This window comes from Adiantum capillus-veneris, chromosome 29 (genome assembly GCF_014529385.1).
Source record: "Adiantum capillus-veneris isolate H3 chromosome 29, ASM1452938v2, whole genome shotgun sequence".
In the NCBI taxonomy this organism is placed as follows: domain Eukaryota; kingdom Viridiplantae; phylum Streptophyta; class Polypodiopsida; order Polypodiales; family Pteridaceae; genus Adiantum; species Adiantum capillus-veneris.
Window position 1 is genome coordinate 59425135 of NC_140959.1, and position 144179 is coordinate 59569313.

Below are 144179 nucleotides of genomic sequence, written 5' to 3' on the forward strand. Positions count from 1 at the left end.
GGTTGAAGCAATCTCCTCATGCTTGGTATGAGAAAGCTGACACTCATTTGGTCAAACAAGGCTGATCACTGGACCAAATGAGAGACATATTGCTGAATTTAAGGCTGATTTGAATGCTACTTTCAAGATGAAAGATTTGGGGCTGTTGCATCATTACTTGGGTATACAGTTTAAGCAGTGTGATGGTGGTATTGCCTTGTGTCAGAAAAGTTACATAGAGACATTGCTATGTAAGTTTGGACTTGAGGATTGCAAACCTATTGCCACTCCCATGGAAACAGGTTTGAAGTTGAGTCTACATGATGCTGGCGATCCTGTTGATGTCACTCTTTAACAAACTGCTGTTGGTTGCCTCATTTATGTATGCAACACAAGGCCGGATATTCAGTTTGCAGTCTCACAGGTCGACAGATTTATGCATAGCCCAGGGTCTAAGCATTGGCAGGCTGTCAAGAGGATTTTCCGCTACCTTAGTGGCACTTTACATCTTGGCTTGTTTTATCCCAAGGGGGATCATTGCCGCCAGACTTACATGCTTTTTCGGACTCATATTGGGCTGGTTGTTTTGACACGCGAGTGTCCACAACTGGTTTTTGTTTCATGCTTGGAAGTTCATGTATATCATGGTTGATCAAGAAGCAACCTACTGTGGCCACTTCGAGTTGTTAGGCTGAGTACATGGCAGTCTTCACAGCTACGGTTGAGTGTGTATGGCTCAAACGCCTTATGGCTGATTTGGGTGTTGGACAGGACACTGCCAACACTATCTACACTGACAGTCAGAGCCCATTGGCAGTTGAGAGGAACCCAGTTTTTCATGCTCGCACAAAGCACATTGAGGTGCATTACCACTATGTCAGGGAGAGGCTCTTAGCAGGAGAGATCAGCTTGGCTTATGTGCCAACACAGGACAACCTTGCAGATCTTTTCACAAAGGCATTGTCTCGTGAGAAGCTTGAAGCTTTCCGCAAAGCTTTGGGCTTACTCCCCTTTGTGGACTGATCCTGTCCTCAGGGCTTGGCACTTCCCTTTACTCATGTGCCAGCTCTCGTTCACCGCATCACTCCAGGGGGGATTTGTTACCATATACATGTGGTAGTGATGTGTGTGAACACACTAGGACCACCATGGCATTTTTCCCCTCTTTAGGAGGTTTTTTCCCCCGTGCATTGTATATACGCCCATCACTCTAGGGCTATCTATCTTTCCATTGCACACTAAGTAATACACTCTCTATTGTGTGCCTTGAGCTTCCTTCGTCTTCTCGAAGCTGTGTGTGTTTCTCTGCAACCCTAATTCCAACACAGCTCTTGGAAGGAGCTCAATGTGATGGTCATCATCCCCTCGTTTTGGAGGTAAGTCCATAGGGATATCATCGATGAACACATCTTGGAATCCTTTTAGAAAATTAGACAAGTCTAACTCTTCTTGATTCCTACCATTTACATTTGACAAAATATTAGGATCTTTTAGGGACTCGTTGACAAAAATTATGTACACAGAAACTGAGCTCTTCATTTATTCATCATAAGTAGGAGGTATATAGTGGTATAGTACGACCACACTCACTAGCATCTATATACATGTTCTTTCCCTTGTAGGTGTAGATTCTCCTTTCAGGGAACTTCAGGTTGGCAGCCATGCGATTAAACCATGGAGCCCCTAGGATAGCATCCTCATGCTGGAGAGGAGAGATAAAAAAGTCTTCTTTGTCGACATAGCTTTGGACATGGAGCCTCAAATTCCTAATCAAGGGAGTAACGGAGGCTCGTTGTCCCTTGAAAGCAGTGTCGGCCGTTACAACATCTCCTATCTCGAAAGCTTGAATGCCCAACTTGGTGGCCAACTCTGTTGATATGAAGTTGTGAGTAGAGCCAGGGTCAAACAAGATGAAGGCATCATGCTCTCTTACCTTTCCCCAAGCATAAAAGAGAGGTGCACCTTTGCAATGAGCATCCTCTTTTGGAGCTTCAATGGTGGAAGCTCTAGGAGTCTCATTGCGAACATTCTTCTTGGGGCAAGAACGATAACCATGTCCTTGCTCCCCACACTTAAAACACTTATGGTCCATGCAAAAATGTTCAAGCTCTTCAGGAGAGAGTTTGTTTTTGCCTTTGTAAACTCCCTTCTCCTTGGACCGATTGTTGTTGTTGTTGTTGAAAGTGCTTTGGGAAGAATTTTGGGCATTGATTTTCCCCTTGACATCACCTTTGTCTTTATTTTCCATGGGCTTGACATTCCGTCTAGCCCCTTGTTGGAAGTTGATGCCCGAAGAAACCATGGTGTGGTGGATTACTTCAGTGAAAGGACCAGGAGAGAGTTGACATACTCGGTCATCTCTTCAAATAATCCGGCACAAAACTGGTGATTTTGCTTGACAAAGTCTATCTTTTGGAAGATAGTAGCCTTGAGATGTAAATCCCAAAACTTATCTACATACTTGTGGATAGACTCATGAGAGAGAAGCTTCAAGCTACGCCATTCGGTAAGCACTTTGTCCTTTGCATCGCCTGCAACGAATTGCTTCATGATGGAAACTCGTAGAGTTTTCCATGTCTTTGGGGCTTCACTGTTGCCACGAAGGCTAGCCCACCATTGACGAGCCAATTTTTGGAAGTGCATAGCTACATGGCGTAGCTTGGAGGACTCTGTGAAGCCCTTGTCTCCAAAGGACGCATCAAATTTCTAGATGAAGCCCAAAACTTTGTCGGTAGCACTAAAGGTGCCATCATAGGTGAGAAAAGAAATACTCTTTCCTCCCTCTTTAGACTTCTTTAGCTTTCGTGACCTTCGTCATGCAGGGTATGATTTGCGATGTCCTCCCCTCCTGTATTCTCTAGGAGAATAGCCATAGCTTTCGTCGGAAGAGGAGGAGGGTGAAGAAGACGCAGAAGAGGGTGACCTCTTTCTTGCCCTTTTCTTCCTTTGTTTCCTCTCTTCCCATTTTTTCGGAATGACGAGGAGAAGGATTGTGTGTTGATCTTTTCCTCTCGGGAGGAGTTGGCGATCGTTTAGACTGCCGTCTTCGTGGAGCCAGATCTTCAGATGAACTTAAAGTTTCATTGCTTTCTTGCTCTTTGGATTGATCCTCTCGTATGGGAGAGAGTCTTCTTTTGGGGGTCTCTTCAAGAGGCCTCCTAAGCTCTCTCTCCTCTTGGAGAGGAAGGGAAATCCCATAAGCACGAAGATGTTGAGTAACTTTGGCTTTCAAAGCAGGGTTGCCCATAGCTTGCTGCAACCTAGTAACGAGATAATTGACAAACATGGGGGCATCATCATTAGCACCTTCATGTGCAAAATCAAAGCTATTAATGTTCATTCTACTCTCTTGGTTATTGTCAGCCATGTTAACAAAATTTGTGTACATACTTAGTGAATGCTTTGGCAATTCAAAACCTTAGTTGCCACTCCTCTTAGCCTTTGAAAATCGGCTCCTAAGTATCTACACCCACGACTCGAAGTGGTTAATTATTATAGAGAGTAGTGGAGTGGGTCTAATATTGCAGAATTGCCGAGGGCTAGCTCCTTTCAAGAGAAGATGGCAAGCTTAAGCATTGAAGCATGGCTCTTGGTTGGATTTGCATTCCATAGCCAAGAGTGTTGGTGTAGGCTCTCAACCTCTCTACTTGCTTGGATAAGGAGAGGGAGCCCTTGCACTTTGCACTTCACACAATGAGAGTGTGTGTGAGTTTGTGTGGGAGAGTATACCCCTCAAGCAGCCCCCCTACTTTCTTTGGTCGACCCCCCCCCTTGTAGCTCATGCTTGAAGCTCATTGGACCCCTCTAGGCCTAGCCAATCACAAGCAAGAGTCATACCAAGCAACAAGGGTAGCCTTGGGACAAGTGTCCCCCTTTCCCCTTTGAGAGAGAGGGCTTGATAAATGCTAAAATAATTAATTAAATCCACTAAATTATCATTGGACCCCTTGGAAGGCCAACCAATAGGCTTTAGGCACACCATGAGGGTAACCTAGCTAGGGGCTTGACATGTGTCCTACTTGCCTCTTGGGCGAGGGGTGCCCTTTGGGAGAGAGAGTGGTCAAGCAACCATCCCCCCTTCTTGCATGGCTCGCCCCCTCCTTGTAGGGATTTACTTTGACTTTTGTGCCACCTCAAGCCCCTCAACCTTGGGCCTAGTTCTCACCACAAGCTTGGCCCTTAAGCCCCTCAAGCTTGGGTTGGGTTCTCACCTCAAGTACAGCCCTAACATCTCAAGCATGACAAGCACCTCAAGAATCTCAATCATCAAGCACTTCAAGCATCTCAGTCCTCCGGCATGTCAAGCACCTCAAGCTTGGGCCGGGTTCCCACGTCAAGCACAACCCTAGTTCACCTAAGGTCAAAGGACTTTTAATACTAACTATTGGAGGTCTTCAATGAAGCTAACCCTAAGGTATTTATGCTCCATTGGTTAGCCTTGCTCTTTGATGGAGCATCTCTCATTTGGGCCCCTATACCATTGGCCCTATGTTGAGATAGATCTATAAGCACATGTCTATATCCTAACCCTTGTTCCCGTTTATTCTCCCACATTAAATGATCTCCCAAAAGACACCTTTGAACTTTTGTAAACCCCCTTCCTCTAAAAAACCTTTTGCTTTTAATAAATTCACTCCCTCACAACCTTCGTCTTCCCTTGCTAAACATAAAGCCCCCTTTGGGAAATACCCCCGCCAACCATTCAAAAAACCTAATAACACTTCCTCCTCTCTCTCCCCCTCCCCCTCCTTGCTTTAAAACCCCCCCTCCTCTTTAGGCCTTCTACCCTCACCCATTCCACATTTGCTCAAAACTCCCAATTATCCCCTTAATACCCCTACGAGTTCCAACCACCCTTCTACGAGTTCTAGCCACCCTTCTCCCACCCCTTTGCCTCTTCTCCCTAATTCTCCCCATCCTTCATCCAACCTTCCTAAAAAACCTAGGTTTTCAAAAAACCTACAATGGAGGAGGAAGTAGTTGTTGAGACCCTACTTCATGGGTCCATTTGCTCTTCTCAAAACCTCCCCTCTTTCCTTTTCTTTGGACCCCTCCTCCCCTTTCACCAACCTACTTTCCCACTACACCCCGCTCATCTCCTTCTCCTTCCCCTTATGGTGTTGCTAAAAGAAGATACAAATATTGGCTCCCTCTTACTAACCCTTCTCTTTTTAAGGTGATTATTCTCGGAAATCAAAAGATTTATGAGTTAGAAAACAAAGTCACTAACTTAGCTTTCCACAACCTCTCTAGTCGTATTCTCTCTCATCACGAAAAGAAGCTCCTTGGTTTCGGCCCCAAATATATTCCTCCTCCCTCCCCTCCTTCTCTCTCCTCTCTTTTGCACTCTTTCTCTAACTTGGAAAGAAACTATCAACTCAAGCTGTTTTTTAAAGACGTTTCCTCACCCTCAACTCCATTCTCCCTCCCCAATACCTCTTGGTACCCACCCGCTCCCTCTCTTAATCTCAAAAATATTTTCATCTCTGTCTCTCTTCACAAATTTACACCTTATGGAAAACCTCTTTCTCTTCTCACTTCTCACTCCTCTCCTTTCTAAAGAAAGCCCTCCTTTCCTTAAAAAATGATCCTTCCATTATCATCAAACCAGCCGACAAAAATTTAGGACTTGTCATCTTATCCAAAACTTGGTATATAGAGGAAGCCTTTACGCATCTCTTAGACTCCTCTACCTACACCCCCGTGGCTTCAGCTCCCCTCTCCTTTGTCTCCTTTCTTCTCTCTTCCATTCTTATCAATTGCGCTCTTCTTTCCTCTAAAGAGAGAGATTTCATCCTTAGACCTCCTTCTTCTGAACCCAAGCCTTGCCCTTTTTTTCTGCTTCCTAAAATCCACAAACCTTCCCTAGTAGGGCGTCCCATTTGCTCATATAGGGGATATGTCTTGGAGCATGCCTCTATATGGCTCCACACCCAGCTTCTCCCTATTCTTCTCACAAAGAAGGAACACCTTAAGGACTCTTTTTTACTTGTCAAGGATATCTCATCTCTTGTCCTTCCTTCCCATGTCCTTCTATTCACGTTTGATGTGGAATCATTATACCCTAGCATTCCCATTCAACAAGGTTTGCTTGCCCTCTCTGTCTCTATCCAACACCATTTCTCCTCACCCAAAACGAATCTCATCCTATCTTTGGCTTCTATTGTCCTAAACCACCACTACATCTCCTTCCAAGGGAATTGTTGGCACCAAATCAAAGGGACTGCCATGGGTTCCAATTTTGCTGCCGTATATGCTTGCCTCTTTCTTTGTCACTTAGAGGACATTATCAACCTTCCCTCCCATCCCTCTCTCCTCTATTACAAAAGATTCATTGATGATGCCTTTGGCATTTGGCAGGGCTCCCTTCTCAACCTTGAAAAAATCCTCAAACTGTATGGTTCGCCACTCCAAAACCATATCAAAATTTCTCCGGTCATTTCTGCGATAGAAGCTTTCATCCTTGACATTCGTTTCTTCAAAGGACCCTCCTTTTCTCATTCAGGGATTCTTGATTCTCACTGCTTTCAAAAAAGTCTCAACTCCTACAATTACATTCCCTGGAAATCTTGGCACCCCACACACCAAAAGGTCGCGTTCATCTTTGCAGAGCTGAAAAGATACATCATTAGAGAGAGTTCTTTGGAGGGCTTCCTTACCATTCGTGCCCAATTCTTCCAAAGACTTAGAGAAAGGGGCTACCCCTGAGCTCTCCTTCAAACATGTTTCTCCCTTATCTCTTACAATAACAGAGACTCTCTCCTAATCAAGAAACCCAAAGCAAAAGACTCCCTCTTAGTGGTCAAAATTCCTTTTTCACTCTTTGCACGCAATCTTAATATCTCTCCTAACTTGATTAAACCTCTCACGCTTCAACTGAACACCACACCTGAACTATCCCACCTCCCGAAACCTCTTATTTGTTAGCTTAATGCGCCTAATGTCGAAAAAATGCTAACCCCCAATTCTCGCACCCCTCCTTGATCGCTTTGTTATAACAAACACCCCCCCCCCCCCCCCCCCCCCCCCCCCCCCCCCCCCTCTTATGTTGGAACCCTCTCTAGGTTTGAACCATTAATATAATTTTGGTATATCCAGCCCCCTCCCCCCATAAATGTTTGGGCCTCTCTTAAATGTTTCTCCCCCCAAGTTTTTCACTTTATGCCTTTATCCTTCTTTCTAGCCTCTCTTTCCTTGTTGTTAACTTCCAAAGGGTGCACATCATACCAAACTATGTCAGTTTTTACTTTTGTGTACCAAAAGATGCCGGTATTTATTGGTAGGTACCTCAAAAGTCTCTATCCTCCTCTTAATCCTCACCTTTCGTACCCACCTTGGGTTTGTAACCCAGAACCCTTATTTATACCCCCCACTCCTTGTAAAGAAATTAGCACTACTGATGAGCTTTATATAAGCGAAACGCGTTTAGTGTTAATTGTGTTTTCTTCCCTCCCCCCTCCCAATTCTCCTTTTTCATCATTACCATTTCTTGGTAAGTATCGCTCGCTTAAAGTGCATAAAATTACATACTTCATTGTTATGGCATTTTGCAAGATAAGCATGCACCAATAAAGAGTCCACAAGATTATCCCAAAGTGTTGTATGACATATGCAATCACTACCTTCATGTAATACCTATTGAGCTATCTTCCCTTTTTGGCTGACACCACTAGATACGGCCACAAGGTGTCAACCTCCTCAGAAAAATCTTGAGTAGGCTTCAATGACCCTGTCTTTGCCTCCATTGCAAAGATGGCATGATTGGTCGCGATATCCTCCAATAAATTTTGCATACCCCCTGTAGTTCCTAATGGAATACTTGTCTTTCACAAATGGACCCATCCTCAAAAAACACAAGATCTCTTTTCAAAGCATCACTAAAGCTATCACAATCCCTTCTGCCATGGTCTGTGCTATCACACCATATGCATCTGTGCACAAATCCTTCTTTGCTTTGGGATTTCTATCGAGGAGGTTGCTCTTTCTCTTCAACCCTCATCAGCTTTAGCTTCGTTTCTTTCATGCCCTTAACAACCTCATCAAGCATATAATTGTCACCTTTTTGACTCACAATACCAGGATTTGTCAAAATCTCTAAAATGCTAGATGTAGAAGTAGCACCATTTACCATCATCATGTCTCTACGGCGTTGCTTCTTAGCAAGCAGAGACCGCATCCTCAACCTCTTTCCACTTGGCCTTTAGACCGTATTGTGTATTCTTGTCTTCAAGAAGTAGCTCTAACTTTTCTTCGTGATCGAAAAGTCACGAACCCTCTTTCCTATTGTGATTGGAGTCTGTTTGTTTTTGTAAACGAGTTTGTGATGAAAGGATCACAAATTCACAACCAAATTTACTTGAAAAACAAACAACATTTTCAACCATGAAACCTCAACTCTCACACAAGCACAAAACCCAAACTTCTTTCATGGACTTGTAGCCCCAACCCCAATTATATAGTCGTAACTTCAAATTGTTGAAAGGATTTCACGAGCTTGCATCTTCAATTCAACCATCTCTAGATTTTGCAGAGATTTAAGAGCGTCCATATTGAAGCCCACACACCATTTTGATGAAGGAAAACCCTACTTTACTTTCTCACAAGCTCAAATACAAGATAGTAGAGAGGCGTGACTCCACTACACATTCATAGAACAACCATGAAATGAATTATGGAGAAAGGGAAAATTTCTAGCCATAAGAAGCAGCCCTCTTCCCATGGCCAAAAGTGATGATGTGTTAACTTTTGGGCCTTTTATCCATGTTTGACCAAAACTAGGTCAGTTTTAGCTCATTTTTGATCCAAAAAAGGTCATAATTGATGTGAAAAATAAAAACATAGTAAAAACAGTCCCAAATTTATGGGATCACTCACATAAGCATAAAAAGCATAGATATGCATCTATTCTCATTACTTTTTTACTTTGGGTTTCTTTCCATGGAATTTTATGAACACCATTGTCGAAGGCAATTGTAGGGAAGCATGCGTTGCATTCTCTCTCTCTCTCTCTCTCTCTCTCACACACACACACACACACACACACACACACACACACACACACACACACACACACACACACACACACACAAGCAGAGGGCAAAAGCAAGAACTCGCAGAGCGGGATTGATCGCCTACTCCTGCTGAGTTTACATTGCGTAAAACCCATTAATTACCTTCAGAGATTCGTTTGCAGTCTTTAATTCTAAGAGAAAAGCGCAACACTCCCTAAGGCCTGCGACGTGTCACTGTCATGCAGGTCCCTGTCCCCCGGTCGTTGTCCCCTGTGCCTGCGGTCTCTCCATCTCTACGTCTATGCCCCCTTCCCTTCCTTCGCCATCGCAGTAGGGTCATCTCGCTCTCATTCATCGCACATCCCTCGTCTCTCGGCGCCTCGTCTTTCTCTCTCTCTTCCCTTCATCATCACAAGCCCTCCCTTTAGGAGCTGCTTGCAAGCGAGCACATGCAGCTGCAAGCCGATGAAAACAAAAAGAAAATCTCGCCATGTGTCTCCCCCTCTCTCTCTCTCTCTCTCTCTCTCTCTCTCTCTCTCTCTCTGTTTGTTTGTTGTTCGACCCTTCAGCATCGAGAGGAGGTCGATTGTAGCCCACTCATACTTACCTCATCATTGTACCCGCCTCCTACTGCACTACCCCCCTTGGTATTGCTTCATCTAGGGTCTTTGAACTCTAATGCCATCGCTCCTCTCCTCTCTACCCTTCACTCCTCTTCAATCTCTTCCTGTGCGTTGTCTACCTAAGCCACCTCTACAACCCGGAGATGTAAGCTTGTATGCCCCCAACTGACCCCTATGGAGCTCCAAAGTCGAAAGATAGATAGATAGATAGATAGAGAGAGAGAGAGAGAGAGAGAGAGAGAGAGAGAGAGAGAGAGAGAGAGAGAGAGAGGCAGCATCTGCACATGCTCTGCCACCATTCACTGACCACACTACCCTCATTCAACTTTTCTCTTTTGACAAAACTCAAACCTCTACCTTTTCCCTTTCATAAGCCCTGAGGGATCCCTTGAGATACTCTCTAATCAACCCCAAAAACAAAATTGGCAGGGCCTACTTGGAGGTATCCAGCGAGATACCCTCTTGGAAACCAAAGGAAGAGGAACGTAAATTAATTATTAATAAATGTAGTTCTAGAACAGAAAGTGAGTCACTGCATAATGCCTTATCCATGTATGTAGCTGTCTAATTCCGTAGCAATGGCCAACCTCATGCTGCATTCCGGCTGCTGCTTTCCTTCATCGACACCTAATTCTTCCTGGCATCTGCGCAGCATCAATGGAAGCAGCTTCTTCTTCATTAATCGATTCGCTTTCTCTTCTTGTCGTCGAAGCTCGCCATCGCCTACATTACTCATCCAGGCCGTAGTTCCTGATGGCGAAGAAACAGCAGAGGTGGCTATGCATGCGTTCATGTTGTGTGCATGTGTGTGTGTGCGCGTGCGCGTGCGAGTGTTGCACACACACACACACACACACACACACACACAGAGAGAGAGAGAGAGAGAGAGAGAGAGAGAGAGAGAGAGAGAGTATTTTTTCGCCGGTTATCTGCAGAAAGGATGGCTCTCTCATGGAGGAACAGCTGCGATGGTAGCATTAACAGTGTTTCAAATGACCATATCTGGACCACTAGGTGTAGCCGAAGCAGTGCTTTATTCTCCGGATACGAAGGTTCCTCGAAGCGCAGAAGTGGCCCTTCGACGAGCAATTCCAGCAGTAAACTCGACAACCAAGAAAATACAGGTGTTTCTCATTTGGTTCTGTCCCATTGGTTCTTCCCAATTTTTGAATGCTGTTGGCTTTTGATAGGAGTCTTTAGAAGACATCTTCTACTTGCTGCGAATCCCGCAGCGGAAGCCCTTTGGGACAATGGAAGCCGATGTCAAAAAGGCTATAAAGGTGAGTTGGTGTTTTCTGCATTGTGGTGTAGCATCATTGTTGACTGATGTTTTAGTCGGCTGAAAGACAAAATAGAAAACAATTCTATTGGAACGTCTGGATTGTGTTTACAAGCTGCAAGGTCAAGACATTGTACAAGTAGACTAAGAACAATGACAGCTGAAAGGTGACCTAATGCAAGCTTGACCTTTGCATTGGCAAAGAACAAATGTAAGATTGCGGTTTTAAGATAAAAAAATCTATTTTTTTTGCAACTACCACAATGCTTGCTTGGTGGTAAAGGCCTATTTATGTGCATCATCAAAGTTGAAGTACCAAGTTTGGAGGATGGGAAAGCAGTCATGATGAAGATTGGTGATGACAAATATAATAATAGTGGGATCCATAGGCGTAGTGGATGGGTTCTTACCTTAAGAGTGTTAAGGGGTCTCTCCAGCTTGAAGCGAGAACCACATACATAATTGTCAAATCCATAGGATGTAGCCAACCTTAGTGCACGAAGCCTACGAGAGGTTGTCAATCCCTTAGAAAACCCAATCGCAGCTTAATCCAATCAAATGTCAATCTCTACTAAGTGTCAATCACCAAAAGCTAATCTCACAGCCACAAGCCCTATATGCATGTTTCATTGAGCCAAACTTACTGGAAAGGTGGGACGCTCATTCTTCGCTGTTGTCGTGATTAGAACGTGTTTTGCCCAAGTGCTGTTCCGAAATGCAGATCTGTAGATCTGTAGGTGCTGTTCAATTTTGATTCCAAATAGCAAATACACTTTGCCCCATTCGATGTCGAAGGCCCATTTCGAGATGTGAAAGTGGCCAACAAAGAGTTATTCAAGGCTTGTGTAGGTAGTGTTGGCCCCTTTTTGGGCATTTTTGGGAGCCTCGTGTCCATTAAAGCTTAGTTCCTGAAGTCCCCATCTTTTCAATGTCCTCCAGACTATCCACCTCTTCCTTTCCCCATTCCGGGTCCCCCATTCTCGTTCCCCCCTTTGGTTGTTCACGTACCTCGTTAGCATTCTTTTTACGTTCTCATTCTGCATTCCCTGTTTCTATGGCATGGGTAGCTTCTTCAACAACCTAGAACTCAAAGACCTACATGTCGAATATGTATGGACATTGGCAACCTTGATTGATGTGTCAATAGTGAGGCAATGGAAAGAGCCCAATGTGAGTTTGATGCTCAAAAAATGCTCAAAGGATCTCCATCGCGCAATCAAGAGGTAATTTAGGATCTCCAAGGAAGACTCTACACCATCCAATTTTACCCTATTCTGAGTCTTCTTATGGCCTAAGCATAGTTGAAAGATCCTAAAAAAATGCTCAATGTGATACTTTGATGCTAAAAAAGTTCTCTAAGGATCTCTAGCGCACAATCAAGCAACAATTTAGGATCTCTGAAAAAGACTATACACCATAAATTTTGACCTATTCCGAGTCTTCTTATGGCCTATTCATCGATAAAAGATGCCATTAATGCCAATGTCAAGCTGTCTGTTACGCACTTTTGGGTGTCGCATATCCCTAAAGAGTGCGTGTGTTTGTGGTAGTGGTGTCTAAGTAAGATGCACCTCTCATTCCAATGGGGTCATTAATGAAGAAGCTCTCAAGGAGTAGAAGGCACTCAAGAGTGAAAGTGGATAGTGGTTCAAAATTAGGTAAGAGTAAGAAGCCATTTCCTTTCTCAAGAGGAACAAGGAAATTAGGTAGCAGCAAAGTAGGTCCATGCATACGATACACAATATGGCACAATCCCCCATAAAAAGGTACGTAAAGTACAACCAGATCTTTCTACGTTAAGTAAATATATAAGAGAAAGGACATGTGCGTCACAAGGTGTGAGTGCGGGGAAATGAGTATGGGGGTGTTTTCTCTTTCATTTTATCTTGTTCTTGTGTCTTTTTACCTCTCTTTCAACGCTAAGGTCATTGTGGGCTCTTATATTTGTGGTCCAATATCCCTTACAAGTCATGACAATGGATATCTTACTTAAGTTGGATATGAGGAAAAGATCAAAAGCTAGGTACGGTACGTACAAGTACGTACTAATTCAAAGTACGGCTCAAACCCAAAAGTACGAGTACCCAGCCCTAGGTAGGAGAGCCTCTCAAAGGATCTGCATGTCTAGGCACTTTAGGTAGGATGCATACCCTTTGATTACACAGGAACATGTGCCGGTGTCAGCTAGGTGTAGACACTAGGGAATGTTCGCATTTAGGGACTTTAGTCATTAGAAATGTGACTAGGTAGTTAGAAGCATATGAAGCACCTCTTATTAATAATAATAACTATTATTGATAAATGACCATTTTATTAGAAGTCGTGGGGGGCAGATCAACACTAGTATTTTCAGCCATCAGCAAGCATCAGCGTTTTTCCCTCTACATGCCCAGATCTATGAGTGTTTTAAGTTTTCAGCCATCAGCAGCATTAGCGTTTTCAAATTTATAGCCTCCTTGGAACAGCACCTCATCTAGAGTTTGCAAATATGTACCAGTTCCACTAGCATTTTCAGTTTTCATTCCATTAGCATCTCAATACCATCAGTTCCAGGCATCCAGTGCATGATCCCATCAACATCTCAGCATCTAGAACCATTGTATTAGTATTTGTGCAATCTAAAAAAGCAAATACCACTCTAGCAATTGTCAGAGTGTGCAGTGGAAGGTGAGAGAGAGAAAGAGACAATGGCACGAGAGAGAGAAGAGACATGACATGAGACAGATGGTGGAAAGGGTGGTAGCCCAATAACTTTAGATGGCTACATGGTGTGAGACAATACAAGACAATGAGAAAGAGGGTGCCCCCCCCTCCTATATATAGGAGAATATGGGCTGGTCGGGCAATAATCCTCAATATAGCCCAATGACCTAAAAATATGACCCTCCAATATAAATGGGGGATTATGTGACCAAAACAGGTCTAAAGTGGGAAATGTGCTGAACAACCCTAAGTGTTCCTGAGATCCCTTGTTACGATTGTGACTATGTTGCAGTATTACATACACTCCTCGTTGCAGATACGCGAAGTGCCATGCCAAGGAGAACCCCTACGCTTGGATGGTCACGACCCTTGGCTCAAGAGACGGGCCTCTTCGCCAAAAGCCACACTCCTTCGACGATTGGTCACACCCCTTCGCTCTACGGGTGCGACTCTTCGCCCAATGGTTGCAGCTCTTCACCAAAAGGATGTGTCTTTATGTCTAAAGTCATGTCTCTTCACTAGGAGACGTGTCTTTTCATTTGTCTCTTCGTCTCCTATATAAGGAGCCTATTGTACTCAGTTTCAAGCAATCATCAATCAATCAAAGACAGAGTCTTGTTTCCGAGTTCAATTCAAGTTTCTTAAATCTTAATCCAGAGTTTAAATACTTAATTAAGGATTAGTACCTAAAATCCTTACAATGGTATCAAAGCAAATTTTTTTCCCGGGACCTGAAGGTTGTGAGCCTCTCACCCTCGCCACTACCCTCCCCCCCCCTTCCCGGAGTTACATGGAAGCAGAAGAAAGGTGGTGCACAGTCGCATATGCGTATGAGGTAACCTAAACCTTCTTTCTCACTTCTGTAAACAAAAAACAGAACATATGAGTGTGCGCGCGCACACGTACCCGTGAATGGTGATGCTGGTGGCCAAACTGTTGCCCTTGCGAGGGATGTACCCTTTGGCTGCTCCTTCCTGTTCACACCCTTTCCCGCCGGCGTGCCTCTACGTGCTCACACCCCTTGGCGTATGATCTACTGGCTGCCGTGCCCCTTAACGTATAACCTGCTGGCTGCGCACCTCTTCGACATACCTCCTCCTTAAGCGCTGGCTGCTGCCTCTGGCGAATCATCACAAAACGCTGGCTGAAAACTCTTCACTTGCCCGAAATTCTGAAACGCTAGACTGAAAATTCCCAAGGGTTACATCTTCAAGCAGCAACACATTTCTCCACGCGTTGCTTCACCAAGCGGCTTACGCTGCACTTCTTTTACGCTGCCTTTATTTTCTACGATGGGCAGTTTTTACGATGGCAGCAAGTCAGTTTTACCTCATTACAATGACCTCAATTTTACTCATTGAGTGGCCGGCCAACCCCCTAAATTTTAAAAGCCCCTGTGAACACACTTGATCACTTAAAAGGCCCCAAAATTATTACGTGCGCCTCATGAGACGATCAGCCTGCAGCGTGTCCCTTCTATGCACCATAGTTACCAGGAACGGGAAACCGGAACGGGAACACCGAACAAAATGCCATTCCCTGTTAAAGGTACTCACGTTTGAAACACGGAATGGGGATTCGGAACGGGAGCTTGGAATGGGAACGGGGAACGAAGACCTGAAAACGGCCATTCCCTGTTACTATGCTATGCACGCAATCTTGCAAACTCCTCTCATCGACGCTGGCCTTCAGTGGACATTTTGCACGTGGGACTCTTCATGAGTATGGCCGACGAATCTTTTCCGTATAATTCGTACATAAACGAAGTTCTCGCGGAAGACGTACCGGCATATCCTTCCCCTGCCCGGAGATCATTGTCATTCCAGACACTCCAGAGTCAGAGCCCGAACTCGAGCCGGAGGTTATCATAATTCTTGATTCCCCGACTCCAAAACCCGAACCAATTCCAAGGTGGAATATATTCTAATTTCCGATTCTCCAAAATCAGTACCTGCTCCAGAACTGGTACCCGTTCCTGCGTCTCAGGTCGTGCTGGCCCCACAGGATTACGTGATTTACGTCACCCATCGTCACGGAACTCGGTTACAAAAGTGGATGGTGTGGAACATCTACAGACGTGCAAGTCTCGTCGTCTCCCACACTTCAAGTACATCCTTGGGCGGTACCCTACTCCGTGACAAAGTGCAGATTGGACGCAGTCAACAACATTATTTTCCTCCAGTCCCTGGTGCGTGTTCACAGCGAGCTCTTAGTCCCGGATTACACACCTTTGTCGCCCGCTCCAGAGGAGACACCTCCCATCGACGAGGTCGAGATCTCCATGTCGACGTCCCAGGAAGAAGATGGTCAGCATGCATAGATGCTTGCCCTTCTCAAAGCTCAAATGGAAGCCATGCAACAGACTTTCTCAGCAAGTCTTGCTTCCATCAACACTTGCTTGGACCAGTTACAGATGAAAATCTCTGAACCGACCAAATCGGAGGTTTCGTAGCCAAAATTTTCTCACCCAAAGCATGGTTTCTCAGAGACAACCAGATAGAAAGCATCTTCATGCGAGCAACAAAAGTCTCAGCATGAATATTCTTGGAAGTGCTATAGTTCTAAGCAACCAACTTCTTATCGGAATCATTAGCAACAAAAGCAGCAATATGAAGCTTCCAAAGGATCATCAACGATATCAAGATGGGCTTATTTAGTGGCACATATATCCGACCCTAGTTGAGTACTCGGTCGTGATTGCCGCGACGCTGGACAAGTTCCCCCTCGCGAGCCATGCCCTACATTTAAGTCTTTCTTATCTGATGGTGGTAAAGTTGAAGATTTATGGATCCTTCCCTTGTGCAAGAGGATCCTTCAGAGGTCTAAGAAGCAACAACTCCCTCGACCTCCCCCTTCTCAATTGGAAGCCTTAATACCCGCTGAGAAAGCTGAAGATTCAGAAGATTCCAGTTCTTATGCGACACCCAACAAGCATATAACCCCTTCTTTGGCTGTGATCGAGAAATGAAAATTCGCCTCGTCACCGCCCTTGCAGAATATAGTCTTTGTCTCTAAACAAATACCAGATGCTATGGTGAATAATAATTCTTCAAACTTGAAGACTCCATTCCTTGCCTTTAACGATGCAAAGGATAAATCAGATGTAGACTCTTGCAGCACGACTTTAGTCGCTGCAATTGAATCTTTGGACACAACTTGTTCCACAGATAAACCTTTACAAATGGATATACCTCCAAACACTACTCTGTCCCAGTCTACGACATCCCTTCAGGAGGATTTTACTCTTCTAGATAAACCAATGGAATACCATACAGATTTCCCACTAGTGGTCATCACTCAACAGAAAACTCAAGTCACTTTACCAATAATTTCACTTGAAGTAGATACAGATTCAATCTTTTATTGGACAAAGCTCGAAGTTACAAAAGACTTTGACGAAGGCACTTATCAAGTCGCAGATATGATCAGTTTTAAGTTTGGAAAAATAACTATGGTCAATAACCGTGCCATGACATAGGACTTAACAGAAAGAGCTTTGGATGCAGAAGCACAACAACAATACATTTCCTTCTCTCGGAGTGTAAGGTGCAGTGGAATGAATGTTGTATTTTTCTCAAGATCAGTGATCTATATTTCTCAAGGTTCCTCTTAGTTCTTAGGGAAGGAGAGAGCCTTCCGTCTTTATGGAGAGTGCTATGATCACGAACAAAGTGAGTGGATATTGTGCGTGCAAGTGTATGAGACTGAGAGAAGGAGAGAGAAGAGATACGACACCCGAGAGGTTGTAAAACCCTCCTCCGAAGGCCCCACTCTCGTCGGCGAGAGTCGTCTACTTATGATTGCACAAAGTGGTACAATGCGTATGCAATGGACTGATGCAAATTGGACTATGCCGATGATGACGACGACGACTTAGGGTTGAAATCTGTGATCTTCTATTTGCTGAATTTCGTGGACTGTTTCGGGGCTGAAATTGACTGTTTTACTGCTGTCCTTGTTGCTGAATATGGTGGCTTTGTCGGGGTTCCTGCTGAAGATGAAAAACGCTGAAGATGTGCACTTTCTGGTTGCATTTTTAGGTCATTATCGTAGGCTGAAAACGCTGGTCTTGCAGGTCTATTCAATGCTGAAAAACGCTGCAGTTGCAGGTTTATCCCAATGCTGAAAAACGTTGGATTGCCAGCAGTCCTAGCGTTAGTAATTTGCTGATGTTGCTGAGTCACAAACGTTGCATGGCTGATGGTGGTAAGGGGGAAAAACGCCAGGCAAGAGTGCTTGATGGCGATGCTTTGCTGTGGGAGGAAACGCCAAGGATGGGGTGAGGGTGGCGATGGTATCTGCTAGGGGTGGCTCACCAAGGGGGTGACTTGGGGAGGTCTTGTTGAGAGAGGGAGGGAGCACCTGCTGCTTGGGTAAGCTTGTTGTGCTCTTTGCTCATGTCCCAAATTATGCTAACTTGGGTTTGCTTATATATTAACTTACCCAATTTGCCCTACTGAGTACCCAACAAAAGTCACTTAATAAATAAGTGAAAAATGTCAAAAATAGGGAAAAATGGGATAAGTCACTTGAAAAATCCCCAAACTGACTCTGATGGAATCTGATGGAAATGCTTATGCTTATGCGGTGTGCAATCGGAGGATATGCATCTATGCTAAGTGACTAGGCATGCACGGTCTACGAATAGACTCACAAAAGTGCCAGATCATTGCTAATCTAGACTCACTGAACTGACTGCTAATCTAGACTGGCTGAACTGATGGGAACCCTGCTATGGTGTAGCTTGTCCACGGACACATAGGGTTGAGATGTGTCACGTGACATCCCCTCCTTTTCAAAGTGAGGTACTGGTACCGAACTGTATGGCTTCGAGGGAGATCGCCAATAGCATCCGGAATCTTGGAAGGGACTCTTCGCCGGCCCACTCTGATGTGTGGGTTGAGTGGTACTTGAACTTCATAAAGGTTTGCAATGCTTGCTTCTTTGGGCCGCGCCGAAAGCGACACAAAGTCTTCTGAATCTCCTTCCTTGCTTCAACTTCGTGTAGAGTCGTGCTTCTTCCATCTTCATGAATCTCCATGGCTGAAAATTCCTGAAACCATCTCCAACACAAAACCATGAACATACCCATTCCATGTAAAATGAAGGAAAAAAATCTTGTCTAAAGACTGTGTATGCAATGTAGATGAACATAGAGACGGAGTGACAACCCGTTCATCAAACACATGCAAACAATGCGATCGAATCTTTTCTGTTTGATCGAAATCAATCAACTGTGGAAAATCCCAGTGGAAATGCCCATGCTTGGTGCTCATACTATCATGTGCTCGTTCGGAAACTGTGTCATGCCAAGGAAGAGACATGGAATGTGACTTCATTATATACAAACTTTTCAGCTTTTCATGAACAATCCGCATACATTCGTGCTCATCCATGAGAGAAACGTGCTCAACATACAATATGTCATGCCTAGGAAAAGGGATCACATAACGATGCTGATTAAAATACAAGAAACGATCACAAATGAAACAATCGAACAATGCGTGCGTATCAATCATGTGAACACATAATACTTCCTGTGAGGGTTCTTTGGACCAAGGCTCGAGAGCCAAGATCGCTTCTTCGGGATCTATCGAATCTTCTTGTGGGGGATCTGTGGACCTCGACTAGAAAGCCAAGATCGATTCTTGGTGATTGATCGAATCTACAACGAGGTTAGCTTCGCTAGAAAAAGCATCAACTAACACATCATCCTTGTGAACAATCACATCTTCTTCATGCTTGGGAGAAATCACATCTTGATCATGCAAATCATCATGCTTGTCATTGTCATGCAAATCATCATGCAAATCTTACCCTTCGAATCATCATGCTTCTCATAATCATGCAAATCCTGTGTATCATGCTTTGGAGAAGAGGAGACTGAGAGAGTCTTCTTCTTCTGAATCCTTGCAATCTTGTCCTGCATATTAGCAATGAGAGATGGAGAAGGAGCAATGTCCTCTCCATGAAAGACAGTAGGAGAATCACTTTTGGCATTGAGAGTTAAAGTGTTAGCCTCAAAATCAATGAGAGCGTTAGTCTCACGAAACCATCGAATGCCCAAAATCATATCACATCCTGAGAGAGGAGAAACAACAAATCTTCTAGTGAAGGCAGTCTGTTGAATTGCAAACAACACATCAAGGCACTCCTCTGTGATGAGAGCGTCCATACCGGGACGAAAGCCAGAGACCTCGATAGGAGATCTCGGACTAACTTCGAGGCGGGCTCTCTCAACAAGAGAGAAACTGATCACATCATGCATACTACGTGGGTCGAACAATATGACAAAACGGTGCCCCGACGTACGACCATAACATTTAATGAGAGATTCATAAATGGGAGGGTCCTGAGAAACTTGGGGCACACTCGTGTTATCATTCATTGCACTGACAGATGTAGTGGGTGCTGTGGGTTCTTTAGATTCATTCGATTCAAGCTTAGGACATGTTCTTTTTATGTGACCCTTAATGTGACAATGAAAACAACGACCTTCCTTAGAATAAGTGCTTTGTTCTTCCGACGTGATGTATCCTCCTACAATTCCTTGTGCTACCTTTTCATTTGGAGTAAGCTTAGGTTTAGCACTACCCTTAGATTCATTGGAGGAATTCTTTGATGAGAGATTGTTGGAAGATTGGTTAGAAGAGTTATCATTCTTACCATTTTACCCTTCTTACCGTTGTGCGGGTTCTGAGAAGTCTGTGACGTACTTGTGGAAGTCTTGTTCTCCTTAGGCTTTCCCTTGTTGTGCTTCATCTCCTGTGCGAGAGCAATCGCTACCGCCTTGTTGAGATCGATTGGATCGAGTACCTCGACATCGTACTTGATATACTCATCCGATCCAAAGAGAAAAGCCTCTTTGCGCTCATCATCCGATTTTCGTAATTGAGTGCCTAGCTGCAAAACACGATTAGAGAAAGACATAACCGGCATACCATTTTGCTTGAGAGCGTGCCAATCGTCCCCTTCAATCATGCAAGGTACTGAGGTGGCATAAACCGCGCCTTGAGCTTGTCTTGGAAATCAGCCCAACTAAAAGAGGGGCGTGAAATCGTCGACTGCCTCTAGGTGCGCGGCTAGCTGTGCCTCTTGCCATGCGTGGTACCAATTGATGGCATCACCGGCAAGGTACATAGCTGCCGTCAAAATTTTGCTATTTTTTGTCTTCTTAGTTGTCGCAAAATAAGCATTAAATTGATGCAACCAGGAATGAATAAGTGTAGCATCCATCTTACCGTCATACTTATTGAAAATCAACTTTTCTGTGACTAGGTTGTTGGAATCTGTATCGTGGCTTGCACCACTTGAGGAACTCCCACGATCTTTGGGTGGTTCGGTTTTCGAGGCTAGTGCTTGTCGAAGCAATTCTTGAGTGCGTAGCTCTCGTTGAGCTTCACGCTCGGTCTCCAAAGCCAATCTATGAGCGGCACGATCGGCCTCCAAGGCCGCGTTTCTTGCTGCCTCGTCCGCCTTTCTTTGTTGCTTCCGTTCTTTGCGTTCGTTGCGCTCGCTTCTAAAGCGAGGCGATTGTCTTCTTGTGTTGCGGCAAGTTTTGCGTTTCTTTCATCGCGCTCACGTTCTTGAGCAAGGCGATTGTCTTCTTGTTTTGCGGCAAGTCTTGCGTTTCTTTCATCGCGCTCACGTTCCTGAGCAAGGCGATTTGCTTCTTGTCTATCCATCATGGCCATCATCTGCTTGACCATTGCCTCCATAGGGTTTGGTTCACTTGGTGGCGTAGATGGCGAAGGGGGAGGGTTGAAGAAATCATCTCCGGGTGGGGACGAGTCTTCGTCGCCTCTCTCATGCTCATCACCTGTATGCGAAGTATCCATTCCGCTTCGGGTGATGACCATGCACTATGATCTTGGGTTCTTAAGCTCGCGAGGAACTTGGGTTCTTGAGGGTCTTGAGGTTCTTGGGTTCTTGAGGTTCTTGAGGTGTTCTTTCGCTTGCAAATCGCGTTGGAGAAGGATCTTCTCTTCACCCGAGTTCTACTCTTTTCTGCAGGCGCACCCCTTGGCGGCCTTGCGCTCACACCAAGGTTGCTTTTTCCCACCTCACGTCGATTGGCCGGCCGCTAAGTGCACGGTCCTCTCTCAATGAGTGAAAAGAGACACAAGGGGAGGATGGACAAGCCCTTCTTTCTTGGGATTCCTGTCACTCTTAGACAAAACATGATTAGGAATCGACACGTCCAAGCGAACTTGAGTTCGTGCGACCGCAACAAGCAAAAAAATTCTTGTGGTTCTTGTGGCTCTTCCCTTAAGTAGTACAGAACACTTCCAAAGCTCTGATACCAATGTAACGTGCAGCGGAATGAATGTTGTATTTTTCTCAAGATTAGTGATCTATATTTTTGAAGGTTCCTTTTAGTCCTTAGGGAAGGAGAGAGCCTTCTGTCTTTACGGAGAGTGCTATGATCACGAACAAAGTGAGTGGATATTGTGCGTGCAAGTGTATGAGACTGAGAGAAGGAGAGAGAAGAGATACGACACCCGAGAGGTTGTAAAACCCTCCTCCGAAGGCCCCACTCTCGTCGGTGAGAGTGGTCTACTTATGATTGCACAAAGTGGTACAATGCGTATGCAATGGACTGATGCAACTTGGACTATGCCGATGACGACGACGGTGATGACGACGACGACTTAGGGCTGAAATCTGTGATCTTCTATTTGCTGAATTTCGTGGACTGTTTCGGGGCTGAAATTGACTGTTTTACTGCTGTCCTTGTTGCTGAATATGGTGGCTTTGTCGGGGTTCCTGCTGAAGATGATAAACGTTGAAGATCTGCACTTTCTGGCTGCGTTTTTAGGTCATTATCGTAGGCTGAAAACGCTGGTCTTGCAGGTCTATTCAATGCTGAAAAACGCTGCAGTTGCAGGTTTATCCCAATGCTGAAAAACGCTGGAATGGCAGCAGTCCTAGCGTTAGTAATTTGCTGATGTTGCTGAGTCACAAACGCTGCATGGCTATGGTGGTAAGGGGGAAAAACGCCAGGCAAGAGTGCTTGATAGAGATGCTTTGCTGTGGGAGGAAACGCCAAGGATGGGGTGAGGGTGGCGATGGTATCTGCTGGGGGTGGCTCACCAAGGGGGTGACTTGGGGAGGTCTTGTTGAGAGAGGAAGGGAGCACTTGCTGCTTGGGTAAGCCTGTTGTGCTCTTTGCTCATCTCCCAAATTATGCTAACTTGGGTTTGCTTATATATTAACTTACCCAATTTGCCCTACTGAGTACAAAAGTCACTTATTAAATAAGTGAAAAATGTCAAAAATTGGGAAAAATGGGATAAGTCACTTGAAAAATCCCCAAACTGACTCTGATGGAAATGCTTATGCTTATGCGGTGTGCAACTGAAGGATATGCATCTATGCTAAGTGATTGGGCATGCACGGTCTACGAATAGACTCACAAAAGTGCTAGATCACTGCTAATCTAGACTGAATGAACTGACGGGAATCCTGCTATGGTGTAGCTTGTCCACGGACACATAGGGTTGGGATGTGTCACATGACACGGAGTTTCTACAACTACCTTGGGTTTTATTTAAAGAGGGAGGGAATGTCACGATTGTGACTATGTTGCAGTATTACATACACTCCTGGTTGCAGATACGTGGAGTGTCATGCCAAGGAGAACCCCTACGCTTGGATGGTCACGACCCTTCGCTCAAAAGACGTGCCTCTTCCTTAAAAGCCACACTCCTTCGACGACCGGTCACACCCCTTCGCTCTACGGGTGCGACTCTTCGCCCAATGGTTGCAGCTCTTTGCTGAAAGGATGTGTCTTTATGTCTAAAGTCATGTCTCTTCACTAGGAGACGTGTCTTTTCATTTGTGTCTCTTCGTCTCCTATATAAGGAGCCTATTGTACTCAGTTTCAAGCAATCATCAATCAATCAAACACAGAGTCTTCTGAGTCTTGTTTCTGAGTTCAGTTCAAGTTTCTTAAGTCTTAATCATGAGTTTAAATACTTAATTAAGGATTAGTACCTAGAATCCTTACATCCCTATCCAGGAGGTGTACGGGTGGGCAACCCACAACCAAGGGCGAGTGCACGTGATGTATGTGAAGCCTGTAGACAGTGTGCGAAGTATCTGGAGATGAAGAATCTAACACCCCCCCTCAACAATAGATGGGGAGAAGCTGTCGAGGAGAATGCAACACGCCTGGTAACTATGGAGAAGATGTAAATCCCGGGAGAAAAGGATGAGAAGCGCCAGCCAAACAACACGACAATCCGTACAGCACCAATGTGATGATGACCAAGGGTGAGGAAACTCCAATCAAGTCGCACAAAGAAGCTGATGGAGTGGCAAGCTACAGAATAAGTCGCTGAAGAGGATTTATATGAGGAAGTAATCTAAGATGAGCGTTTAATAGCCCATCGGTGATGATCACCACTGGCATGGAGGAACCCAGTGTAGCAGCATGAGACAAGACATGGGGACCCCCCCTAAAGAGGAACACTCTGACCACGAGGAGAGGAAATTGCAGAGGTGGAAAACCGGTATCATATCCAAGTCAAAGAAGCTCTAGCAGAAGAGGGAGGAAGAGCATAAAGAAGAGGCTCAATAGGGAAGGCATCGCCCACCATAGTAGACAAGATGACAGGATAAGCAATCCATCCATGTGTAGAGACCGCAATATCTGCAATCTTCCAGGAGAAGAGTCGTCTTGAGGGTATAAGCTGTAATATGATCTGTCGTTCCATGGCAGACACACAATATCGGACAAAAGAGTCGGAAGAGATCCTGGGAAAAGTCAACGTGTGGGAGCACATCCACCACCGGGGTCTAGACAAAAAATCCAAGAGAGTCTACAAGTGCAAGTCGTGAAGACACGTGACATAGGAGAACTGCCCCCCGGGAAAGTAATGGAATGTGGTGAGGTTAAGGACGGTTGAGAGGATGCATCGGGAAGAATGACTGGTGTTGTAGAAGTCATAGCCTCAGAGTAGACCAGCAAAGCAAGGAACATCCATGAGGTCTTCACCGTGTAAGTAGTGCATAGGTACATCCAAATTGCAAGTGAAGAAGCCATAGGACCAAGCAGAAGCAAGGAAGAAGATCTATTAAGTAGAGGCAAGGCAAAAGAGCCACCATGGAGCAGTGTGCCGAAAGAGACCCTGCAGACATCCAAATGCCAAAGGATACTCACATCTAGGAGAACATGTCCAAAAGAAGTGTCTGACCTGCCAAGAGGCACGGGTCTATCGTACAGAGAACCAATGAAGGAGGTGGATAGGGCAATCCCAAATAGAGAGACAACAGTTGAGGGAGAGGGAGGGAGGGTTACTGAGGGAGAAGTAGCAGTGGAAAACACAAGTCACATCCACGTAAGTACCTGTATCAATCCAATCCCCTGCATTTTCCCGAGGGAAAGAGAGCCTCGAGGAGGGCGAGGAGGGAAGATCATGTCGAGGGAGATCCGTCCGTTGTGCCAGAACCTATATCTGAGTCCACGTCTCAATGTCGAACGGTGGAAAGGGATGTATAAGGATGTAGCTGAGTTTGTGGAGTCTTGTGTGACATGCCAAATGTATGGCATCGTGATGGAATGCATCTTGCTTATCCATTGGCTATGTATTACAAATGGGTCGTGGACTTGGTCACAATGTCTTTGGGACTTTGGCAAATGAGGTATTTGGTGCTTGCAAGAGAAGATTTGTCTAGTCAAGTTGAAGGTTGTGCATTGAGAACAAAGAATACGGAATTTGTATGTAAATTCCTTCTTGAAGAAGTGATTTGTTGCTATGAATGCGTGGGAAAGATAACTGCTAATAGGAGAATTGGATGTTGAAGAAGCAAGGGAATTCTTTTCTAGGATGGGTATCAAACTAGCCTTAACTTGTACTTATAACCGAGAGAGCAATGGCAAGATTGAAAGAGGGCATCCTTCAATCATTAAAGCTTTGGATAAGGCTTGTGAAGTTAAACTTGAAGGTTATTTTGCCTTTTGCGTTATATGGGCTGATCGTACCACACATAGTTGAGTCACTGGCTATATTCGTGTTGAATTGATGTATGGTCAAAAACTTGTGATGCCAATTGAAGATGTAGTTCTTACATGGAATGTATTGCCATGGGAAGATGGGAATAGTAGAGAAGACTCGAAGACATTGAGCTTGCAAAAGCTCCATTGAAGAACACAAGGCGGAAAAACAGACAGACTTGATAAGAGACATCGCGTCAGAACAAAAGCTATTGAGGAATGTGATTGGGTGTTGGTATATGATTGTAGCTTTGAAAACCAATACTCTACAACAAGGAAGTTTTCAAAAAGATGGTTTGGTCCTTATGTTGTCAAGCATGTGCATGGAAACGCAACTTACACTTTGCATGAGTTGGATAGGACAGAAATGAGGATTTCCATTGTAGGTAAAAGGATCAAATGGTTTAAAAGAAGAGGGAATGTTTAACCATTTAATGCACAAGTGAAAAAGATAATGGATTTGAATGTATGCAAAGTGAGGATGAAAGTGAAGATATGGTGTCTAACCGTGAGGTTTGATGCTTAACAAAGACTATGTGGCACATACTGGAGGATGTGCAGGTTTAGAGAAGGTGGATGTGAAATAAAAACATTCACCTCACTTTTGACACTTCTTGATGCATGTGAATAAAATCAACGATTTACATATTGTGATATATTGCAACAGCGGCTATCGCGATTGCTCTCATGTACATACCTATCAGGGGAGTTGTGGCCCTAGATGGAGGGCCATTGTGTGTGTACATATGTCAAGTATTTCATGGGGATGCGCCTAGCTTAAGAGCCTTCCAATGTATGTACAATTGTGTGGGTTCGTGCGCGATTGTCAAGGCAAGAGCCTCTTGCACAGGTGCTAGATTAGCTAATTGCTAATTTCCCGCAGGTACAAGTCAACTCGAAGAGATTTCACGCAAGAAATCTTGTCCGATTAAAGGGCAAGTAACCCTACAGGTGCAGATGTTACAGACTTGGGCATCCCAAGTCGCTAATCTGGCACGACACACGAGCAGAAAATCACTTAAAATACTTTACTACTTTATCTCACTTTTTAATTAGAGTCAACACGGCCCAGCGTAGTTCTGTGTCCAGAGGTATTGGTCCCAAAATCTGGGGCCCCTTTCAGTATTTATTTTTATATTAATGCTTGAGCAAAGTTCACTACCTGCGGGACCTCTGCTCTTAGACTCTGCGTCCAAATGCTCTGCAGAGTGAGGCCTCAAGGGTCTTATTTTGTCCCGTGCACATACGTGGACAAGCTACTTCATGACAAGGGTTCAATTAGCCTAGCTTAGGAAACGTTCTGGCACTTTCATGAGTCTGTTCGCAGATTGTGCATGTTCAGGCACTTAGAGTAGATGCATATCCTCTGGTTGCACACAGCATACCAGTAGAACCCATCAGGAGCATTTTTACAGTGCACAGACCTGTTTTCATCATTTTAGCCATTTTTCACTTATTATTAATAAGTGACTTTGTTGGGAAATTGGGTAGGGCAATTTGACCAAGCATGTATATAAGAAAAGCTAGCGCTAGTGTTTTCTGGGAGAAGAGGCAGCAAGGACCATGTGTCCAACAATGCACCTTCTCAGCAAGACCCCCGGCGGAACAACCTAGCGTTTTCAACCATCAAGAAAAGCCCAGCGTTTTCAGCATTTGCAGATCAGCCCTAGCGTTTTGCAGTTGCAGATGAACCCGGTGATAGCAGATCACAGCAGATTCCAGCGTTTTTGCAGCAAGACAGCAGATCAGCCTAGCGTTTTTGGATCAGCAAGTTAGCCTAGCGTTTTGTAGATTCCCCACGACAGATTCAACATCTGCGTTTTTAGCGCATCGTCGTCGCATTGTCGTCATCGCCGTCGTCACCGACATAGAGTCAGAATTCAGCGGATACAAGGTTTGCAGATTCAGCCCGCTATTCGCAGATTTCAACATATAGCCCTATGTGTAGTGGACAAGCTACTTCATGACAAGGGTTCAATTAGCCTAGCTTAGGAAGTGTTCTGACACTTTTGTGAGTCTGTTCGCAGACCGTGCATGTCCAGGCACTTAGAGTAGATGCATATCCTCTGGTGCACACAGCATGATCATCAGATTACCATTAGAACCCATCAAGAGCATTTTTACAGTGCACAGACCTATTTTTCCTATTTTAGCCATTTTTCACTTATTATTAATAAGTGACTTTGTTGGGAAATTGGATAGGGCAATTTGACCAAGCATGTATATAATAAGAAAAGCTAGCGCTAGTGTTTTCTGGCAGAAGAGGCAGCAGGGACCAAGTGTCTAACAATGCACCTTCTCAGCAAGACCCCCGGCGGAACAACTTAGCGTTTTCAGCCATCAAGAAAAGCCCAACGTTTTCAGCATTTGCAGATCAGCCCTAGCGTATTGTAGTTGCAGATCAACCCGGGGATAGCAGATCACAACAGATTCCCTAGCGTTTTTGCAGCAAGATAGAAGATCAGCCTAGCGTTTTTGGATCAGCAAGTCAGCCTAGCGTTTTGCAGATTCCCCGCGACAGATTCTGCGTCTGTGTTTTCAGCGCATCTTCGTCATCGCCGTTGTCACCGACATATAGTCAGATTTCAACAGATACAAGGTTTGCAGATTCAGCCCGCAATCGTCGTCATCATCGCTGTCGTCACTGACATAGAGACAAAATTCAACAAATACAAGATTTGCAGATTTCAGCCCTTAGCTTTTCAGATTTCAGCCCGTCTCGTCGCCGTTCTCGTCGCCGGCAAGTCCATTGCATTGTAGAGATTTGTGCAATCAATAGTAGACCGCTCTCGCCATAGAGAGTGGGGCTTTCGGTGTCGTATTCTTCTCTCTCTCTCTCTCTCTCTCTCTCTCAGTCTCAGCACCTTCATTCACAGTGTTTACCACTTTGTTTGTGATCATTTGCACTCTCTCACTAAAGGAACGGAAGGCTCTCCCTTCCATAAGTAAAAGGAACCCTTGAGCACGGTTCGGAGCACTCATCTTGAGCAAAGTTCAACATTCACATCCGCTGTACCTTACATTTTTATTCTGCCCCAAAAGCAGAGTCCCAAAAGCATTTAAATTCAAAGGTAATAAACTCAAAAGCATATAATCTTCAAAAACTGCCCAAAAAGCAGCCAATGCAATTGGCGAAAATCAGTACAGTCTACCACGTGGCATCAACGCAAAACAAGGAGGTCTGTACAAGTGCCACGTCAGCATGCCAATGCCATTCACAAAATTCCGTACAGTTTTTGCTACGTCATGTGTCCGAGCAGTCTTGTCACGTCATCAATTTGTGACATACCCCCCTCTTGAAAGAATTGTAATTGCCCTCGAGTACGTCTGCAAAATCAGACATAAGCCATAAACTAGTTCAGTAGACATTGACTCTAAGTACCGACGCACTAGACGACATTCACATCACATTCACATCACATTCAGATCAAATCACATAGAATCCTTTTTAATCTAGGAGCATGATTCCCGACAACGTATTTAGCAATCGCATCTAGATCCACACTGGACCTTACTGATGCCGGATTAACTAATCCTTATTGCGATCATGTCCATAGATTTCTCAAGCAATCATTTCGTCAATCATTCCATCTTTCAATCCTGCACTCAAAACACAATCACATGTGTGAGTAATCATTTCCGAGAATTCCAATCCATCAATCAGACACTGAGTTCATACAGAAAGAGAGTGTTTCAATCATTTAGTTCTGGTCATCTTATCGTTGTGTTCAATCATCAGTCATCATCACCATTTAAAATTCTTGATCATGATCATGATCGGGTCCATTTTGGAGCGGTCATTACTGTGAATTTGTCATCATCTCATTCTCGATTTCACCTGTTATGTGTTCACAAATAGCAAGTTCTTTCAAAAACATTGATTTCATACATAAATTAGAATCATCTTCGGAAATTTTTGTTTCAAAGTTTTTTATCCACACTTAGTTCATACTGAACACAATGTTTCAATCATTCATTCTAGTCATCACATCCGTCAAGAAGTCTTGATGCACCTAGATCCCCGTGTAGCCATCTCATCCCGTAGTAACTCGTGATTCGCTCACCACAGTATCTAGTCATCTCATTCATATTGGAATCTTGAAATACTAGGATTTTATTTCATCATTCATCATTCCTTATGCATCATCATTCAAATTTCAAACAAAATTCATCATTTTTATCTTGAATCGACGGATTCATTCTTGAGCTGCTGTTGTTCCCGATTGCTTTCAGATGCAAATTCCTTGCCATGCCATCCTTGATTTCACCTGCAAAACAAGCAAAATTTCAAGCAAATGGTTCACCTGGTTGCAAAAGAGTCGATGTTCGGCTCCATGATTCCAAATGCTGTCATATGTATGTTCCTCGCTCCTGAGGGTTAACTGCACACAGATAACAAGAGCTTCCCAAAACACTAATTACACATATATTGAAATTTTATGCAAAAACCCTAATTTTCCAAATCTCTTAAATATAAGATTTATTTGTGTCAATGTGTAGAGCTTGTTGAGAGGATCAACTTTGTCTTCTGTCGCATATCTAAATTCTCAATCGTTGAAGAGATTTTTAAATGTCTTCTGGCAAACTTCCCTCCTGAAAATTTGTCCTATTATTCATGCTGTCCTTCATTTGCACCGGAATTCAACTTTTCTTTGCGTGCCCACCGAGAGATGTTATCTCTGTGAGATTCTCCACAAGAACCAATGTGTAATCCGGGATTCTTTATGGCTTATGCCCTGTAAGATAGAGCGATGAAGACGCGAGCGCGCCCTATGCGCGATGAATACGGGGTGAGAGTGGCTAATAAATCCGGGGTCGAGACACAAAGATTCTTTCATAAACTTCTATATGCACTTTAGAAGCTCCAACTTGCTCTGCCTCCTCTTTGGTAGGACTGATATGCTCTGAGAAAAGCACATGTGTGAAGCTTTGATACCACTATTACAGACTTGGGCACCCCAAGTCGCTAATCTGGCACGACATTTGAGCAAAGAATCACTTAAAATACTTCATAACTTTATGACACTTTTTAATTAGAGTCGACACGCCCGGCATAGTTCCGTGCCCTGAGGTATTGGCCCCAAAATCTGGCTCCCTTTTCGGTACTTATTTTTATATTAATGCTTGAGCAAAGTATAACACCCGCGGTATCTCTGCTCTCAGACTCTGCATCCAGATGCTCTGCAGAGTGAGGCCCCAAGGGTCTTATTTATTCTTACAAGGGATGCCCCAAAAGCAAAGCCCCAAAAGTAGAGCCCAAAAAGCATTCAGTTCAAAAGCAATAAACTCAAAAGCATTAGTCTCCAAAAACTGCCCAAGAAGCAGCCAACGCAATTGGTTGAAATCCCTACGGCCTGCCACGTGGTATCAACGCAAAATGTGGAGGTCCGTACAGCTTCCACGTCAGCATGCCAGCGCCATTCACAGAATTCCATACAGTTTCTGCCTCGTCATTTGTCTGGGTAGTTCTACCATGTCATCAATTTTTGACAGCGGGAGCTCAAGGGCTTGCTATGGATGCGACCGATAACGCGAAACGGAGCCTAAAACAGTAAATTACAGCCTGCTCTGTTATCTTTCAGGTTTAGGGTTTGACCCTTTTTGATCCCTAATACTCCTAGGAGCTTTGGGGAAGCTAGGGGATCACTGTATAGGTGTTCTGGTGCATTCTGGGGCAGAAAGCAGAGCATTCAGCGCACTGCAATTTCTCGCCAGGTTTGGGAAAGTGCTCAAATGCACCGGGAAAGTCACCTCTTGCCTGGGGATTTTGTCTGTGAAGCTTCCTACTACTGTTATGCTACCAAAATCGGGCTCGAGGAGGTCATTTTCAACCCGATAAAAGTGGGACAGCTTGTAGGAATTTACAGGTTTTCTCCAAAGCTTTAATTGAATAAAGAAATACCGAAAGGGGCGCCAACCTATGGGGCCAACGTGGTGTCGCTGTCTGCTTGGAAGCACCATACCTGCTAGGCCGTATTTTGTTTGAAGTGTAATTTCGAGTCACATGCTTATTCGTGAATTTCCTGTGTCATAAAGTTTAACAATGTAAAGATCTTTTGAAAGTTAAAGTGTACCACCCTCTAGTGAGTCTACAGGCTGGTTTCAGTTGGTGTAGTATGTAGGCTTTTAAGTATCACATGTAGGGTAATTTTTGACGGGTGGAAATTTCGGGGGATTTGATCCATACTTATTCCGTACTTCCGTACCCGTGTGCGTCGGACATGTGGAAAAACATGTTAGCTAATATAGCATCCTCGTATGAGAGAGAGAGAGAGAGAGAGAGAGAGAGAGAGAGAGAGAGAGAGAGAGAGAGAGAGAGAGAGAGAGAGAGAGAGAGAGAGAGAGAGATGATGATGATGATGATGATGTATTTACGTCCTTGGGGGGCCAAAATGACCCATGGGACCCAAAATCTCATATATGAGACTCCCCCCTTCCCATGTGAAGGAGGGGACGTGTCATGATTCTGTGGTAATTTTGTTTGTGAGTGTGGTGTGATGTTCTAGCACTCTGGCAAGCTAGATGCGTAGTGCTATTGGAGAGGGACGTGTTCTTGAGAGAAGCTCCTCAAATGTAGTACATCCATAAATAAGTTGGGGAAAGTCGACCTGAATGTGTGCATATGCTGGACATTCAAGGGTTACATTTGCCTCATTTTCCAATGAATTCAAGTTGCATTGAGTGCATCTCCTCATGTTTGCATCAATATTCAGCCATCCTCCCGTTTCACTTTTGAGCATGTAAGATCTTGTCCGCATCAAGGTGATGGCCCGTCTCGCACGGTAGGACATGGGTGTCCTGATATGTATTTGGGTTTCCCCGGTTTTGTACTCTTCCCAGTATCTCGTGTTTATGTGCTTGCAATAGTATTCAAACTTGGACCTGTGCATTGCATTCTTCCATTTGCTGTGGAGGGCCTCAAGTAATTGTAGTTCAAAATTCAGCTCGTGCTCATGCTCGGTACCTTCCTCTACATGCATGTCCACATGTGCTCCCACATTCCATTTAGAGAACCATTTCCTGATGTCCTCAACAAGGCTAGAGGTGAGAAACTTGCTTTTGTGGTTCTTTTGCGGCTTACATCCTACCTCCCATGCTATGTGAGGCAAACGGTTATTAGGCATCAACTTCACCTTCAAGAGATATCTATGCATTCTTTGCAAAGCAAGCATTTCCAATGGTCTTTGTCTAGTCTCCAATAGCATCACGGAGTATGGTGTTGTGGTTTTTATCCCCATTTGTCTACATAAGAACTTTTTCTGAATTTTCTCAATGTCATTCCATGTGCTGGCCGGAATACTTGGTCCCCATACCTCTACCCCATACAATAGCGTTTGGACCACACTCATTGAAAGCCATGGACTTTATTTCCCACCTTCTAGTGACGCTTTGTTTGCACATGTTTTCAAACTCGTAATACCTTGCTTGTCCTGCTTCAATTCTTGTTTTTGCACATTGCCCCCATCTATGATTCGAGGATATAATGATGCCCAAGTATTTAAAGCTGTCCACTGCTTGAATCTCTTGCCCATCATACATAAGGGCGGGCTGATCCTTTGATTTTGTGTGTACAAGTCGCCATACATTTTGTTTTTCACTGAGAGTCCTGTGGCTTCGCAGAAAGTATGTACCGCATCCAAAAGTTTTTGCAAGAGAGACATGCTAAGCGCTAAAAGAACCACATCATCAGCATAAATGAGGAGTAGCAAAGTAATGAGACCTATGTTTGGTGCATCTCCATTATCTTGCGTTGTTTGGCAGATAAAGTCCTCAAGCTCATCTATGCATAGCCCAAATAATGTTGGGGACAAAGGACACCCTTGTTTGACTCCTATTGTGCTAAAGAACTCTTTGGAGAAGCCTGTTTGCATTTTCAGTTTACATCGAACCGCATGGTATAGGCGTGCCACCGCAACCCTCAAATGTATGGGAACCCCAATGGTCTCCATGCGGGACCATAACCCATGACGAGGTACCGTATCAAACGCTTTCTTAAAGTCCACAAAACAGCAGTACATAGTTTCTCCTTTGAGTCGCGCCTCTTCCATCATAATCCGGATTGTAATCAAGTGATCTATGGTACTATGTTTTGCTCTAAAACGTGCTTGACCGATAGCCCTCTTTCCACTATTTTCAGCCCATGTGCTAATATCTTTTTCTATCAGACTCCCAAAAAGTTTTGCCATGCAAGAGCCCACCATGATGGTGCGGTAATTTGTGAGTAGGTTACGGTCTCCTTCTTTAAACAAAGCTTTGACCCAATTCTCTTGCCAATCTTCAGGCATGCCTTGGTGGATAGCTTGATTCATCATGCTTTGTATCCATTTCTTATCTTCATTGCCCGACCATTTCAACATTTCGGAGTTGAAGTGCAAAATGTCAGAGGCTTTCCCAGTGGCTAGTTTTTTCAAACCTCTCAAAGCCGCTGCAAAAGTTATAGGTTCCTTAGTGTCAACCTGAATTTCAGCCTTCATCATTATTTGAGCATCGGTGGGAGCATAGAGTGTTTGTGCATATACATACATTTCGTCCATGCTGAAATTTCCCATTATATCCTCCTTTTTTCCTTTCATGTTGCGCCATGCTTTCTTGGGCTCTTTCTTAAATCGGATCACCTCTTGCTCCTCCTTCAAAAGTTCATGCATCCTTCTCTTTTTCCTTTTCAGCATCCTGTATTCCTTGGCTGCATTTTACCACTCCTGCGTGGACTTATTGAAGCACTTTAACTTGCGTTTGGCTACTTTACATTCTTCATCAAACCATTGGTTATGAGGGAGACCTTTCACTTGTTGGTGATTTCTTTTAGATCGCCCCATAGTGACCTCTGCTGCCTCTTCTATTGCTTGACGAAAGGTAGCCCAATTTTCTGAAATGTTTTGGTACATGCATTGTCTACTCAATAGGCTGTCCAGAAAAGTGGCATAATCGAATTTCTTTGTGGCTTGCATTCGATATGCCCAACTTGTCGCCTTTTGGATGCGTTGTGTAGGCATGTGTGGGAGGTCTAGACATACATGAATTGGAGTATGGTCCGAGTTCGGTGACCGAGCCCCAATTTTAAAGTGTCCAATTAAATCCAATGCATTGTGGCTAACTAACGCATAGTCATTAGTGTTTCTTCCATGGTTTGATGTATAGCATGTGTATGTTCCGGAGCTTGGAAATTTCTTGGTGCCATTCATGACTACAAGTTGCATAGAATTCATCATGGACATCAAAGCTGAACCTTGTTCATTCATGAGGTGATCGCATGAGCATCTATCCCACATTGCATCTAGTACGAGATCGCCATCTTTGTCTGCGGGATGGATTGAGTAGTCAACCAATTGAACCTGTATGTTGGCTATGCGAGCATTAAGATCCCCGAGTATCATCACTGCCCCGTGTGGTGTGTAGGTTGCAATATCTGTATATAGGTCGGCAAAAGGGTCATTCTTGGAGAGATTATGCAAATTATAGAACGGGGATTCCCGATGTGGGATGTAGCATCCCTCAATGAACATCGATCTCCCAGATGTACATATCTCAGCCCATATGTATCGTTTGTGTTCATCTATCTTGCATATCTTAACCTGATTTTACATTTCCTCCTTGTACATTATAGCAACACTCCCTTGCCCGCGCATCTTAGTACCAGGCCACCAAACCGAGTGTGTAATATATCCTGGAATACTTGGCAGTCTACATGTGTCCTGTTCCCACTTTTCAAGTAGAAAAAGTATGTCTGCTTGTGGTAGAACCTCTGTCAATCCTTCCCCTTTGTGCCAAGGGAAACCTCGGCAATTCCAACTTGTGACATGTATGTTCGTGGTCCCATGGGTTTCCCCCTGTAATGCTTCTGGTGGTGTTACCCCTGTGGAGGTGGTGTTCTTTTTCATTCGTTCTTCATATGCCTGTCTTCTTTCTTTTTGTTTCGCGGGTGTCCTGTCTTCACTAATGTAAATTGGGCTGTCCCTTAGATAAATGCAAGCATTTTCGAGTATGATGGCTCTTTTACGTGCATCCAACATTGTGCATACAATTGCGCGATTGTTCTCAGGCCTCTGGTTACCCACACGGTGTGCCCCATACACCACTACATCATGCATGCCAAATGTGTTTGCAAGGAGGTCCGTGACCTCCGCATTCAACATGAGTACTTTCTCATTGTCAGATTCGGGTATGCCTTGGATCACAATATTCATACTGCGTTTCTCTCGCTCATTATACTCTGTGTCATCTACATTTGCGTACGTCTCATGTGTCTGCGGAATGGCATTTGGAGTACTTCTTACTACATGTGCCCGGGAGGTCATATTTCCTGTTGCATTAGCACTGATGTGTGCAAGCTTCTCGTCGTGTGTAGCTAGAGTGTCTTGCACATTGGAGACCTGTTTGTTTAATGCATCTTGCAGGGCCTGAATTTTCTCATCTTGATGTTGCATTTTCAGATTCTGTATTTGGATTGTGTGCTCCAATTCCTGGTTCTTTAGTGCAAGATTTTTGATGTCTTCACCCTGCTTCATTACCATTTCCTGTAAGGATGAGATAAAGCCCCAAATATCTTGCATCGAGCATAGCACCGATTTCTCGGTTCCTGCACCTGTGTCTTTACCTGTCCCTGTATTTGTACCTGTACCTGTATCCATCTTGGATGGGGGTGTTTGTTTATCCTTTGCATTTGGCATGTTTCTTGTTGGTGGCGATCGCACGGAGAAACCACTTCTTGAAACCCGCAGGTTGACTGGTTCACTCATTCATATGGGGCCCCACCCTTGCGTAAAAATACCAAGCAAGTTCGAAATCAATGTCAATGACAAAGCCAAAGAGAGAGAGAGAGAGAGAGAGAGAGAGAGAGAGAGAGAGAGAGAGAGAGATGAAATGAAATGTTCTAATAAACGTCTTCAAAAGGTCAAAATGACCTATGAGACCAAACTGATACAATCCTTGTGGATCTAATCCAATGTCTGGGTACAAAAATAAAATGAAGTACAGTAAAAGACTAAAAGCTAAAAGACTAAAATCGTCATCCTGAAAATCATCATCATCATCATTCATGCCTGAGGATGCCCGTCGGGCGTTGTCCGAGAAAGTATTGCATCGGTCTCTAAAGAGCTTCGTCAATGTCCGCCTCTGTAAATAGTCATCTGGGCATCTCCCATGTCGTGCTAGAATAGTCCCGATTCTCTGGTGGAGCCTCCGTCGATGTCGTGGTCGCCCCCGTAGATGTGGACATCTAGCTCTCCTGACCCTGCTCTAAAGAAGTCAGTGATCTCCCTCTGTGAATGTCTCCCACTACTTGGTCTGCTCAAGAGACTTTCCTTGTGTCTGCGCAGCTCTAGCAAAAACAACCCTAGGCATCTCTGATCGTGATATCTCATGACTCTAGCCAACGGTCCAAACCCCTCTCTGAATAGACAGTGAAAGCGCCCTCGTATCCCTTAGTGTACCGGACAATGACAAATGTGATGTAACTCTGTCTCTGGCTCTTTATGACATAACTGGCATATCCTGGCTTCTGCTGGTAGTCTCAATCTCTAGCTGATGCGATGATGTGCGCATCTGACCAATAGACATCGTATCCCATAGGATAAATGAATGTCCATATAGGCCGGTCTGAGCACATATCCATCCTCTGTTAGTTGGAGGAGATGCTCTCTTTAGAAAGCCATCTTCGTGCCCAACTCTTGTATTGGCTGTATCCATGTGATTTTGGTATCCAGCTGAATCAAATCCTGACTTGTAAGTCTAGTGGTTTCTGTCCGTGTGAGAGAGCAGGAGGGTGCATCGAAGGAGTATTGGAATGGAGGCAGTCTAACCATGCTGAAGCCATGTGACTGAAACCATGATGTCATCTGCCCATACCAACATGTTGTGTCCCCTTGTAGCGCTAGCTGTCAGGATGACTAAGTGCTAGCCGAGCATATCTGTCTCTTGGAAGGTCCCATAAATTATGCATGAAGGAAACTGATTCAGCAAGGGCCTCAACTACGAGAGGAGGGGCAGCTAGCTCAACTCGAATAATCTCATGTGGCTAGATCTGCCCTGGTGGTCCACTGAGGGCCCCCAAATCTGAACCCCATAGAGCATAGCTGAAGCCACTAGAGTGTCAAAAAGCCACAGCTTTGTTCGAGGTCAGCAAGGGCCTCAACTACGAGAGGAGGGGCAGCTAGCTCAACTCGAATAATCTCATGTGGCTAGATCTGCCCTGGTGGTCCACTGAGGGCCCCCAAATCTGAACCCCATAGAGCATAGCTGAAGCCACTAGAGTGTCAAAAAGCCACAGCTTTGTTCGAGGTCAGCAAGGGCCTCAACTACGAGAGGAGGGGCAGCTAGCTCAACTCGAATAATCTCATGTGGCTAGATCTGCCCTGGTGGTCCACTGAGGGCCCCCAAATCTGAACCCCATAGAGCATAGCTGAAGCCACTAGAGTGTCAAAAAGCCACAGCTTTGTTCGAGGTCAGCAAGGGCCTCAACTACGAGAGGAGGGGCAGCTAGCTCAACTCGAATAATCTCATGTGGCTAGATCTGCCCTGGTGGTCCACTGAGGGCCCCCAAATCTGAACCCCATAGAGCATAGCTGAAGCCACTAGAGTGTCAAAAAGCCACAGCTTTGTTCGAGGTCAGCAAGGGCCTCAACTACGAGAGGAGGGGCAGCTAGCTCAACTCGAATAATCTCATGTGGCTAGATCTGCCCTGGTGGTCCACTGAGGGCCCCCAAATCTGAACCCCATAGAGCATAGCTGAAGCCACTAGAGTGTCAAAAAGCCACAGCTTTGTTCGAGGTTCCTGAAACTGAACTTGCGAACACACCTTCTCCAAACCTCCCAAGGTTGCATAAGCTCTCGTCAATCTAGTCTCTGCTGCTCTTCTCAATGAAAATGCCGGTCCACTGAAGACTACCCCAAGATAGGTGTATGCATCTGTATACTCCACCGTCTCCTGACCATATGTAAAAGTAGGTGTTGACCTCCTGACCCAATGTGGTGTGGTGCTAAACATCATAACCTTGGTTTTCTCCAGGTTAACAGACAATCCACTATTGTTGGCAAATGTGTACAAAATATCTAAATGACGTTGCATCCCCTCCAGGGAATTGGAAATGAGCACAATATCATCAGCATATTACAATAGTGGGATCCATGTCCGTGCGAACTGTGCTCCTCTATCACCATCCCTCTCAATGTAGTCAGCAACCTCATCTACATACATGCCAAATAGTGTGGGAGATAGTAGGCAGCCTTGTTTCACCCCAATAGTGGAGTAGACCAAATCAGAAATTCCCTTTGGAATGCGTACATGCCCCACTACTGACTTGTAAAGAGCCATGATCCCCCAAATCAACTCTTTTGGAACCCCCATCTCCTGCAGTCTGCACATCAATTTGGCTATGGGCACTGTATTGACAGAAGTCCACAAAGCAACAATAGAGCCGTCTCCCACGTGATCTCCTCTCCTCAAAAATGGCTTTGATTGTCAGAATGTGATCAAGAGTAGAGAAACCTCTTTTGAAACTCGCTTGTCCTGCTGCCCATACACCCTCTCTCTCTACCCATCTACTCAACTGCTCCTCAAGGATGGATGCGTACAACTATGCCAATGTGTGTCCAATCATGATAGTGCGGTAGTTCCTAAGCTCTTTAGGGTCCCTTGACTTGAAGATAGGTACAATCGTGCACAAACTCCAAGTATCAGGTAGGCCCTCGCACATGGCACGATTGAACATCACTGCTAGAAGCTCTGCAAGAAAATCTTTGGCATGTATAAAATGCTCTGCTACCAGGCCATCGTGATCATATACTCTCCTAGTCTTCATCCTATCAATGGCTTTCTTTACCATCTCGGCGGTAAAGAAAGCACATGTGTGTGGGCATGGCTTTGGCGGATCTGGAAGAGGTGGCTGCCCCGAGAGATGATGCATACTGACCCCATACCTCCGTAGAAGTGATGACCGGTGGGGGGGAGTGCTCATGGAAGAGTCGCCATGCCTCACCGGATTCTGGCTCAAAAACAATTGATATAAATCTTGCTCTAGCCGAGCTAGAAACGCCCTCTTCTTTCATCGTACCAAACGCCGAGAAGCAATCCCTGACTGCCCGTGAGTAATGGTACCTCCCTTTGAAGTCGGGCTCTCATCTCTCTGCACTCCTTATCATACCAGCTATTTTGGGGTGCGCTCCTAGAACGTCGGCATTGCCCAGGCTCAGTATGGGGGTATGCCTCTGCTGCTGCATCCTGTAGTGTCTTTGTCAATACATAAGTGAGCTCCCCTAAAGGTCTCCCCGGATTCTCTGTGCATAAGCATCTGTAGATACCATCTATGTAGACAGAATTAGTCTTTGAAGTAAAAGTGTATCGGGTATGCGTTGGTGTCTGTGCCAGTCGAGTTGTGCTGAACTATAATGAGACGGTAAACGTGAGGAGAGCATGATCTACTGCTACCCCAATAGGCGTGGGTATGACTGTACAGTCGTGAATAGAGGGTATGAAACTGGGTTGAGCCAAAACATAATCCACTGTGCTGGCCCCATGTCTATGAGGAAAGCAAGTGAACCCACTCGACGCTAGAAATCTATGGGGGCCATTCAAGATGGCCAGTCCATGTGCAGTACCCAAATCTGGCAGATATCCTCCATATCCAATGTGCTCTTCATCTTGCGAACACCTCGCCAATCCCATATCACTGACATCCAAATTCTCTCAACATTTCCTCTGAGGTATCGTAGTACGCTGTCTGAGACTGGCCTGTCCTGGCATTGAAGTCTCCCAAAAGAATGACATCTCCATCCCTAGAGAATTCCCATACGTCCTCATCCAATATCATGTAGGGTGACTCCCCCTTGGGTGATGCATAATGAGATGTGCTGGGGGCAAAATAGCATATTGCAATGTAGAGTGGCCTCCCTGTCTCTGCTCTCACTCTTACCCATATATATCTGGCCTGCTCATCCCTCCGTACGAATGAGGGGTTTCAGCTCCTCCTTGAATAGGACTGCCACACCTCCTCACCCCCGTCCTCTATGCATTGATATCGCTTCTTGCCTACAAGTAGTCTCCCAATGGTATCCCGTCATTCTACGTAATGTGCCGCCAAGAGTTTGATGCGTTTCGGAGTAAAAAATAATATCTCTTCCCTTAAAGCTATCCTCAAATGCGCCTACATCTAGCTTCATTGATCCGTTACAATTCCATGCTACCGGTTAGTCCCATAGGTCTCTCACCATCATGCGGTGCGTTTTTCCAAGACCACTACTCTCCCTCCCGAGTAGAAAGCAATTTTTCCTTTCTCCCTCGCCGCCTTGATCTCTAGCATCAGCTCTTGCATGTGTGCTACCTGTGTTAGAGTGAGGTCAGCGCCCAAAAATATCCCAGTTTGCTTGAGTGTTGGTCTCTTCTTCAGGAATTCCTTCCTAGCTTCCAGTGTAGGGAAACGTATAATGAGTGCTCTTTCCTTGGGCCTTCCTTTCTCATCACTTCCCTTCTTGCCAACTCTCCAAGCACCTGTGTGTGGGTTTAGAAATACCCATGCGCTTCAAGAGCTCTTGCACTTCTTCTTCTACTTTTCCAGTGTCTTTGAGACCTATAACATGCACATGAAGGGCTCTAGTCTTTCTCTTTTGCTCCTCCTCAATTGTCATATTGATTATAATCGATGTTGGTGTGGCTTCAAGCATCTTATCGTTTCCTTTCTTTGCGTCCTGAATTTACTTTTCAGCTTTATCAACCTTCTCTGTGTTTTGAATAGGTGCTCCATCCTCTAAGAGGTTGTTCGTGCCTTTTGCTTTTCCTCTTGTCGTATAGTTTTCACCTGCTCCTTAATGCTTTTGAGCTCCTTGATCATTGAGGGTGGATTTTCTGCCTCCTTTGTAGGGGTATTTTTGCAAGCTGCAAGGTCTCCCTTAAGTGCTTCGATCAATGCATCCTTTTCATTCATACGTTCTTCCATTTTTGGTTTCCGGGATTCAAACATAGCAAGTGGATATTTTCTGCGTCATACATTCCATTACATTCACTGCTACCCTCGCAATCGTCTGCATTTCGGCCTTCAAGGATGCGTACATCTCATCACGCTTTTTAAGCATCTCTTTGTCCAATTCTTTCCTCATATCTGCATACATAGCTTTTTGGTAACTTTCCGCATATGTATACATCTCTTTTTTCAATGTCAACCCTCAAGAGGCTCAGTTCCGCCTTAATCATTATCATCACCTGTACCTTCTCATACATTAAGTCATCTGCGACTCTAGAAAGTTTCTTTGCTCTCACAAAACCTGGCGATAGTGTGCTCTCTCAAAACCTCCACCTAAATGTCGCTTTCGATTTAGGCGGGGTTTCATAAATGATGTCATCCCCGACATTGATTGGTTGGTCCATCCTCAAGCACCCTTAGTGTGCCGAGTTTCTCTGTGCGTACTACAGTTGTCTCGACGACTGCTACCTTTGCTTCGCCCTAAACTACCCTCAATGGAAAGCTTGCCTACAACAACGCCCCCTGCCCATGCAGAGAACGCGATAGAACTTAGAAGGCCTTATTGCGATATGAAAGACTTTGCGGTAGAGACCTTTATTGAGAGAGAGAGAGAGAGAGAGAGAGAGAGAGAGAGAGAGAGAGAGAGAGAGAGAGAGAGAGAGAAAAATGAAATGTTATATTAACGTCTTCAAAAGGCCAGAATGACCTATGAGACCAAACTGATACAAAAGTGGTGAATTTGTTACAATGTCTGGGTACCTTAGTACTAAAGTACTAAGTGTGAAAAGTGTGAAAGTAAATGTGAAAAAACTAAATACAAAGTATTAAATAAACTTCTTAGGAGCATTCTGGGTGTCTGGCTAGAATGCTTCTAATCCTTTGTTGTAGTCTCCTCCGGTGAAGTTTGCTTCTGCATCTTGGTCGTGGTCGTCTCGATTTCCTAAGCTCAATCGCTCTGTCAATTAGGGTGCCTTTGGTATGAATGTGGGTACTCCTTTGTGTTGGCTGCTGGCCTCTTGCTTCCCCTTCCACTCCTGCTTCTCTCGATCCGAAGAAATTTGTGATCTTCCTCTGAGGCTGTAGTGCTCTTTGTCTTCTCATTAGATTATCCCTGTGCCGATGTAGTTCCAGTAGGTACAAGCCTAAGCATCTTTGATCTTGGTATTGCATGATTCTATCTAGAGGTCCAAAGCCTTCTTTAAAGAGGCAATGAAAACGCCCACATATCTCATAGTATAGTGTGTTGTGGCATATATAGTGTAATTCTGTCTCCGGCTCCATTCCGCATAACTTGCAAATTCTGCTCTCACGTGGGATTCCCCTAAATCTGCCAAATTCAGTTTCCAACTGGTATGAGGATGTACGAATCTGACCAATAGCACATCTCAAACCATGAGACAGGTGGGTATCCATGTAACTCGGGCGAATCACAAATCCACCTTCAGATAGTTGTAGGAAGTTTTCTTTGTAGTCGGCCATCTTCGTGCCCAATTCTTGTGTAGGGTCTACCCATGTCCTCGTAGTATCCAACTGTATAAGATCCTGTCGGATGATTTTATTTATCTCCGTTCGTGTAATTGCCAGTGATGGAGCCTCAAGAGAGTATTGGAAGGGGGGTAATCTTTCCATACTGAACCCGTGTCTCTGAAACCACGAGGATAGTTGTGCATACTAGCATGATGTATCCCCTTTCATTGCCAATTGTCGAGAGGATTGACTGAATCAGTTTCTGGCATGAAAGTATATCTTGTGTGTGTCTTCTTCCTTTGTACTTGAGAGGCATTGTATTGGAAGGAGATTGATAAGGTCAAGAGAGCATGATCCACTGCAATCCCAACTGGTCTGGGTCCCACCTTAAAGTCCTTGATACTAGAAATAAAGCTTGGTGAAGTCATGACATAATCCACTATACTGGCCCCATGCCTGTGCGGGAAGCATGTGAATCCCCCAGATAACGGGAAATTCTCTAGACCATTAAGTATGGCCAAACCATGTATAGTTGCCATCTCCATGAGATGTCTCCCATATTCAGTGTGTTCTTTATCCTGTGAGTTTCTAGTAAGCCCCCTTTGTGATAAATCCACTTCTCTGAGCATTTCCTCAGAAGTATCATAGAATACTGCTTGAGAGTTGGCCGTTCTGGCATTAAAGTCTCCTAAGAGAACGATGTCTCCATCTCTAGAGAACTCCCATATATCATTATTCAATATGGTGAAAGGGGATTGTCCTTTAGGTGAGGAGTAGACTGAGGTACTCGGAGGGAAGTAGCATATAGCGATATATAGAAATCTCCCTGTCTCGGCTCTCATTCTCACCCACATAAACCTTGCTTGCTCATCTTTCCTGATAATCTGTAGTAGTGGTTTCAGCTCCTCCTTAAATAAGACTGCTACTCCTCCTGAACCCCGGCTACCCTGTAGAGATCTCTTGTCTGGTCGACCAGCTGTTTCCCATAAATAACCCTTCACATGTGGCATACGCTGTCCCGGTATCTGGTGTGTCTCTGAGTAGAAAACTATGTCTCTGTCCCTAAAGCTGTCTTCAAAGGCACCTACATCTAGCCTATATGATCCATTACAATTCCACGCCGCTATCCGGAGCGTCGCCCCATAGGTCTTGCACCGTCATGCTGAGCGCTTTTCCAGAACCACTACTTTCCCTCCTCTATAAAAGGCGATTTTCCCCTTTTCTCTTGCTGCCCTGATCTCTAGCATCAACTCTTGCATGTGTGTCACTTGTGCCAATGTAAGGTCATCTCCCAGGAAAATACCGGTTTTCTTAAGAGTTGGCCTCTTTTTTAGAAATTCTTTCCTTATTTTTGTATTCGGGAATCGGAGAATAAGTGCCCTATCCTTTACGTTCCCCTTCTCATTGTTTCCTTTCTTGTCCACTCTCCATGCACTTGTGTGAGTAGGCTCTATGATGCCCATGCGTTGTAGCAGTTCCTTCACTTCTTCATCTACATTCTCTTTGTCTTTGACTCTTGTGACCCGCACATGCAGAGCCCGAGTCTTCCTTTTTTGCTCTTCCTCAATGGTCATATTAATAATGGTAGAAGTAGGTGTGGTCTCGAGCATCTGGGCCTTCCCTTTCTTCGCATCCTCAATCCATTTCTCTGCTTCATCAACCTTTTCTTGTGTCTTAACAAGACGTTCCGCCCATGAAGATGCCGTTTTTTATTTTTGTTCATCTCCTTCCCGTAGAGTTTTCATCTGATCCTTCATGTCCTCGAGCTCCTTCAGCACCGAAGGTTGGTCGTCTCCCTTCTCCTTAGTTGCAGATTTGCAAGCTGCAAGTTCTCCTTTTAGCTCCTCGATTATTGCATCCTTTTCCCCCATGTGTTTTTCCATATGTGTTCTCCATGCTTCAAAACTTGCTACTGCCTCATCGAGTTTCTTTTGCATAACGCATTCTGTTACATTTACTTCGGCCTTGATTAGGTTTCGTAATTCCGTTTTCAAGCTCTGAATCTCCTCATTCTGTATCCCCCGGATCTCTCTCCTTAGTTCTCTTATCATGTCTCCATACATGGAGTTCCTGTAGCTCTTAGCGCTCGCGTGCATTTCCTTCCTGATGTCATCTCTCATGTAGTTTAGCTTTGATTTGAGCATCACTTGGACCTTCTCCATCACTAGTTCCGGCAACTGACGCGCCTTTTGGGGAATTTCTTGCGCGTGAAGGAGCAGCAACTGGAAGCCTTAGGCGATAGAGAGATGGGCAGCCTTAGGCGATAGGCTAACTCAATAACTCGCGATAGGCAGCCTTACGCGATGAAGCTCACGATAGACAGCCTTAGCCGATAGAGAAGAAGGTATGTGCACGGCGGTTTGCTTCAGCCTCTGCCTGTGCACGTCTCCCTGTCTCAGCCTGTTCGCGAGCGTGCCTCAGCCTTTTAGGGCTTTGTTGCTGCTGTCCGAGAGAGAGAGAGAGAGAGAGAGAGAGAGAGAGAGAGAGAGAGAGAGAGAGAGAGAGAGAGAGAGAGAGAGAGAGAGAGAGAGAGAGCTGCGCACGCACCTCTGTGCTTCTCCCTTTGCGCGTCCCCTTGCACCTGCCTCCCCCCTGCGCGCCCCCTTGCACTGATGTGCGTATCTGTACCTGCGCGCTGCTTGGCACCTCTGCTTTGCGCGCCCTCTGTGCTAGTGGACCTTCCCCGCTCAGCAGCCCGCCAGAGAGCCCTTCACCCTCGCACTCAATGCAGAGAGAGAGAGAGAGAGAGAGAGAGAGAGAGAGAGAGAGAGAGAGAGAGAGAGAGAGAGAGAGAGAGAGAGAGAGAGAGAGAGAGAGAGTCGTGAGCTTTGTGCGTGGTGTGTGCCCCTTCATGACCCCTGCGAGTCCATCAGCCCTGCGCGAAGTCTTTGCGCTTGTCTACCAGAGACCTCAGCCCTGCGCAATGAGTTACCTCTCCGCGATTCTTTGTTGCTACGTGAGGATCGGCCCTTGAACCTCTGCGCGAATGCGAACAGGAGCCCTTGTGCACTCACAGAGAGGACCTTGGTCAATCGAGCAACTTGCACGTGGGTGCCCCTGCTCGCATCACCATCCACGAGAGAGAGAGAGAGAGAGAGAGAGAGAGAGAGAGAGAGAGAGAGAGAGAGAGAGAGAGCTTGTACACCCCACGTGATAGGCCATTTTGGCATCCGCTAGGGATTATCTTGTACTCAGTAATATACAAACCTGATTTTTTCCAAAAAAGAGAGAGAGAGAGAGAGAGAGAGAGAGAGAGAGAGAGAGAGAGAGAGAGAGAGAGAGAAAAGAAAGAAAGAAAGAAAGAAAGATTTTTAACGTCTATGTCAGGCCGAAATCGGCCTATGAGACAAATCAAATGTACATGGTGTGTATGTCATCCGTCTATCGGAAAGACAAATGAAACAAAACTGATACAAAACTGAACTGAATGTAGGTAGTGGAGTATTTGAGGAGGGATGGAGCTCTATCTCTAGGGGTATATGCATGTCTATATGCTCAAGGTAGTACAATCATGAGAATGCATCAATCTATCTAGCTCCATCCTGTACAAATAGGGGGATGTAAGATGTGGTACATGGGCGGGGCTGGTGCCAAGGCTACCCGGATGAAAGCTGTCGGGTTGGCCCTCATCTGAGCTACTCGCTCCTCAGTGGCACGGCGCTCCCGGGCTCGGATCTCCTCGATCTGACAGTGGTGGAAGCTCGCGCCCCTGTAGCCTGTGACTCGTGGTCGTCGCCTAGCTCGGCTCACCTCCGCCTGTGGGAGTGTCACTCCTCTCTGAGTATCTGGTGAGGGAGGGGTGGCAATCCTCTGAAAGAAGTCTGTGAGCTGCGACTGTCTCCCCTCTGTCTGTGTAGCTGTGCGTGGCTGTAGTAGTGTGTCCCGATGGCTCTGTATCTCTAGTAAGAAACGTCCGAGCTGTCTCTGATCTCGAGAGTCCATGATCTCTCGGAGAGTGGGCTGTCCTCTGAATAAGGCCTCATACCTGCCTCTGATCTCAGTGTATGCTCTGCATCTACATACAAAGTGCTCCTCACTCTCCACCTCCTCTGTGCAGGCTCTGCAGACTCGCTCCTCCCTGGGAACACCAGTATGTCTCCCGATCTCAATCTCTAACCTGTGTGAAGCCACTCTCAGCTGACCAATCGCCACCCGTGAGCTATGTGGCATATATGTGTCCATATAGCGTGGTCTCTGTATGAACCCCCCAGACAATATGGTGAGAAGCTGGTCTCTGTAATCTGACATCCTCGTCCCCAAGCCAGGTGACTCCCAGACTCTCCTAGTGTATAGCTGCCACAGATCCTGTCTCAATACCAAGTTTCTCTCACTGCGAGAGAGGTGAACAAATGGTGAGTGGGGGTCGTACTGGAATGGTGGTAGGCTCTCCATGTCAAGACCGTGTCCCTCAAACCATGCTCTGACCTGTGAGTACCAAGCTTTCTCATGCCCACTCTCTGATAGCTGTATAGCTGCCTCAAATGCTCTACGAGTAAGTCTGTCAGGAGGTAGCTCTCTCATCCTCTGGATGAAGCAGACTGTCTGGAATAATGCCTCTACAACCATAGGTGGTGTGGCGAGCTCGGCTCTAATAATGTCATGTGGCACTGTCTTCTTGCTGCGGAGCAAGCGTGAGATCATACATACCTGTGGCCTCTCAAGCTGTGTCCACTGGTCAGCTGTCAATCCTGGTGCCCATACTGCCGCCGAGTACATCAGGGCCGGGGTGACTAAGGTGTCGAAAAGCCACCCCTTCGTGCGGGGCTCCTGAAAGTGTGCCTGGTGGCATCTCCGCTCTAGCATGGTCAGAGCTGCATATCCTCGGGTGAGCCTGTCAGCAGCAGCCTGCCTCATAGTGAAGGGTCCTGGTAGGCTGGTGAATGTGATGCCAAGGTAGACATAGGAGGTGACTACATCAACGTGTCCTCCTGCTGCTGTGAAGGTGGCAGCGCTCCTCACTGCACTGGATGTGTGAAAGATCATGACCTTGGTTTTGCCAAGGTTCACAGTCAACCCCTTGTGTGTGCTGAATTCGTCCAAGGCCTCAAGATGGCGTTGCAAGCCCTCGGGTGACTCTGAAATCAACACAATATCATCAGCATATAACATGATGTGGACCGGAGTACCTGCCAAGTCGCTCCCCTCTCCCCCTGCTCGTAGTATGTAGTCAGAGATCTCGTCGATGTAGAGCCCAAAGAGTGTCGGGGAGAGTGGGCATCCTTGGTTAACACCAATGGTGCTAGCAATGGTCTCTGAAAAGCCGCCTGGGCAACGAACTTGACCCGTCACCCTCTCGTAGAGAGTATATATGGCCCAAATCATCTCTGTCGGTACCCCAATGCCGTGAAGGCGTTGGAAGAGTCTCTCGCGTGGGACCGTGTCAAAGGCCTTGCGGAAATCCACAAAGCAGCAGTAAAGCCTCTTCTTCCGCGCCTTTGCCCCATCAATGAGGCAGCGCAGAACGAAGATGTGGTCAGTGGTGAAGAAAGCTCGTCTGAAACCTGCCTGGCCTGGAGCTCGTAAACCCTCGGTCTCTGCGTAGCAGCTGAGCTGTGCCTCAAGTACTGCTCCATATAGCTTGGCCATCGTGTGGCCAATCATGATAGTCCTGTAGTTCCCTGGGTCCAGGGTGTCGCCAGATTTGTGGATAGGCACTATGGTGTGCTGTGTCCACTCCTCTGGGAAGCCCTCCCCTATAGCCCGGTTGAAGACATGTGCAATCAACGGGGCTATAGTGGAGGCCGCATAAATGATGTGCTCACTCTGTAATCCAGTGTGGTGAGCTGATCGTCTGTGCTGCATGCGGCGTATGGCCCTCTCTACCATCTCTGCTGTAAAGAAGGAGGAGCACGTGGGGCGTGGCTCGTGTGGCTGTGGGATAGGAGGCTGCCCTGGCACCTCATAAAGGCGCTCTGCATAATCATGCCATATCTGTGGATCCTCAATAGCTGTGGTCGGACGTGGCTCGCGAAGGGTGCACCATGCCGTCGCGCTATCTATGCTCATGAATAGGCGGTATAGCTCAAGCTCCTGTGCCTCTTCGAATGCTCGCCGCTTTTGGCGTGTCAGCGTCTTCATATCTCGTCTGGCCTCTCTCTCTGTGATCTCTCCTAAGGCTTGCCGTGCACGGAGGCGTCGGTATAACTCTCTGCACTCATCATCATACCAGCGGTTCTGAGGCATAGTCCCGGGGGGGGGGGGAGTGCGTCCTATGTGTGTGGTGTGTGGAAAAGAGCTAATAGCTGAAGTGTGGAGAACGGAAGAGATATGTGATGTGAGAACTGAGAGTGGTGTGGATGGGTGGAGGAGGCATAGGCCATGCTCGACCTCGGCCGAGTAAAGAGGGGCTAGCTCATGTGTGAAATGGATGGTGGTGTGTGGACTGTGTGCTGTGGGGCTGTGTGGGATGGTATCTCCGGTGATGGAGAAAGAGAGGTATGTGTGGTCGGCTCCGATGGGTATGGGTGGAATGGTGAAGGATGTGATAAGGTGTGTAGCCTCCCTGGGTCCCAGAATATAGTCGACTATACTCCCCCCTCCCTCTGCAACTCCATGTGGCATACAAGTCAGGCCCCCTGAGGTGGGCCACTGGGCTATAAATAACGAGACGGTGCAGGGAGCCAAGTCGAAGTAGGTGTCGTCCGTAGGCTGTGACTGGAGCTCTGTCTGCTGTATCTCTCATAGTAGCCTCCTCATCTAGAGTGTGTAGTCCCTCTGGGTCCTCGTGGTCATATGCCTCACACTGCTCACTGCGCGTACGAGCATTGAAGTCTCCCATAAGGAAGACTTCACCCAGTGTGGAGTACTCCATAATCTCCTCCGTGAGGCATGCGTACGGTGACTCCTGCTCAATAGGGGCGAATCTGGAGCCTGTGGGGGCAAAGTAGCAAAGGGCAATGTAGACGATCCTGTCTCGTGAGAGCTCGAGGCGAATCCACATGTATCGGGCCTGTGGGTCCCGGGCAACAATCTGTAGTCTGCTGTGAAGCCCCTGTCTAAAGAGTATGGCCACTCCTCCTGCACCGCGAGTGGTGTGCTGGCGCATACATCCCCGATGTTGAGACTCCCATTGGAATCCATGTATCCGTGGTAACCCTCTCTCTGGGCTCTCGTGTGTCTCTGTAAGTAGAATCATGTCTCGACCTCTCATCACCTCCTCAAGTCTCTCTGGGTGTGTCCATAGGTCTCCATTGCAATTCCAAACCGTGACATGAATCTCCTCGTGTGTCCTACAGGCCGCGAGTCCATATGCGATGGTCTTGCCATCAATGATAACCCTACCATCTCGATATACTGCCTTCTTCCCTTCTTTGCGGTCTTGGTGGACTCTAGGCATGCACGTGCGGCGGTGATCTTGTTGCATCTTTGTGAGGTCATCATCAAGATAAATCGGGGGGCATTCTAGCCCTCTCAAGATGACCCTCTTTCGGAGGAAAGAAGTGCGAGACTCCTCGGAGGCGAATTGGAGGATGAGAGCTCTCTTCTTTGGATCTTTGCCGGCTCTCCAAACTTTGGAGAAAGGGATCTCTTCTTCCTTGTATCCCACTTTCTTGCATAAGGCTTTCCCATCGCTCTCGGGTGTGGACCCTTCTTCTTCCTTGATGCCGGTCACTCGCACATTGAGACGGCGAGCTTGTCGCATCTTCTCCTCCTCGATGGTTGTGTGTACGATGAGTACCTCATCTTTTTGGGCTTCCTCTCTTGCTACCTTCTTGATATTCTTTTTGACCACTTCGACCCATCCTTCTTTGGTGGCTTCTAATTTGTCCTCAATGCTTGCGGTGAGGGCTTTGGTGATCTCCTCCTTGAGGGCTTCCTTAGCCTCCTCTTTAATCTCTCCTTCCTCGGGGGTGAGGGATGTGATGGAAGCATGTAAGGAGGTCGATTTGTGCCTTCATCTCTTCTTGCTCTTTCCTCCATCTCTCCCTCTCCTTCTCGTTCTCCCGTGCCCTTCTCTCCTTCTCCTCTTTGAGGTTTTGGATTTCCGCTCTCATGTCCTCTTTCTCTTCGTTCCATAGCTTGATGAAGGTGGCTTTCTCCTCCCTCCATATCTCTCTCTCCATCCACCATTCTTTCATGTCCTTCTCCAATTGTGCAAGCCTCTTGTTCGTGAGCATGAAGGTTGTCTTCCTTGTCGATGTCGGCGTCTTGATGATAGGGGAAGACATGGTTGTATTCGGAGCTACCCTCTCTTCATATTGTGAAGAAGAGGGGAGAAGGGGAGTACGTGTGTGTATGCGTGTATATGTGTAGTGTGTGTGTGGGTATGTATCCGTGTGTGTGTGTGTGTGTGTGTGTGAGAGAGAGAGAGAGAGAGAGAGAGAGAGAGAGAGAGAGAGAGAGAGAGAGAGAGAGAGAGAGAGAGAGAGATGGCTGTGTGATCGGGAGCGAGGAGGGGCTGCGTGAGTGGGAGGTTGGAGGGGGGCAGTTCAGCAGCAGCAGCAGGTTGGTATAACAGCGGCAGCAACAGGCGGGTACTGGGGGTGCTGTGCAGGTGGGGTGGGCGCGCTGAGCAGCTGGGGTGACACAGCAGCGCGCTGTACAGCAGTAATGTGCCTGGAGCAGGAGGAGGGCGCTGGTGCAGCAGGTCCGCGTGCTGGTGCAGCACAGCAGCAGGTCCGTGAGAGATGCAGCACAGCAGCAGGTCCGCGCGCTGGTGCAACACAGTAGCACAGAGAGAGAGAGAGAGAGAGAGAGAGAGAGAGAGAGAGAGAGAGAGAGAGAGAGAGAGAGAGAGAGGAAGAAAGAAAGATTTTTAACGTCTATGTCAGGCCGAAATCGGCCTATGAGACAAATCAAATGTACATGGTGTGTATGTCATCCGTCTATCGGAAAGACAAATGAAACAAAACTGAACTGAATGTAGGTAGTGGAGTATCTGAGGAGGGATGGAGCTCTATCTCTAGGGGTATATGCATGTCTATATGCTCAAGGTAGTACAATCATGAGAATGCATCAAGCTATCTAGCTCCATCCTGTACTAATGGGGGGATGTAACCTGTGGTACATGGGCGGGTCTGGTGCCAAGGCTACCCGGATGAAAGCTGTCGGGTCGGCCCTCATCTGAGCCACTCGCTCCTCAGTGGCACGGCGCTCCCGGGCTCGGATCTCCTCGATCTGTCGGTGGTGGGAGCTCGCGCCCCTGTAGCCTGTGACTCGTGGTCGTCGTCTAGCTCGGCTCACCTCCGCCTGTGCGAGTGTCACTCCCCTCTGAGTGTCTGTTGAGGGAGGCGCGGCAATCCTCTGAAAGAAGTCTGTGAGCTGCGACTGTCTCCCCTCTGTCTGTGTAGCTGTGTGTGGCTGTAGTAGTGTGTCCCGATGGCTCTGTATCTCTAGTAAGAAACGTCCGAGCTGTCTCTGATCTCGAGAGTCCATGATCTCTCGGAGAGTGGGCTGTCCTCTGAATAAGGCCTCATACCTGCCTCTGATCTCAGTGTATGCTCTGCATCTACATACAAAGTGCTCCTCACTCTCCACCTCCTCTTTGCAGGCTCTGCAGACTCGCTCCTCCCTGGGAACACCAGTGTGTCTCCCGATCTCAATCTCTAACCTGTGTGAAGCCACTCTCAGCTGACCAATCGCCACCCGTGAGCTATGTGGCATATATGTGTCCATGTAGCGTGGTCTCTGTATGAACCCCCCAGACAATATGGTGAGAAACTGGTCTCTGTAATCTGACATCCTCGTCCCCAAGCCAGGTGACTCCCAGACTCTCCTAGTGTATAGCTGCCACAGATCCTGTCTCAATACCAAGTTCCTCTCACTGCGAGAGAGGTGAACATATGGTGAGTGGGGGTCGTACTGGAATGGTGGTAGGCTCTCCATGTCAAGACTGTGTCCCTCAAACCATGCTCTGACCTGTGAGTACCATGCTCTCTCATGCCCACTCTCTGATAGCTGTATAGCTGCCTCAAATGCTCTACGAGTAAGTCTGTCAGGAGGTAGCTCTCTCATCCTCTGGATGAAGCAGACTGTCTGGAATAGTGCCTCTACAACCATAGGTGGTGTGGCGAGCTCGGCTCTAATAATGTCATGTGGCACTGTCTTCTTGCTGCAAAGCAAGCGTGAGATCATACATACCTGTGGCCTCTCAAGCTGTGTCCACTGGTCAGCTGTCAATCCTGGTGCCCATACTGCCGCCGAGTACATGAAGGCCGGGGTGACTAAGGTGTCGAAAAGCCACCCCTTCGTGCGGGGCTCCTGAAAGTGTGCCTGGTGGCATCTCCGCTCTAGCATGGCCAGAGATGCATATCCTCGGGTGAGCCTGTCAGCAGCAGCCTGCCTCATAGTGAAGGGTCCTGGTAGGCTGGTGAATGTGATGCCAAGGTAGACATAGGAGGTGACTACATCAACCTGTCCTCCTGCTGCTGTGAAGGTGGCAGCGCTCCTCACTGCACTGGATGTGTGAAAGATCATGACCTTGGTTTTGCCAAGGTTCACAGTCAACCCCTTGTGTGTGCTGAATTCGTCCAAGGCCTCAAGATGGCGTTGCAAGCCCTCGGGTGACTCTGAAATCAACACAATATCATCAGCATATAACATGATGTGGACCGGAGTACCTGCCAAGTCGCTCCCCTCTCCTCCTGCTCGCAGTATGTAGTCGTAGATCTCGTCGATGTAGAGCCCAAAGAGTGTCGGGGAGAGTGGGCATCCTTGCTTAACACCAATGGTGCTAGCAATGGTCTCTGAAAAACCGCCTGGGCAACGAACTCGACCCGTCACCCTCTCGTAGAGAGCATATATGGCCCAAATCATCTCTGTTGGTACCCCAATGCTGTGAAGGCGCTGGAAGAGTCTCTCGCGTGGGACTGTGTGAAAGGCCTTGCGGAAATCCACAAAGCAGCAGTAAAGCCTCTTCTTCCGCGCCTTTGCCCCATCAATGAGGCAGCGCAGAACGGAGATGTGATCAGTGGTGGAGAAAGCTCGTCTGAAACCTGCCTGGCCTGGAGCTCGTAATCCCTCGATCTCTGCGTAGCAGCTGAGCTGTGCCTCAAGTACTGCTCCATATAGCTTGGCCATCGTGTGGCCAATCATGATAGTCCTGTAGTTCCCTGGGTCCAGGGTGTCGCCAGATTTGTGGATAGGCACTATGGTGTGCTGTGTCCACTCCTCTGGGAAGCCCTCCCCTATAGCCCGGTTGAAGACATGTGCAATCAACGGGGCTATAGTGGAGGCCGCATAAATGATGTGCTCACTCTGTAATCCAGTGTGGTGAGCTGATCGTCTGTGCTGCATGCGGCGTATGGCCCTCTCTACCATCTCTGCTGTAAAGAAGGAGGAGCACGTGGGGCGTGGCTCGTGTGGCTGTGGGATAGGAGGCTGCCCTGGCACCTCATAAAGGCACTCTGCATAATCATGCCATATCTGTGGATCCTCAATAGCTGTAGTCGGACGTGGCTCGCGCAGGGTGCGCCATGCCGTCGCGCTATCCATGCTCATGAATAGGCGGTATAGCTCAAGCTCCTATGCCTCTTCGAATGCTCGCCGCTTTTGGCGTGTCAGCGTCTTCATATCTCGTCTGGCCTCTCTCTCTGTGATCTCTCCTAAGGCTCGCCGTGCACGGAGGTGTCGGTATAGCTCTCTGCACTCATCATCATACCAGCGGTTCTGAGGCATAGTCCCGGGGGGGGGAGTGCGTCCTGTGTGAGTGGTGTGTGGAAAAGAGCTAATAGCTGAAGTGTGGAGAACGGAAGAGATATGTGATGTGAGAACTGAGAGTGGTGTGGATGGGTGGAGGAGGCATAGGCCATGCTCGACCTCGGCCAAGTAAAGAGAGGCTAGCTCATGTGTGAAATGGATGGTGGTGTGTGGAGTGTGTGCTGTGGAGCTGTGTGGGATGGTATCTCTGGTGATGGAGAAAGAGAGGTATGTGTGGTCGGCTCCGATGGGTATGGGTGGAATGGTGAAGGATGTGATAAGGTGTGTAGCCTCCCTGGGTCCCAGAATATAGTCGACTGTACTCCCCCCTCCCTCTGCAACTCCATGTGGCATACAAGTCAGGCCCCCTGAGGTGGGCCACTGGACCATCCCGTTATAAATAACGAGACGGTGCTGGGAGCCAAGTCGAAGTAGGTGTCGTCCGTAGGCTGTGACTCGAGCTTTGTCTGCTGTATCTCTCATAGTAGCCTCCTCATCTAGAGTGTGTAGTGCCTCTGGGTCCTCGTGGTCATATGCCTCACACTGCTCACTGCGCGTACGAGCATTGAAGTCTCCCATAAGGAAGACTTCACCCAGTGTGGAGTACTCCATAATCTCCTCCTTGAGGCATGCGTACGGTGACTCCTGCTCAATAGGGGCGAATCTGGAGCCTGTGGGAGCAAAGTAGCAAAGGGCAATGTCGACGATCCTGTCTCGTGAGAGCTCGAGGCGAATCCACATGTAGCGGGCCTGTGGGTCGCGGGCAACAATCTGTAGTCTGCTGTGAAGCCCCTATCTAAAGAGTATGGCCACTCCTCCTGAGCCGCGAGTGGTGTGCTGGCGCATACATCCCCGATGTAGAGACTCCCTCTGGAATCCATGTATCCGTGGTAACCCTCTCTCTGGGCTCTCGTGTGTCTTTGTAAGTAGAATGATGTCTCGAGCTCTCATCACCTCCTCAAGTCTCTCTGGGTGTGTCCATAGGTCTCCATTGCAATTCCAAACCGTGACATGAATCTCCTCGTGTGTCCCACAGGCCGCGAGTCCCTATGCGATGGTCTTGCCATCAATGATAACCCTACCATCTCGATATACTGCCTTCTTCCTTTCTTTGCGGGCTTGGTGGACTCTGGGCATGCACGCGCGACGGTGATCTTGTTGCATCTTTGTGAGGTCAACATCAAGATAAATCGGGGGGCCTTCTAGCCCTCTCAAGATGACCCTCTTTCGGAGGAAAGAAGTTCGAGACTCCTCGGAGGCGAATTGGAGGATGAGAGCTCTCTTCTTTGGATCTTTGCCGGCTCTCCAAACTTTGGAGAAAGGGATCTCTTCTTCCTTGTATCCCACTTTCTTGCATAAAGCTTTCCCATCGCTCTCGGGTGTAGACCCTTCTTCTTCTTTGATGCCGGTCACTCGCACATTGAGACGGCGAGCTTGTCGCATCTTCTCCTCCTCGATGGTTGTGTGTACGATGAGTACCTCATCTTTTTGGGCTTCCTCTCTTGCTACCTTCTTGATGTTCTTTTTGACCACTTCGACCCATCCTTCTTTGGTGGCCTCTTATTTGTACTCAATGCTTGCGGTGAGGGCTTCCTTAGCCTCCTCTTTAATCTCTCCTTCCTCGGGGGTGAGGGATGTGATGGAAGCATGAAGGAGATCGATTTGTGCCTTCATCTCTTCTTGCTCTTTCCTCCATCTCTCCCTCTCCTTCTCGTTCTCCCGTTCCCTTCTCTCCTTCTCCTCTTTGAGATTTTGGATTTCCGCTCTCATGTCCTCCTTCTCTTCGTTCCATAGCTTGATGAAGGTGGCTTTCTCCTCCTCCCATATCTCTCTCTCCATCCGCCATTCTTTCATGTCCTTCTCCAATTGTGCAAGCCTCTTGTTCGTGAGCATGAAGGTTGTCTTCATTGTCGATGTCGGCGTCTTGATGATGGGGGAAGACATGGTTTTGTCTTCGTAACTACCCTCTCTTCATATTGTGAAGAAGAGGGGAGAAGGGGAAGAGAGGGAGTACGTGTGTGTATGCGTGTATGTGTGTAGTGTGTGTGTGGGTATGTATCCGTGTGTGAGAGAGAGAGAGAGAGAGAGAGAGAGAGAGAGAGAGAGAGAGAGAGAGAGATGATGAAATGAAATGTTATATTAACGTCTTCAAAAGGCCAAAATGACCTATGAGACCAATCTGTTACAAAATGGTGAATCTAATACCATGTCTGGGTACAAAAGAACTAGAACAAAGATACTACTACTAGAATCCTTCCTCATCTGCACTCTGGATGAGACGAGTTGCCTTGAGTGTTGATGTTGGGTAGTGGGTTGGGTGGTAGGTGCATTCGCCACCTCTTCTTTCGCTTTGTCCTACCCCTTGCTCATGCTTTTGCAAGTTGAAGAGCTTCATAGCCATGCTGATTATTGTGAGGGATGGCTTGAGGCTCTCTCTCTTCGGGAATTGGATGTAGAGTAAATGTGCGGTAGTGATGCTGGTTCTGCTAGAGTCGGCTTTTGGCTTGAAGATTTGGAATTGTATTGGAGTTTCTTTGGTGGAGTTTTCGACCTCTTTGTTGGAAGGTTCATGTGCCGTATTTTGCTTCAGCTCTCTACTATAGTTGTCCTTCCCTCCTTTGTCCCTAGCCTTTGATGTATCACCCAACTTTTGTAACTTTACTACCTAAATTTGACCTTTTTGTGATTATTACTCATTGCTGGACTTTTCAAAACGTACCTTCATTAAGAACCTCTATTTACAAGAGGGATATAGAATCGTTTGCTATCCACTTCAATACTTTGAATTTGGAATAAGGACATGCTTTTGTAAGACCTTGAGCCGCGCAAAGAAAGAGTGTCAAGCCTGATTAACAGTAGATGTAATGTAAAAATTGTTTAAATTCAGGCAATGTAGACATACAAATCTACATGGCAAAAGTTTGTTTAAGTTATACACGTGGCACTGAATTAAGCTTAATGTAAGCCATTTGACAGCTTAATCGAATAAATGTGGCTTAATTCATGACCGATATTTGACCTTTTTGTGATAATTACTCATAGCTGGACTTTTCAAAATGTACATTTGTTAAGAACCTGTAATTACATGAGCGACATAGATGATTTGATTGTCTTTTTTGGGTTGCAGGCCCATATTATAAGATTTTTTTTAAAAAAGTTAGTTAGTATCACTTTTAATATTTTATCTTTGGTCAATTACAGCTTGCAACAGATGAAAAGGACTCAATTATAGCCACTGTTCCTGGTAATAACAAAGACAAGGCAAATCAATTGTACGAGAGCTTGACTACTGGCAAGGTGACATCTTTAGCCATTTTTACTTTGACTAACATTTGAAGGACACTTATGGTCGTTTTCTCCAAGTACTGTATATGCTGGATATGTTTTGTATCTATTAACTTTCCAGTCCATGTCTAAAATCTCTGTTTGACGTTAATAAAAATTGATAATGCACAACCCCACAAACATGTTCACACATGAGAGTGTCGACTCTCTCTCTCTCTCTCTCTCTCTCTCTCTCTCTCTCTCTCTCTCTCTCTCTCTCTCTCTCTCACACACACACACACACACACACACACACACACACACAACTTTTCTGTAAATCTTTGGGATTAATTTACAAGTGGGAAACCTCAAGGTGAGGAAAACCCACAAAAAAGGTCAGATACAATAGCATGAACACAAAAGTGTTCATCATTGAAAAAGGACTAAAAGGATTCATAGAAAAGCTGATACATGTCTGAAGTGACATCACAAACCTCCCAGACAAAGATATCCGAAGGGAAAGCCTGAAGAACTAAAAGGGATCTACATCAGCATGAGAGAACATGCAACTGTTGCGCTGACGCCATAGAGTCCAAAAGGCCCCAAATCTAACCCACATCTAAGGACGGCAGGAGAATGCCAAAAGCCAAAAACCATTTGTGGAAAACCACAGAGGGGAATCGGAGTCGCAAACCAACTGTTATACGGCGAAGAAATCCTCGAGAAATGCAACAATCCCAAAGGAGGTGACTGACAGTCTCTTCTGCAGCCGAGCAACAGACATAGAGATAGAAGCACATGTGACGTGCACTGAGCAAGGATCCCACTGGGAGCATGCCAAGCAAGCATCGCCAAAGAAACAATCGTTCCTTCAAAGGCAGGTGGCTCTTCCAAAGGGAAGAAAGTGCTTTTCTCCACCTTTGCATTGACCATAATGCATTACAATGATCAGCAATCATGGCTGGGGTAGAAGAAGAGCATAAACCTTGCTAGCAGACATGGCCTGAAAGGGCATATCTCGGAGACACCAATCTGCCATGCGATCCCCAACAAGCAAAGGTGGAACAAGCAAAAACTCAGCCAGCATGTGTTGTATGTCTCTCCAAAACTGACGGTAATGCATACCTTGTCCGAAACGACAAGCGGCAAGAGGAAATTGGAAAGTGTAACCCGCCTCATCAACTACGTCACCAACTAGTAGAATGCCACGACAAGAGAGAAAGTATGCTTTGCGAGGTGAGCGGTCTACGAAAGAAAGAGAGAAGACCCGACTCCAATGAAGACTCTCCAATCGAAGCGAGTTACCCTTCTGGTGCTGACGACCAAGCCAAGATAAGTGCACTGTAACCTCTTGCCAATCAGAAATCAAACGAGAGGTGAGGGGGCATGTCACGAGGATGTGGCAACTGCTAACCTTAGTTGTTGGTTTCTTTCCGATGATTTTTGTTTAATTTTTGGGACCCTTTTTTTGAAGTTGCAAATGGTGGGACATTGTATGGCCAGTGTGAAACGGCCGACGGCTGAGAGTTTCACTTGCAATTGGGAAGAACAGGTCGCCACGAGATGGTCGGGTCAGTTGGCACAGGAATCCGAGGGTGTCTAGGCTCAGTTCAAAGTCATTTAGGCCCCTTCGCTACACTTATAAGTCTATGTTCTAGGAATTAACTCTAAAGAGGCAAACTGGACACATGGTAGCTCTGCAGTAATTTGCCAGAAGCATCAGCAAGAGGAAGCGCCCATTTCAAGAGGGGAGGCTGATTTTGGCTCATTAAGTGCTACAGTGTGTGTGTGTGTGTGTGAGTAGTTACTGCAGGTGATGAAGCTTTAATGGAAAGCTTGCCTTCTCCCTTGCTGTATGTAGCGCGATGATTTGCTCTCGTGCATCTCTCTCTCCCCTTTGCACATATGGTAATGCCCCACTAGTTGGCCATCTTAGACGACCATGCACAGTTCTGGGGATTCTATGCGCATTTGCCAAGGCAAGAGCCTTCTGTACAGGAACCGGATTAGCTAATTGCTAATCCCCCACAGGTACGCACAATTCCATCACAAAGGATTGCGAAAACGGAGAGTTCTCTCGCGTGAAGACTGGTCCATTTCAAATGGAACTGTCCCATTGCGTGCGGGAGCACCTGACACACGCGTAGGCGTGCTCGCTCCATCCAAAACTATCCAAAACAGAGAATCACAACCTGCTGTGTTTTTGTGCAGGTTTAGGGTTTCTCACCTAAACTGCAGGGCAATGCCAGGGGAGCCTCGGGAAAGCCTCGGGATGCGTAAACAGGGCTTTGGGCCTCTGACAGTGACAAAACATGAAATCACAACACACTAAAATTGACCTGCAGTTCACTAGAAAGCTTCCTAATTGCAAGAATACAGCCTTCACAAACATGCTTCACAGGTGCTTCAAGAGACGGCAAAGAAGCAATCGTATCAGATTTCTACAAATGTAGCATAACTCGCTAAATTCATATGCCCAAAATGTGCATGCTAAAGTTTTGCATCTGAAATAGCCTTAGAATCCACAACTATATTTGCAAAATTCTGCCCAGACTTGTCATACAAAGTGAGCTTATATAGCCCATGACATAAAATGTCTGATGCAACAATTTCATCACCAAAATTGAGATCATGAACTATACATCTGTCATCCACAAATTTGATAACAAGGTCAAGTCTAGCAAGTGCAAATACAGACAAAAGGTTCTTTTTGATCCTAGATACATAAAGTGCATCAACAAGTGTGAAAGAACTGCCATTCCAGCCATAAGTACAATCTTTTTAACTCCCTGACCGGATAAGAGGCATTATTTGCACAATTGACTGTATTCTTGTGAGGGACGTCCTCGAGAGAGGTAAACAAGTCACGATGAGAGGTAATGTGCTTTGTAGCACCACTGTCAAAGTGCCACACATGAGCATCTGCAGCAACTGACATACATGCATCATGGACAGAAGGATCATAAGTGCACTCTACACTAAAAGCCCATTCTGCATCAACATCAGCATCACAATCTCCTTTCACAGAACACTCAATAGCTGCACTTGTAGTGAAACCAGCCTCTTTCTTTGCCTTCAATTTCGGACACTGCTTGATCAAGTGAATCAATAGCTTTAATTCCCAAACGAAGTGCTGGCAGCAAAAGCATTAGGAACATGTGATTTTTAACTTTTTCTTTGAGCTGCCATAAAGACTTGTTCATGCAGTCCTTAAAACACCCTAGACTGTCACTCCCTTTTTTATTGTTTAAAAAAAAATAAAAAAATATCTCTGTACAAACCACAAGAGTGTTCATGAAAATAACTCTGTTCTACAGAAATCTGATCCCAAGCACACCAGGAGGGCTAACAGCACGGTAATCCAAATCATTTCAGAGTCAATTACTGAAGGACTGATCAAACACACTCTGCGCAGGCTGGATTCAGCAGGCTGTCTGTAGCACTTGTTGCCAGATGCTGCAAATTGCACACGGAAAGCACTCCAAACAGGCAGCTCGCGCAGGATTGAGATGCGTGCAGGAACCGGGCTCTGTGCAGGTCAGGGGGCGAGCAAAGCAGCAGGCGAATCGCGCTCACACACACACACACACACACACACACATGCGCGCGCATTGATGGGCTGAGTACTCTGCAGAAGGACGCTCAGGGGCAAAGAGCAGGTCTCATCAGCTTGCTCGCGTCAGATTCTTCTTAGTCTCTCTCACACACACACACCACACACACACCACTGTAGACACACACACACACACACACACACACACACACACACACACACACACACACACAATTTTCCGTAAATCTTCCTGATATAATTTACAAGTGGGAAACTTCAAAGGAAGGAAAACCCATGAAACAGAAGAGATACAAAAAGTGGAGCACCATGAGGCTCCAAGGGCTAGAAACAGTCAAAGTAAATCCTATAGGTATTAAGAGTAATGTCCCCAGCATTATACGTAAAATGTAGTGCTTGACCAAGCGATAGATTGAAATAGGGAATGGGTCAACATCTGTGCCTTGAAACATTAAGAAGTAGCGATGGTGCCAAATGGCGAAAAAGACCATAGAGCTCCCACCAAGCAGGGCCACAAGAAAATACGTTCCTTGAGAGGGAGATGACTCTGCCAAATGCTAGACAATGTTCGTTTCCACCATAAGGATGACTTGGAGAGTGACCACAATTGATTACCATGACACACAATCCACGCATCAGATTGCAAGAGGGCATAAACATCCGGCTGAAATGCATTCCAAGCAGGTATTAGCAAGATTCCTATCAGAACAGCTGGAGTCCACATTCAAAGGAGGAATAGTTGAGAGATCAGCAAGCATCCTTTGAATCTCCCACCAAAGAGGAGAATAATAGTCCCAATCGAAAATGAGACACCGGATCAGAGAACAAATGAACATGATGCATGTCATCCACCACCTGATGTACTTGGCATATTCCTTTTTGAGAAAGAAAATACGCCTGGCGAGGAGACCGCTCGACCAAAGTCGAGAAGAAAAAACCTTGCTCCAATGCAAGCTCTCCATTCGAAGGAAATTGCCAAGAGGATTGTCGACCATGTCATTCCAAATGCGAGGTGATAACCTTCCAATCAACAATTAGAGAAGAAGTAAAGGGACATCGTGAAATGTGTCCTTCAAGCTTCTCGAAAATGACTTCCCAATATGTTGTCTGCCAATGACTAAAGTATGGTGTCGAACACACAAATGTGATACAATGAGTGTCGAGGGTGGTTGTTCCACCAAGGCTGGAAATGCGTAGCTTTCCGAGCTAGAACATGACTTTGCAAATCCAAAATATTCAGACCTCCAAGGCGCTTGGGAGAACACAACTTGTCCATAGATAACAACGAGGTACACCAAGAATGCTCCAAAATACTAGACATAAGGGACTGTAAGCGCACCCGAAACCAAGATAACAAAGGTAAGTAAAACTGCACATCTCATCTCGTTCATCTTCATCCTCTGCACTCTCTCGCTGCCATGGCTACACGTCTATGGGATCCTCCATAGCCTCGCTGTCCCTACAACTGGTATCAGAGCTTGGCTTTGCTTGGTGGCCTCGACTTGACTCGATACGGCGCGGGAGCTGCCGCTTGTGGAAGGGACACAGAGCTCGTCAACCTGCATGGTTTTGACCATAGCCGCCATCAGCAAGCTAGCCATGGCCTAAGTTACGACTTTCGACATTAAAGCGTCTCCCAATTCGGCCTCTGTGCGTTGCTCTGAAGCAAGCCATCGTCAGCGTCGTCTGCAAAGCTGGCCATCAACAATTTCGTTTTTCTTTTCATCCAGTTTCACACTCAACTAACCTTTGTTTAATTTTGGTCTTTGATCTCCAACCAAGAGGGTCCTCACACCCCCATCGACCAAGGTTGGAAAGTCGGTTTATGAGCATCTTGAAACGCTCACAACGGAGGCGCTTGCGACTAGAAAAGTGGTTGGCAGTTGAATTTCTGACAACAATACAAAAGCAGTTAAGATTGAAGATTGAAGATTCAAATATGGCATTCAAATTCGACAAGTTTGGCAACGGTGGCCAATTCATTATCAATTGGAGCGTTTTTTTGCTACCAAGCCTTTAGAAGCTTTTAAAATTTGGATGGTTTTCGACCTAGATCTTCTTGACTGCAACCACCAATCTTCTCGCAGATTTCAAAAGTGTTTTTATCAATTCAGTGTTAATAGTTTTCTTCAACGTTTTTGTCTTTGTCAAAAAACAATCGTATACTTCTTGTCAAAGCCTTGTTTTAGCCTATCAGATGTCAGATGCTGCCATGATAAAAAAATTGTGAAGGGTTATAGACACTGCCACGAACAAAAGTGGTAAGACCTCCCTTTTTCTTTGGTCGAGTACTTGTTGTCTCACATTGATTGTTGTTCGAGGGAAGTGTACACGTCTCATGGGTGGTTGGAACTTCCTTTGTAGCATGCAGTCACACACAAGTTCCAGGTTCAGTTTGCATGGCAAGTTTCAGCTATATATATGTATAGGCCTTTTTTGATTAATATATAGCGTGCTTTTGTAGTGTGTCGAATCTCTCTCTCTCTCTCTCTCTCTCTCTCTCTCTCTCTCTCTCTCTCTCTCTCTCTCTCTCTTCTCATCTCGTTTATCTTCATCCTCTGCACTCTCTCGTTGCTATCGTGGCTACACGTCTATGGGATCCTCCATAGCCTCGCTGTCCCTACACATTCCAAATGAGCGGATAACCCAAATGGTGAAATATGATGTGGGAAGGAACAATCTCCCGTGGCCTAATATTATAGCTTATGCCAATCATACTCATTCAAAGGTAATAACTTGGATTTACGAAAATTAACTTTGAGACTTCCCGCCAATCCAAACAAGGGAAGAGCGTGCATAATTTGCTCCACATCATCATAGTGATCGCGAGGCATGAATAAAGAGTCATCCCCATAAGTCTAGCCGACAAAGTGTTGCCCAAATGGTAATGCTAGGCCATGCAATCTACCAGTGGAAGTCAAGAAATTCAAATACATAAGCAGGGGTTGAGTAGCGATTGCATAAAGAAAAACGTTGAGAGGACATCCTTGCCTTACAGACTGTCCCAGAGGCCAAGAGTCTACGAATCTACCAGTTTAAGTCAAGAAATCCAAATACATAAGCAGGGGGTGAGTACCACAGGGGAGAGCTTAGGCCGAAATCCCAACTGTTGCATGGTGTCTGCAATGTAGTCCCAAAGAACAGTGTCAAAAGCCTTTTCAATGTCAACCTGCATGATCAATACATCTTGTCGAGTGTATTTCACATATTCCATGCCAATGATAACATTCTCCAAGTCATCAGTAATTGAGGGGCGTGGAATGAAGCCATATTGAGATTGATGTAGGCCTGCATGTAGAAATCACTTGAGTCGATTAACAAGCATTTTAGCCATCAATTTATATACCACTAGCATGAGCATAATTGGTCTCCAATGAGAGAACTTTGCATGTTTGGGTATCAACTTGAATAGGCCTTCTTTCCAAGAGGAGGGCAGTTCTTGTTGCTCCCAGGCCGTATTCATAATTATCAGCAGTGACACCTTTAGGGCATCCCAAAATGACAAGAAAAATTTCACGGTAAGACCATCCCAACCGTGACCTTTCCAATGGCCCAAATCAAGCAAGCTGGCATACAATTTTGACTTAGTAAAAAATTTATACACCACAGGCATGAGCATAATTGGTCTCCAGTGAGAGAACTCTCCACATAGTGCATGCTTGGGTATCAACTTGAATAGGCCTTCAGCACAAACTGCTGACGTATCAAGCCACTGAAGAACGGAGCCAACTTGCAGATCCCGGCTGAGGGGCCTAAACCCTAGAAGCAGCAGAAGAAGTTGAAGTTCTCACCAACTTACAGATCCTCGCCGAGGGGGTCTATTTTTAAAGTTGTTCCCGCCAACTTATGGGACCCCGTTCGATGGGGCCGAAGTGACCTAAAGAGAATAAATAAAGCAAGACCCACACACACACACACACACACACACACAAAAGGACTTGCGTATTCAGCTGATGACGTGGGAGCAGACTGTACGGCCGCCCCGATTTTGCGCTAACTCACTGACGTGGCAGCCTGCACGGATTTCTGCGTTCACGCTGACTGTGGTGACATGGCAGCTTGTACGGATTTCCGTGATTTAAGCTGGCTGATTTTCAGCGCCAGCTTTTGGGCCAGTTGCTTTCGAGTTTCAAGCTTTTCATGTAAACTGCTTTTCAAGGCCAAGGGCCTTTAAATAAGTGCAGAGGGCTCAATCTCTGTACTCTTCTGGGTGAAGATGCAGAGCGCGAGTACTTGCATTGTACTGAGTTCAAGTAATATAAAGAAATATTGAAAGGGGCGCCAAGGTTTGGGGCCAATACTCTCTGGGGTGGAATTCCGCCACTTCGTGTCGCGTGTGCTCTCTCTCTTTCAGTTACAGTTATTGAAGTGCTAAAAGTCTGCTCAGTATGTTCTTTTCTATTGGCACGTGGTGCCCGTCTCATGACTGTGGTATTAGAGCATTGGGCGTGTGCTTTTCTGAAAGTATGCCGGTCCTACAAAAGAGCAGACGGAGCAAACCGGAGCTTCCAAAGGCGACTGGAATTTTGTTTGAAGAAGGGTGAATCTGGGCTTATCTTTGATTCATCTAGGTATATTTTATTTGAAGAAGCTTGGTGCTCCAACCCTGGACTTATTAGCCACTTCCACCCTTACTTCATTCCGCATTGGGCGCGCTCCCGTCTTCATCGCTCTGTCTTACATGGCATAAGCCAAAAAGATCACTTGCAAGAGAAGGATCCAAGATTTGTTTCGAGCTGCTCTTTTTTTCAAATGCAGTGTCATGCAGTGGTGGAAGTCTATAGCTACCAAGTCGCACACTCCAAGGACTTGACAAGCTTTCAAGAAAATTTTTGCCCGAAATTATATGGTTTCTGACATCTTCCTTCGGAGTGCAACTTCTGGCAGAGGGGGGTATCCTGAAATTCTTGCCACGGAAACCCTAGCAGTTTACAACTTGCAGTCTTTAGACATCTCTCAGCAGGTGTCTCTTGTTGATAACCTTGGAGGTCTAGTGTGATTGGTATATCTTGCGGCTACCGTCGCCGCCACAGGAACAATGTCTGTCGAGCCTTGTTTCGACTATTCAAGCGCTTATGGACCATGCTTCCATTAGCTACGACCTTATGAAAGGAACCTAACACTAATTTTTGGTGCAGGTTTCAGCATATGCAGATATTAGAGGTCGATACGAGCCCCTATTCAGAGGGCAACCTACCTTCCGAGATATCATGCACTCTCGAGATCAGAGACATCTAGGGTGCTACTTGCTAGAGATATAGAGGCACAAGGACACACTTCTACAACCACCTACATAGACCCTGGGGGGGTGGGGAGGCGGGGGGAGACAGTCAGCTTACAGATTTCTTTCAGAGAGCTACACCCCTTCCACTCCCAAACCCACCGAGGGGAGTGACCCTTCAGCAAGCTGTGGCGGCTGGGCCTGACAACGCCCGAGGGCTACTAGAGGCCATACCCATGACTCCGTTGCAAACAGATCGAGGAGATCTGAACTCAAGCACATCGAGTTGCTGAGGTGAGGTGAGCCAAACGATGGCTCACCCAGAGGCATTCATTAGGCCCGCCCTTGCTCCCGACCCTCCCATGTACTACATTTTACAACCCCCCATTAGCACAGGATGGAGCTAGCTAGATTGATGCATTTTCATGGTTGTACTAAACTCAACATATAGACATGCACATATCCCTAGTACTAGTGCTACACCCATCTCCATAGATTTCATCACTCATCAGACGTTCTTCTCTCTTTTATTTTGTACGAGTATGAACTATTTTGTCTTTTCCGATAGACAGAGGACATACACATATGTATACTTGATTTGTCTCACAGGCCGACTTCGGCCTCACATAGACGTTAAAAAGGCTTTCTTTCTTTCTTTCTTTCTCTCTCTCTCTCTCTCTCTCTCTCTCTCTCTATTTGTTGATACACTACCTCTCCGAGCCTCCACCCTCCAACTTTCACTTTAGTTTAGTTCTTGTACCATTTGCGTGTACTTTTTTATTTTCTCAATACCAAAGAATGCACTCTCATTTACTCTCTCTCTCTCTCTCTCTCTCTCTCTCTCTCTCTCTCTCTCTCTCTCTCTGTGTGTGCACAGTGTACTTTGAGATTCGGGGCCGTTTCCACTGCTCATTCAAAGAGGGTTTTGGTCCTTTCTCTAGGGTCATGAGTTATGAGGATCAGAGATGTCTTGGGCTATATATACTTGAGTTACACAGATATAGAGACACTTTACTAGGGAGAGCTAGAGAGAGACAGTCCCAGAGACAGATTACAGATTTCTTTTCACAAGATATGGGACAGCCAGAGGAGCAGCCATCACTGTAGAGCTCAGCTCACTCTCATCCAACCACTACCGGCACTCTCATCGACCTAGCACTGGAGCTACAGAGATCCAGATGGCGAGGATTGAGGAGAGGGGCTACACAGCATTGACGGAGACTACAACAGAGGATTCGAGCCATACTCTCTCTACATCCAAGGTGCATATGAGGCTGTATTCTAGTAGTAGTAGTATTTTTGTTCTAGTTCTTTTGTACCCAGACATGGTATCAGTCTTCAGATTCACTATTTTGTAACAGATTGGTCTCATAGGTCATTTTGGCCTTTTGAAGACGTTAATACAACATTTCATTTCTCCCTCTCTCTCTCTCTCTCTCTCTCTCTCTCTCTCTCTCTCTCTCTCTCTTCGCATGTGGGAACTTCCCAGAGACAGATATGCCCGCCTTGCACTTGAGTCCTCTCGACAGTTAGCCATGCAGGGAGATACAACATGCTGGTATGGGGAGATGACATCATGTTTTCAGGCGCATGGGCAGCTTAGACAGATTGCCTCCCTTCCAGTACTGACTGGATGCACCTTTTTTGACTCTTACACAGTCCGAGATCACCAGGCTCATCCGCCAGGACCCGACTCAGCTAGACACCAGGAGGACATGGATACAGCCCAGCACAAGAGTTGGGCACGAAGATGGATTTCTAAAGAGAGCATCTTCCGGAGGACGGTTTTGTGACGAGGCCCAGATACATGGACACCCACTTGTCTCATGGGATACGATGTGCTATTGGCCAATTACGCACATCTTCACACTAGTTGCGGATCGAGACTGGGAGATACAGCGGAGTACCAGCAGAGGCTAGGATATGCTCCTATGTGACATCGAGCCTGAGATAGAGTTGCACTACACATGCCACTGCCCCGTCTACTACGAGATACGAGGCCGCTCCATTGCTTGTTTAGAGAGGGCTTTGGACCACTCTCGAGAGTCACGCGGTATGAGGATCAGAGATGCCTGGGTCTGATTTTGCTCGAGGTGCGTAGACACAGAAATGAAATGTTATATTAACGTCTTCAAAAGGCCATAGTGACCTATGAGACCAGAAAGTTACAAGGTGGTGGTTCTGATACAAAGTCAGAGTAACAAAATAACCTAACAACAGTACAAAACAAAGATATATATTATGGGATTCTAGATTGGTCGATGTGAGCTAAGCCGAAAACTAAGCAAAAAAGGGCGGCTAGTTTGGATAGCTGAATCACAAAAGATCTAGCATCGGTCGTTGGCGAATCTCATCAATTTCCTCCATGGTTAGTAGTTTGACCGGGCGTCGTGCATGCCTGGCCAGTGTGCTCTGAATCTTTTGACGTAGCCTCCGTCGATGCTGTGTAGTCTTGCGCAGTCGTGGGCGCCTGGATTTCCCCAGTTCAATCGCTAGATCAATTAGTGTGCCTCTGGTGTGAGACGGGGGAGGCTCTTGCGGATGTCCCGTGTCTGCTCTAAAGAAGTCTGTAATCCGTCTTTGAGACTGGTTAGCCTCGCCATTCATCAGGCTCTCCCTGTGTCTGCGTAGCTCGAGCAAGAACAAACCCAGGTATCTTTGATCTTCGTATCCCATTACTCTTGAGAGTGGTCCAAAACCCTCTCTGAACAAGCAATGGCAGCGGCCTCGAATCTCGTAGTAGACGGGGCAGCGGCATGTATAATGCAGCTTTGTCTCAGGTTCCATGTCACACAAGGGGCATGTCCTGGCCTCTGCTGGTACTCCGCTGTATCTCCCAGTTTCAATCCGCAGCTGGTGAGACGATGTGCGTAACTGGCCAATAGCACACCGTATCCCATGAGACAGGTGGGAATCCATGTATCTGGGTCTCATCACAAAACCATCTTCCGTAAGCTGGAGAAGGTGGTCTTTGTAGAAAGCCATCTTCGTGCCCAGTTTTTGTGCTGGTTGTATCCATGTCCTCCTGGTGTCTAGCTGGGTTAGGTCTTGGCGGATGAGCTTGGTGATCTCCGACTGTGTAAGAATGAGAGATGGTGCATCCAGTGAGTACTGGAATGGTGGCAGCCTGTCTATGCTGAACCCATGCGCCTGAAACCATGATGTCATCTCCCCATACCAACATGTTGTATCTCCTTGTATGGCTAACTGTCGAGAGGACTCAAGTGCTATGCGAGCATATCACTGTCTCTGGGAAGTTCCCATGTGCGGTTTATGAAGGAGACTGATCTTGTGAGCGCCTCTACCACTAGTGGGGGGGCCGCTAGCTCTGCTCGGATAATGGCCCGTGGTACTGATGCCTTGGCTCTAATGAGCCGCGAGATCATAGAGACGAGAGGTTTCTCCATGTTCCCCCATCCGTCTGAGCGACCCGGCCTCCCGTGGTGATCCAATGAAGGTCCCCATATCTCAGCCCCATAGAGCAATGCTGAAGCCACCAAGGTGTCAAAGAGCCAGAGCTTCGTCCGGGGCTCCTGAAACTGAACCTGCGAACACATCCTCTCCAATCTACCCAATGCTGCATGGGCTCTTCTGAGTGAGAATGCAGGTCCGCTAAAAACCACTCCAAGGTAAGTGTAAGCGTTTGTGTACTCCACAGTCTCCTGGCTGTATGTGAATGTAGGTGCTGACCTACTGATCCACTGTGGGGTGGTATTAAACACCATAACCTTGGTTTTACCCAGGTTGACAGACAAACCACTTTCGTGGGCAAACGTATGCAAAGCATCCAATTGACGTTGCATTCCTTCTGGGGATTCGGAGATCAACACTATGTCATCAACATATAACAAAAGTGGAATCCATGTCCCTGCCAATTGAGCACCTTTATCCCCATCGCTGTCAATGTAGTCAGAAACCTCATCCACATACATACCGAAAAGAGTAGGAGAGAGCGGGCAGCCTTGCTTCACCCCAATAGTGGAGTGAACCGGTGTAGAAAGTCCCTCCGGGGTGCGTACATGCCCTACTACTGATCTACAATGCCATGATCCCCCAAATGAGTTCTGTGGGTACTCCCATTTCCTGTAGTCTGCGCATCAGTCTACCTCTGGGTACCGTGTCGAAAGCTTTGCGGAAGTCCACAAAGCTACAATAGATCCGTCTCCCATGAGATCTGCCTTCTTCGATGATGGCCCTGAGTGTTAGGATATGGTCAAGAGTAGAGAAGCCTCTCCTGAATCCTGCTTGCCCAGTTGCACGTATCCCTTCCCTCTCTGCCCATCTACTCAGCTGTTGCTCCAGAATGGATGCATACAACCGTGCCAGTGTGTGCCCAATCATAATAGTGCGATAATTCCTAGGCTCCATGGGGTCTCCTGATTTGAAGATAGGTATGATCGTAGATAGGCTCCAAGAGTCTGGTAGGCCCTCACACATGGCCAGGTTAAACATAACTGCTAGAAGCTCTGCTAGTAGGTCTTTGGCATGCATGAAATGCTCAGCGACTAGGCCATCATGATCATATGCTCTCCCAGTCTTCATCCTGTCAATAGCTTTCTTCACCATCTCAGCGGTGAAAAAGACACATGCGTGTGGGCATGGATCGGGGGGGTTGGGAAGGGCCGACTGTCCAGGTACTGTGTACAAAGATGATGTGTATTGCCCCGAGGTCTCTGTGGAGGAAATAGCGGGGGGGGGGGGGACTGCTCATGAAAGAGCCGCCACGCCTCACGCGAGTCTTGACTCAAGAATAGCTGATATAGATCTTGCTCGAGTGGAGCCAAAAAAGCCCTCTTCTTCCGCCGCACCAGGCATCGGAAGTCAATCTGTGACTTTTTGTGAGTGACGTCCCCCAACAGCACCTCCCTCTGAAGTCTGGCTCTAGTCTGGCGGCACTCCTCATCGTACCAGCTGTTCTGAGGCATGCTCCCTGATCGGCGGCTATGCTCAGTCTCGGCGGCTATGCTCAGGCTGGGTGTGTGGGTATGCTTCTGCTGTTGCCTCATGTAATGTCTGTGTCAGTATAGTAGTTAGCTCTTCCAGAGGTCGCCCCGGGTCCTCAGTGCATAGGCGTCTGTAGATTCCGTCCATGTATACAGAATCCGTCTCTCGTGTGAATGTGTAGAGAGTAGGGGCTGCTACTCGTGGCCTGTGTGCTACTCTGAACTGGAAGGAGATGGTCATCGACACCAGAGCATGATCCACTGCCACCCCGATCGGTCTGAGCTCAACTGTGAGATCCTGGATACTAGAGATGAGATTCGGTTGCCATGACATAGTCTATTGTGCTGGCTCCATGTCTGTGTGGGAAGCATGTAAAACCTCCCGAAGCAGGAAATCTCTGTAGGCCGTTCAAGATGGCCAATCCATGTGCAGTGCCCATGTCTATCAGGTGTCGCCCATACTCAGTACATTCCATATCGTGTGATAGTTTGGAAAGGCCCGTCTCTACAACATCTAGCTCTCTTAGCATCTCCTCTGAAGTATCATAAAACACTGCCTGATGATGGGCAGTCCTGGCATTGAAGTCCCCTAGGATGATAATGTCACCGTCCCTAGAGAACTCCCATACGTCATCATCCAAAATAGAGAAAGGGGACTGTCCTCTGGGTGATGCATAAACTGATGTACTCGGGGGAAAGTAGCAAATAGCTAGATAGAGGTATCTGCCCGTCTCTGCTTTCAGTCTCACCCACATGTACCTAGCCTGCTCGTCCCTGCGGGCTATATGTATCAGTGACTACAGATCCTCTCTAAATAACACTGCCACTCCCCCCGAGCCCCGCCCTCTGTGCTCTGAGCTTGATGAGAGAGAGCTTGATGAGAGGAGAGGCTAGCCAGTCTCAGAGACAGATCAGAGACTTCTTTAGAGCTGCCACTGGACACCCGGAGGAGCTACTACCACAGCAGAGCTTGTCGCCTCACACTAGAGGCACACTGATCGACCGAGCGACCGAGCTGGGGAGATCCAGATGCCCACGGCTGGGGAGGACTACACAGCATCGATGGAGGCTGCATCAGAGGATTCGGATCACTTTGGCCCGACACACACGACGCCCGGTCAGACTACTGACCATGGAGGAGATTGATGCGATCCGCCAGCGACCGATGCTGGATCTCTCGTGATCTAGCTATCCCAACTAGCTGCTTAGCTCACACCTAGCAGTTTAGGATTCTATAGTATTTTATTTTGTCATTTTGTCATCTTGTTATTCTCACTTTGTATCAGATACACCCCATTGTAACTTTCTGGTCTCATAGGTCACTTTGGCCTTTTGAAGACGTTAATATAACATTTCATTTCATTTCATTTCTTGTATTGGGCACCCATTGTATCAATGATCGCACATACCCCACACAATTCCAGCTAGTAGCACTTCTAGATTCGTTTTAGTATCTTCTTTTTTTGTACCCAGAGATGGTATCAGATTGAACAGTTTGTAACGAATTGGTCTCATAGGTCATTTTGGCCTTTTGAAGACATTAATATATCATTTCATTTCTCTCTCTCTCAGCTCAAAAGAAACAGATGTAGATGGTAAGAGGAGGCCAAAAAAGAAGAAAATATTTCTGTGAAATAGGAAGATATTGTTTATATACGCTTAGCCTAACAAGCAGAAGTATGGGTAATGCCTATGCTTGTGGTTGTATATTGGCAGTAAAACGTTGATGACTTTGAGAAAGAATAAGAATTGTAAAACCTGGGTTTTGTTTTGGGCAGGGAGGACTTACGGCAATGCTGGATGCTATTGCGGATAAAGATCCAGATAAAATATCTATAAGATTAGTCTCTTCTCTTGAGACAGTGGCTCAGTTGGAGCTATTGCAGGTACGTATTGTTGTGCTGCTTCTGATTGTTCATTGTTTAGATGCACTGGGAGAATTGGAATAAAGACTTTTTCATATGTCCCACTCTTCTGTAAAGTAACTCTCTGTATATGGTATCTTATCTGTAGGATGATTTTTGAACAGGCTCCTGGTTTACCATACCTTGTGCCAAATGAATATGAAAAGTATCCAAGGTGAGATTAGGACATCACGTTGCACATGGCTTTTTGTGTGAATAATGTTGAGCAGGTTGGGTAAATATATCTCATTTTGTTAGGTTAACAGGGCGTGCCACAATTGAATTCACAGTAAAACGAGGTGAAGGGTCTACCTTTACTGTTGCAGCGGGTGGTGGGCCAAAGGATGCTGGAAAAATTGAGGTGAACTGTCAATTATCGAATGCCTTTTTCTGTATTTTAACACACTTGTAAATTGTTCTTTCTTTTTGTATTCTTTGCTGTTTCGACTTAATTCATGCTTTCCCAAGTCTCAGTCAGCAAACATTCTTTATGTTACGCAGTGAAGGTGGTTTTGCTTTCTAGACTGACGTATGGTTAGAGGCTCATGTATTTTCTTTGGATATTTGCAGTATGCGTGGGTGGATCAAAACATGCACTTGATGCTTGAAAAAATTGTTCCTCATTCTCGTCAAATAACCAAAATATACTATCATGATGTGAGACTGTGTTAGTCACAAACATGCAATTTGGAAGATATTTATCTTCGCATAGGGAGCTTCATTCTCAGACATGGCTTAACTTGCTGTCTAAGTCATTTATCAAAGAACAAGAAACAACAAGATGCACAGTAAAAGGCTTAGATATGCAAGGATTTAAAGAAATTTATCCACTAAACAATAACAAAATTTAATCTGGACAGATTATCTTTATTGCATTTATATAAGACTACATGGTATCAAGTATCACAGAAGTTGGAAGATTTGCTAATGTATGACTACAAATTGAAAATCCTACCAAGTGGACTACTCTCTTCTGCTTTTCAATCATACCGATAGTAATACTCCCACACACCCCCACACACTTTAGAACACATTTATACAATAAAAAGCAAACTTGATTTTCTGAAGTTTCCCTTTTATAGCAAATTTTGTCTGAAAGACTCTGAAATTCAGTTTTTCTACCCTGATGTCATCATGTTGCCCCCAGATGATGTAAATGAACATATGCCTATGTATACAAACCTCTGATGATGGCACATTGACCCAAATGTCAAATATCGTGATATTCTATATTATGCTAATTTTGAACTTTTTGCCTTGGATGCATTCCTTGAGGTGTATGAAACCTATGAAGCCTTCTTGATATATTTTTGAATCCCTGGAGCTCTGCGTCGCGTCTGCTTTGCCCAGAGGAATCTGAAATGCACATCTCCTGGTTGTGCAGTGGTGTTGTCTAGAGGTCCGTGACTGTTTGCAGGGCGCCTTTTTTGTGTGGACTTGGGGAGTAGTCCCTCTTAGTGGTGTTGTCTAGAGGTCCTTGACTGTTTGCAGGGCACCTTTTTTGTGTGGACTTGGGGAGTTGTTCCTCTTAGTGGGTTGACCCCTCCATTTACCTGGCACCTTATTTTTATCTTATCGTGGGCTGGTTTTCCATGTAGTGGGGCGGCACTACCTCTCGGCAGTAGGTATCATGATATTCAAGTTTCTGTATGGCCCATTATATTCAAATTTCTAACGATGACTGTATGGCCCTCTAAGTTGCAATTGCCGCTTTTGTGCCAACCCTGCAATTAATCAAAATTGACAGTGTAATCCATTTAGTACAGTAAATGCACCTTTGTACTGTGTTTGTTTTGTGCATCAATTTTGGTTCAGTTTTCACAGAAAGTCGATATCAATTGCCTTGGTGACCTCCAACACCCATTGGGACCCACAAATTTGGCACACCTATGCAGAGAGCTTACACAATAACAGCCACCTCTACCACAACCATCAAATCCCTGACCCTCCACTGCTATTTTCTTTACCCCTTCCATGGTAAAAGGAGCTATCTGCTGTGTCCAACGCAGACGAAGAGCAGCTGATTACACAGGTCTGCAGGATGACCACCTCATTCATGCGGTTGACTCATAAGCTCCTTCCCTTGCACAACTGTTTAGCATGGTATTATGTCACGGGGACAGGCACCACGTGCCAACGGAAAATAACAGAATGAACAACTTTAATTTATATTGCTTCAACTCAGTACAAGCCGGTACTCCACGCTCTACACCTTCACCCGGAAGCATGCGAGAGAATGAGCCCATGGCACATATTTAAAGGCCCTTGGCCTATGAAAAGCAGTTACATGAAAAGCTTCAAACTCAAAATCATCTAGCCCCAAAAGTTGGCGTAAAAGCTGCCAGCACAAATTACGAAAATCCATACAAATGCCACATGGCATTGTTAGCGCGTTTTGTGGGATTGTCCGTACAGTGTGCAAAGTCAGCATGTCAGCGCGTTTTGCGGGCGTCCGTACAGCTGCCACATCATCAACAATTTATGCCAATCTGTGTGTGTGTGGGTCCTGCTGTATTTAATCTCTTTAGGTTCCTTGGGCCCCATCGGACAGGGTCTCGTAAGTTGGTGGGAACTCTTCTTTAAAAATAGGCCAGTTGGCAAGACGTTTGGAGAGCATTTTGTTATATGCTGGAAAACCTCTGAACGACGCAGACGAGATGTCTGGGGAGTGTTTGGTTGTATGCTTGAACCTCCAAACGACACATGTTGGGGTTTGGGGGGCGTTTGGTTGTAAAAGGCCTCTATATCTCCCGACCCGAACCTTTTTAGGTTATGCGAGAAGAGTGATGAGGGAGTCGTTGAACAACTCATGGCTGAACCTGGATGGTTATTTGCGGGGGGTGTCCATCGACCGACGACGATTTTATGTTTCTATGTCTTGTAACATGCATATGTGAGCATTTGTGTTGCACTATGATGTGCCAACCACTGAATACTCCTTATTGGATGAGATTTTTCTGGGAAATCAACGACCCAGGATATCAAGAGCTCCTATCTGGATGAGACTCCTTATTGGATGAGGATTTTCTCGGAATCCAACGATCGAGGATATCAAGAGCTCCAATCTGGATTGAGAACTTTCAACTGATTGTCCCTCCGATTGAACCCTCAAAGATTTTTGAGCTAACTTGAGTTGTTTTGCAGATATACGGTAATCTCGGACGATTACTTTGGGATCTCACAAATTGCTCATGTGTCAAGCTACTGAAGAACGGAGCCAACTTGCAGATCCCGGCCGAGGGGCCTAAACCCTAATTGAAGAAGCAATAGAAGAAGAAGCAACAACGGAAGAAGTTTACCAACTTGCAAATCCATCTGCGTCGTTCCGAGGTTCAGACAATACCAAAACAACATTCTTCACTACTACACCCCGGAATAAATCACCAAGCATTGAAACCAGTATTAAAACGAGAGTCAAACAGTTCAAATCGGCACCAAGAAAGGTTTAAAACAGATACCATCCATTTCAAACAAATTCCAAACAATACTTCCTCAAACAGAGTTCAAAAGTGTTTAAAACAACTAGATAATTCATTTAGGTTTTTGTTCGGATAGCCGAACTTTGAGGATGACTCGCTTGTCCTTCTGCATCACGGTAATTGTACGGTTCTGGATTTGAAGTGTTGCGTCGTTCTTGTCATGCCCAAGAGAAAGTCACAATTGCCCAACTTCATAATGTGAAAATCAACTTTTCCGTGATATCCTTGGATGGTCACGGGAAGGGCACCAATGAGAGGTACCACCTTCTGGGTCTGACCGTTGGCTAACTCTGCTTCGATTTCGCCACCCTGTGGCTCATAATCAAAGTCCATCTGCTTCAAGAAGGTTGGATGGATGAAGTTTTCGGTAGCTCCTAGGTCAAAGAAAATTAGGGCTTTGAGGCTGTTGATCTTCCCATATGCTCGACATAGTTCATTTGTACTTTCAAGGCGTATCCCGTAGATATCAGGTACAAGTCCAACAACTGGTTTAGCTCGTTTGGCTGGAGGTGGTCTTGGGGTTTTGTCGACCGTCGGTGCGGGCGTTGGCTCCGCTGGTCTATCAATGCGATGGGGACAAGCATAATGGTTTTGCCCTGTTTGAAAGCATCCAAAGCATCAGCTTCTTGTGACAAGGTGTCTCGTTGTTGAGGCGTCAATTGAGGCCTTTGTGATTGACTTTCACGAGACTCTCGAGAATTTGTTCGTTGTTGTTGAGAGTTTTGGTTAGTGGCCGGAAATTCTTTTGTAGTAAACTCCAACTTTCCCTTCATCAGTTTGTAGCCGACCGCGGCATGGGCGACCATAAGCGCTTGCATGGTTGTGACTTTTTTGGAGAGACGATATTCCTGCTATGGTGATGGTAGTCCGATTGTGTATCGCTCGCACTAGGCCTCCAAGGGAATGAACTTAAAGATTGACACCGGAAGGTACACGTCCAGAAACCCTTGGTTATAGTCGTCCATGGTCTCTATGGCAAGCATTTTCAAGTTGCCCCATTCTGCCTTCAAAGAGAGAAGTCATATAACTGCGTGCAAATATTGTTTTGAAAGCTTGCCAGGTCCTTGGAGCGTGCGGTTGTGTCGCGATTGAACTCCACCATTGCATCACATTATCTTTAAGAAATCCCGTTGCTCGAGAAATCTTGGATTCTTCTGTATAGTTCCCCAAGGCATAGATGTTGTAGGAACCGCAATGCTTTTTTTTAATCTTTTACCCCATGCTGCCATCCTTAAAATCTTTTGGTTGGTTAGGCACGTATCCCGGGTACGGATAATAAGGGTATCCATACGGGCTCCAATCGTTGTAACCTGGTGGCAGTGGTGGTGACGGAGGCGGGGGCAACGGCGGTTGCACTGGATCAGGGTCAGATGGCTGCACCATATTCTTGAAGATTCCCTCGATCAGAACAGATGGCTGGGAAGGTTTCTGGTTGGAAGCTCTTGTACTTTCTGATTCCAAAGGAGGAGGTACCACTTGGGGCATCAAGGGAGGTAACATGTAATTCAAAAACTCTTGAAAAGTTTGCAGCATCGGGAGATTCTGTTGCGGATTGCGCGAAAGAATGTCGCGAAGCTCGTTGAGGAGAAAATGCAAGTATTCTGCCGAATCCATGATGCCATGTCTTGGGTTCCTTATGGCTTATGCCTTGTAAGACGAAGACGGGAAGTTCGGGGAAGATTTTTTAATGGAATTTCATGTAAACTTTGGAAGTGCAAACTTGCTCTATCTGCTCTTTGGTGAGACCGGTATGCTTTCAAAAAAGCACACGCCTGAAGCTTTGATACCAGTGTCACGGGGACAAGCTCCGCATGCCAAGAGAAAAGAACAGACTGAATAACGTTAGCATTTCAACTAACAATGAATTGAAAGAGATGCACGACACACGAGACTGGGAGTGGCGGAATTCCACCCCCAAGAGAGCACTGACCCCAAACCTTGGCGCCCCTTTCGGTATTTCTTTATATTGCTTCAACTTAGTACAAGCCAGTACTTCTCAACGCTCTCACCTTCACCCAGAAGCGTGCTAGAGAATGAGCCCATGGCACATATTTAAAGGCCCTTGGGCCATGAAAAGTAGTTACATGAAAAGCTTCAAACTCAAAAGCATTTGGCCCCAAAAGCCGGTGTAAAACGCTGCCAGCACAAATTACGAAAATCTGTACAGGTGCCATGTGGCATTGTCAATGCGTTTTGTGGGATTGTCCGTACAGTCCGCCATGTCAGCATGTCCGTGCGTTTTGCGGGCGTCCGTACAGTTGCCACATCATCAACTGTTTACGCAAATCTGTGTGTGTGGGTCCTGTTGTATTAAATCTCTTTAGGTCCCTTGGGCCCCATCGGGGTCCCGTAAGTTGGTGGGAACTCTTCTTTTAAAATAGGCCACTCGGCAAGACTTTGCAAGTTGGTAAACTTCTTCTGTTGCTGCCTCTTATTCTGTTGCTTCTTCAATTACAGTTAGGACAAAACCCACAGAGGGCCATGAGAGAGATTATTGTGGATGACTTCGTGGGTGACTTGTGTCTAGTTCTGTTTCTATGAAAATTATGTGCTTCTTGCATGTAGTAGAACGATGCAGGTCACAAAGAGGCTATTGCCAGCATCTCACTCTCCAGTTTAAGGTTGTTGAAGTTGTTATCTCTCGATTAAACATCTCATGCAGCAGTCAAATATTGCATCTTGATGTTGGTAGACGATCCAGTGGTAGCATCTCATTTGCCCATTTAATAAGCTATTGTTAGCTTCTCATCTTCCAGTTTTACAAGCTGTCTACCTTTAGTTTGAACATAGGATTTGGAACCTAATGTATTGCCTTCTGCATTCACAGAATGAACTAGCTCTTATGTTTTGTTTCACTATGTATTGTCTACTGCACATTGAACATAGTATTTGATACTTCAATTTTTTTAAGGCTACCTGTGTGTGTTATGAATGTAAAATGGTTGAAGCTGTTTCGCTTTGTAGAGTTTTCTTTCTTCTTGTGCGGCAGGGACTCATGTACAACAATATTTCTTGAGAAAAATGAGCTGCATCATTTACTGGACGCACCTTTAATGATGCTTTGTGTTGTTGTCTTCTGTTAATATGTGACAGGTTGTTTTGGATGGTTATTCAGCTCCACTTACATCTGGGAACTTTGTGAACCTGGTACTTGATTTTACTCTTGCAGCAGATACTCTTGATGTCTATTTATTTTGGTTTCAAAGTGAGCTTTTTAGGTGCCTATGTTGATGGGTTTACTCTAGGAGCTACAAAATGAGCTTCTTTTTTTATGATTAAGTGATGTTTTCCTTCTCAATATCAGGTAATGAAAGGTGCTTATGATGGTATTACATTGAGGGCTACAGAGCAAGCTGTCCTTTCCGACAATGAACGTAGTGAAACAGGCACCTCCTTGCCGATTGAAATTATGCCAGCGGGTGAATTTCAGCCATTGTATAGAACTACGTTGAATGTGCAGGTAATCTGCTGGTGCCCAGTTAGAATCTTTTACCATTGTTTGACGATAGGTTTTACTCATTACGGAAAGACGTCTATAGTTAGTATTAAGTTTGGGTGTCTTTCTGTAAAGGATAATGCAAATGAAGTGGATGGGAGAACTTACCACCAAGTTTGGAGGAGTGACCAAGCTGACCTACAAGTTTAATATTTCATGGTGCTTTAGTAGCTTTCAATTTGTGAGATGCTTGGTTATGTAGGTTCAAAAATCAAAACATCACTATGATGGCAGGGAACTTGTTCAGATTTATATTCACATCATGATATCAATTTAACAAATTTCAATTGACAAATTATATAGAGTGTCAAATTATATCAATTTAACAAATTTCAATCGACAAATTATATAGAGTGTCAAATCTCAGCAGATATCTCATGATCACAGTCAGCATGGAAGGCACCCGCAGCAATGGTTTTGTATAGAAGACCTAGAGGCAATTCACCGTGCTTGAATATTACATGATTTATCCATCAACTACCCTCAAGCATTTCAGAATTATAAGTTGCATTTCAGGAAAACGTCTATCACACAATGAAGTATTGTGTAGCAGAGGAATGATTTGAAAACCATGGTGCAAATAAGATCTCGAGTTGTAGATGAAGCCTGGCTTTGACAATGCTTTGAAGCTGATGGCAGGTTGTGTTAGGACATGTCAAGAAGTAATGTCTAGTAGGCTTGATCTGGAATTGGCTCCTTTGACAAATCTTGGACTGGAGGACCTTAAGTGAAGAGGTTCTCTAGAATGCAGGACATTAGAGAATGTTTTCTATAGAAAGAAGGCTTTCTTTAGTGCAAAGTGTGAAGACCAAACCAATTTGAGTCCATTTTAGAGTGAAAGATAAATCTCCACCATGTATCAAGTCAACGTAGCTTGATAATACTAAGTGATTGATGTTCTCCAACAATGGCTCTGACCAGTTGCCGGATCAGGATCTGGAGAGCAAAAGTTAGGGAACGGGCTCGTAGCCGGAACGGTTAAAAATTTCTCGATTTTTTTGAGCTACACGTATGTACCATATTGCTAAGAACACTTTGAGCATTGAATTGCACCAAAAAGGACAAGAAACATGACTCATAATAGAAAAATATGCCAATAAAACATCCATGATGTTATGGCGAATAAGGGCTCAAAATGCCAAGTGATAAAGAGGCAAAAAAAGGCTAAAGCCTAACTAGGGAGGGGGTGAGCCCACAATGGCACTTCAAACCCGGGAAGTTCTTGCCTCATGAGAAGGCGGAATATGAATCTCCATATCTTGAGAGTCGAAGTCATCAAGGCTGAGATTAGGAGCTGCCTCTGCCTTAGCGCTCACAAACACTAAATCATTGGCTCCCAAGATGGTTCCCTCTTCCTAGAGGCAATGTGGCTGTACACACTCCAGAGTTGCTCCAAGCAACTGGAGCTCACGGCTTGAAGATATCTTGCAAGGTTTTTAAGACATTTCCATCAAGGTTAAAGCTCTTCTGCACTCTCTGAAATTAACGGTCAAGCTCCAAATTGGGAACATCTGCAAAGGTTTTGCTATTCTCATTTGAGGACCATGACCAAAATCACAGAAGTTCTTATCTTTCTCTCTTTATCTGAGCCCATTACCATTATTTAGGTTATATTCCTTATTTATGGAAGGTTTTGATAGTACACTCTCGCAATTGGGATTAGACATTGTCAAAAAGGATTCCTTTTGGTGTGAAATGACTTTCTCACATTTACATTCATTCATACATAAGACATGGGCAAGGAATAGTTGGAGAAATTCTTGGGGGTAGGCTTCTATCCATGGTACACTAAAATTAAAGGTTATCTCATGAAAAAGAACCTTTGGAGGTTGGTGAAGCCATCACCTCTTGTAGCCGAGGGGGAGCCGAGGTTGTGAATATGGCAAGGACAGCCATTGGCTGAGTTGGATTGGGATCCTACACTGTCTCACTTGGGAGGAGGATTATCTTGTGGACACGACGCTCGGCTCACCATCTACGTCAATCAAAGGTATGGCAGGATCAACACATTTACCCCGCCTTTCAGCGGCAGTTTTGGTCATGCTTTTGGACCCTTACGATCAGCAAGAGGATATGTTATTCCATGTGGATGCTTGCGCATGCAGGATTCCCTATTGGCAATTGTGCTGCGGTAATTGGTCATGATCCGACTTACGTGAGATGTACTTTGCAACGTGAGTCTTTGAGGTAGTATTTGCCCATATGCTGAGCTAGTGTGGAAGATTAGAAATCCCCTCTGGACTGCGTACATGCCCCACTACTGACTTGTTTAGAGCCATGATCCCCCCAATCAACTCTTTTGGAACCCCCATCTCTTGCAGTTTGCGCATCAATCTAGCTTTGGGCACTGTATCGATGGAAGTCCACAAAGCAACAAGAGAGCCATCTCCCACGTGATCTCGCCTCCTTAATAATGGTTCTGAGTGTCAGAATATGATCAAGAATAGAGAAACCTCTCTTGAAACCCGCTTGTCTTGCTGCCCATACACCCTCTCTCTGCCCATCTACTCAAGTGCTGCTCAAGGATGGATGCGTATAACCGTGCCAAATGCGTGTCCAATCATGATAGCGCAAATCATGATAGCGCAGTAGTTTCCAGGCTCATAGGGTCCCCCGACTTGAAGATAGGTACAATCGTGAACAAACTCCAAGTATCAAGTAGGCCCTCGCACATGGCACGGTTGAACATCACTGCTAGAAGCTCAACAAGCAAATCTTTGGCATGTATAAAGTGCTCTGCTACCAGGCCATCGTGATCATATGCTCTCCTAGTCTTCATCTTGTCAACGGCTTTCTTTACCATCACGGCGGTAAAGAAAGCACGTGTGTAGGCATGGCTCTGGAAGATCTGGAAGAGGTGGCTGCCCCGAGACTGTGTAGAGAGATGATGCATATTGACCCCACACCTACGTAGAAGTGATGACCGGTGGGGGGGAGTGCTCATGGAAGAGTCGCCATGCCTCGCCTGAATCCTGGCTCAAAAACAATTGATATAACTCACGCTCTAGCCAAGTTAGAAACGACCTCTTCTTTCGTCGTACCAACTTCCTGTGAGTAATGACTTGTAGAAGTACCTCCCTTTGCAGTCGGGCTCTCGTCTCTCTGCACTCCTCATCATACCAGCTATTTTGGGGTGTGCTCCTGGAACGTCGGCACTACCCAGGCTCAGTATGGGGGTATGCCTCTGTTGCTGCATTCCGTAGTGTGTGCCAATATATGAGTGAGCCCCCCTCAAGGTCTCCTCGGATCCTCTATGCATAAGCGTTTGTAAATACCATCTATGTAGATAGAATCGGTCTCTAAAGTAAGTGTATCGGCTATAGGTAGGTGTCGGTGCCAGTCGAGCTGTGTTGAACTGGAATGAGACGGTAAACGTGAGGAGAGAATGATCTAGTGCTACCCCAATAGGCTTGGGCCCGAGTGTAAAGTCTTGAATAGAGGGTATGAAACAAGGCTTAGCCAAAACATAATCCATTGTGTTGGCCCCATGTCTATGAGGAAAGCAAGTGAACCCACTCAACGTTGGAAATCTGTGGAGGCCATTCAAAATGGCTAGTCCATGTGCAGTCCCCAAATCTGTCAGATATCCCCCATATCCAGTGTGCTCTTCATCTTGCAAACACCTGGCCAATCCCATATCACTGACATCCAATTCTCTCAACATTTCCTCTGAGGTATCGTAGAAATCTGTTCGAGACTGGCCCGTCTTGGCATTGAAGTTTCCCAAAGGAATGACATCTCCATCCCTAGAGAACTCCCATATGTCCTCATCCAATATCATGTAGGGTGACTCCCCCTTGGGCGATGCATAATGAGATGTGCTCGGGGCAAAATAGCATATTGCAATGTAGAGTGGCCTCCCTGTCTCTGCTCTCACTGTGACCCACATATATCTGGCCTGCTCATCCCTCCGAACAATACGAATGAGGGGTTGCAGCTCCTCCCCGAATAGGACTGCCACACCTCCTAACCCCCTTCCTCTAAGCGTTGATCTCACTTCCTGCCTAGAGGTAGTCTCCCAATGGTATCCCGTCACTCTTGGTAATGTGCCGCCACGAATTTGATGTGTTTCCGAGTAATTATAATGTCTCTTTCCTTATAGCTATCCTCAAATGCGCCTACATCTAGCTTCATTGATCTGTTAGAATTCCATGCTGCCATTTTAACGTTGGTACCATAGGTCTTGCACCGTCATGCGGTACGTTTTTCCAACTTCCAACACCACTACTCTCCCTCCCCTGTAGAAAGCAACTTTCCCTTTCTCCTTCGCCGCCTTGATCTCTGGCATAAACTCTTGCATGTGTGCTACTTGTGTTAGAGTGAGGTCATCACCCAAAATTATCCCAGTTTGCTTGAGTTTTTGTCTCTTCTTCAGGAATTCCTTCCTAGCTTCCAGTGTAGGGAAACGTATAAGGAGTGCTCTTTCCTTGGCCTTCTTTTCTCATCACTTCCCTTCTTGCCAACTCTCCAAGCACCTATGTGCGTGGGTTCAGAAATACCCATGCACTTCAAGAGCTCTTGCACTTCTTCTTCTACTTTTCTCGTGTTTTTGAGACTTGTAACACGCACATGAAGGGCTTGTCTCTCTTTTGCTCCTCCTCAATTGTCATATTGATGATAGTTGATGTCGGTGTGGCTTCAAGCATCTTATCTTTTCCTTCTTTGCGTCCTTGATCTACTTTTCAGCTTTATCAACCTTCTCTTGTGTTTTGAGTAGGTGCTCCATCTAGGAAGAGGTTTTTCGTGCCTTTTGCTCTTCCTCTTCTCGTAGAGTATTCACGTGCTCCTTAATTCTTTCGAGCTCCGTGATCATTGAGGGTTGATTTTCTGTCTCCTTTGGAGGGATATTTTTGCAAGTTGCAACGTCTACCTTAAGTGCTTCAATCAATGCATCCTTTTCATTCTTGCGTTCTTCCATTTTTTATTTCCAGGATTCAAGTGCATCCTCTAATCTTTTTTGCACCACACATTCCATTACATTCACTTCTGCCCTCACAATCATCTGCATTTCGGCCTTGAATTATGTGTACAAGCGTCACGCTTACTAAGCATCTCTTTGTCCAATTCTTTCCTCATATTTTCCGCATTTGCATACATCTCTTTTTCAATGTCACCCCTCAAGAGGTTCAGCTCCACCTTAATCATCACCTGTACCTTCGCATACATTAAGTCATCTTTAACTCTAGACAGTTTCTTTGCTCTCAAGGAACCTAGCGATAGTGTGCTCTCTCGAAACCAACGCCTATATGTCGCTTTCGATTTAGGCGGGGTTTCATAAATGCTGTCATCCCCGGCATCGAGTGGTTGGTCCATTCCCAAGCACCCAAACAATTCCTTGCGATGGGATCGCTTGGGCCTATGAAGAGAGAGTGACGACCTGCTACTGTGTGCCGCCTTCGACAACACGCAAACCCCCCCAGTGCACTGCTGTAAGGCTGCCTTGCCCAACTCTTTGCGCACTGCTTTGAACTATTGGTTAAAACTTACGTTGTTGCCGCTTGGGGGGGGGGGGGGGGGGGGGGGGGGGGGGAGAGAGAGAGAGAGAGAGAGAGAGAGAGAGAGAGAGAGAGAGAGAGAGAGAGAGAGAGAGAGAGAGAGATATGAAATGATATATTAACATCTTCAAAAGGCCAAAATGACCTATGAGACCAGTCCATTACAAACAAGTGAATTCGATACCATGTTTGGGTACAAAAAAGAGATACGAAAATGAATCTAGAAGTGCTACTAGTTGGAACTGTGTGGGGTATGTGTGACCATGATACACTGGGTGCCCACAAGAGGGTGATATAATGGGCGATGAATCCATCCTCATCTGTACTCTCGACGTTGAGAATCGAGATAGTATGGCTCGAATCCTCTGTTGTAGACTTCGTCGATGGTGTGAAGCTCCTCTCCTCAATCGTGGGCATCTCGATCTCCCTAGCTTTAATGCTTGGCCAATGAGAGTACTGCGGGTGTGAGTATGAGCTGAGCTTTGCAGTGGTGGCTGCTCCTCTATCTATCTAGTGTCTGGTGTGAAGAAATCCGTAATCTGTCTCTAGGATTCTCTCTCTCTAGCTCTCCTTCAATAAACTATCTCTGTGTCTGTGTAACTCAAGTAGATACACTCTAAGACATCTCTAGTCCTATGACTCTTGGGGGAGAGAGAGAGAGAGAGAGAGAGAGAGAGAGAGAGAGAGAGAGAGAGAGAGAGAGAGAGAGAGAGAGAGAGAGAGATTATTATCGTCCTCGGAGGTCAAATATGACCTATGGGACCAAAGATACATGTGATGTACTATGTATGGGGTTGATAAGTGATAGTCGATGCTCCATGATTGTGGTGATGTTGCAATGGACAACCCACACTGTGGCTGGGAGAGGAAAGTGTGTAGGTCTTAGTCATGGCTGCTGAAAATGAGTGGGAAGCAAGTTCGGATGTAAACAAAAGCTGAGCACTCTAGTAGTGTGTGGTACTCAGAGTCTCAGACTCTTGAACTTGCAGTGAGCATAATGTGCAAAGTCGATTTGGCTCTTCTGCATTGCCTCAACGCCCTCCCTGTATTGCATCGAAGGGAGTGGGAGCCAAGTCGAATGGCTGCGATAGTTTGTATCGCCGACAAGGGGATAGGCTCAAGCATATAAGGGTGAGTACGGTTTCCTCTTTTCGTAAAGAACATGGTTTTTGTAGTTGGGGGCAATATGTGTGGTGTAATGCAACCCACCCGGATTCCTCCCAATCCATAATACATCGGCGTTGTAGAAAAGCTGCATTCACTTTGGAGTCTATTGAGGCATCATGTAGCAAGTGTAATGCTTCCCATCTCCCAAACTACTTCTTCATGTCTTGCATCCATCGTGTGCTTAGATCTTGCTTCTACGCATCTCTTGAACTTTTTTGCTTCCTTTCTATGCAATTGTAGGAAGTCGATGTGAGGGGTTTTGATGCATCTTTATCATGTACTTCACAACCCTTTTCATACCCATAACCTCAATTGGAAGATATCCTTGTTGGGTTAAAGGCCTAAATAACCCCTTTTTGTACATTTTTATACTTTGTCCTCGACACATTTTTTAAAGGTCACTTATAATAAAAGTGGGAAAACCCAAAACTCACTTATTGAGTTTTCCCCAAAAACGTGAGCTCTCTCTCTCCCCCTCTTCGTTCTGCTAGCGCTTCCTCTCTTGCTGGCTTTCGCCACCCCTCTCTGCACACACACTGCACTTCCTCGCGTACTCTTTCACTTGCACACACCGCCGCGCGCTCATCAACTGGTATCAGAGCCAGATTAGGGTTTCAGAAGCTTTGCGCAGGAGGCTGGACAGCAGGCGAAAGGCTTCTCTTGCGTCAAATTTCCGCTTTCATCGCAAAGCCCCTTGCTTTCGGTGTCACCTAGGGTGATTAGGGTTTCCAAAACAGCCTAAAACAGCCTGAATTTAGGTCAAAACAGGTAAAAACCAAAAAATTACAGGTCAAAACAGCAAAACGCAGGTGTTCTAAATCGATTCCCGTGAATGCCCCTTGCTTTCCCCACTCAAAACAGGTCCATTTGATGCAAATTGATGCGCCAAAACAGTAAATTTGCAGAAAATTCAGAATTGGACTGTTTTTATGTACACAAATTGAGGTTTATGTACGCCTTTTGTGGGTTTATGCAAGTACGCATTGGGGATACTTGTTAATTGCTGAAATTTTCAGCACATTGTATGCAACGTGCGGTACATTGTGATCACTGAAAATTTTTAGATTTTGTGTAGACACTTTCTGCTGCATTTTTATCTGTGCAAATGGCCTCTACTTCCTCGTCGTCTGATGCCAAGAGCTTGATGGAAATCAAGCGATTTGACGGTATAGGTTTCGACCTATGGTAGGACATGATGCAGGGGATTTTGTTCCTCAAGGATTGTGAGGACGCCCTTTTGGCTGTAAAGCCTGTGGATATGCCGGATGAGGATTGGGCCAAGCTCAACAAGAGGGCAAAGGCCTATATCAAAATGGCTGTGACTGATGACATTCTTGTGGACATAAAGGGCTTGGACAGTGCACATGCAATTTGGCATAAGTTGAAGGCCACTTATGACAATGCCACCCCTGTGAATCAGGTGCATTTGATGCGCAAACTGGTGCATGATGCTTGACGAAGCCAAGTCGGCTTCTGAGCACTTAAGTGCTTTCACCAGTGTTATGAGTCAGCTACAGGATACTGGGCTTTAACCTTTTGATGACAAGTTGAAAGCCATATTTTTGTTGACGACTTTGCCAGACTCTTGGGAAATGCTTGTGGTTTCTTTGAGTAATAGCCCCAACCTCACATATGATGGAGTGCGAGGCTCCATCTTAAATGAGGAAATTAGACGCAAGTCTAGTGGTGGGGAAGGTGGCAGTTCTGCTTACAAGGCGAGAGGCAGAAATCAAAAGCAAAATATAGGTACCAAGACTCAAAACAGGAGCAAAAGCAAGTCTAGGGATAAGGATGTGACTTGTTACCAGTGTGGCAGAAAAGGCCGTAAGAAGCCAGATTGCAGGCATTTCAAGAAAGAGTAGAGAAGGAATCACAGGAGAAGAAGAAGACAGAGGATAAGAAAGGGGAAAAATCAGCAGGTACCTCCTCCAAGGATTCGGAGACTGTCAATGTATCCTCTAGTGTGGTTATCACAGAGTTATCCAACAGTGAGGAGATCTTGGTTGCAGCTTCATGCCCCTCAGATTTTGTTGTAGCAAATGTAGAAGACATGCTTATCTCACGTAGAGATGTCATTGATGCATTGCTAAGTGCAAATGATGGCCTTACACAGTCTTGGATAGTAGACTCGGTTGCCTCATTTCATGTGACTCCATCTGTGGAGTGTTTTGCTTCTTATCATGCAGGCAAGTATGGCAAGGTTTACCTTGGGGATAACCATGCTTGTGACATTGAAGGAATGGGCACTGTGCGCTTGGCATTAAACAATGGCCAAGAGTTTATGCTTAAAGATGTAAGGTATGTACCAGGCATCAAGAAGAGTCTATTGTCTGTTGGCCAGATGGATGCACAGGGTTATACAACCATTTTTGCTGGGGTTCATGGAAGTTTCTTAAGGGATCAATGCTCATTGTCAAGGGATGCAAGAGTGGTACATTGTACTATTTACATGGCAAAGCTTTGCCTGGCAAGTTTCTTGCAGTGGCCGAAGTTGCTTCTCATTTGGAGTTGTGGCACAAAAGACTTGGCCATATGAGTCAGAAGGGACTTGATGTGCTCTCCTCTTTGAAGAGGGTTGATGTAAAGGGCACCAAGTTAGATTTTTGTAATGACTGTTTGTATGGTAAACAAAAAGAAGTCTTCTTATTATTCTGGTGTCTCGCGCAAAGCTAATACTCTTGATTTAATTCACTCCGATGTATGTTCAATGCCTGTTAAGTCTTTTGGTGGTGCATCATACTTTGTTACATTCATTGATGATTGCACTAGGAAAGGCTGGGCATATTTGTTAAAGAATAAGAGTGAGACATTTAATGCATTTAAGAGGTTTCATGCTTTTGTGACCACGCAAAAGGGTAGTAAGCTTAAATGTCTGAGATCTGACAATGGGGGGGAGTACACGTCTGCTGAATTTCAGCGTTATTGCGAAAAATATGGGATTAAAAGGGAGTTGACAGCCCCTTATAATCCATCTTCTAATGGTGTGGTTGAGAGGTATAACCGTACTTTATGTGAGAGAGTGCGTTGCATGTTGTCCACGGCTAATCTCCTTCATGGGTTTTGGGGAGAGGCTTTGAAAACTGCAGTTCATGTATGCAATCGCTCTCCTAACAGTACGCTAAAAAATGACATTCCAGAGGAGGTTTGGTCTGGCAAACCTGCCTCTTATGATCATTTGAGAGTGTTTGTCTGCGAGGCTTTTGTCCATGTTCGTAATGACTTGAGGACAAAGCTAGATGCCAAGTCCATCCAAGGACTCTTCCTAGGTTATGGGGAAGAGGGTGAAATGGGCTACAGGATATGGTTGCCTCAGTTTAAGAGGGTAGTACGCAGCCGAGATGTAGTGTTCAATGAGGCTAAATTGCTGAAAAATGCTAAATCTTTTCAGCCTCTCTTGCCACCTATTGATGTTGAAAAAGAGCCTCAGGATGCATTACCGCAAGCTGAAATTGATAATCAGCCGGTTAACCTTGAGCCAGAAGAGGTAGGACATGATTTAAATGCTCCAAATGAGGATGGACAGCCACCTGTCATGGCTGAAAATGATTTTCAGCAGCATGAGCATGCTGAAAATGAGTTGCCTCCTGATGTAGAACCTGTGCCTGAGAATGTAGATCATTGGGTACGTAGGTCTACTCGTGTCAGAAGGTTGATACAGTGCTTTGACTCCTCTTTGCATCATGTTATGTTGACAGATGAGGGTGAGCCTCTTACATATAAAGAGGCAAAATCATGTGAGTTAAGCAGTAAGTGGGAGCTTGCGATGCAAGAGGAAATCAAATCTTTGCATGCAAACAATACTTGGGATCTTGTGCCATTGCCTAAAGGAAGAAAGGCTCTTCTTAACAAATGGGTTTACAAGGTCAAATGTGTCGATGGAAAGCCCAAGTATAAAGCAAGGTTAGTTGCCAAAGGGTATGCATAGAAAGAGGGGATTGACTTTCAAGAGATCTTTTCTCTTGTTGTAAAGCTTACGACATTGCGTCTCCTTTTTGCTCTCGCTACAGTGCTTGACTTAGAATTGAATCAAATGGATGTAAAAACAGCTTTTCTTCATGGTGACATTGATGAAGATATCTACATGAAGCAACCTGAGGGTTTTGTAGTTCCTGATAGAAAGGAACTTGTATGCAAACTAAGAAGGGCACTGTATGGTTTGAGGCAGTCATCACGTCAGTGGTACAAAAAGTTTGATACTTTTATGCTGTCTCAAGGCTTTAAACGCAGCCATTCAGACCATTGTTTGTATACAAAGAAGGATAACGATGGAAGTCCTATAATCCTTGTGCTATATGTAGATGATATGTTGATTGCTCTTAAACGTCAGCTGAATTCAGCTTTTGCAATGAAGGATTTAGGTGATGCTGAGCACATCTTGGGCATGAGAATCAAGAGAGATAGAAAGCTGAAATTGCTCTTCTTATCTCAAGAAAAGTACATTGCTAAAGTACTTGACAGGTTTAACATGGCTGAAGCTAAGTCACTTGGAGTACCTTTACCTCCACACACAAAACTTAGCAAAGCCGATTGCCCAAAGGATGACGTGGCCGTGAATGCTATGAAGGGAATCCCTTATGCATCAGCTTGTGGTTCTCTTATGTATGCTATGGTTGCCACTCGTCCTGACATTGCCCATGCGGTGGGAGTTGTTAGTAGATACATGTCCAATCCCGGCAAAGCACATTGGGAAGCTGTGAAATGCATTCTGAGATACTTGTCAGGTACACAATCTAGGTGTATATGCTATGGCAAAAGTGACCTGAAGTTGCAGGGCTATTGTGATGCAGATATGGCAGGTGCCTTGGATACCAGGAAGTCCACTAGTGGCTATGTGTTTGCTATTGTTGGTGGTGCTGTCTCTTGGTGTTTACGACTGCAGAAAATTGTGGCATTGAGTACTACTGAGGCTGAATATATTTCAACTACTGAGGCTTCTAAAGAGGCCATATGGTTGGGTAGACTCGTCAAAGAGCTTGGTATGCCTGCTAGTACTCCTGTCTTGGGATGTGATAGCCGAAGTGCTGTCTATTTGGCCAAGAATGCCATGTTTCATGCACGGACAAATCACATTGATGTGCGATACCACTTCATACGACAGGTATTGGAGGATGGTCTAGTCACCTTGACTAAGATTCACACACAGGATAACCCTGCAGATGTTCTCACCAAGAGTCTTGCTAAAGCTCAACATGAGCATTGCATACAACTGGTGGGAGTTGGTTAACTTAAAGGCGTCATTTATGCCTTTAAGTGGGAGGTTGTTGGGTTAAAGGCCTAAATAACCCCTTTTTGTACATTTTTATACTTTGTTCAGGTTCAATATGAACTTGGACACATTTTTTAAAGGTCACTTATAATAAAAGTGGGAAAACCCAAAACTCACTTATTGAGTTTTCCCCACAAACGTGAGCTCTCTCTCTCTCCCTCTTCGTTCTGCTAGCTCTTCCTCTCCTGCTGGCTTTGGCCACCCCTCTCTGCACACACACTGCACTTCCTCGCGTGCTCTTTCACTTGCACACACCGCCGCGCGCTCATCAATCCCGAGTCAAGAAGTAGGAGCATATATGGTGTTTGTGTCTTAACTTGGATAAAGTTTGTAAGAAAATGGTTTTGGACATCCACAAACTCTTTTTAAGTAGACTTTCAGATACTCCCACCGCACACTGCAACTCCATAAAGAAGAACTGTTGTCACCAATGTGTCGAAAACATAATTCTTGAGAGCCCAACATTTGACATCCCCGCATTACACATGTTCTCAAATGCATAGTACACTCTCTCCAAACGACACATCGCACATTCATGCCACTTGTGATTGCGAGAACCTTAAGGCCAAGGTACTTAAAGCTCTCAATAACTTCAAGTGTCTCATTGTTGTACACAATGCATGGCTTCTCCTTATGACTGGTTTTCACAAGCATAACCTTTGTTTTAAATTCATTCACAATCAGCCCACTATGCAAGATTCTCAAGGACAACCATAAGCTTTTGTGCATCCTTTGAAGTGTGGATAGAAGCGCTGCATCATCCGCATACAACAAAAGCATGATTACCGCATTGCAAATAATAACCTCTTCAATGCCTTCTTGTTGCATAAATTCAAGTACCATTTGTTCCAATTGATCAATGCATAGACCAAAGAGAGTTGGTGACAACGGACGTCCTTATTTAACCCCAAAATTGCTTGCAAAATTTTTTGAAATTCCTCTTCCATGCGCAATTGACATATCACCTTCTCATAGATTTGAAAAACTACAAGCATAAACTTACTTGACACTTGGAGTTCTTCTATCCTTCTCCACAAAGTGCTAGGTGGAATCATATCAAGCGCTTTCTTGAAGTCCAAACAGTAACAATACAATCGTTTGCTACCTTATAATTGACTTTCCTCTATGAGAACACAAAGAGTGACAAGATGGTCAATGTTGCTAGGACTTTGACGAAAACCCGCCTATTCCTTTGCACGCTTGCCATTCTTTTCAGCTCTATCACTCAATTTCATCTCCATTATGCACCAAACAACTTTGCCATAAGAGACACAATCATTATAGTCCGATAGTTATTTCTCTCCTATATGCAAAGGCTTGACTCAATTAGTGCTCCAATCATAAGGCATTCCATGTTAAGTGCAAGGTTGAATATAACACACATCTAATCGTATGATAAATCTTCTATTCATTTAATCATAGTGCAGCTTGATACCTTGAACATCTCCTGCTTTGCGAGTGGCCAACTTTTCAAGCCCGCTATAAACCATAACTTTTGACTTGCCAAATGGGTTGATGTACTTTGAACTTTGTGTTGATGTATGCTCATTTGTGTGTACGTGTGGTGTGTGTTGTGTTGGGGAGCATATGTTAGTACCTAGTTCTACACCCACTATTGGGCATTGATGACGTTAGTGAGGATGTCGTGGTATTTAGTCAATACTATGCATGATGGAGCTGATGGTTATATTTTCTTGTGGGTGACTACCATGGGTCTATACCTTGCACTTTCCTTCAAGGGTGAATCTGGGCTTATCTTGGATTCATCTAGGTATATTTTTTAGTCGTATAGCAGACTTGTCGATTTTGAAGTTTTCGTCCGAGTTTCGACAAGTTGATATTGTGCTAATTCTTTCTATCTTTGGTGGTGTATATGCCCTATCAACTACCTCATTTTTTTCCCTAATTTTTCTGATTTAATGCTTCTTTTAGTGCTAGGCTTCCTTATGGCTGAGTCTGCCCTGATCTTCGGAGTCATGACAGAAATTTAGTACGCTGAACTTTGTGTTGATGTATGCTCATGTGTGTGTGCGTGTGGTGTGTGTTGTGTTGGGGAGCATATGTTAGTGCCTAGTTCTACACCCGTTATCGGGCACTGACGACGTTAGTGGGGATGTCGTGGTATTTAGTCAATATTGTGCATGATGGAGCTGATGGTTATATTGTCTTGTGGGTGATTACCATGGGTCTATACCTTGCACTTTCCTTCAAGGGTGAATCTGGGCTTATCTTGGATTCATCTAAGTATATAAGCTATTGTCTACTAGGTCAAAAAATGGCTGCAGGAGAGGGGGAGAGAGAGAGAGAGAGAGAGAGAGAGAGAGAGAGTAATTTCCCCTCCACACTAATCATGTTTGAAGGAGTTGTCACAAGATTAATCAATTAAGTGTTTATGCTTGATGTCTGCCTAAACTTCATGCATCTTTGGGAAGGATGGCGAGCTCCCAGTTCTTCCTCTTTCTGTGTACGGGGCTGTAGCAATGGCTCATAGCCCAAAGTCTGAGGATTTTTCGGCACCTTCCCAGTTTTTCTTTTACTTGTACGATCGGCGCAGTGTAAGTCCAGCCATTTCTCTTCTCCTGTGTGATTAACTATTACTTATTTTTCTAATCAACATGATCAGTTCACTTGTTTTTTTCTGACCATTTAAAGTTCTTTTTCACCATTTCTCAGGCAGGATTAGGGGGTCTCTCATTTGATGAAGGCCAGTTCTCTGTTATTGGGTGAGTCTGTTACAAACTTATAATAGGGACGTCCAAAAAATTGTGTACAAGTCTCTCTCTCCTCTTTGCCTTTGAATGAAAGTCTTTGTTGCCTAAGAAGAAGCTGATTATCCAGTTTCCTCTTTGTATTTCTTGGCTTTGTTTGTTCATTACCCCCCTTGCGCTCTTGTCCCTGATTAATTGGTGATTGCAAATTGTTTGACCTTAAAGATGCAGAATTGGATGTATGTACTCGTGTGTGTATGTGGTTGTTTGGGGGGGGGGGGGGGGGGGGGGGGGGGGGGGACCTGATGCTACAGTTTTGTAAGAAATGGCCTTGCTTTTAAGATTCTATTCATGTTCCTTGATTATGCATCATTTGGGCAGGTATGTTACCAATGGGAAGGAGTTGCTTTCTCAACTGAGGACGGGGGATATTATAGAATCAGCAAAGCTAGTCTCTGGTGCTGATCGGCTTGTCTTTCAACCTGTCGATAGTACAAGTTGAGGGTCAAGTCACTTTTTTCTCTCTGCCTGCCATGGCAGTGAGTTACTCTTTTCTGCTCTTTACCTGCCCTTTTTATGGTGATTTAAGAGCTGATGTTCCCTGATTGGGATCAAGAAGAGGTCATAGAAGGCAACAATTTTTCTTCAAGCTATTCAACTTGTCCATATCCCCAAGAGTGCCTCAAGCTCAAATACTGTTGTTGATCTGGTAGTTCCCAATGCTGATGAGTATCGCTGTGCTATATGAACAACTGTTTCCATGATGATAAGGCAGCCTACCAACTCTCTCTCTCTCTCTCTCTCCCCCCCCCTCCCCCCGGGCACAATGTTTGTTTGATTAGATCAAATCAAAGATCAGTGGAAACAACATGTGGGCAGCATGGCCTACTTATGAGGCGTGTACAAGGCCATAGCATTTGAAAACACTCTTTTTTTTTTCGTGAATTGGATTCGATTAATTTACAAGTGGGAAACCTCAAACCGAGGAAAACCCATGGAAAAGAAGAGGTACAAAAAGCGGAGCTGTATGTTGCTCCGAGGGCTATAAACAGTCAAAGTGATGCATCAAGAGTAATATCCCCAGCCTCATAAGCAAAATGCAGCGCTTGGCCAAGCAATAGTTTAAAATAGGGAAACAAGGCAATGTCAATGCTTTGAAACATCAAGAAGTTGCAATGGTGCCAGATGGCCCACAACACCAAAATCTGATCCAAGCAAAAAAGAGTGCAACCTTAGATTGCGGAGATTGAAGTGTCCTAAAAAGCCAAAATCGTCTGTGAAAAGTGGAAAGTGGTAGAAGGGCAACGGAGCTGAAGAGCAGCTGCACTTGCCGAATGAAGGATTTGGAGTAATGACAATCCCACAATAAGTGTGGCACAGACTCCTCCGGTGCACGACATCTGAAACAACAAGAAGGCGCAATATGTCATGTATGTGCTACCCATAGGTAAAGCTCCCACTAAACAACGCCACAAGAAAATATGTTCCTTCAAAGGGAGATGACTTTGCAAAATGGCAGACAATGTGTGCCTTCACCATAGGGATGACTTGGAGAGTGACCATGACTGATTACCATGATGCACAATCCACGCATCAGGTTGCAGGAGAGCGTTGCCACTACCGGCTGAAATGCAATTCAAGCTGACATTGGCAAGATTCAATCCAAAGCAAGTCCTCATTTGAAAGAGGAACATGTGAGAGATCAGCAAGCGTGCCACGAATTTCTCACTGAAGAGGAGAATAATGAGGTCTCGATCCAAAAAGAGACCTCGTAGCAGAGAACGAAAGAGCATGACCGGTGTCATCTACCACCTGATGCACCTGGCATGACCCTTTTTGAGAAAGAAAATATGCTTAACGAGGAGAGCATTGGACCAAATTCAAAGAGAAAGTCTTGCTCCAGTGTAGGCGCTCCAAACGGAGGGAATTGTCAAGAGAAGCTTGCCGGCCATTCCATTCCAAATGCAGCGTGACAGCCTTCCAATCAACAATGAGAGAAGAAGGGACATCCAAGAATGTGCCGTTCAAGTTGTCAATAAGGACCTTCCAATAGGTTGGTTGCCAATGACCAAATGACGGAGTGACAATATGGGCACACAAATGTGATACCATAGGCGACCAAGTTTGTTGTGCCACCAAGACAGCCAACTGAGGGTAGCTTTCCGAGCTAGAACATGACTACGCAAATCCAAAATATTCAGCCCGCCAAGGCACTTGGGAGAGCCGGAGACCCTTTCTGGGGGTTGAGGATGCTCCAAAATAGTAGACATAAGGGAATGTAAGCATGACTGAGACCATGATAACAAGGAAAGTAAAATTGCACATAAGCCATAAGAATGCACTAGACAATCCTAAGTCGCACATGCAAAGGTCAAGTGGACAATTTAACTTGGAGTACAAACGTTGGAGCACCCAATCCATCTTTTGTGAAGCTGACGCATTCGAAGTAAGGGGATATCCCAAATCACGAACTATGACGCGTGAGGAAACAATCTCCCTTGGCCACAACAACTTATGTCAATCATACTCATTCAGAGGAAGCAGCTTAGATTTACATAAATTAACTTTGAGGCCTGTCGCCAATCCATACAATTGAAGATCATGCATATTTGTTCCACATCATCATAACAGTTGCGGGGCATAAGCAAAGAGTCATCCGCATAAGCTTGACCAGAAAAGTGTCGCCTAGATGGTAATACCAAGCCATGCAATCGAAGTCGGAACAACCAAATACATAAGCAGGAGGTGAGTGGCGATTGCATAAAGCAAAGCGTTGAGAGGACATCCTTGCCTGATAGATCGTCCCAGAGGCCAAGAGTTTGTGAGAAAGCCATTCAATAAACTTGCCGTAGTACTATGTGCATGAAAACACTCTCAAGACATGTGAACCGTTCATATAGCATGAGCCCACGAAAGAGCTTTCTCCTTGCAAATGACATGTCCATGTATCAACAAAGAGATCTACCACAAGCCTTGAATGCCTCATACCCCTAACTGATTAAAAAAGGAAGGCATTGCACATGGGAAATTTTGTGATCATTGGTTGCACAATTTGTTGCAGCCAAATAGCCATTGTCTTGGTGATAGTTTCCTATAATTGCTTGCCATACTAAAGATATGAAACTCCATACTCGGTGAGCCACTGGGCTAGCCATTGGAAATATTTCTTAGCCACAACCTTGTTGCCAAATGTAAGCCCCCGACCACAGTTCGCCAAACAAAAACTTCATCAAGAAGCAAGTGATGCAAGACATTGCCAAGACTTCATCAAGAAGCAAATTCTTTGCCTGGACGAGAATTTGGAGGTTTGCATGTGTTGGATCTCAATACTTATATACATGACTTGACCAAATGATGCAAATGTAGTGAATTGAAAGTACCCACCGAGTCAGAAGCATTCACAACATCCCAGCACAAGAAGTCGCAATACGCATTGTAGCATGTGCAATATCAATATTCTCAAGGAGCGCAATTCTCGTATCAATCCATGGTTGAGAAGTAATGCACAAATCTATGTGTGCAAGAAGGTGTGACCACACAAGGATACACCTATAGGACATGTGATATGAGGCCAAGAGATCATAGCCAAGCCTTGTTAATTAGCATGTTTTTTCCACAACATGAATAGGTGGTGTAAGAGCTCTCAAGGCTTTTGAAGACCAAGGTGAGAGGCAAGAAAATTGAAAGCATGGGGACTATGATCAATTGAGCCACGTCTAGTCTAAACATGGAATGGCTATGCTTGGGACTTGCGATAAACAAACTTGTCTCCAATGCAACTTGAAATCCAATTATTTATTGGAGACATCAACACTAATAGGATATCCCAAGTTATGTGTGATGGAACCCTTTTGATTTACACAATCCTACCATCCAAGCTGTTTCTCTATACAAATGATTTTGCATATTGAAATGAGATCTAGATGCTTTGGTAAACAAAGAAAGCACAAACCTAGCACAATCTATTGTACCTTTCTTTGCTTACGAAAACATAACAAGTTTCAATTGCCAATGCTTGTGGATAAAGTGAGCCCAACTATTTGACTTCCTTGAGCCTAATGTGTAAGAAGTGTAAGCATGGGATGAGTCAGCTTAGCAAAGAGTAGAGGGCTCAATGGATGACCTTTGCTACAAAGAACACACTAGCATAAATGCTTTAGTATAGCCACCATTAATGAACACACAAGACGGAGAGCCATCACTAATCATAACGATTGTGACATGCGTCTACCAAAGCCCATACATTGCATCATTTTATCCATAATAGACCAATTAACATGGTCAAAAGCCTTTCCAAGATCCAAGTGTATCATGACCATCTCTTGCTCAGTTGGATGTGCATAATCTATCCCTATCTAAACATTAAGGATGTTATGCAGGATATTGAGCACTTTATGAATCCATACAGAGAAGGATGTATCAGATTGAGTGATACCTTATGTAATCAGTTAACAATTTTTTTTGCAATATATTATACATGCAAACCATCAAAGAGATTGGTCTCCAATGCTTCATAATAGAGGCCAAAGGCACCTTTGGCAAAAGCTCAGTTACACCTACCTCTCAGGAATGGGTCATTTTATCAGAAAGAATTTGTTGGTAAAGAATTGTCAAAGGATTTGAATTTCTCAACACATTTTTGAAGCAATTTCATTGCTGATGCCATTCGAGGTGGACATTTGTCGTTGGGTGGATGTTGAAGCACACAAGAAAATTACCTTGTATGTAATGTGTGCATCTAGATCTAGAGCAATGTCCAAAGAGACTTGATCTTTTCCTAATACCAGTATGCTATCATGGGCTTGTTAAAAATCATGACACTATACTTTTTAGGATGGCATGACAAGTCACCAAAAAAATGAGAGCATAAGTCAACAACGCTTTGATGAAGGATTTCGAAAGAGAGAGTTCTTGGTGTATGGCATATTGCTTCGGCACATGTTGTACATTTGACCCAAAAAAAAACCCCAAGTAGATACGACATGTGAATCCATACTCAGAATGAGATTGTCAATCAATTGACGTATACAATGCATGATCAAGAAAGCTTTGATTGTAGCAAAGAGGTAACTTGGCAAGCAAAGATTTTTAAATATCCAAGACTAATGCATAATCTTTAATACAAGTGGAAAGTGATCCGAAAGTACATGTTGCCTCTCCACAATCATATGTAGAACTAATGTAACAAGCAAACCAATGGTGAGGGGGTGAATCCATAGTTGATCCACATGGTAAACTAGAAGAATGATACCACCTGAACTTGAAATAGAACTAAAGACACCCTAGAGGAGAGTTCTCTATCTAGATGCACTAGTCCCTAAGTGAGGCAACCTATACAATACTTTTTATATTAATAAAATCCATAAAGCACAACCAGAGGAAGTCTCTCTCCAACTATGAAACCATGCATTGATTTGAACCCCCAAGGACGATATTGGAGGGCACGTGGTCAAAGCACAACTTTCTTAAAATAAGGTGCTCAATGCCTTTGTAGCTCAAAAGCTCGCACAAAAGGTCACTGCTTTCAATAAGCTAGTTGAAAAGCATTCGGACGGTCAGCTACCATGTTAGCAACGTAGAACCAGTGATTCTTGGCCATTTGTAAGTCACCCCTAAGCTTAGTTTGACTCATCAGGTCGTCCATGTAAATACCGTGTCATCACATTATGGCAAGTACCCTTTCCCCACTTTAAGAGGATTAATTTCCCTTGATTACGTTTGGAAAATAGAATGGTTATCAATAAACTAGTTCAATTGACACTAATTTCATGCATTTGACTATTCAAGCCATGCACTACCACAGAAAATTGGTTGCTGGCATTCAATGATCCCATTCACATCGTTATTCTGTCGAGAGCTCATATACAAATCATGCTCATTATGACCTATTTAGCCACCACATCCAGATCTCACAGATCTCTAGTGGATGCCTTGATGCACTAAATTTTGTCGTATTCATCATTCATATCACCTCGACAATGAGTTGAGACTAAATGCTACTTACATTTTATCTCATATATTCACACAAACACATCTACAAGAGTACATGGATAGAGCACTTTTAGGGAATTCCAACCATAACCTTCATGGTACACAATCTATGTACATAACATAGCAGTCACTAGGTAGGTAGAGTAGTGCTAACACATCAACACCCCCAAAATGTCAAAGACAAATCGGTTGACTCTATCTCAATATGTGCTAAGTTGTGTCAAAGGAGTGGATTGGCTCTTAACTTGTGCAAAACGCCTTGCACCAATTTCAACCTATTGAATCAGCATGCAATTCTTGAATAGTGGCATCTAAACCAAAAGCATCAAGGTAAAGCTCTAGTATGTTAGGAGTATTTGCCCAGTCCTCCTCCGTCCACTTGGCATCAAGAGCACAATAGTTTCTCAGCTTGACCAAGTATTTTTGGACTAGCGTTCCCTTCCGTTTTCTTTCCTAGTGTGCTAAGACCCGTATAAGAATCTCCTAATTTTATTCTACATGTGCTTGCTCCTCTATCCACGTTTCCTCTGGCACCTCACCCTTGAAAGGTCATAGGAGACTCAAATGAAAGGTATTGTGAATCTTTTGAGTATCTGGAGACTTTTATCAAAAGGATACATCATTGATCTTTTTAGCTATTGGTAGCTAGGACATTAGGGATAATCCATTAACCCCAACCTTTTCATAGCATGGCCTGACCATGTATTGGTTGCCTAATAAGTCAATGAGATTTACTATTAGGACTTATTAAGGTAGTATAAGAAGAGGGCTTAAAATGAGGGTAATCGTGAATACAAAGCACTACCATGGTGGAGAGAGTGATTTCCTATATGCTACTTTCAAAACCTGTCTTGAAATCTGTAATACAAAGTGTTACACTTTGTCAACGATTTCAAACGAGAACCTATGTATATTGATGTAGGTTAGAAAATGTTAAGAAAAACAAAGCTCTCAAATGATCCAACACTAGAATGTAGGTGGAAAGCTTTCAGCAAAGTCATTTGCTCTTTTGCATATGAATAATTTACCATGGAGCATATGTCTTCCAAAGGCATCAATTAAGGTAGCTTAAAGAAGAATCTGTTTGATTCAGATTATAAAGAAGGGAAAAAGTACTTGATGAGTTAGTGCAAACAAGGTTAGGACGACTATTAAAAGCATTTACATGCATACACAGCACTTCTTTAAAAAAAGAGGCAGTGGGAAGTCAATAGACATTTTTTCCAAAGAAGACTTCACCATGTGCTAAAATTTGGATAAATGTAAAGGGAAAATGGACATGTATGTGCCTTTGAAGAAATCAATATGAGCAGCCAAACGTACGAAAGATGATGCCTCCTCGTTGTTTTTCATGTATTCCCTCCTCCTTTACTAGTGGAGATGTACGCAAAGGGATTAAGAAATTGGCCACTCGCAAGGAAGTACCCTTTAAGGTATCAATCCCAAACTGCTAACATGGATATGCTAGGAAACACATTGTTGGATACATGATATGTTTCACCTTGCAATTCAGCATGGCATGCCTCATGATTAGAGTACACATTGGATCAAACCTTTACATTAAGGGGTAGATGTGAACAATGTCAAAACTACTGAACTATAATGGTTGGTTCCCTTATAAAAAATTAGTTTAGAAGTGTCTTGGAAATAAAGAGAGGTGAATAGAAACTGCTCAAAAACATCATAGCATCAGTGATTACCTTGTCACTCTAATTTCTCATGGAGGAAAGTCGAATGGAAGGTATTGTTGTTTTTTGGATCTCAAGAAATTTCTTAACATGGTTTCCTGGAAGATTCCGTGGAGATGTATGGAGGAGTTGCAAGTGCCAAATGGATATACGCATGCGAAATGTCAAGTGCATAGGAGAGTGGACATTTCAAACTCTTTCACTAGCACTATTGGTGTCAAGCAAGGATGCCCACTTTCACCAACTCTCTTTGGGCTACTTAGAGATGAATGTGAACACATGATTCTTAAGTTTATGCAACAAGAAGGAATTGAAGAGGTTATTGAAGGGGATCGGGGAGCACCACAGACGGAGAGTGAGAGAGAGAGAGAAGGAGACACACACACGATGTGGGTGGGGAGACTGTGAAGTGGCAGCTCCCCCTATACAGTATACTCACTATAAGTATAGGGTAACAGTGGGCGGGCGCCCATGATCTGGGCGACCGGTCAAGGCACATAGGCCTTAACCCCAACAACCTCCCACTTAAAGGCCAATGTGCCTTTAAGCAAGATCTACTAGTGTACAACTAATAGAAGGTGAGATATTCTCTCAACCTATGCCCACTGACTCTCGATGAGCTAGTGCATCCGGCTCTACTGATAGACAAACATACCGCTGCGGAAGCCACACAGAGCTAGCTCCAAGCTCTGCAAATAGTCTACAAGAGCTCATGCACTCCTGCAAGTATCGGTCCAATACCTGCAAACCTCCCCTATGCTCTATGCCGAGATCAGTCATCGAACAACTAATCAACCCTGCTGCAAATGCTCCCACTGCAGCTGCTATATCGGGCCTCGAGATCAACATCTCATATATGAGGACACCGAACGTTGATGCAACCCTGACAATCTCTGCCACCTCCAACTCAGAACTCAACTCATGGCTATTCTGTCCCCTATCATAGAGACCATGGCACTCTGACTCCGAGCTCTGGAGTGACTCCTCGTGCCCACCACGTATTACATGTGTACCAAGAGTATCCATCTATCCTGAATCTGCATCAAGCTCTGGCATAAGCATATCAAGAAATGACTTCACAATAGCCGACATCTCAACATCCATGTGAGTCATCTCTGTCATCACCTCTGATGACTCGTCCTGCCGTGACTCACTAGAGCTGTCCCGCTCTACATGTGCATCCATAGACGCAACCTGCACAACAAGGTCACTGCTCTGCACTCCATGCAAAGCATCCTGCAACCCACAAGCAAAAGAGACTCGCCTGCTCTCTCGCTGTCTACCTGGCTGCATGATCACAGAGACAACACCATCTCTCTCGTGATCCACATGCAATGGGTAACGTGGACCACTCCTGGCACCTCTCGCAATCACTAGCGAACCCAAATGCATCACAGAATCTCGCTCTCGTAGCGAAATCTGACATCCACAATCTCTAAGCTGACCAATCGAGATCAAACTCACTGTCAAATTTGGTACATAGCGCACATGTCATAACAAGTAAGATGAACCACTCGGTAATGACAGTCTCACATCTCCTGCACCTGCTATCGCATGCACCGATCCATCGGTCAAACGTACAGTGCCAAGCATCCCGCTAGAATAGCTACAAAATCATTCACGATGCGGCGTGATATGAAACATAGCATCTGCGTCTAGCAACCACTGCGAAGGGAGTGCACTATCCACATGTATAGCATCTCGTGCATAGCTCGAGGTAAAAGTGACATCCCCGTCACTAGTATACTCCGACACTACATCTGCCTCAACTGTCAAAGCAACTTAGTCCATGGCATCACTACATACATCTCTGAGACTGCCATGTCTCCTACGATGTCGCATACGACGAAAACAGCGCCGTCTAACGTGTCCAGAATGACCACAATACCAACATGTCACCTGTCGGCGTGCTCGTGAATGTATATGTCTCACACGAGTCCGTGATGACTCAGATCTATCATACATATCATGTAATCTACGCCAAAGTGCTCTCGAAGTAGTCTCATACATAACAAGAGCATATACAGATTCCGCAAGGTGCAAAGAGAGTGTAGATAGTGCCATCTCCTCTAGCTCTTGCCACTGATCGTCATACATGTTTGAAGGTCTACCTGCATCACCACTCAATGGTCGATGCAACCCTCGCTGTGTCAATGCATCAAGCATACACTCTCTCCATGCTGCAAAGTCTGACCCATCAAACATGCACATTTCGGAGAGATCATAACCTGAGAGATCACCTGTCTCTGCCATGAGCACAATGTAGCAAACTAGAAAGCAAAACCACCTCACCAACAACACCTGGAAACTGTCTACAAATATGGTCAGAAGCACAATGTAAAACCTGTGAGACACACTCCAAAATAGAGCTCCCGCAATGTCAATACAAGCCTCGCCTGCTCTAGTATCACACTGCAATCTGTGAGCTAATCACCAAGCCCACACTGTGCGGTATCAATGCATACACACGCACAAATCTTCCACCTGCAGAGAACACCGCACACAAATGCTGAGTGCAACCGCACTCTCTACCTAGATTGCATAAATGATGCGCATAAAACTCCTGGGAAAATTTTGCCAGAGTTTCGTTAGTAAAACGACCACAAAACCAGTAACCAAACTGACTGCACGCTCAAAACTATGAGCAACCAAAGCGCATCAAACCGCACTCCAAATGCATGCACCAATCTCCATACTTTGCATACATCATTTCAAACACTTGCAAATCTAGTACACAAATATATGCTCTACCTGTGACTGCCAAAAAACATGCTCGAGGTATACACTGCCGAGCTCAAAATGCAATCACATTAGTCTCCCTGAGCATCAAACCACATAAGGCATACATCGTATCCTCCCACATGTGAGGAAACTTGCAGCAAATATCACTCTCACATTTGAGAGCAAACCATGTGTGGAATCCTCGACACACAATAAACAACTGCTGCTGCAGGAAATTCAGCGTTCAGAATTTTAAAATTCTGATATGACGAGCGTGTCCGGAGCATGCAAAGACCCCAAGATAGACTCCTGGATCACATGTATCCGAGTCCAAGTGTGCAAAATATGCCAAAAACACTGTTTTCGGTCCAAAAACATAGCAAAAACTTGTTGCTGCTGCAGAAATTTCAGAGGTCAAAATCAGCTCAAATGGACATCACCATTGCGTCCGGAGCGCACCAAAACCCCAGGTTACACCTTAACCTTGCATAAATCGCATTCCGTATGCAAAAGTTATGCAAAAAACACTGTTTTTGGGGCTCGAAAAATGACATGCGGAAATGAAAATCTGCATTCTTCCTGCAAGTATGGCTGCAAATAACCATACACACTTGCAATACACTCTTTCCTCAAGCTTGGGAATGCCCCTCAAGCTTCCATGAACACAGATCTGGTGGTTGCTCACCGATCTCAAGCTTCCACCGAAAGCGAGCTCACCATAGCCGAAAGCTCACTTCTCTGTAGCACTCCATCTGTCGCGAAGCCAAACCTCTGATACCAATTGAAGGGGATCGGGGAGCACCACAGACGGAGACTGAGAGAGAGAGAAGGAGACACACACCCGATGTGGGTGGGGAGACTGTGAAGTGGCAGCTCCCCCTATACAGTATACTCACTATAAGTATAGGGTAACAGTGGACGGACAGACGCCCATGATCTGGGCGATCGGTCAAGGCACATAAGCCTTAACCCCAACAGTTATAAATGGGAATGCAAGGATCATGCTTTTGTTATATGCGAATAGTGTGGTGCTTTTGGCCCATACTTTACAAGATGCACAAAAGATTAGGACTATCTTAGTAAACTTTTTCTTGCATAGTAGGATGATTGAGAAGAGCTCCAAAACAAGGTTATCTTTGTGGAGACTCTAAACAAGAAGAAGCCATGCATTGTGTACAATAGAGAGCCCCTTAAAGTGGTAGAGAGCTTCATGTACCTTGACCTTCAAGTGCCATTCAATCATAAATGGAATGATTTCTCTCCATGCTGCTGCAAGCTTGGAGAGAGCCTACTATGCATTAGAGAATGTGTGAAATACAGGAAATACTAAAATTTGGGATGCCATTTGTTGCGAATGTCCAAAATTGTGCTTAAAACAAAACCCTTCACATCAACTTCCAAGAATTCCGTTAAAAGCAAGCTAAAAAATCCAAAAGATGCACAAAAGAAAGATATTAAGCTCATGATGGATACAAGACTCAAGAACTACTTTGGAAGATAGGATGAAACGATGTGTGTGTGTGTGTGTGTGTGTGTGAGAGAGAGAGAGAGAGAGAGAGAGAGAGAGAGAGAGAGATTATCACCTTCCATCTCTCTCCATCTTTAAGATAAAATAACATCATAGTCAGCCAAAGGCATTATGCTTGCCAATCACCAAGGTTTGACTAAAATTCTATGCTCCTAGGTGGGTGTGACTTTTTATCAAGCTAGATATCCCAACCTTTGGTCCATCTTATGGGTGGCAAACTTCCTTCAGAGGATCAACCTCATATTATCACCTCAAAATCCTCATCCTCAACCACAATAGTTATAAAATGGGAAAGTTTTATCAGTTTTTGCAATGAAAGCAACTTGTCCAACATGTCAATGCTTCCTTTTACTAATTGCAACTAGGAGACTCAATAATAAAAATATTCACTAGAATTTTTTTGTCTTGAACTACTTATCTTTAGGCGTGAAGCAAAATAGCTTGTGCAATGTGTGTGTCTAGGGTGAGATTGCTTTTTAATGCTTCCAATGCATGCCAATACAATGCCCACTAATCGCTAGGCAAGACGCAACTCTTATAAACATACGCACACACACGCACGTGTGTGTGTGTGTGTGTGTTTTGTTGCTATCCAAAGTGCACCTTTGTTTATATTCATACATAAGAATTTGTGTGAACGTGCCTTTGTATTATGGGAGTTTGTTGTTCTCCAAGAGAGGCTGCAATAGTGTAGACCTAGATAATAGATTGCTAATCACACGAGATAATTGTCAATCAATACAAATTAGCGAGAGATGAAAATGAAAGCAAAATGATTCCAATTGATGATTTTCACACACTTAAGTAGTACAAAGTGTCCATAAACTCGATATTGGTCGGTTTATGCTCCGACTGCACATCTCGAATGAAAAACCACCAATAATCAAACAACTAGCTTCAAATCCACCCCCAAATTTGTTGGAATTAGGGTTGCAGGAAAATGCACACAGCTTGGAGAAGACGACGGAAGATGAAGGCACACAACAGAGAGTATATTACTTAGTGTGCAATGGAAAAATAAGATACCCTTAGAGTGATGGGCGTATATACAATGCACGGGGGAAAAAACCTCCTAGTGAGGGAAAAAAATTCCCCGTTGGTCCTAAGTGTGTTCACACACATCACTACCACATATATATGGTAACAAATCCCCCTAGGGAGTGATGCGATGAACGAGAGGTGGCACATAAAGTATAGGGAAGTGCCATGCCTTGAGGACATGATCAGCCCACAAAGGGGAGTAAGACCATAGCTTTGTGGAAAGCTTTGAGCTTCTCATGAGACAATGCCTTTGTGAAAAGAACTGCAAGGTTTTTCTGTGTTGGCACATACGCCAAGATGATCTCTCCTGGAGAGACTCTCCCTCGCATAGTGGTAATGCACCTCAATGTTCTTTGTACGAGCATGAAAAACCTCACAACTGCCAATGCGCTCTGACTGTGAGTGTAGATAGTGTTGGCAATCTCCTGTCCAACACCCAAATCAACCATAAGGCGTCCGAGCCATATACACTCAACCGTAGCTATGAAGACTTATGTGCACTCAAACTCACAAATGGAAGTGTCCACAATATATTGCTTCTTGCTCAACCATGATATGCATGCGCTTCCTAGCATGAAACAAAAACCACTTGTGGACACTCGTGTGTCAAAACAACGAGCCCAATATGAGTCCAAAAAGGCATGTAAATCTGGTGGCAATGATCCCCCCTTGGGATAAAACAAGCCAAGATGTAAAGTGCCACTCAAGTAGCGAAAAATCCTCTTGACCGCCAACCAATGCTTAGACCCTAGGCTATGCATGAATTTGCTGACCTGTGAGACTGAAAACTGAATATCCCGCCGCATGTTGCATACATAAATAAGACAGCCAACAACGGTTTGGTAAAGAGTGACAAAGGCAAGATCACCAGTATCATGAAGAATCAATTTCAAACGTGTTTCTATGGGAGTGACAACAGTTTTGCAATCCTCAGGTCCAAACTTACATAGTAATGTCTCTATGTAACTTGTCTGACACAAGGCAATACCACCATCATACTACTGAAACTGTATACCCAAGTAATGATGCAGCATCCCCAAATCTTTCATCAAGATTTCCTTGGGTCATAAGTCTCCAAGTACTAGCAAAAGTCTGATAAGAATCTGGAAAAGCATCAAAAGAGTCTGCACAAGGGAACTATCAGAAATGACTTTGCCCGCAAAAATAAGTTGCTCATTTATATCCTTGACACCAATAAGAAAAGTGTCCATTTCATCTTCCTCATGCATAATCTTCGACTCCAGCTCTTTATGCAGCAATGTAATTTTTCCTCATAGCGACTTGCATAAAGACCAGCTAGAATACCCCAAGCCTATTTTGCAAATTTTGATGAACAAATATGAGGAGTAATAGTGCGCTTCACAAACAATGCGATCAATGCATGAGCCTGCGCATCTCTTACATCCCAATGAGCTTTCTTAGTTGTAGGCAAAAGAGTTCTAACATCAACAATCCTTGCAGCAAACCTGCAGCATCCTCAACATCGCCTGTATCCACAGAACCAGTCCGTATATCAATGCCCTGTACAATGTTCCAAAAACGCCCTTTGACACAAGGACATGTTCCATCATGTAAGCCCGCATAGGGTAATCGTCCCCATCCAATCTATCCTCACAACAAACATCTTGAACACATCTATGTTGTTGTCATCCATGGCAGATGTTGCACCTTGATTATAAAACTGCCCAAAAAGAGGAGAATAAAGCGGAAACAAGATGTGCTATATAGTGCAAACCGTAGAAGATTGTAAGAGACCTATTATGCAAAAAATGTCATTGACAAAAATTCCACACAACATGATGAAATAGCCTGTGTAGTACTTCATGTGGTGGAAACGGAGGCTGAAATGAGCCCAAATGAAAATTCTGAGCAGACCAAGCTCTACAAGCTTACCCTAAATATTTGTCGACCTACCGACGCTTGCCAAAGATCACAGAGATCGGAGAAACTAAGCAGGCGTGTGTTGGAGCTGCTGGCGACTAAGCCCAGCAGGACGCAACCTGCTCTGATATCAATTGTTGAAATTAGGATTGCAAGAAAATGCACACAGCTTGGAGAAGATGAAGGAAGCTCAAGGCACACAACAAAGTATATATTACTTAATGTGAAATGGAAAAATAAGATAGCCCTAGAGTGATGGGCCCATATACAATGCACAGGGAGGCAAACCTCCTAGTGAGGGAAAAAATGCCCCGGCGCTCCTAAGTGTGTTTACACACATCAATATCACATGTATATGGTAATAAAATCCGCTCTAATTTTCCCTCACAAAAGCTACACATCCCAAAACTGTTGAAACCCTACTTTTGGTGGCTGTAACGAACTCGATGAGCCATAAGAAATACCTCCTCTTCCCCTCTTTCCCTTTGCCAAGAGAGCAAGAGGGTGTACGAAAATCCTCTTCTTCTTCTTCCCCTCTTCCCCTTTGCCCAAGCTTGCACGACCCAAAACTATTAAAACCCACCCTCCTTTTGGTTGTAACAAATCTAGATGAGCCATGAGAAACACCTCTTCTTCTTCTTCCCATTTTGCTCTTTGCCAAGAGAGCAAGAACTCGTAAGAAAGCCCCTTTCTTCTTCTTCTTACCCTCTTCCCCTTCATCAAGAGAGCGAGAACTCGTGAGAAAAGCCCTTCATCTTCTTCCCCTTTTCCCTTTCATTGAGATAGAGAGCCCCTTCCTTGACCTTACTCTGCTTCGTGTCCACCTTGCGTCCCTCAAAGAGAGCAAGAGAGATTGAATTTTCTCCTCTTCCCTTCTTGAAGGGAAAAAAAAGGGGAAAAAATCACATGTCCCAAACTGTCCCCAAAATCTTGCCTCGTTTTTTGTGCCCTCCCAAAATAGATAGCAAAAATGTGTTTTCTCTTTTTCTATATTGGGCACCTCTTTACCTTTACACTAGTTAGCATTACCTCTTATTCACATAAAGCATCTCTTGAAGGAAATATTGTACACCATTGGGGTTGTCACAACACCGTGACACCCCCTTGGGGGAAGCTCACTCTCCACCACTTGGATGCCTAATGAGTGTTTTACTTCCTATATATATACTTCAAAATTTACTCACCACATCGCGTGTGGGATAGAACACTACCACGTTGCATCACACGAGGTCCTCCCCCATTGAAGCCAAAAATCCTCTAAAAACCTCCAAACAACACAAAAAAAAGCGTTGTTTTGGCCCCTCGAGTTCTCACTTGAAGCCCAAATTGGCCTCTAAAAAGTCCGACAAACTCTGAATCACACCATCCACAATGCAAGCATTGATTTCAAGCCACAAAACATTAATTCTATCCATCATAACATTGAGCTGCACTCATCCCCAGTTGCCCAAAAATCATAAAATCCACTTAAATGAAAAAACGCGGCTTGACCCTGGACTCAAATTCTAGCTATTCATCACTTTGCTTTGCATAGAATATTGCCAACAATCCACCGTTTTCAATCTCTACATAAAGCATCAAATCATGCCAAATTGGAAAAATTACATATTTGCTATTTGATTTTTTATTTTCCACTGTGCTAACAAAATGGAACGATAGCAAGCATGTCTGCATGGGATTTTATGAAGGTGTTCAATGTGTAATTTGCAAATAGATCGTGAAGATTTAGAAACCATGTCATTATATAACATGCATGTCTCAAATAAGTATGAGAGATCTCCATTACATAGAGAGAGAGAGAGAGAGAGAGAGAGAGAGAGAGAGAGAGAGAGTTTATTACTACATATTGAGAACTATTCACACAACTACTTACTAAAATAAAAAAATTAAATCGAACCAACTTCCTAGGAATCAAATAATAAAATTATCATTGATGCTTGAGAGAGATTGCAAAATGAAGCACTAGTCATACACATTGAAACAAGGATCTTGTATGCCTAGATCTTATGCAAGAAATAGTGAGGATCCGAGTAATACATATAGTGTGTGATTTTCCTAGGTAAGAACTATGATGAGTCCTATCTAGAACAATCAAGCAAAACATTATTAATTCTTAATGGCTTCAAAAAAATTAAAAGGTATTCCTAATTCAAAGATTTCTCTCAATAACAAGAAAAATGATGTGTTAGTTTATAGTACATAACAACAAGCAATGACAAAGCACATAGATTTGCAACAATATTAGCTTGGAAGGATAGATACAACATTGTGTGTGTGTGTGTGTGTGTGTGTGAGAGAGAGAGAGAGAGAGAGAGAGAGAGAGAGAGAGAGAGCAAAGAAAACGCTAAAGAAGAGAAGAAAATGCTAAATGAAAAATGAAAAAAAAAAACACCTGTTTATATGGGCACAAAAGGTCTTTTGATTTTCCACCTTCATTTGCCTTTTCATTTCCTAAACTCACCTTTCACTTATGCACTCAATATGTTTTGACAGAATTTTTATTTTTATGAAATTGGGGACACCTAATGCCTACGTGACGCCATTGTGCTTGCCATAGTTTCAGTGCACACTAGCATATCAATGCAACAAAATGAGAGGAGATTAAGAAACACCAAATGGACATGAAAGCAAGCCACATAAAAACCGTATTGGAATGCCTTCTTCACACATTTTGTCATGCTACCACGCCATTCATTTTTCCTAAAGATCATTCGGGAAGAGGCCCACATAACTCCATGCATTTAATAAATAGTAGTTCACGTCATTGGATAGAGGTAAGCTATAATGAAGGGAAACCCTAGTGGGAAAAAGTGCCTTGATCATTTATTTAGTTATTAAAGCCAAGTTGTTGAGAGTAGTATGTGCATGTGCACAGGTTGAACAATCAAAGAGAATTTGATGCGTATCTAATGGTGAGCCACTCAATTATGCATATTCAAGGATTATACAATGAGAATAGTATGTGGTGTGAGAAAAGAGTAGTGATGGGTTCTCTAAGAATTTTAAGTACCACTTTTAACACACTAAAGCATCATGAAGGGTTGAGCATGAGTCCAAAGAGGGTCATTGCATATGAATTTTTCCACTCTTTTTGTAAAATGCATGAGTGCATGAGTGTACTCCATTGTCTCCGCCAAATTGGATTGTTAACTTAGAGCTACTTGGACTTTTATGTATATTTGCAACCATATTTGGTGTTGATGTTGTAAGTGAAGCCAAGCATGGATAATGGTGATGGATAAAAATATGAATGCATCGAAGATGCCGAGTGAAGTATAAACACTTGTGAAGATGTGGTAAAGAAGCAGGTTTTAGACCTCGGAATATTTCCAATGTGGGTTTCCACAAATGTGGTGATGTAAAAATGATGTATCATGCTCTAAATGAGTTTCAAATTGCATAATGACTGCCGAATTTTGGTGAGATTAGAGGCGCTCATTCGTTTTTGGGTATCTTGACATTTTAGCAACCATATGGATAAAATCCAAAATGCTACAATGTGTACGCACTTTTGAGATAATGAAAGCTTGAGAGAGCTTCTTTATGGTGTCCATCTTTGTCATCATAGCTAGATTTATATGTTTTTCATTTATAATCTTTTGTGAGCTTTATGCTTGCTTATTATACATCAAGAGTCTATTCTTTACCTCATGTGCGTGCATGTGTAGAGTGATTAGAGATGTGTGCATTAGTGAATGTGTCTTCTATAATTGTTCTTTACCTCATGTGTGTGTAGCTGTTTTACTTATATAATAAATGAACTTTTAAGCTCAAAAGACAGATGGATTTAAACAAGTGACAATGATTAGTACAAAAACAAGTCACTCTTAGAATTATTTATGTACATGGCTATAAGAACGAGATCTCATTCTAGTGTAAAAATACAATAGCTGATCTAAAAAGTATGTCCCAAGCAGTAGTAAGAGACAATGATGTCAAGGACAACCATTTTCTTCAAGCCAAAAAAATTCCAAGAAAGGATAGAGTCCTCATTTGCGTTCGTTTAAACAAGACAACAGATACGCGCCTTGGATGTGTTTTACAAGTGTCAATGGACTATATCAATTGTTATCCATGTCTAGCTTAAAACATTTTCAACTTAAAACTATTGTCCAAAGTGTTTATGTATTCCAATTTCCTTTGGCTTTTTATTGTTTTTTGAAAAAAAGTTTATTATCCCAAATATTTATGGAAGTACTTACAAGTATGGTTTCTATATAGCCCCATTTTTGTAGACCTTAAATAGATGAAGCATACACATTATTCTGATAAGAAGGCAACCACCCCTTATGATCCAAGTGTCTAAACCCCCATATCATCCCATAGATTAGTTTTTCGATATCCAAATTATTTTGCTAGATTTATCAAGCTCAAATTTGTCTAGCTTTTTCAAGTACCATAAGCCATAAAAGTCTCAGAATCAATAGCTTTATAACAAAAAATTCCATTGATAGTTTTAAGGTTACCATCTTGGCTAAGCAAAACCAAATCTCATAGGCCCACTTTGGGCATACAAAATCTATCCTACCACAATTAGTATGCCAAGTGAGATGAAGACCTACTAAATCTAGTCAAGCTGGCCTTAACAAAGTTAAAACACTATCACACCCTGGTATACAATATCAAAAGTAGCACCCATTAATACATTGGTAGCTTGCTACAAACTCAGTATCAAATGGAACAAGAGTTGTTTCACAGTATACAGTCAACAGACCACCAAGTACACATAACAATTGCCCCTTGGGGCTAGTAGTACCAAAAACACCATAACCTTTCAAGGTATACTATACCACCCTATCATTTCTCTTAAAAAACAAATTTTCGGCAGCGCAGTGCTAGGACAGACTTCTACCAGAATCACGTCAAAAAACCAGTAAACTAATGCACCATATTGGCTTGTCAAAAAATAGCCTTAACTAAAGCGAGAACATCACTTTTGCAGGGGTTCCCCCAAGCCCAAAGGTGTAATACGTTTTTGCCTAAACGCTTGCTCAACACAGTAATCAAGTCTGCAAGAGCCGGTTAATAATCAGCAGCACAACCTATATTAGAACAAAAACAACGTAGACATACTCAGTTACAAAATACTTGAATATCCAAAACATAAGGACGTAATCACCATTAGCTATCAAAACCAAGGTATCTCAACAACTTAGCACGCTTTGAAGTGGTGCAGAGTACTGCAAAAAATATTTTTTAAAAAATAAAAATCAACCTGAGATGCCTCCTTGTGCTCAACCATTTCCATAGCCACACAGTAAGCAAGAGTTCAAGCCCTCAAAAACTCACTTTTCATCTACACACACAGAAAACGCAAGAGCCAAGGCTAAGAGGGTAAAGATTATCCCTCGCCATGTTATAAATACCCAATTTGGTACATGTTCTGAGGAGCCACATTCAAGGCGAATTGTGAACGATCTATTATCATGACAAGGAGAATACAATCCAGTGGCATCTGCCAACCTCAATCCTATAGGGGGGGGGGGGGGGGGGGGGGGGGGTAGTGTGTGTTTTTTTGTGTGTTATGAACGAAAGCAGAGTGCAACGATACAGAGTGAGTAGGAGTAGTAAGTATTGCACAGAGAGTGGGGGGAAAGGAGAATTATTGTGCAGATTGCTTCCCTAGGAGGAGAAAAGACTCATGCCCCCCCAAGAGGGGATTTTTATGAGGCCTAAGCCCCAATGGCAACTACCAATTTAGGGAGAGCATTCCACAAAGGATGGGAAAGTTCCACGCCTTTAATGTTTCCACGGAGAATTTAGCCCAATACCAAGCAATTGTACTTGTACTTGTGTGTGTGTGTGTGTGTGTAGAGAGAACAATGTGTGTGGTTTGAATAACAGGAGGCGCATATAGATGTGCAACCAAATTGGACTACATGGGGCACTTAATTGTTGCATAAAGGTCATGCAGCTAACCTTAATTGGCTAGTGTCAAATCAATGGCTCTTGGGCTCTACCTCAAATAAGAGTCTTCACCATAAGCACAATGAGTGCTTCGTTGTGCTTTCTAGCCAAAAAAAAAGAGTGAATATGGCCTATGTGTGCAAAACGGCAAAGAATCTTACACCCTATATGATCATAATTAGCCAAGCAAGAATCACTTGCTACAACTATATGGATACTTTGGACATAAAGCCTCTTATACATTGCCTGCCATACCTACATCAAAAGTGAGCACGATCTAGGGTGAGACATGCTAATCTTGCTTATACAAGTGCAAATGATTGCCCATAACGGATAAAGATACAATGGGAACCAAGTTTTTTTCTCTCATGGATAGCACGAACATGGATATTGATCAAATCTCCAGCAATGACATCCTAAATTGATGGACTACCTACCATAGTGCAACATGTGGACCAAGGCCTAGTATATATTGACAATAACAATTGTTTTTATCAGGAAGGATCCAATCACGGCTATGGCCTAGATTGGAGCAAATCTAGAAGATACAAGGGTATCACCGGAGTTTTAAACTCATTCACTTAGAGTATGATTAGTAGGTCCCCTCTTCATTTTGGAGCACCTCGACCTAGCATAGATTATGAGATGCCTATAGCCTCACAAAAAACAAGAGTTGTGCCAAATTTGGCCCATATGACCAACGAGAAGATAGGTAGGTTGAAGACTACACCAGATTAGGTAACTGGCAACTTGGAGCGTGAGTACTTTTCTACGATTCCTTTTGCTTTTGAAGATGGCCCTAATTCGGACCAAGACAAAGTATTCATGTGAAACAGAAGAGAAAACATCCCAAAATTAGAACCTCATACATAATTCTCTATTAAAAAAATAGCAATCGTATCACTTGTAAAGCAAGAAGACAAGTCCACAAATGTGTCCAATGAGCCAAAAGTTTCATTATGTAGAGAACATGCTCCAAAACCCTCTATGTAAAGGATGATAGTGTGAAGATGCTAAAGAAAAAATGGTGCCTAAATGGCAATGGTCAAATGCTACAAGTAAAGCACGTATCTAGCAACCCACCACTCAATTATGGGTATCAAGATGAATTTATAATCAATTTACATGTGGTAAGGAAGGCCAATGTGTAGTTGACCCTCCCATTATGCCTCAAATCCAGCTCCACAAAGACACAATGACTCGCACCTTTCTATTTATGGATAACTTGGGTATTTTTTTATGATCGGGAGGCACGCTTTCTCCTTAAACCTCAATGCAACCAATGATCAAGACATTACTCTCAACCATTAGTCTCTCCCTACTCTCATGTTCAGAGTCCTTGTATACCAGATGCATCTACCATTGAGATACTAACTCCATCAAGTGTACCACTATAAGATGAGCTTCAAGGTAGAGAAGCTAGCTCATAAGATCTGATGTCAAAGATACAACTAGGGAGAAATTATCAAATGTTGAAAACCCTCCCACCGCTTGAGATTGCGTCAACTTTGGGAAATGGGGTCTCATTCCACATATTACCTCTGCATGGAAGGAACCACTAAATGAGGATATGAGAACTATGGCCCGACTCCACCAATTGATTCAGATATGCAAAAAACTAGGAAGGGGGGAATCCACATGCATAACTCTTCAAGAAAATCCCCTCCTGGACTATAAACATACTCTCCAAGCCAGAGACCCCCATTATTCAACCTTCTAGCCATGTGCCAATGAAGCCAAAGCATAGTGCCAAAAAATGTTCAGTCATAAATGCATGAGCACATGGCCTACGAGCATGAGCACATGCTCGTAGGCCAATTTCGATAGAAGCCCATTGCTTCATTTGGTTTGGATATGTACTTGTATAAAGCTGAGAAAGGAAAATACTTCAAGCTTCTCTCTCTCTCAAAAGTGGTCAGCTTCTAAGCAAAGACACCCTGGAAACGGTTCCATTGTGTTCAATTATTTGCATGTGACAAGGATCACTTACAATTACAAGGATATAAGAGGAAATCATTATGAGCTATACCATCTGTTGAGTGCTATGGAAATAAATGCAAATTTGGCTAACTTTAAGGGTGTAGCCACTCCTATCTTAGTTGATGCTACGGTGTTATAGAGAGGGTTGCAAGGTCATGAGATGACTCAAACAAAATACCATATGTTGTATCTCTATCCCCTCAATCCATTGATATAAAAGAACATGCTAAATTTTTTATAATACCTGAATCAAATACAAATCAAGAGAAAAAAGAAAATCCAATTAGAGCTTCAACCCTTGCTATCCAAGAGCTATCAAAGACACTTGAAGGGTGCTAGGTATTTTACAGCATCCAAAGGAGCAAGGTAAAATTTCAACCCTACCAACCAAAACTAATTGGTCTTAAGGACACATATGGGATCCAATGCATGTGATTAGCCTTGTTGGATGGAGAGATTAAGTTTAATAGGCTAACATATAAGAATTGAAGCTTCAAGAAACCTCACATACTTACCTCAGCCACTTTGAAGGTCTTTCCCACAATTGTGTAAGCAAGTTAAAGTTGGGATTTTCAATAGGTTCTCACATTGTAGGAGGAATATTCTATGTCATAGCACCAAGTATCTTCTAAGATGTGCTCATGTTGGAATTAGGGTTGCAGAGAAACACACACAGCTTGGAGAAGACGAAGGAAGCTCAAGGCACACAATGGAGAGTGTATTACTTAGTGTGCAATGGAAAGATAGATAGCCCTAGAGTGATGGACGTATATACAATGCACGGGGGAAAAAACCTCCTAAAGAGGGAAAAAATGCCCCAGTGGTCCTAGTGTGTTCACACACATCACTACCACATGTATATGGTAACAACTCATTCTAGTCAGTGATTGGATTGAAGATCATAAGAGTCTTCTTGCAAGATCTTCTAGCCTTCTCTCAAAATCATTGTTGGCAAAGCCAATGAAGCAAAACCCACCAAGCCTACAAGAATCCCCTAGTGGGTTGAGAAAAATGAACCAAACGGAGTGAGGGAGATTCTTCAAAGTACCACTATCCCATAGACTTCCAAGCTCTTCCAAAAACCAAACCCAACAAACTCTGCCAAATAAAACACAATTAAGTTAAATTCACCACCAAGATTGATAAAAGTGAAGCCAAAGCTTTTAAATTCCAAGCTCTTTCAAAAACCAAACCCAACAAGCTCTGCCAAATAAAACACAATTAAGTTAAATTCACCATCTAGTATTGATAAAAGTGAAGCCAAAAATTCTAAATTCTTGCGTGTTAAACCAATGGCAGCGAACCTCCAATGGTTGCACACTCCATGGTAAAGTCTTATTTATAGATGCTTCAAAAAGAGGCCAAAGTAATGGTTGATACACTTAGCATCCAACATCTCCCCAAAAAATTGTAAGTTCCAAGTGTTGGCTCTAGGAGATATGCTTGAAGAAATAGTCCTTGGTCAACAATGGATTTAGAAAAATCAATTCTATTGACGAGTAATAGGTCTCTTCCTATCTCTTCAAGGCAAAAAGGAGATATGATTACAAGTATAATTGGTGGAACAACTAAATCCAATGCAAACCTCAAGATCTTTACAACCAAGAGTTGTAGTGTCATTGACCTCCAAAAATCAATAGATCCACATACAAAGAAAATGGTAAATCCAAAGTGAATATGTCAAAGAGATTTGTGGATACCAAGTCCATAAGTTAGATCACACAAGGTGCTTCCAACAACCAACAAAGCAAGGAGCCAAAAAAATCTAAACATCGACAAAGGTCATAAAGATTTAGGTAGTAACAACACAAGCCTTGAGCTACAACAAGTTCTTGCATGACTTAGCCAAGCAATGGTAGTAGTAGTAGAAATCAAGATGGATGCACTAAAGAAATTGCGAAGCGAAGACATCTATAAAGTTGCAACAAAGAAGTAAATTTGTGCACTAAGTTTCCATTGTATTTTGTTGTGATATCCTTGTTGTAAGAGTTATGTATTGGGGTCTAAAAGGGTTAAAGGTTGTACAATTATTTCCAAATAGCCACCTAGGTGAATAGAGGTGCTCACTAGTTTTTGAGAGCTTGCATTTTAGTAACCCTAGGTATAAAGGAATTTTTTAAACAATAAGAGCTTGGGAGATGTTGGATATGGTGTCCATCTCTTTCTTCATCAATAACTCATCTCCCACTTCCTACCCTCTTGTGTGAGTTTTCTTGCTTGCTTTCTATGTACTTGAGAGGCTATTATTCTCCATGTGTGTGCATGTGTAGAGGTTATTAGAGGTTTTAGGAGCAAGAGGTACACATAGGTGTGTGCATGTGTGAGCGATAGAGAGTGGTTGTGAGAGGGAACTAGAAGAGGGAAGTCGGCTATCGGCCTTCTCTATCTTTCATTTTCCAAGATTTGTCTTCATCAAAATCCATTAAAAGAGATCTCTCACATTGGGACATGCTATCATACCCTAGCCAATGGTCATGCTCTTCATCATATTTGCAATTTAGAGTCTTTTGAGTGTAATGCCACTTTCCTATGATTTGCACAATGCTCATCTCCTTGAGTATGAGTGAAATGACTTATCCAACTCTCTAGCCTGAGTTAACGGCATACTAAAAGATTAACACTATGTAAATGCTATCTATTTACGTGGATTTGATACGAGTTGAAGCTTTGGGTCTAAGATCCAAGCATAGTCAGCCTTTCAAATGCCTAACTCTCGACTCTTATGTTAGAGGGTTTGCTTTTTCACCCTTGCAACTTGAATTCATTGTTGAGAGCTCTTACCATGGAGTAACACTTGAAGAATTTGAGCTTTGGGTTTAAGATCCAAGTACATTTTAGCTTTGGAATGCTCAACTCTTGACTCTTATGCTAGAGGGTTTTCTTTTTCACATTTGCAACTTGATTTTATTTTAGAGAGCCCTTATCATGGAGTTATGCTTGAAGAGTTTGAACTCTGGGTCTAGGATCTAAGTACATTTTAGCTTTGGAATGCTCAACTTCTGACTCTTATGCTATAGGATTTGATTTTTCACAATTGCAACTAAAAGTAACATTTAAAGAATTTCAGCTCTTTGCTTGATTTTTTGTGTGGTAGAAGATTGGCTAGCACCATGGTCTATATTGACATCATTGTAATCAATGGATTTTTCTTTTCTTCAATCTTCTCATTAGTATGGAGTAGATTCTTAGGTACTAATTCTTGAGTTTTCAAGTGGGTGATGTTGTGTAGGATTAAGGAGCTTGCCTTTACAACACCTCAAACCACCACAAAGAAAACAGGATAAAGAGAATAGCATGCGGTCTAATCTTTAGTTTAAAAAATTTCTCAACCTTACACATACCCAATCTTGACTAGACCTTAGTAGCTTCCCTCCACCCTACAACTCTCACTATAGTCAATCGCAGTCAAGGAATTAAAGGGATCAATAAATTAAAGAATAAGAGTGAGAAAAAAAAAACTTTGCACTTTTGATGATAAAACCCAAGGGATTCACTCTTTTTCAAACTCCCTCCTTGTGATAGTAGTTTCTCCATATGTACTTCCATAAATACACATAATTTGACCAAACTCCCTCCTTGTGCTAGTGGTGACTCCATAGGTACTTCCATATATACACATAATTTGACCACAAACCATTCAAATCAAAATCTATTTCAAATCACTGTATGTTCAAGAAAACAACTCATAAAATTTATGAAAAACCTCTCCCATTCATAAGCATATCATAGGGTTTTCAATGCAAAACCCTTAAAGCAAGCAAAGGCATAGAAGAGCTCTATCCCACTCGGATTTCATCACCAAGACAAACATGAATAAGGGTGAAGTTGCAGAGATAAACCTCCATGTTCATAAACTTCTTGATGAGATAAAGACTCTCCAATTAAGCCCCAAGGCCCTCACATACACCCATGGGTACCTCTACTCCAAAATCCCAACCCTTCATTGCACTTTACACATATGCATAACTTCTCCTTCTTTCTAGAAAACCCAGCTCACTCACAACCAAAAGTAGATAAATTTTTTGGTTTTCTTTATGTTTTAAAACAACTGAATTACTCTTTTAAGTTTTGACACTTCTATGTACAAAAACCACAAAACTATGTACGCTACACAACTATAACACATGCACAGAGACAATTGGTACACACTGCATTTGTATGCTTTGACCAAAAATGATTTATTTACATCCACAAGGCTTAAAATCATTAACAACCATATCTCAAATCCTTTGGGGTGGCGGGTGGCTTGCATCATTTCATAAAAACATCCCCCGCCGCGTTGGAACACTTTTAAGTGTTTCATGTACACCTTGCAACATCAACTCACGATCTACATACCTTGCCTTTTATTCAAATATCATGTACATGGAACAAGGTAAAAGGAAAATTTTCTCTCTTAGAAACCATAATTATAAACTATGTCATTTAAAGGCTTGTTTTCTCAACCCAAAAGGCCAAAATGCTAGCACATGGGATACATGAAACTTATCCCTGTAATACACATAAAATTTTACGTCATACTCACAAAAGCATGAAGATCTACATGACACCTCCCAACACGTATACCATGCACCTCATTATAAAAGAGAGACCATACAATAAGTTTGCTATCACGTTCAAAATATTTTTCAAAGCTATCCAATGTCATCATCACATAAATGTCAAGGCATATCTTACTCATGACATATACATATCAACCTTGCTTGGTATACTAGAGATAAACTATCATCAATGCCTTGTTTCTCACCATTTACATCATCATCCCTCATAGCATCTTATTTGTTTTTTGCATCTCAAAACCATTCATAAGGAGCATATGAACATCCACCGTATCATAATCCTCAAGGGATGCATGCTCTTCATTTCTATGCTCAACATGAGTAGAAACTTTTTCTACTTTATCAAACAACATAGACGCATAATCTTTAGGTGACACCATCTCATGCATACAAATGGGATATTGATGATCATTAAGAACTCCACTTGAAAATCATCAAAAGAGGCATGCGACATCAAAGCATCATGCATAGCACAAGCACTTTCATCACTAGTGACAACCATAGGTATCTTAGCAAGTCCACAATATCATGGAACTCATCCAAGTCATCATCATCATACTCATTAGGAAAGAAATGGACTCATTTTCCTTTTAGCTCTAGTGAGAGAATGCTCTTTAGCCAATAGGAAGAAGGCTAACGTTAAGTTGAAAAAACCTTTTTTCTCATTTTGAAAATGTCCATGATAACCATTTTGGTGAAATTGTCACTATCATCAAAAAAGTAAGGTGCTTGATAATAACATCTTGCGCAAACGCCGAACGTCTTTTTATGACCCGTTGTTGCTATCCTATAAAGTGAAGTACTTGTACTTGTGCATCTCGCACAAGTATCAAAATCACCTTTTTATGAAGTACTCGCAATTTAAATTCAAACAGATCGTACTTGATAGTGATTGATAGGTACTATTTAAGACTATGAAGGAGTCAGAACCAAGCGAATAGAGGCCCTTGAGGGGTCTCTGGGACCTCTATTTGCTTGGTTCTGACCTCATGAGGCCTTAGGATTAAGATATAGCATTTTTTAAGCCGACGGATGCATCCGGAACGTCCAAAAACCTTAGGATAGCTCATTAAAACGTTGAAATCTGACGTCTCTAGCTCAAGATCCCTCAAGGGCCTCTATTTGCTTGGTACTGACCTCATTGAGGCCTTAGGCTTAAAAAGGGCCTCTATTCGCTTGGTACTGACCTCATTGAGGCCTTAGGCTTAAAAATGCTATATCTTGAGCTATATCTTTACCTCATTGAGGCCTTAGGCTTCAAAAGGGCCTCTTCGCTTGGTACTGACCTCTATAGCATTTTTAAGCCTAAGGCCTCAATGAGGTCAGTACCAAGTGAATAGAGACCCTTTTTAAGACTAAGGCCTCAATGAGGTCAAGATATAGCTCAAGATATAGCATTTTTAAGCCTAAGGCCTCAATGAGGTTAGTACCAAGCGAATAGAGGCCCCTGAGGGATCTTGAGCTAAAGACGTCACATTTCTACATTTTAAAGAGCTATCCTAAGGTTTTTGGATGTTCCGAATGCATCCGTGTCATTGCACATCACTCATTAAGATTCACACACATGGATTTTTGTGTACACTTAAGTTGGGCTCTCGAAAAGCATTTTGTACAAGCATGCATTTGATGATTGAGCAAACTTTTACGTATGTACTATGAGAAATAGAATTCCAAAAAAAACTTTTGCATTTTTCATAATTACCTCTCTCTATGCTGAGTTGGCGTTTCTTACAGGGCCCAAAATTGAGTCCAAGTTTCTCCTAATGCAAGAGAGAAATCCTGAAAATCCACATTATGGGGGATAACCATAGAATATGCATCTATTATGGCATACTCCATGTCACTTTCATCAAATAAGCCATTGGTGGAAACATAGTCTCCATCCATCTACATATCATTCTCTCACACATGGACTCCACTTCATTCTCAATATCATCCAAATCAAGTTTTACACCTTCAAGAGGATAAGTCACACATGTATTTGCATTTTCATCACACATATCAACCACATGTATGGCACCATCTTTAGATTTATCAAGAGCATATGGGATGATTTTCACTCAAAAATTTTCTCAACTTTACACACTGTTAGAAGCTGGACACACCCCACGGCATTTAACTACTCGGAGGACTATTATTTTTGTAATTATTCATTCAATGAGGAAAACCCGATTTTTCACCTTGTAAATATTGGGACTTACAGAAGTTTCCAGATTGTATCCCAATTTTGATAGTTAGATTGAGTAGATGGTTGATTTTGGAACTTTAGGGTTTGAGAAGTTGTAAGGTATATATACCACTTTTTGACCTTAATGAAAAATCTCTTGTCATTTTAAAACAAGTTTGAAGTCTGTGAGTGAGCGTACTGTGTACGAGAGAGAGAGTGTGAGCTTCATCTTGACGCTACGTGTGCTCCGGTGGTCGGAATCGAGTGTGGAGAAGTGCAGCGTGTTACCCCTGACTAGAGTTACGCGCCAATGCCAACATTGCGCGCGTACGGTCCGACTTCGTGAGCTCCTTCTATGAGCTTCATCGGTTGGTTGGGTGAGCATACGTTGTCCGATTTTGCATTGCAGTATATCCACGCGTTCACATTGAGTAGAACTACACATTAGGCACTTTAGATTTTGAAAACGAAGACCTGCAGATTTCGGCCAAACATCCTACGTGTTTCTGCACCGGGTGTTTTGGGTCGTGATTTTGGTTCATAGACCTTAGGGAGAGCGGCCTATTGGTATTAGTAGGGTCTCCTTCAAGTTCTAAGGTGTTTCAAGATTGTTTGATGGGTGTTCGGCTCTAGAAAGCGCTGTAGGAAGTTTCCTCTTTTGCACTCTTGAAGGATGTGACTTAGACAATAGATAGAGACCTCTGTAGGAATTGGTTAGGAGTCGGTCGAGTGTAGGTTGACACCTTATGCTTGCTTCCACGCGCCTGCGGGTCGAGCTTCGTCCTTAGCTGACATTACATGTTAGGTGAGTTCTCGCTGTGCTGACATCCGTCGCGGCGTATCCGTCCAACATTGGCGCCGCTACCGGGGACAAAAACCTTAGGTAGGTGACCGAGACTAATCCTTGAGGATTGGGATTTTTGGCTTGCCAAGAGTCTCGCTTTACATTTAGATAGGATCAGAGGGTGGAGGACTCTCTAGGTCTTAGAGGGAGTCTAGGAAGCGTGTGTTTGGCCTAGATCCTTCGACTTAGGTAGAGGAGGTAGACTTAGGTAGTATTAGGTGGTCGTTGAGTTCTAGAGTAGGAGTTGGAGTGGTAGAAGCGGTGAGAGGAGAGCTTGAGAGTCCGGAAAAGCCAAAAAGCAATCAAAAACACCATTATCACCATTTCTTCATGATAGGTAGGAGTAGACTAAGTAGGACATCATGATTCAGGATCTAGAGCATCTCATGCATGTACACTTGCTTGGAAGAATCATTACAAGCTTGTAAAAGAAGCAAAAAGACACAAAAGTGTGTTTAAAAGCCTAATTGAAGTCCAAAAGTTACTGTGAGTTTTTCTGATAGATCTACAGAGCATCAGGAGCATTCCTGTCAGAAAAAAACTTTAATTTTAAGCCAGAAGACATCCTGTGCGTAGGATGTCTACATGCTAATCTGGGAGGAATTTTGGGATTTTGAGTTGACCAGTGTGTTCAAAAGGTAGAATTTACCCTAATTTCAACTGGAAAGTGGAAATTTGGCCATATCTTGACAGGATAAGGCCAGATAGACTGAAATTGCTAGACATCCTACCCAAATAGTGCCAAAACATTAATTTGAGACCAAAACCATAAGATGGTTGCATGAGCATGTCTTGCATGATATATTGAGTGACTGAAAGGGGTTTCACCTCATTTGGGTAAGAAAATTGGGTTCAAAGTGGACTTTAGCACTTTTGACTGAAAAAGAAAAAACAGTTGAAATTTGGGACTTTTGACATCCAAACCAAAATCTAAGCATACCACTGGGTTACTGACATCAAGGGGAAGCTGTGGGACAAATCTGGGGTCAAACAGGCCAAAAAGACATCCTACGCATAGGATGTCTTCTAAGTGATTTGGGACTCCAAACTAAATTCTGAGTAGACCAAAGTGATCAGCAACTCAAGGGGAGCTTGGGCTTTGAGTTTGAAGCCATTTTGATGAAAAAGACATCCTACACGTAGGATGTCTAATGCAAGAAAATGAAGCCAAACTTTGACTTTGAGCATTGTAAGGTGTTATATAGCCTAAGGCAAGCCTCCTAGTCAATTTTGGTCCAATTTGGAGTTGATTAGACTGATCAATACCATCAACAGGCTGTCGGAACAGATTTCTGACTCTTTGACCAGCTAATAGGTGTCTAAATCAAAAAGTAAAAACAGTTATAAGCTCAGCACAACAAGAGGAAACAACAGTGCAAAAATCCAGGCACAACACAGCAGGAGACATCCTACGCGTAGGATGTCTATTGGGGCATACTGCAAAGAAAATTTGACTTGGCATAGACAGTGAGGTTACATTTGTCTTAAGGGTTCCAGAACTTCTTTCAGAAGTGAATTTGGACCTTGTTTGCCCATTTGCCGAAGCAAAAGACTGAATTAAGACTTTTTCGCGTAAATTGACCAACAATGGAGGGTAGTACAGTTTCAGATTAGCAAACCTAATCCAGAACATCAGCAGTGTATAAAATATAGTAGTGGTTGAGATTAACTCTCCAGTTATACCAATCATTACTAAGATAACCTCTAGCAGATAAATGCTTTGATTCGATTGCCGAAATTAAAATGCTTGTGAACAGGTATATTCAGCAACAGAGCAAGAAGTTGTGCAGAAACTGACCCATTGCCAGGTGAGTGGTTGAATTTGTGATAAATTGCATTGATAAGTTTGATGAATTTAAGATCAGGAAGATACATTGTTAGAGACCAGAAGGTGGCAGCTGACCAAGGTAGCTTAGTGTCCACCGAAGATAGTGTAACTCAGGCAAGGCTAGACCCGCTAGCACCAATTATTGAGGAAGGTAGTGATACTGACACTTCGTCAGACAGATCTTTCTTCATGATGGGTAGTCAACAGCCAGGAGGTTTCAACTATGATGGACCTATGCGAGGAGGAAGCACCTCCCAAAATCCTTCGAATGATTCCAGGCTCACGGTGATCTTCTTAGAGGGAACAAACTCGAGAGGAGCCCTAGTCTATTCTGACTATCGAGGCTGCAAGTGCATTTGTATCGAAGAGAGGCCGGCTCAAAGATTGGAGATAATCCGAGTGTATGATGATGGAGATAGATTCCAAGACGAAAAGGGGAACCACTATTTAATATTTAGTAACCCTGAAGATTACAACAGATATGGAGATAACGTGGCGAAAGGGAAAATGGTTTCAGAAACTCAAGAGCCGTCACCAAACATTGATCAGCCCGGAGATATTTTTATGTATGATAAGAAAACAACCAAGGTTCCAACTTAGAACGAGAATGTGGGAATCTACAAACATGAGAGCGAGGGTATTGTCTCTTACTTTCGCAGCAAAGAACCATACGTAAACGAACTAAGCAAAGACAATGTTCTTTACTTATTCTCTTATGAAACTGCTACAGGGAAGAGCATAGTTTTTGTTGATAGATATGGGCAAGAATATCAACGTATTCTCCCAGAGGAAGTAGAAAGAGCAACAAATTCAGGAGCATCAGCATATGCCCCTGAGGAAGTGCCGAGAGCCGCCCACACCCCAAGCAAGTCAACTAATCCATTTTCAGATGAGTATGACACTACCTCACATTCCACCCGACCGCAAGCATTCAACAACCAAGACCAGCCAGCAAATCATCCATCATTGCAGGCATGGCTTCGACAGAGTGCAACAATGGAACCAGACCGAAATCGAGATGGTTATCAAGCCGCACGAGGACTCAGGGATTTGCAAGACCCACCACTCTATTCAAGGTATCAGGCAGAGAGTAAGCCAAAACCACAAGGGTCAACAGAGCCTAGAGGACCACCCATGGAACGAGTTCGAAGAGAAGAACCACCTCTAGCGAGAACCGTTAGAAGAGGTGATCCAATGATGAGATTTGTAGACCATCGAAGAATTAGACCTTCTCAAGTGCAAAAATGGGTAAACAAGAAATACACAGGAAACAGAGACCCAAGAGATCATGTAGCAGCCTTGTGTGTGTAATTAGAGCCGAAGAGGTGTTAGATTTTCCTACCCAATTTGCAGGGTTTGGACTAACCCTAGAGGATGATGCTGCCACTTGGTTTGACTCTGTAGAGCGTAGAGACTTTGAGTCGATGGAGGAAGTGTTTGACGAGTTTATTGAGGAATTCTCTCAAAGAGGAATAGCTCATAATACCGTCTCACAAATCCATAAATTCAAACAAAAAGATGGAGAATCTGTACGGAAGGCAGCCCTAAGACTAAAAAGATATGTTAAGTTCTGTCCTGTTGAAGAACTGCCAACTCAGTCCACACTTATGCTGATATTCATCCAAGGACTAAGGAATGCAGATCTCCAAAAAGACTTACATATGAAGAGGAGTACGACGTTGAATCAGTTGACCCATTAGGAAAAATATGAACCCTCTAGGGGCCCTTTGGGATTAAGGTTAATTAGAGGCCAGCCAATAGAAAGAGGGTGGTGGACACACTCTATACCCTCAAAAAAGTAGGGGGACAAGGTAGCCTTACACCTCTTAATGGCTTTTTACCTAGTGAGAAGGTAAGGGAGGTGGCTAGGGGAAAGGGAGAGGGGGGGGGACCACTTTGACCTTTTTTCCCCCACTTTTTGGCCCGGATTTAAAAATACATTAAAAATTTCAAATTTTCAAAAAATTTCAAATTTCAAGTTTTCCCTCCTTAAAAGGTCCCTTAACATATTTCATGGTCAAAAAAGTATTTTTGACCTCCAAAAGTCAAAAACGTACACTAAAAAATTCCAAAAATTAAATTTTTTCAAAAAAATTCAAAACATCATTTTCCACCCTCCAAAGTCTTTCCAAACCTATTCTATAGCTAAAAGTGATTTTCTCTCTCTACAAACCCTTTTCCAAGCTCTCCATGGCTGTAACAACCACATGCACCCCCTATAGTCCAGCATTATCCCTCTCCTAGCTTTCTCCCATCTCCATTGTAGCACCAAGCAAGCTTCTCCCCCATCTCTTCCCCTTGCTCACCACATAGTTCCACACCAAGCTAGTTCCTCTCCCTTCCCTCACCTCCATTACAGCATGAAACAAGATTCTCCTCCTTCTACTTTCATTCACTCGCACTACATGGAAACCTCTACTCCCGAAGGTGGAAAAAGCATCAACTCACATGACTTGCATACCACAAGAACAGGAGGTGTGAATAGTGCATGGGCATTGCAAGGATTCATCTCCAATATAAAGATAGAATGGTGAGAAAACTACCCTTGTAGCTTACATTCAGAGCTTAAGATCATCTCCATCTTTAATTTTATCATGCTGGAGGGAATTAACCTCTTTATGGCTTTCAATGTTTAGGCTTCACACCTCATAACATTGGGTGGTGCTATTTTGTTGATGGCTTTGGTGCGCCATCTATAGTTTTGTAGCATGTGATTGAGTTTCACAATGTAAGTAAGTTGTGTTATCTATGGAGAGTCATCAAAGATTTTTTTTTATAATTTATTATTTGTATAGTTGTCATTAGATCATTAGAATGATATCATTTTGTACTTTATAACTTTGTGCTCACATAATCTGTTGTTTACTTACAGAGTCAACTTGTTTTGAGAGGACATGAGCAAGCAACCATGTGCAGAGATGGAAATCACCCTATTTTTGTTCCGTGAGGAACCTTTCACTACCGTGTTAAAAGATTTTGATAAGAATAGTAGGATTTTTGTAGAATCTTGAACCAATAGGTACTCTCTAGGAGCTCTTAGAAAAGCCATCCCTATAGTACTACTATCTTCCCTAGTGTCATAGACACACAAATACTCGTGTATATGAATCTCTAGATGAGAAAGACAAATACTTGTAAGAGAAGCTTAACAGCAACAACATTGTCTCCATTTGTAATTATTTTTATGAGGCTGGATTCCTCTATAAATGCAATATAAATATTTCTTTTTGTTAAATGGTGTCGCACTGAGTGAGAGTATTTTATTTAGATTACTGGAGTTTCATGCAGATTTGAGAAATATTGTTGATTGTTTTGGATATTCTGATTTGCCTATAAGATATTTGAAGTTTCAAGTCTTAATCATTCCACCATGAAGAAATTCATGCAATATTTTGATTTCAGTTTAATCACTAATGGTTATTCTTATTAAGTGGATCATAACCTTTGTCAAGATGTCCTCATTTGGGGATGTTGAATATATATCAATAGCAACATTTCAAAAGTTGAGAAAGCTAAATTCTTGCTTTCCAAAATGTTATTGTTTCCATACTATGCCTATGCCAAGCTTGACTTAGAGAAATGACAACTTGAGATGGAGGTGTAGATATATAGGGGTGACTTATTATTGATTCTTGTTTCATCATATATATTATAAAGCCTTTGAGTTTTCACCTTTTTGAGTAGTGTTGACAAGTTTTTTGTATCAAACCTTCTTAAATATCCCTATTTGCTAAAGATCATACCAATAGCTATCACCTTGTGAACTTAATTGTTGAATTGCAGATTTGATTTTTACTATGTAGCTCATTTGGATAGAGAAAGTGTAAACATAAATTATAGATACATGCATTGTTAACATAGGAGATATGTATCACTCGAACCTATATAACTGCTAATCAAGAAACTTTTGGTTGGATACTATAACAATAGGGGTCACATGTGGTTTTAAATACCAAAGAAATGGCTTAACCAAAACATTCCCAAGAACACTAGGTGAACACAAGGAAGTGAAAATTGGCTCCTTGTTTGGTTGATTTCTAGTGCTAAATGTTCTGAGTGCACAAAATTTGTGAGGCCTTTGACCTTGGGAGTTCACTAAAGTATATGTAACATAGCACATGTGTTCAACAGAAGGGAATTTATATTCTTGTAAAGTTACAGAAACATGTGTAGGTAAGGCCTATAAGGGCTACTTTCAATCCATTGTGGTGAACGCACATGATATAGGAAAATTTGACATAGTGAATACTCCGGACATCAAACATTACAACTCTATCTCATGGCCATACATTAAAACAAAGCCCCTATTTGTCATTTTGAAGCCCCAGGGACCCTCAATAAGAGGGACCACAACGGCACGTAGAATGCCCATCCAGGCACAAATAGGGACCAAGATATTTCCAAGAACAGGGGATGGACACAAGGAAGTAAAAAATGGTTGATAAGCATGATACAAGGTTTAGGTATCTGCCATTTTTTTTGGGGTGGGGGGGGGGGGGGGGGGAGGGGTTGCTATGAACACATTAAACTCCCCAGTTCTATCTCATGGCCATGCATTAACAAAAAGCTTGTACTTGTCATTTTAGGGGCCCAGGGACCCTCAACAAGAGGGGCCACAAGGGCACGCAAATCGGCCATCCAAAATTGGCCGATTTGCGCGCCCTTGTGGCCCCTCTTGTTGAGGGTCCCTGGGCCCCTAAAATGACAAGTACAAGATTTTTTTAATGCATGGTCATAATTCAAGTGTTGAACTTTTAGGCTGTTTTCAAGAGCTTCTAGTGTTCAATTGGCTCTGAATCTGTCTGGGCTTGTCTCACATAAATTTGTTCATCTCGTTGCGCTCTTCGACCATCGTGTGATGCAAAAAAATCATATCCTACTCGGATTTTCCAAAAATCAACGTGCAAGTTGGCAATTTCTTTAAAAATGATGTAAAACAAACATTTCTTACTTTTTCCTTAATCTACGGGCTCGAACGGGCATTAAAACCATGGAATCTGAAAATACTCAGAGAACCAATGTTTTTTATTGTGTTAAGGACTGCATTTCCTACATACAAAACTTTATCAAAATCTCACCCTAACACCTTCAAAAGTGGCTTCCAAGGAGTGCCCTCGATCAAAAATTGAAACTGAAGGAAAACAATCAGAATGAACTCCTAGACTGTGTACAAACTTTAAAATAACCAAAATTTCCTTTTAAAAAAATTTATTGCTAAAAATTTGAAAATAGACCACCCTTGGACTTCCCACAATGATAGAAATCAAAAGGTGAAGTCGCGGAGCGGAGCGTGGGTCGACTCTCTCTCTCACACACACACACAGTGAGCTTACACAGTACAGTACGCAGAGATCTGTTAGAAGGGTTATCTCCCAATTCCTTAGTATTCACAAAGAATATGTTAGTATATACAAAGAGTTAGAGGTAAGTGAGTTAGGCGGGCGGGCGGCCATATCCGCATAAGAGGCCACTTGGGCTTTAATCCCAACAACCTCCCACTTAAAGTCCAATGTGGCACTTTAAGTAACTGTAAATCTATGAACATAAATGTACAAAGATTTACATGGCTGCCATCTATCCAATGCCCAATAACTCACGACAATGCACAAAGCCCTCTCCTGGAAGTTCCTTTGTGAGTAGATCAGCAGGATTGTCCTTGGTGTGGATCTTCAGCAGTTGTATCTGCTTGTCTTCAAGTACTTCCCTAATGAAGTGATACTTCACATCAATATGCTTAGTCTTCGAATGGAACACTGGATTCTTTGCCAATTGTATAGCACTTTGACTATCACAATATAACTCTGGCATATCTGCATTGATTCCCAAGTCTGCAACCAATCTACCAAGCCAAATAGCTTCTTTGCATGCCTCATTTGCTGCAACATACTCAGCTTCTGTAGTAGACTCCGTAACACAATCTTGTAATCGAGATCGCCATGATATGGCACCTCCAGCCAATGTAAAGACATAGCCTGATGTAGATCTCCTCTTATCCAAGTCTCCTGCATAATCTGAGTCAGTGTATCCTCTGACACTCAAATCCTGACTACCATAGCATATGCGCATACTCTTTGTATGTTTTAAGTATCTCATGATACCTTTCACTGCCTCCCAATGTTTCTTGCCGGGATTTGACATATATCTGCTAACCACTCCCACTGCAAATGCAATATCCGGACGTGTAGCAATCATTGCATACATCAAACTACCCACTGCAGACGCATATGGAATCTTATCCATTTCAGCCTTTTCTTCCTCAGACACAGGACAATGTTGTTTGCTAAGTTTCACATATGGTGGCAATGGAACACTCAATGCCTTTCCCTTCTCCATATTGAAACGTTGCAAAACCTTGTCAATATACTCTGTTTGAGATAACCAAATCAACTTCTTTGATCTGTCTCTCTCAATGCGCATACCAAGTATATGACTTGCCTCACCCATGTCTTTCATGTCAAACGATTTTGCCATCTTTGACTTCAAAGCTGAAATTTCTTCCAAGTGTTTGCCGGCAATCAACATGTCATCCACATACAAAATAAGGATCAGCCAACTGCCATCCTTAGCCTTCTTTGTATATAGACAGTGATCGAACTCACTACGTTTGTAGCCTTGAGAAAGCATAAACTGGTGGAACTTATGGTACCATGCCCTCGGTGATTGTTTTAAGCCATAAAGACTCTTTAACAACTGGCATACCAAATGTTCCATGCCTTTCTCAACAAACCCTTCTGGCTGCTGCATGTAAATTTCCACATCTAAATCACCATGCAAGAACGCTGTCTTGACATCCATTTGGTGCAACACCAAATCCAATATAGCAACCAATGCAAGAAAGCATCTCAATGTAGTCATCTTGACCACTGGAGAGAAGACTTCATCAAAGTCAATGCCTTGTTCTTGCTTAAAGCCCTTGGCAACAAGCCTTGCTTTGTACTTTGGCTGACTATCATGAGCGGTGATCTTATACCTGTAAACCCATTTACAAGGTAGAGCCTTTTTGCCCTGTGGTAATTTAACCAACTTCCATGTCTGGTTTTTATGCAGAGCTGTCATCTCTGACTGCATGGCCAACTGCCATTTTTTCGAGTCAACCACTTGTAATGCTTCCTTGTAACAAGATGGTTCTCCGCAATCTGTGAGCATGACATAATTTAGAGATGGCACATAACGATCAGGTGGTTTGGAGACACGCTCAGAACGTCTCACCACAACTGATTCTGCCTCTCTAGCCACTATAGGCTGTTCCTGAGCCTGACCGTGCTGTCTTGATGTGCTAGCACTAGGTCCATCTTCCCTGAAGACAACTCTTCTGATCTCCTCTGTCTTCTCTGGCTTAGCGTGAAACTTGGCTTCATTGAAATGCACATCATTGCTACGAATAAGCTTTCTGGACTCAGGATCCCAAAGCCGGTAACCCATCTCGCCCGATTCTCCGTAGCCAAGAAATATACACTTCTTGCTCTTTGGTTCTAACTTATTTCTGAACTCCTTAGGAATATGGCTATAAGCTTCACAACCAAAGACTCTGAGATGCTTATACGAAGGTGCCTTGCCTGTCCATAGCATCTCGGCCACTGCACTCTTATCCAGAACCCTACTAGGAGACCTGTTGATCAAATGGACTGCTGTAGCCACTGCTTCCGCCCAAAATCCATCAGGCAACTCAGCATTTGACAACATGCTTCTGACCTTCTCTTGTATGGTCCTATTCATACGTTCTGCAACCCCATTCTGTGAAGGATTATATGGTGCAGTAAGTTCCCGCTTAATCCCTTTTGCTTCACAAAAGTCTTGAAAAGCTTTGGAAACGTACTCTCCACCATTGTCAGTTCTCAAGCACTTCAGCTTCTGACCACTCTGATTCTCCACCAGCTGCAAGAATGTCTTAAAGACCTTGAGCACCTCATCCTTGTGCTTCAAGAAGTAAACCCATACTTTGCGAGAATAGTCATCTATGAATGTACAAAAGTACGCTGCTCCCCCTAGTGACAAACTAGGCATTGGTCCGCATAGGTCACTGTGTACAAGAGCTAACCGTTCGTCCCTACGATTCCTCTTTGATCTGTGCGGTTCCTGTGTTTGCTTACCATAAACACAATGCTCACAAAACTCGAAATCTTGAAATGAAAAGCCAGGCAAATAACCATAATGAGAAAGTATTTCCATTCCTCTTTTTGACATATGTCCCAACCTACGATGCCACAGTGACACACTTGGCTGCTCAATCACATTAATTACATGGTTTTTAACCTCTGAAACATGTAAAGTGTACAGAGTTCCTGACTTGCTGCCATGTGCTACAGTCATCGAACCTTTGGAGATCTTCCAAGCGCTGTTCCCAAAAACTGTCACATAACCCGCATCATCCAACTTCCCTGTACTAATCAAGCTCTTTCGGATTGCTGGAACATGTCTGACATTCTTGAGCCATAAAGAAGAGCCATTCTGAAACTTCAACTGCACATCTCCCACTCCAAGTATGTCACAAACCTGCTCATTTCCAAGTCTGACATAATCTTTAGTAGCCACATATGATGTAAACCACTCTTTGTGCGGAGAAACATGTAAAGATGCCCCTGAGTCGATAATCCAATCACTCATAGCATGTCCATCCTCTGCAGTCAAGAAAACAGAATCAAGATTGCTTGTAAGGAAGATGTCACCAGCTGCTATACCAGAATCACTGTCTGAACCAGATCCTGTGACATTCACCTCTTCAATCTTCACTGAACTCTTCTTTTCATCTTGCTCAGAACTCTTTGTTTTTCCTTTTTCTTGTTTCCACTTCGTACAGTCTCGCTTCATGTGACCCTTCTTGCCACAATGGTAGCATTCTATGTCATCCTTTGACTTCGAATCACGAGACTTACTTCGGTTTTGTGCCTTCTTACCCTTCTTCTCTTTAAACTGTTGTCTCCCTCGAACGACCAAAGCGCTATTGCCTTTGCCTTTGTCAATGTTCTTCCTGTTCACTTCCTCTGTGAGCAAGCTGCCTTTTACATTGGCACTTGTAAGACCTTCTGGCGCGACAGAATTACTTAACGCTGTACGAAAAGTATCCCAACTGTCTGGCAAAGTGATTAAGAGAAACATAGCCTTCACTGAATCTGGAAAGACTATCTCCTGTGCTGTTAACTGGCTGAAAATTGAGTGAAATTCATTCAGATGATTTGACATGGCTGTCCCTTCCTTCATCTTCAAATCCACCAATTTCTTGAGCCAGTAAATCTGAGAAGCAGCACTTTGTTTCTCGTACATATCACATAGCTTTTGCCATACGCCATACGCTGTAGTCTCTTCTGCTACGTTGAAGTAAACATTTTCTGCCAGTGTCAGCATGATTGTGGAACAAGCTAACTCGTCAAGCTCTTCCCACTCATCTTCAGCCATAAATTCTGGTCTCTCCCCTTTGAGCTTCAGTGGCTTCACTTGTTTTTTCTGCACCAAAACCTGCCAAATCTGCTTCTTCCAGAATGGAAAGTTTGTGCCATCCAGCTTCTTTATGTTGTAAAGAGTCTCACTTTGAGAAGATGCCATATCTGCCAAACTGTTTACTCCTGAGAAAAATCCGGCAGAGTTTCCCCTGTAAACTGGCCTCTGTACACAGTAAACAAGCTGTAATCAACAAGCTGAACACCTCTCCTCAGGAACTGTCGGTATTTTTGAAAATTTTTGACAGAGTCTCCCCTGTAAACTGAGCTCTGGGAACCAAAAGATAGCTCAAGAAACAATCATAAATAGCTGACCAGTGACAAATCCTGTAAGCATACACTGTCTCCTCTCTGGGCGATGACAGAACCTGTATCTGTCTCAAGACTGAACCCTGAACAATGCCTCAACGGCCTGACGCATAAGATGCAATCCAGTGTCTACACAAAGTCATACATCCTAAGGGATAAAAGTCGCCGAAGAGGATGCGTGTAGAGGGGAACTCCAGCAACCTAATCCACCTCACACTGGGTAACCCAGCCCCCAGTGCTTGGCTTCAAAAAACCTCACACACGACCCTCTCAGATGGCTCAGCAAACTGCCCAGAACTAGCATACATCCTATAATAGACCAATCACTGTCCTATGACCGCTGCGGCGGTCTGTCTGCTAGCGTGACTCACAACTAGCAGACCCACAATCACAGTACATCAATCTGCAATACATGCCAGTGGTGTCAAGCCGTCGTATGGCCACACCTCCCCTGGAACCTGGCAAGCACAAGAAGTAACAATGCAGACTGCAATATATATATCTGATGATATATATGTGTACCTGGTCTATAGATGATGCTCTGAAGACTAATAAGTGATGTATGTCGATGTCGATATTGATGTCGACCACCTCCTGCTTGCCAATCTACACAAGACGGATTTCTTTGCGGCTGAAATCTATCTTCTGCTGTAGTGCTCAGAACGAAATTCTGAGGGCATAAACGGCTTCGAAAGGGGGGTAAAATCCCAGGTCGCCTCGTGGAAACGCTCCCAGAACGCCGAGTGTGAATTTTCGAACTCCGGATCCAGAATCTGCCGGAAAAGTGCGCGCGCGCGCGATTGCGCAAATCCGCACTGAACCAAGGCTCTGATACCAATTGAAGTCGCGGAGCGGAGCGTGGGTCGACTCTCTCTCTCACACACACACAGTGAGCTTACACAGTACAGTACGCAGAGATCTGTTAGAAGGGTTATCTCCCAATTCCTTAGTATTCACAAAGAATATGATAGTATATACAAAGAGTTAGAGGTAAGTGAATTAGGCGGGCGGGCGGCCATATCCGCATAAGAGGCCACTTGGGCTTTAATCCCAACAAAAGGTTCAAGGAGAGGTCTGGTGTCACAAGTGCATGGTAGGAATCTAATCGAGGCTTATTCCGTCAAGATCTCTTATACTTTATTATGTCTTCTCATGTACAATCTTACCAAACAAAAACAAACTTACACTTTAAATGACTACAAATTTTATTTAACTTATCAAACAATATAAAATATGGTAGACCTAGAGTGCTCTTACACATCAAAAAACAAAAAAGTCCAAATTTCTTCTCATTAACTTTGATAAACATACATTTGTGAACACTTTCCAAGGAGTAGTGCGGTCATAGTTCTTACATCCATTCCATGACATGGTATGCTCCTAGGGTGACCTATCACATAAAAATATCTTTGGTAGGAGTGCCCTCATGTTAAGAAAGAGTGTGTTGCTGCTGATGAAAAGTTTTTGCATTGTCCTACTAGGGATCTCTTCATGTCAGCATAATGATTTTTGGTGTAGTGGGAGCCACATTGCCGCTGAGGAGAGCTTTGTGCCACCGTAAAAGCTTCATGTTATGCCAGTTCCTTGAGCCATTCTTGCAAACAACGCCACTCAACTAGCATAGCAAGAGGTCACCTTGTAACAAAAACATGTATGGATTCAACATTTGCAAGCTATATAATGAAGACACTTGTTAAGTATATGTTGTACAAAGTTGCAAGTATTTCTATCTAGCTAGGAATAAACAATACATTAGGATGAGACTACCACCCCTAATAAGCATGGATTTGAAGCACCTACCTGCAAGATGTAACAAAGAAGACTGTTTTAGAGGAAAAGTGGTGACACTTGGCCTCTCTAACCTGCAGCCTTTCACTATTTGTGCATAAAAGCAACCTTTGTGCCAAGCACTACAAAACAAGTAGAGGCAACACCTTAGACTTCAAAGTTTATGATAAGAAGAACACAATCAAAAGTAAGAAGTATATTGTTACCTTGCATAAAGGGGTGTTTTATTCAAATATGTGATGGTATTGGCAAAATAAGAATCGTCAACATTCATCTCACTGATGGTACGACGTTCCTTGGATGACCTCTGCTCACCCTCACGTGCGGCCTTAGGTGCAAACATTGCGAACAAGCAAATATGTATGCATACGATTTGTGATGTCCTTGAGCACCATGGTAGTTGTTGCATGAGGAAGCAAAGGATGAAAAGAGAGAGGGGGGAGGGAGAGAGAGGAACATGGGAGAAGACAAGGGGGTAGAGAGAGAGAGAGAGAGAGAGAGAGAGAGAGAGAGAGAGAGAGAGAGAGAGTGGAGAAGGAGGAGAGAAGGGGGCAGGGAGGGAGAGGGAGGAACATGGGAGGAGAGAAGGGGACAGTGGGGGAGAGGGAGAGAGGGGAGGAGGAGGAGAGAAGGGGCAGGGAGGGAGAGGAGAGGGAGGAGGAAGAGAGAAGAAAGGTTTTTTTTTGGGGGGGGAGTTTTTTTAAAAAAAATTGGACTTTTAGTGCTTGTAAGTTTTTAAAAATGTCAAAAAATACTTTTTTGATATGGATATATGTTGGGGGGAGTTTTAAGTCAAAAATAAGTAAAAATAAATTTTTTTTTAAAAAAAGTCAAATTTTAGCTCTTAGTGATCCACGTTTTTGATGATGTGGCCACACCTCTTTACTCCCTTCACTTTCAAAAAGCTAGAGAGAGAAGGTGACCTCCTAGGTCCACATCCTACATGTGTCTAAAAAAAAAGGCTAGAAAAGCCTACTCAAAACTAGCTTCTTGAATGCCCTTGTCCCCTTAACCCTACACACCATTAGCTTTAATCCCTAAAAATTAAGATTCCTTACAAGGCCCATGCAAGGTTCATATTTCTCCTAATGCCAAGGAGGCTCTGTACCTTGTGGAAAATTGTGCGGTCTACAAAGAAGAGGAGTTCAAGGACCTTGATGACGATTCATCTTCACAGCAAAGTGGAAGCAAGTCTTCCAAGACAGCACCGAAAGGAGAAATAGCGGTAAACCAGGAGCAGCTCGTAGATGAAGTGCTAAAAAAGATCAACTTGTATGCTAAACCCCAGGCTAAACAGCCCAAGTGGTGTGCTATTGAACAAAAATGGACAAACCATGGGACCGAGGAATGTTATTATAACAAGGGATATGTGAGAGAGAGACCTTATGCTCCCTAAGCCCCAGTAGCTCCCCCTCAAGTTCCACCGATGCCTAGATATCAAGTAGGCAACTTACCAGGACCTGTAGGTGTAGAAAGACCACAACCGGTGTTGGGACAACAACCACCCCTACCAGGATTACGACCAGTTGGTATAAGATGCACACCAACAGTAACTGAATCAGAAGAAATGGCTTTGGTGCCTATGCATGCATATTATGAAGATCCCAATGGATATGCGGCAAACCCTATCTATTATCCACCAAAAGAACCCTCGACACCAGAACCATGGAGCATGATAGAGAATCAAGGACCACCAACTGCCGCACAGGCCGCAGGAGAAGGAAGATATAGCTTAGATGAACGAACATTGTTGTTCATAGCCAATGGAGGCATGGGCGGACAGAGACAGGCTTACCAGCAAAGAGGAGCTCAAGGAGCACCTCAACAACCCAAGGGACCCTGTTACAAGTGTGGTGGAGACCATTGGCTGAGAGACTGTCCTCATGATGAAATCATTAGAGTCAATGCGTATTGCCCAGAATGTGGAATTACTCATTTGATTCCCGATTTCCCTAAAAACCCTAGCAAAGGAGCAAAAACCACCTTGAACATGTTAGACACAGTACCTTCCAGTGGAGGATCGGAAAATGAAACAATCATACCTATTCAGGCGGTAACACGAGCCCAAGCCCAAAGAAAGACGAAGGAACCCATAATTGAAGAACCAAAAACCAATGCCCAAAGTTCAGGAACGAAAAATCAGAGAAGCACTTGGAAAGCTAGAAAGGCACGTAGGAAGGCCAGGAAGGAACGAGAGCAAACATCCCTATCCGAGGAGTTGAAACATACAAAGAACAGATTGGAGCGGTTAGAGGATCTAGCTAGTTTAAGCTCACACACCACATCAGCCATAGCACCCAAGGAAATAGCAGAGCCCAAAAGGGCAGGATCAGGAGGATCTGTACTGGCAGACAAGGTAAATGAGCAGTTGGATGCACTGCTAAAAGCTTATGAAGTTCAACTTAAAAAGAACCAAACCCAAGAGCAAAGGTGGATGACTTATCCATATGCAAAAATAGAAAAACAGAGGTTGGATATGTGTAAAAAGATGATCGAGACGGCTCAATCATTGATGGAAGACCCGTTGGGTAAACCGGCAAATTGTCATGAAGCACCAGCTCCAACCCCTATCAAACCAACTTTAGAGAAACATGTGGAAACAAAGGAAAGACTCACTAATGCCTATGAGTCGAGAGGAGAGCCTATCATAGTGCCAAATACCACCAATGGGGCAAGTGACGGGTTCCAGCCTAAAATATTGGCAGAAATAGGTAAGGACTGTAACTGTCTAAACGATCTGTGGAAGCAAATCCGTGACGCCAATGAGGCTAATAGGATGAGTAATCACCTGAATAGCACGAGAAAAGAAAAGAATGTGATCTTACCTCCTATTGAAGAATTTGAGGCAAGATCGCAGATGAAATTTGAGATACATTCACAAGGGGGAGACCAAGGATCTATTAGTTCGGGGCACAGCCAACCAAACTCTTTGAGAACTTTACCCTCTTACCTGGGAGAGTACGAAGCTAAGTCGGAAGTGAGAGCAATCCCATCTCAAAGACTTTCTTCTAACAAGGTGATGGATTTGCAAGGATTGATTGAGTTGTTATCCACCCAGGTGGCATGCACAATCACGTTAGCAGAACTCCTACGGTTAAGGCCAAACATGTGGACCACAGTAGGAAAATGCCTAGAAAAATTTGGAGTGAAAGACCCCACCTTGAAGCTACAAGAAGGGATCAGAGAGTTGGACAGGCCTCAACTAAACACTAGGCCATTCCGATTGAATAAGGTTGGAGAATATTGTGAGGGAGAAGACGGAAACACTACGCTACTAGTAGAATTCCAAGGAGTAGTTTCCAAAGCTATTCTTGACAGTGGAGCGGGAGTTGCTATCGCCACCAAAGAAATCTGGAAAAAATGGGGAAAACCAGCTTTGAGGGCTACCAGAATGAAACTACGATTGGCAGATGGGTTCATGGAGAAGCCTCTAGGACTCTTAGAAAAAGTAATTGTCACTTCGTGCGGAATCGAGTATGAACATACATTTGCAATAGTCGATTTCGACAAAAAGAACAATTATGAGATAATCTTGGGACGACCATTCATGCGACAACTGAAGATGGTCCAAGATTGGGGTTATGACCACATATACCTCAGACATGGCAAGACAACAACTAAAATACACCTAAAAGACCATAGTTACAAAGATGTAAACCAAACACCAGTGTGCAGAGTTTGATTCGGCTATAGTAGCAGGATCAGAACTACCAGCATGGTTAGGGCAACCAAAAGAGCTATGGATGTGCAAAGATTCACATTGTGGAAGCTTAAGAAAAGAGGAATGCGTCTTAGAAAGAGCAATTGAGGACAAGGAGTATATTCCGGAACCTTTCCCTGAAGATGCCTTGGAACCTCTAGAATGGGAACACATACTGGCAACATTGGATGTCTGTACCATTACCGACAGTCCAACAACAAAATTTTGCGATAAGGATGGCTATGATGTGTTACCCTATTACATGGTAAGCGTTGTACCAGAGAAAGAGACGGTAGAACCACCAGAACAAGAAGAGTTTTACAACTCCTCTAAACATTTGGAAGTAAATGATGATGCAGATAATGAGTGTTCAGACACCTCAAGTGAGCGTGGAAATGAAGCCGAGAATATCAAGTTTTATGATTTTTCTAATCAGCACCCTAGACGCCAAGAACGCTATAGGAGGAAACGAGTAGGAAACAAAGCAAGAGAGAACCTGATGCCTAGGATAAAAGGTAAAACTCACTATTTGATGCTTGTAAAAGCAGAGGATTGTGTAAAAGATCAAATATCATGAAAATTCTCAAAAAATCAAATAGAACGAACGCGACAGGAAATAAAACAAGTAGGAAAAGCTAAAACCGAAACAAAATCGCAATAATCTGAAAAATAAAAAAAAGAAACAAAAAAAGACCAAGAGTGGACCGAGGAGTGTGAAACTTCATTCCAAAAGCTGAAGGAAAACCTTATATCAGCACCTGTACTAAAGGCACCAGATTAGGAAAAGATATTCCATGTGCACGTTGATGCTTCAGCACATGCCATTGGAAGTATTCTAGCTCAACCTGGAGACGGAACAATGGATTTTTTAGTTTGCTATGCGAGTCGACGATTAAAAAGTGCAGAAAAGAACTACACAACCACGGAGAGGGAAGGGTTAGGAATGATTTATCCTGTAAAGAAATTTCGGCATTATTTGCTTGCAAACAAATTTGTGTTCTTCACAGATCATCAAGCTCTTTTGTACCTAGTAAATAAACCTTGCAATACAGGGAGAATCGTACACTGGTTTATTATATTGCTAGAATTTGACTTCACAGTGGTGGTCAAAAAGAGTAAAACCCATCTGCGAGCAGATCATCTTTCAAGGATACACAACGGGGAAGCTCCTGAAGGAGTAGATGATGACATACCAGATGCTTACCTTTTCAACATTGAAATGGTACCCAAATGGTCTCAAGAAATTGTTAGCATTCTTTCCTTCGGAAGTGAGTTTGATAATACGGAATGTAGATGCAAACAACAAACAATTCGACAAACAAAAAACTTCCAGTTGATAGCAGGACGGCTGTATCATCTTGAATCTGACCTAATCCTACGATTATGTATAAATCCGGAAGAATTCGAGTGCTACCTTGAAGAGGCACATGTCCAGGGTTGTGCATTTCATTGTTCAACAGTGAAAACACACCAGAGACTGAAGCAGTTAGGGGTTTATTGGCCAACTATGTATGCGGATACACATTCTTATGTTACCAATTGTACTATATGTAGTGCCAAACGACCAGTGGATCACACAACTTTGTTTCAGGTAAACATAGCACGTGCATGGAGTCAATATATCATTGACTTCTTAACCACTAGGACGTTCC

General features: G+C 44.0%; 1 protein-coding gene across 1 annotated transcript; it reads left to right on the forward strand.

Annotated features, from left to right (window-relative positions):
* Positions 1–10148: 10148 nt before the first annotated feature.
* LOC147419273 (Cyclophilin-like peptidyl-prolyl cis-trans isomerase family protein) lies at positions 10149–95925 on the forward strand. Its single transcript, XM_086506219.1, has 12 exons — positions 10149–10386; positions 10549–10737; positions 10804–10893; positions 57849–57944; positions 73425–73532; positions 73676–73725; positions 73809–73911; positions 80123–80176; positions 80334–80489; positions 94886–95008; positions 95127–95176; positions 95543–95925. The coding sequence occupies exons 1-12, from the start codon at positions 10192–10194 to the stop codon at positions 95661–95663; spliced, it is 1335 nt and encodes a 444-aa protein (XP_086362345.1). The 5' UTR covers positions 10149–10191; the 3' UTR covers positions 95664–95925.
* Positions 95926–144179: the final 48254 nt, after the last annotated feature.

Bases quoted from the DNA above. Each gene is read 5' to 3' on its own strand.
- LOC147419273 (XM_086506219.1), top strand. From the start codon at position 10,192: ATGGCCAACCTCATGCTGCATTCCGGCTGCTGCTTTCCTTCATCGACA. The intron at 57,945-73,424 runs GTGACATCTTTA...TGTTTTGGGCAG, and splicing joins AGAGCTTGACTACTGGCAAG to GGAGGACTTACGGCAATGCT. The intron at 80,490-94,885 runs GTAATCTGCTGG...ATCTTTGGGAAG, and splicing joins GAACTACGTTGAATGTGCAG to GATGGCGAGCTCCCAGTTCT.